The sequence below is a fragment of the Scyliorhinus canicula genome, chromosome 3 (genome assembly GCF_902713615.1).
Source record: "Scyliorhinus canicula chromosome 3, sScyCan1.1, whole genome shotgun sequence".
Classification (NCBI taxonomy): Eukaryota; Metazoa; Chordata; class Chondrichthyes; order Carcharhiniformes; family Scyliorhinidae; genus Scyliorhinus; species Scyliorhinus canicula.
Window position 1 is genome coordinate 272,080,733 of NC_052148.1, and position 144,179 is coordinate 272,224,911.

A 144,179-nucleotide genomic window follows, 5' to 3' on the forward strand; every position below is an offset into this window, starting at 1 on the left:
CTCCTCACTATCCCCTTCCACAACCCTGAGGTCCTTGGCGAATTGGCCAAGGGCTCTATAGCCAATATAAACAGTGGGGGAGATCCGACACTCCTGCCTTGTACCTGGGTGCAGTGCAAAAGTACCCCATGTTCATGCTATTCGTGTGAACACTCGCCATTGACTCTGTACAACAGCTGCACCCATACCACAAATCTCGGCCCAATTCTAAATCCAATACCTCCGCCAATAACCCCACTTTCCCTAATCAAATGCTTTCTGTATCGAGTGTCATCACCACCTCTGTTTCCTTTCCCCTTGCCGGAGCAGGATCATTCAGCAACCTCCTCACATTCGAGAGCTGCGTCTTCCCTTCACAAACCCCGTCTGATCCTCCCCAGTCACCTTCAGAAGACATCCCTCCAACCTTGACGCCAGAACCTTTGCCAATGTCTTGGCATCTACATTCAGTAGGGATATGGGCCTATATGACCCACACTCCACTGGATCCTTATCCTTTAGCAGCAGCAAAATCAAAGCCTGCCCCATCATCAGTGGCAAGGGACCCCCTGCCTATCACACCCTTGAACATTCCCATCATCAGAGGTGTCAACGTGTCCTTAAATCTATTATAGAATTCAACTGGGAACCCGTCAGCTCCTGCCGCTTTCCCTGTCTGCATCCTCCCATTTGCATCCTCCTTCACCTGCTGCCCTATCAACCCACCCAAGCCAGCTCTGTCCTATTCCCCCAACTGTGGGTACTCCAACCCATCCAGGAACTCCCATCTGCTCCTCCCCCCGTGGCTCCGACCTATATAACTCCTTATAAAACTCTCTGAATACTTTATTGATCTGCTCGGGGGCCGCCATCAACTTCCCCATCCTGTGATGTACCTGAACTATCTCCCTCGCCACCGCCTCCCTCTGGAACTGGCCGGCCAGCATACTTTTCCCCGTGTTCAAAGACCCCCCCCCCCCCCCCCCCCCATCCCAAGTGGTACCCCACTTTCCCTGCGGACAACTGGTCGAACCTCGCCTGCAATTCCTTCCTCCAAGACGACCGGATTACCTGCGGACCTCCCATCCACCTCCAGAATCTCCTCATCAATTTTTGGCATTTGTTCCTCTCCTCCTTGTCCACTTCTGCCTTGAAAGCGATCACCTCCCCCTCACTACTGCCTTCAGAGCCTCCCAAGCCTCCAACTGCGAAACCTCCCCCGTACAATTAAACCCCACATATTTCTTTTTAAAAAAAAAATATAAATTTAGTGTACCCAATTGTGTTTTTTCCAATTAAGGGCCAATTTAGCGCGGCCAATCCACCTAGCCTGCACATCTTTGGGTTGTGGGGGTGAAACCCACGGAGACATGGGGAGAACGTGCAAACTCCACACAGACAGTGACCCTGGGCTGGGATCGAACCCGGGTCCTCGGTGGCATGAGGCAGCAGTGCTAACCACTGCGCCACCGTGCCGCACAGCCCCACATATTTCTCAGTCACCTTCCCAATCTTATAAAACTCCGGTCCGCTGACAATCCTACGTTCATTCTGCACTCCAGCCTCTGGGCCACCCCTTTCCCTGAAACCAATGCAGAGCATGGTCCGAAAGCACTATTGCTAAATACTCCACCCCCCTAACCCCAGCCAATAGTGCCTTGCCCACCATGAAAAAGTCTATCCTCGGGTACACCTTATGTACCAGGGAGAAAAACAAATGGTTCCATTTCCTCGGGTGCTGGAACCTCCGCTGGTCCACTCCTCCCCTCCTCCCATGAGCCCAGCCCACCTCTTCAGCCCCCACTTTAAGCTCTTTAAATGTGTCAAAACCGTCGACCTCTTCAGCCAGCCCCCCTGAACCCCCTCACATTCCAGGTCACTATTCTGACGGGGGGCTCTCAGCCCCCCCCCCCCCCCCCCCCCCTTCATATCCACCATCATAGGCCCCAGGCCCTGCCTTTCAGGCTTGACCCATCCTTTTGTTACTGCCGCACTCTTTCTCGCCCCCCCCTCTTGAAAACCTCCACTATCGAATCCCTCCCCCGCCTTTCATACATCCCTGGTCCATTGAAACCTGTTCGGCCAGGTTCCAACGACCACACTCCCTGCCCCACCACACTCCCGTTCCCTTGCCAACCTTTGCTTGCTAGTGTAGAGGCCCCCATCCTCCCAATCCCCTCCCCCATGACCTAGTCCCTAGAAACAAAGACAAATTTAACAGCCAGTGCAAAAACTGCACCCCAAAAAACCACCAAAGCCCAAAGCCCAATATAATTGTAACCAACTGTAGGCCAGAACAAAGATAAACTACCCTCCCCTGTTCAACCAACCCAAAACCCCAGCTGTTCTCCTCTCTCCCCCCCCCCCCCCCCCCAAATAGAAAACAAAAAACTTGTTAGCACTGTTGCTTCACAGCTCCAGGGTCCCAGGTTCGATTCCCGGCTTGGGTTACTGTCTGTGTGGAGTCTGCACGTTCGCCCCGTGTCTGCGTGGGTTTCCTCCGGGTGGTCCGATTTCCACCCACAGTCCAAAGATGTGCAGGTTAGGTGAATTGGCCATGATAAATTGCCCTTGGGGTCCAAATTTCCCTTAGTGTTGGGTGGGGTTACTGGGATAGGGTGGAGGTGTGGGCTTGGGTAGGGTGCTCTTTCCAAGAGCCGGTGCAGACTCGATGGGCTGAATGGCCTCCTTCTGCACTGTAAATTCTATGTAATTCTATGTGAAAACTCTCCGGCTATCACCTCGGTCAGAGTTGCCACTGTGATGGGCGCGGCCCCACCCAGCGATGCAGCCTCCCCTCCGCCATCTTTCCTGCAGCCGGGCTGGCCCGTTCACTTGACGGCTAACTTTCGCTCGTATCCCAGCTTTCTTCTGGGTTTTAGGCATTCTCCCACCTTCCGATCCCAGCTTGTTCAAAAACTGTCCCTGGAACAGGGCATTAAACTTCAAAAACCAAAGCCTTGAGCAGGAACCACCCAGCATGTGACTCCCACCTACATGCCACCACCGCAAGTCGCTCTCTGGTATGAATGATCTTGATAGTTTTATTTACTCCAGTCATCCTGGACCTGTCAAATTATATTTACAGCATCTGCTATGATCCACATAAATGTCCTCCCATCACAGTATCAAAATATTCCATTCCTTTCTCCCTCATATGTTTATCCAGCTTCTCAAATGTATTTATGCTATTTACTCCAATAACTCCATGGGTAAACACGTTCCTCCTGAATTCCCTGTCGGATATTTTAGTGATTATCTTTCATATTCTTAGACAGTCACCCCGTCAGTTTTCTCTCCCAGAGAGAAGGGCCTCACCTTGTTCAGCTTTTCCTGATCGCCATAAACTCTCGATTCTGATCTCATCCTTGTTGCAACATCTCCAGCCTTCCTGATTTTAATCGAGAGTTTTGGAGACCAGAGCTGTGCAAGGTAAAAACTCACGGGACCGTGCAGACATTGAAAGTAATTTGCAAGTAAATGAAGTGCACTCCGCAAGTAGATGAACGCAATGGATCGGAACTGCTATGACCCACGAGAGTCTCGTATCCCATTCTCCGTCCTGGTTATCAGCTTTCCCCTCAACCACTCCCTGAGGCAGAGAGTTCTGTGTTCTTACCAACCTCTGGGTGAAGAATTTATCTTTCATGTTATCCTCAGGAGTTCTAAAAATTAAGATGGTAAGGAAACGCCTCCCATCTGTTGAGCTTGGTAGTGACTTTGTATCTTCCAGCTCGGGACTGGTTTAACACAGGGCTAAAGAAATGGCTTTGAAAGCAGACCAAGGCAGGCCAGCAGCACGGTTCAATTCCCGTACCAGCCTCCCCGAACAGGCGCCGGAATGTGGCAACTAGGGGCTTTTCGCAGTAACTTCATTTGAAGCCTACTCGTGACAATAAGCGATTTTCACTTCATTTCATCGACAATAGGGTGCATGCTCTAAAGAGCCCAGCTTTACATTTGTTTGAAAGCCTCTACTGTTTAATTTGTTCTCATGGTTTCCCTAACAAGGGTAACCTGTGATGAATGTTCTAGAAATTTCTCTTGTACGTATTTTGCCCCTCCACTGTCAACGGTATACTTAGAGCTTCTTTAAAAAGAATGGAAGCTTTTTAGTCACTGCCATATGTAGCCTTTTGAACTGGTGTGCACCTCATGGAATGTTGTACGAAGGGTGGCACTGCTTGCCCCCCTCCCCTCAAGATTGCCCACTTGACTTACAGCAGACTTGACAGAACCAAAAGAATTCAACCCTTCACTTTCGAGGCTCAGCTACATCTGGTTTGCATGTTTAAAACATTGTGCTGTAAGATAATCGGAAACACTATTTCACAACATTTCATAAATGGGCCAGTCAGAGGAGACGGTCTCCAAATACATTTGGTGAGTTCCAGTAACACTTCCTGCAGACTGTCGATAGCACAGGAATGATATACAGTAGTCCCCGTTTTAACGCGGGTGTTAGGGTCCATTGTGAGTCTACGGGGGGGGGGGGGGGGGGGGGGGGGGGAAAAGAGGTCAGACCCCCGTAGACTCACAATGGGAAGCGCATGCATAGATTTTTAAATAAATTTAAAACCCCCATCGTGGATCTAATTAAAACAAGCCACGTTATTGGGAGAAGCAGAGGGAAACCCACAGAAACTTACCAGGAACTCTGGTATTCTTAGATCCATTCCCTTATCAGAACTCTGATCGATGAGGCAAACGATCTGACTTGTAACAGATAATGGATAAATACTGTGCCGTTATGTTCCCACCCCAGGATGAAGGATTAAGAATTTATTAATTATTCGAACACCAAATGTTGCTCCTGCAGGCTTTTTCTGCCGGTCCGCGGGTCAGCCGGTTTCCAATCAGCCGGCAGTGTCAATTTCAGCGGCCGGCTCACTTTGATCCGGAGAGGGAAGCTGACAGTTGGGGTCCATAAGCCCCCCCGCCGTATATCGCGAACCGCGGTATTGCGGAGCGCGGTATAACGGGGGACTACTGTACTGGGTAGCGTGGCAGACTGTTCTTTGCTGGATAGGTGTTACATTGGAGTTCTGTTCCGGTGCCATCAGCCCATGCAAGCAAACCGCTTCCCAAACACTACTGACGGACATACCCAGGGCAGTTCCCACCACCACCTCCTTAGATTTAAAATCTGAGATCGATACATTTTTCTTAAGCAAAGGTATTGTTAGGCCACAGATCAGCCATGATTTCATGGAATGCTGGAGCAGGCATGATGGGCTGAATCAGGTTAGCACTATGGCTTCACAGCACCAGGGTCCCAGGTTCGATTCCCCGCTGGGTCACTGTCTGTTCGGAGTCTGCGTGTTCTCCCCCATGTCTGCGTGGGTTTGCTCCGGTTTCCTCCCACAGTCCAAAGATATGCAGGTTAGGTGGATTGGCCATGCTAAATTGCCCTTAGGTTAGATGGGGTTGCAGGGTTACGGGGATAGGGTGGAAGGTGGGGTAAGTAGGGTGCTCTTTCCAAGAGCTGGTGCAGACTCGATGGGCCGAATGGCCTTCTGCACGGTAAATTCTATGAAGTCTATGAATGGCCTTCTTCTGTTCCTATGGTAATTCAGAGTGTAACATATGCTAGCCATGAACGAAAAAGAAAAGGTGTCCCAGAGAAGCATTTGTATAATCTTGTCGATTTAAGGTTGGGGAAATATTAATGTGCACAATTAAACATTTATTCAAATACCATTGCAGACACAACCATGAAACATCAGGAAATCCAGTTGTTTCCAGACACTAAATGAACAAAGTTCGCTGGGGTCTCACATAGAACAATACTCCTGACCCCCGATACAGTTAAAGTGTCTTTGAGAGATGATAATGTAATGAAGGAGTTCAGCAAACAGTTTTAAAGAGTCGTGTACTACACTCTCATTCTCATTGTGGGATACAGTAGCTACTTCAAAACAATGAGTAGAAATCCAAATGCAACTGATTACTAAATCAAACACCGCCATCAAGCTCGTAATAAACAGGCTTGTGTACATTCAATTCGTAATGTGTGGACACCCTTGAAAACAGACATTAGCCACAAAAATACGTTGTACCTTGCGTTGTACATCTGTGGTAAACATGGTGTCAGTTAGATACAATCTTTGAAATGAGCTCAGCTATAAATCAGTGGTAAAAATCATGTGCAATGATCTGACTGAAAAACCTCCATCTTTCAGCCCATTATCATATTCACCAAAAACAATAGAAAACCCTGATCACAATGGCAAGAAAAATTAAGATTAAGCTTCATTTAAGATCAGGCGATCCAAGTTCTAAGCTCGGGGGCATGGATATACAAACAATCAATCTCCCTGATGTGCAAAATTATAAATTAGGATTGTAGAACGCTATTCAAAATCACTGTTGATCAAAGAGCCAAAGAGCAAGATTATCTATTGCATAACAACTCTTCAGAAGCACTATCCAGCCAAGAGGATGACCACAACCTGCTCAACACACCAGCCCCCTGGTGCAGAGAGGGAGGGGTAAGTGAGCAAAGTCGGAAGATCTCCAAGTAAGTCTTCCGGTCCTGAGCCAAGGGGAATTTCAGCAGGTTGGGCGTGGGCCACAGAGCGCTCGTTCTGGCTCTGCCTGCCTCCCTTCCGCACCCAAGATGGCCCCAGCAAGCGAGCATGAGCCCTCCTGTTTCTAGTGGGGGGGGGGCACCGTAACAGACAGAAGCTGTTTGATGGTCACCGGTGATAACTTGTAAGTTATTTATTTCCTTTAAAAAAAATTAATTGTTCCCTTTTTAAAGAGGGGGGGCATTTGTATTCAACAACACTGGTGAAACAATCCAGTGCCCCCCCCACCACCCTTCTCGTCCTTTAAATGAATAATGGACGGATTTCAGACGCTTTTTTTTTTGTTGCCAGCATTGCTATTTTTAGCAGATGATCACTGTTCTGCGTCTGCAGATTGGCTCACTAAAAGGAAGTTTACAAAAAGAGCAAGAACGAGTGTACAGTCACTCAGAACAGCGTCAAAAGATGTTCTTCTTGCTGGGGGGGGGGGGGATGGAAATGTGGAATGTTGTATTAGCATCACATGAAAAGACAAATCGACGGGTGCCCCTGGTTCGCCACGCACTCGATCCATGGTTCTGGGCTGCAGGCAGGTCGCGGTGCCTCAGGGCGGTGGTGTTGTTGAGTACTGCTGTAACAGCACCCTGTAACAAGGATTACACACACACACCGGCTGGATGGAGGAGGGCAACGGCAATTCATTCATGGCACACTGACTGCAGAAGATCGCTTGGCAATTGTGGCAGCGTTTCTGTAAGAAAATTGAAGCCATTGTTTAGACACGGAGAAAAAGATGCAGCGCAGGTCGACTAGCTGGTCTGGGATCAGGTGTCACCGGTTCTGAAGAAACGTTACACTCGGGCTCCACAGGGTAAACACTGACCTGACAGGGCTGTCATATTAAACGGTAACTAGTGAAGCTATTTCCACGGGTCAGATACTCAAACAACACAAACGTAGGTAACCACACAAAGAGAAAAGGGAGGTTAGAAAAACACGTGTACAGGGCATATGGGCGGTACGGTAGCATGGTCAAAAAAAAAAGCGCCAAGGTCCAGGGTTCAATTCCCCCTTGGGTCACTGTCTGTGCAGAGTCTGCATGTTCTCCCAGTGACTGCGTGGGTTTCCTCCGGTTTCCTCCCACAAGCCCCGAAAGACGTGCTTGTTAGGTGAATCGGACATTCTGAATTCTCCCTCTGTGTACCCGAACAGGTGCCGGAATGTGGTGACTAGGGGATTTTCACAGTAACTTCATTGCAGTGTTAATGTCAGCCTACTTGTGACACTAATAATAAAGACTAACTTGCAATTCACTGCAAATAAATTAGAAGCAATAGAATCTGTGAATTTTTTTTAAATAAAGGCAAGTGTGGCGAAAAGGGTATGGGGGAGCGAGCAGGGAGGTGGTAAAGCTAATTGGATCATGCAGGAAACCAGTGCACACTTGATGGGCCTGATCCTGATCTGCCAGTGTTTCCCCATCAACAAAAACCACTTGCTTTCTGTTGAAAACAGTAAATGTGAAATTCTCTCTGATCTGGACTTTGCTCTGGGTTTGTCACTCAAAGTGACATGTGAAATCCGAATCCCGTTTACATGCCTGATATGCTGGAATTTTGGACATCAGTCAGCTAACACATTACGCCAGAGTCTCCTCGGTCTTTTGTATCTGCTACCTGGATCCTAACTCGCATCCAGTCCCATTCAAGCCATCCCCGTGCTCACTGACCTACTCTGGCTTTTGGTTTGACAATGCCGTGAATCTTTCTCATCCTGGCTTTTAAATCTCACCATGGTATTACCAGCCCCCTCCCTATCTCTAACCTGCCCCACAACCCTCGGTATCTCTGCATTCTCCCTAATCCATCCCCATTTCCTTCGCTCCACCCTGGGGATCGTGCCACAGCCGCCTGATCTTAAGGTCTGGAATTCCTTCCCTAAACCTTTCTCCCTCTCTCCTCTAAGGTGCTCCTTGAAACCCACCTCTGTGATCAAGCTTTTAAGTCACCTGTGCTATTATCTCTCTTTGTGAGTGTCAGTTCAGTTTACTAGTGCTTCACAAGTTAAGGGGTGCTATATAAACGACTTGTCTGCCCACACAACCATCCCCGCCCACTGGTACAGACCCCTGCCACTGTGCTGGTTATGGGTGAGGGTGTCCAGTATGGAATCCGTTTCAGATACACCAGGAAACAAGGGGCGCGATCCACCCAAAAAATGAACAAGTGTCATTTTGGGCAGTGACGGCAGAGTGTTTGGCAGAGGAAGGAGCTGTGCTCCGAAAGCTAGTGATTCCAAGCAAACCTGTGGGACTTTAACCTGGTGTAAGACTTCTTACTGTGCATAATTGATGGTTGAAGCTTTCAAGCCTCACATACAAAGTATCCATGTGTGGGTTTGGCATTTACTGGCGCTCCTGGTTCTTCTGATTTATTTAAATTTGTTCTCATCACGTCAGCAGTGCTCAATGCCCCCACTTTATTCAACCTCGATGTTCAACCTGGATGTTCGATACTAACGACAAAGTTCCAGACGGGTCCATCATTAGAACTGCAAAGTGCAATTTCCCCACTTTGGTTCCTTGTACTAACAACATATTTTAGTGGTTTAAGATAATAAAACAGATGACAGAGCCACGCAAGGACTGATTAGGAGAGGTCACGATGGAGCAAGGAGCAATTTAAAGGACACAGCAGAGAGAGGCAGGGAGCTTCAGGGACTGAATCCCCGAGCTTGGAGCTAAAGCAGCTGAAGGCACGGGTGGAACGGTTAAAATCAAGAGATGCTCAAGAAAGCAGAATTGGAGGAGCAGAAATCTCGGGAGGCTTGTGGGACTAGAGCAGAGTCTAGAGATCGGGAGGGCTGTAGGAGGTGACAGAGATCGGGAGGGCTGTAGGAGGTGACAGAGATCGGGGGGGGGGGGCTGTAGGAGGTGATAGAGATCGGGGGGGCTGTAGGAGGTTAGAGAGATCGGGGGGGCTGTAGGAGGTTAGGGAGATCGTGAGGACTGTGGGAGGTTAGAGAGATCGGGAGGACTGTGGGAGGTTAGAGAGATCGGGGGGGCTGTAGGAGGTGAGAGAGATCGGGGGGGCTGTAGGAGGTTAGGGAGATCGTGAGGACTGTGGGAGGTTAGAGAGATCGGGAGGACTGTGGGAGGTTAGAGAGATCGGGGGGGCTGTAGGAGGTGAGAGAGATCGGCGGGGCTGTAGGAGGTTAGGGAGATCGGGAGGACTGTGGGAGGTTAGAGAGATCGGGAGGTCTGTAGGAGGTTAGTGAGATCGGAAGGACTGTGGGAGGTGACACAGATCGGGGGGGCTGTAGGAGGTTAGAGAGATCGGGGGGGGGGGGGGGGGCTATAGGAGGTTAGAGATCGGGAGGGATGTAGGAGGTTAGAGAGATCGGGGGGGGCTGTAGGAGGTTAGAGAGATCGGGAGGGATGTAGGAGGTTAGAGAGATCGGGGGGGATGTAGGAGGTTAGAGAGATCGGGGGGGGGGCTGTAGGAGGTTAGAGAGATCGGGAGGGATGTAGGAGGTTAGAGAGATCGGGGGGGGCTGTAGGAGTTTAGAGAGATCGGGGGGGCTGTAGGAGGTGACAGAGATCGGGAGGGCTGTAGGAGGTTAGAGAGATCGGGGGGGTGGGGGGGGGGGCTGTAGGAGGTTAGAGAGATCGGGAGGGATGTAGGAGGTTAGAGAGATCGGGAGGGATGTAGGAGGTTAGAGAGATCGGGAGGGATGTAGGAGGTTAGAGAGATCGGGGGGGGGGGATGTAGGAGGTTAGAGAGATCGGGGGGGGCTGTAGGAGGTTAGAGAGATCGGGAGGACTGTAGGAGGTGACAGAGATCGGGAGGGTGTAGGAGGTGACAGAGATCAGGGGACTGTAGGAGGTGACAGAGATAGGGAGGGTGTAGGCGGTGACAGAGATCGGGGGGCTGTAGGAGGTGACAGAGATCGGGGGGCTGTAGGAGGTTAGAGAGATCGGGGGGGCTGTAGGAGGTGACAGAGATCAGGGGACTTTTGGGGGTGACAGATTGGGGGGGGCTGTAGGAGGTGATAGATCGGGGGGACTGTAGGAGGTGACAGATCGGGGGGGGCTGTAGGAGGTGACAGATCGGGGGGGCTGTAGGAGGTGACAGATCGGGGGGGCTGTAGGTGACAGATCGGGGGGCTGTAGGTGACAGATCGGGGGGGCTGTAGGTGACAGAGATCGGGGGGGGGGCTGTAGGAGGTGACAAGAGATCAGGAGGGCTGTAGGAGGTTAGGGAGATCGGGGGGGCTGTAGGAGGTGACATAGATAGGGAGGGTGTAGGAGGTGACATAGATAGGGAGGGCTGTAGGAGGTGACAGAGATCAGGAGGCTAGGAGGTGACAGAGATAGGGAGGGTGTAGTAGGTGAAGAGAATGGGGGGGGGGGGGGGGGGGGGCTGTAGGAGGTTAGAATGATCAGGGGACCGTAGTAGGTGACAGGGATCGGGGGGGCTGTAGGAGGTGACAGAGGTCGGGAGGGTGTAGGAGGTGACAGAGATAGGGAGGGTGTAGGAGGTGACAGAGATAGGGAGGGTGTAGGAGGTGACAGAGATAGGGAGGGTGTAGGAGGTGACAGAGATCGGAGAGGGTGTAGGAGGTGACAGAGATAGGGAGGGTGTAGGAGGTGACAGAGATAGGGAGGGTGTAAGAGGTGACAGAGATCGGGGGGGGTGTAGGAGGTGACAGAGATAGGGAGGGTGTAAGAGGTGACAGAGATCGGGAGGGCTGTAGGAGGTTAGAGAGATCGGGAGGACTGTAGGAGGTGACAGAGATAGGGAGGGTGTAGGAGGTGACAGAGATCGGGGGGGCTGTAGGAGGTTAGAGAGATCGGGAGGACTGTAGGAGGTGACAGAGATAGGGAGGGTGTAGGAGGTGACAGAGATCGGGAGGGTGTAGGAGGTGACAGAGATCGGGAGGGTGTAGGAGGTGACAGAGATCGGGAGGACTGTAGGAGGTGACAGAGATCGGGGGGGGCTGTCGGAGATGACAGAGATAGGGAGGGTGTAAGAGGTGACAGAGATCGGGGGGGGGTGTAGGAGGTGACAGAGATAGGGAGGGTGTAAGAGGTGACAGAGATCGGGGGGGGTGTAGGAGGTGACAGAGATAGGGAGGGTGTAGGAGGTGACAGAGATAGGGAGGGCTGTAGGAGGTGACAGAGATCAGGGAAGGTGTAGGAGGTAACAGAGATTGGGGAGGGTGTAGGAGGTGACAGAGATAGGGAGGGTGTAGGAGGTGACAGAGATAGGAGGGTGTAAGAGGTGACAGAGATCGGGGGGGCTGTAGGAGGTGACAGAGATAGGGAGGGTGTAGGAGGTGACAGAGATAGGGAGGGTGTAGGAGGTGACAGAGATAGGGAGGGTGTAGGAGGTGACAGAGATCGGGGGGGGGGGCTGTAGGGGATGGAGGTGAATACAGAGATATGGACGGGTGTTGGAGTTGGAGGAAGTTAGGGATGGTTGTCGGGGCTCAAGGAAGTTACAGAGAATTTTGAAATCAAGGACGAGAATATTTAAATCGAGGTGTCACCAAATCAGGAGCCAATATAGGTTAGAGAGCACAGGGCCAAATGTAGGCAGCAGAGTCTAGGCACGGTGATGATTAATGTACCTTCAACCTGGTTACTGAGACTTCCTCTTCACAGAGTTTACAAATTACACTCTGCTGCCTTTCCAATGTTGACCTTTCCTGTGAGACACAATGTTGGGCAGTTACAAAACCAGCCTCTTTGAAAAGCTGCATAACTGTGAGGGTCTAAGATACAAAAATTATCACTAACCTTTTCTGCTTCTGTACTTGACCTGAAAATATAATAAAGAACAGGAATGAGTCCAGCTCCAGTTTGCACGCTCATCGGGCTGGGTATATCGTAAAGTTTACAATCCACAACTACAACAGCCCAATGACGAGTTGGAAGGGGCATGTCGACAGGTGGGCAGAAAGAGAGAGAGAGATGGGCAAGGGGGAGGGGTGGGCAGAGAGAGAAGATGTGGAGAAGGAGGGGCAGGGAATGAGAGGTGGATGGATGGGGCTGGAGAGCAGTGGAGACAGAGGAGAAAACAATTACATTTACTTCTGGGATCGGTGTTGTTTCCTTCAGCTGGGAGGGGTCAGTGTTAAGCGGGTGAGCTCCTCACTCCCGGTAAACATGGTCAAGGAACGTTTAATGCTGACACTGAGCACCAACAATAGGATTGGAAAATCCACCCACATCATTGCTGAGGCCACACCTGGAGCATTGTGTCCAGTTTTGGTCTCCTTATTTGAGGAAGGATGTGGTGACATTGGAGGCAGTTCAGAGGAAGTTCACCGGATTGATTCCGGGGATGAAAGGGTTGATGTACGAGGAGAGATTAAACAATTTGGGCTTATACTCGCTGGAGTTTACAAGGATGAGACGGGATCTGATCGAAGTCTATAAAATACTAAATGGGATTGATAAAGTAAACGTAGACCAAATGTTCCCCCTTGTGGGGCAACCTATTTAAAAAAAAAATATTTTTTTGTTCCAATTAGGGGGCAACTTTAGCGGGGGGGGGGGGGGGGGGGGGGGGATATGAGACCCACACAGACACGGGGAGAATGTGCAAACTCCACACAGACAGTGACCCCGGGGGGCTCGGATCGAACCTGGGTCCTCGGCGCCGTGAGGCAGCAGAGATAACCACTGTGCCACTATGCTGCCCTGTGGGGCAATCTAGAACAAAGGGGGTCACAGACATAAGTTGAGAGGTGGTATATTTAAAACTGAGACGAGGAGGAACTACCTCTCGCAGCGGGTGGTGAATTTGTGGAACACGCTGCCCCATAAGTGCAGTGGAATCGGAGTCATTCGATAGTTTCAGGAAGGAGATAGATAATATTTCTGATAAAAAACAACGGGTCAGAGGGATTTGGGGAACAGGTGGGGAGGTGGATTTAAGACCAGGAAGAGATCAGCCAGGATCTGATTGAATGGCGGAGCAGGCTCGAGGGGCTGAATTGCCAACCTCTGCTCCTAATTCCTATATTCAACCTCCCTCATCTTCAGCAGCATGAAAAAAAGACAGTTATCAGAACACTTTATGTAAAGCTAAAAACTACAAAAGAAGAAAATTCCTTTCTGTTTAGTTGTGGCCATCTGTTCACATCGCTGAGCATTGTCACTTTAATCTGATGGCCATTGTGTTCTGGTTGGAGTTACTGCGTCAGATACAGAAGGAGCTGCTCAGTGGGGGATTGACTTTTCATCTTTCATGTTGTTCCATAATTATTCCAGATTCTTCCAACAAATCAGCCATTTACATAAGCTGACAGTGTGCAACTATTTAAATCAACAAACCACGCTGTGGCATAAAATAAACCCTCAATACTTTCTAACCCCACAGACAGAGCATCAAATTACCTTCTTGGTTGGTGGGTTCCGTTTGAAGGTCTGTCCTCTCCTGCTTGCCGGAGTCTCAGGTTTTCTTCACGAAGCTGTTCCAGTTCCTGAAAAATTTCCAACCAACCACAAATAATTAGTACACGATAAACAGAACCAGCAGACTGGGGAATAGACAAAACCGTCAGCAAACGCAGCAAGGTCACAACAACATTAATACTCCAATGATGTTACCAATCGCAGCAGATGTGTAAGAGAGCAACTGTGGTGTGACTGCCCAGGGTACTGGCTTGTCCATTCATCTAGCTCGGCCAAGGCACAGAATAAGTTTTAAAGAGTTTTCTTGCACTTTCTGAACTCAGTAATGCTCTTCAGCAATAAACGATCACCAAATGAGAAATGGCAAATGGAGTTTATGCATTTCAATAGGTCTAACATAAGAGGGAAAATATACCATAAATGGCAAAACTCTTAGGAATATGGAAAGTCAGAGATCTGGGCGTGCAGGGCCACAGATCTTTGAAGGTGGCAACACAAGTGGACAAGGTAGTCAAGAAAGCGTACGGAATGCTTGGCTTCATTCGATCGAGTATAAAAACAGGCAAGTCAGGCTTCAGTTGTATAGAACCTTGGTAAGGCCGCACTTGGAATATTGCGCACAATTCTGGCCGCCACACTACCAGAAGGATGTGGAGGCTTTGCAGAGGGTGCAGAGGAGGTTTACCAGGATGCTGCCTGGTCTGGAGGGTGTTAGCTATGCGGAGAGGCTGAATAGACTCAGACAGTTTTCATTAGAATGACAGAGGTTGAGGGGTGACCTGATAGAGGTCTACTAGATTATGAGGGGCATGGATAGAGTGGATGGGCAGGCACTCTTTCCCAGGGTGGAGAGGTCAGTCACCAGGGGGCATAGGTTTAAGGTCGTGGGGCAAAGTTTAGAGATATGCGAGGGAGGTTTTATATACAGAGTGGAATGTGGTGCCAAGGGAGGTTGTGGAAGCAGATACATACAGCCCTAGGAAGATCTTTAAAAAAAAAATAATTTAGAGCACCCAATTATTTTTTTCCAATTAAGGGGCAATTTAGCATGGCCAGTCCACCTAGCCTGCACATCTTTGGGTTGTGGGGGCGAAACCCACGCAAACACGGGAAAAGTGTGCAAACTCCACATGGACAGTGACCCAGAGCCGGGATCGAACCTGGGACCTCGGCGCCGTGAGGCTGCAGGGCTAACCCACTGTGCCACGTGCTGCCCTGAGCATTAGGAAGTACTGATGATTTTGGCCACGGGTGGTATCATGACCGGTACAGGCTTGGGGGGCCGAAGGGCCTGTTCCTGTGCTGTATTGTTCTTTGCGACCATAGATGGCCTAGGCGTCATTTAAACAACACTCTTTGGAGTGGGGGAACACTCACTTGCCTGGGTGGGTGCACCTGCGACACTCCAGTAACGCAACACCATCCAGGAGAATGGTAGCTACTTGGGCCAACGGCCCTGGATTCAATATCCAAACCTTCCCAATACTGCCGCCTGGGTCAGTCCTGGAGCAGCTCATCCAATCCCAATCTCCACCATCAGGATGGTTAGGGATAGCTGAAATCCTGTAATATCACCAAAGTTACCACCTGTCCTCACGACTGCTGCAAGACCTTTTGTGTGGCCAATCAACACAAGCCATTCAACAATGGGGCTGGTTTAGCACAGGGCTAAATCGCTGGCTTTTAAAGCAGACCAAGGCAGGCCAGCAGCACGGTTCGATCCCTGCACCAGCCTCCCCGAACAGGCGCCGGAATGTGGCAACTAGGGGCTTTTCACAGTAACTTCATTTGAAGCCTACTTGTGACAACAAGCGATTTTCATTTTGTTCATTTCATTTTTCAAAAGGGTGAGTCAAGACAAAATTTGGTGTTCGGCCGCACAGGGGATGTTAGAATCAGTGGCTGAAAACTGATCAACAACCTGGGGTTTAAGGAAGATATTAAGATGGGGAGAGGTAGAGATGTTTAGGAGTGAATTCCGGAGGTTAGGGCCCAGACCGCCAATGGTGGAATTATTAAATCGGGAATGTGCACGAGGAGGGAACTGGAGAAGTGCAGAGATCTCGGATGGTTGAGGGGCTGGAGCCGGTTACTGAGTTAGGGACGAACAAGGCCAGGAAATCAAGACATTGCCGGATCAGGTGCCGGGACCAGGAGTAGGAGTAGATCAGCGAGCTCGGGGGTTGGGGGGGGGGGGGGGGGGGGCGGCGATGAGCAACTGATCCGGATTCAGACAGGAGGAGGCAGAGATTTGGATGAGCTCGGGGTTAGAGGGTGGAAGATGGGGAGGTCAGTCAGGAGAGTTCCCATTCATTCGCTGGTCAAAAATCCTGGAGTTCCTGATCCGAGGGGCACACTATATGGCAGCTTTTCGTGGAGAAGGCTCATTAGCACTCGGAATGGGCAATCGATGCTGGCCGTACCAGTGTCAAATATTCATTACCAGAAAACTTTCAAAGTTTAATTTGCCTCATCTATCAGGTCATTTACAATTCTGCACTGGGTCAGACCAACAGAATTAGTTTACACATAAGGGAAGGCATATAGCTAATTCACAACCTTAGTTGTATAGAACTTAGCTGTATAGAATGTTAGTTAGGCCACACGTGAAACATAGGGCGCGGTTGTCCGTATCCCGACGCCGATTTCATAATCACCGATCGGGCGGAGAATCCCTCTTTACGATGGAAGCGGGGGCGGCACCTTTTTTAAGCAGGTTGCGTAGGCTCCTCCCCCCCCACCCAAATGGCGTCATCGCAGCGTTGGGACGGCCTCAGGACGTCACCTGAAGGCCCTCCCCCGATGCTCCGCCCCCGATGGGCCGAGTTCCCAACCGCGCGGGGGGGGGGGGGGGGGGGGGGGGGGGGCGCGTATGGTTTCAGCGGCCGGGTGCCCAGCGTGGGAGCTGCGGACTGTGTCCAGCACCACAGCGGTCGGGGGTGGGGCCACGGACCCGGCAATTCTCCAGTTGTTTATTTTGTGCAGGCCGGGTGTTTTACGTGGCCGGCTGCTAGCCCTGCACCATCGCAGGATCAGTGCTGGGGCCTCGCCGATCTTTCCCACGTAGAACACCACGGAACTTCCGGACATAGCCAAAAATCAGAGAATCCAGCCCCATGGTGTTCAATTCTGGTCGCCACACTACCAGAAGGATGTGGAGGCTTTAGAGAGGGTGCAGAAGAGATTTACCAGGATGTTGCCTGGTATGGAGGGCATTAGCTATGAGGAGAGGTTGAATAAACTTGGTTTGTTCTCACTGGAACAACGGAGGTTGAGGGGCGACCTGATAGAGGTCTACAAAATTATGAGGGGCATAGACAGAGTGGATAGTCAGAGGCTTTTCCCCAGGGTAGAGGGGTCAATTACTAGGGGGCATTAGTTTAAGGTGCGAGGGGTAAGGTTTAGAGGAGATGTACGAGATAATTTTCTTTTGTTTACACAGAGGGTAGTGGGTGCCTGGAACTCGCTGCCGGAGGAGGTGGTGGAAGCAGGGACGATAGTGACGTTTAAGGGGCATCTTGACAAATACATGAATAGGATGGGAATAGAGGGATACGGACCCAGGAAGATTTTAGTTTAGACGGGCAGCATGGTCGGCACAGGCTTGGAGGGCCGAAGGGCCTGTTCCTGTGCTGTTCTTTGTTTAGGTGTTCAATTCTATCTATCAGGAAATACTGAACCAACTGGGGGTCTTTCTTCCAGAAATAACAACCTCCCGAGCCTCGGTCTACAGATTTACATCTATAGACAATACCCAATTTAGGGCAGCTGTCATTTCACGCTATGCTTAAATAGGTTATCAGTGATCACCACAGAGTCCAATGAATTTAAGGTTTGTTCCGTTTTTGTCAATATTTGAGCCCATTCAATGTCTTTGTTGATCATTTACCTTCTTCATATTGGCCATTTGTTGTTGATCAGCCTTCACTTGTCCCGAGCCGTTATTGCGATGAGGATCACTCTGCAAACTCAGTTTCTTCTCCTTTAAGCCCATTTCCAATTGGGAACTGGAGACAGAGGAATGTGATCAGAACGATGGAGAAACCACTTTGATTACAGGGCTCGTGACAATAAACTCGTGGGGTGATAAATGGGCAGGGAACATGGAGCCGTCTGCAAGGCAGAGCTCGAGAAACTCAAAAGCAACATGACTTCTACTTTGACGAGCGGTGGGCCAATTGGACAGGAAACCAATGGGGCTGATGGGATGTCAGCCTTCCTATCAAGAAGACTGGGATGTGAAAGTGAGGAAGGGACATTGTACTTTAGTCCGATCCTAGCTGGAGTAACTGTACCATTCCAGGCACCATACCTCAGGAAGGACACGATGGCCTGGTAGGAGGTGCAATGCAGATTCGCCATAAAGATATCAGGGGTAAAGATATCAGCAGTAAAAGGGTCAATCTCTGAAAATGGTTCGCACAATTATGCCTCATCATCCCTCAAGATTGGGAGGGGATCTAATCAATTTTTAAAATGGTTCAAAAAAACTGGACAGGTTGGATACAAAGATAAACTATTTCCTCTGGTGGGTGTGGTCCAGAATTAGAGGACTGGATCTTAAAAATAGAAGGAAGTTCTGATGAAAGGACATCAAACTGAAACGTTAACCCAGTTTCTCTCCCCACAGATGCTGTCAGGCCTGCTGAGTGCTTCCAATATTTTCGGCTTTTATCCCTTAAGATTAGAGCAAAGCCGTTTGTTCAGGGATGTCAGGAAGCACTTACCCACGGAAAGGGGAGCGGAAAGCCGGAATTCTCACTCTCCCCTCTCCCCACCCCACCCCAGTCAAGATACAGATCAGCCACGATCTAACTGAATGGTGAAACAGGCTTGAGGGGCTGAATGGCCCCCTTCTCTGTTCCCCACTTTGCGGGATTGACACTGGTGGGGAACCATGGAGGGGCTAGTGACAAGGACCCCCAGCAGTCGTATGAGCAGATAGGGTTTGGGAGAGGAAAAGACGGCAGACACGGTTCATGGTCCTAGGGAGTTAGTAGGTAGCTCAGAGTGAGAAAGGTCCATGTAGCACAATGGTTAGCACTACTGCTTCAGAGCTCCAGGGACCCAGGTACGATTCCCGGCTGGGTCACTGTCTGTGTGGAGTCTGCACGTCCTCCCCGTGTGTGCGCGGGTTTCCTCCGGGTGCTCCGGTTTCCTCCCACAGTCCAAAGATGTGCAGGTTAGGTGGATTGGCCATGATAAATTGCCCTTAAGTGTCCAAAAAGATTAGGTGGGCTTACTGGGATAGGGTGGGAGGCGTAAGCTTAAGTAGGGTGCTCTTTCCAAGGGCCGGTACAGTCTCGATGGGCAGAATGGCCTCCTTCTGCACTGTATGATCAATGATCTCCCCCACCGTGAGGCATCTCCTGTTCCTTGTCACACGCAAAAGAAATTATATTTCATAAATCACTTACCGTCTCCACCCACCGTTTACAGCATGGAAACGACGCAACATAAAAATTAATTTATTTTTTAAAAAGTACTGACACCTGAATGATTGCAACAGGTCGACCTTTTGATCGTAACCATGCTCTCACCTGCTTGGAGAGAGAGGCTCAAGCGCTGTCCAAAAACGTTCCCATCAACATGGAATTGGAGAGTTGAGTTTTTACACCCAGCCCCCATTGCTGTTCGTATCATAGTCTGGAATTGAAGATCAGGGCCAAAAGCTTTAAAGCTCCGTTCTTCAAAACCGACCTCGGTGGTAAAACACCGGGAATGGCTGGACAAGCAAAGAACAGCGGAACTGAGGGGTTCCGACTCTCAGGAAACTCTGACCAAACTGCCGATCCTTTCTCCGGGGGGCGGGGGGGGGGCGACCCAACAGAGGTCTTTACCCAGAGAGCGGCAAGAACCACCACAAACAGTAGTTGAGGTGAACAGTTAAGAGATACATCAATGGGAATCTGGATAGACATCAGGGAGAATGGGACAGGAGAACCCGCTGTCAGGTTGCAATATAACGGGACGCGGTTTATCGAGCCAAAGCCTCAATTTGCAAAATATTCTCTCCTGTCTTAAATTGGTTAAAAATAAATACCACCCCTATAATTAATTATCCGATTATTTAATAAAGCTATGCAATAATTAATTAACTATTAGCAAACAGTTGGACTGGGGATTGAATGCATTAAACCCAGATCCAGTTTTGTACATCCTTCCCACCACCCAAATTGTTGAACTCTGAATTTCTCCAGACATTATTATTGGGGTCTGCTTACCAACACCGTCTATTTTTGCCTCGCACTGGAGTGCTTGTCCACCACACTTATCAAATTAAGAGGGGGACTCAACCAAATGAAGAAATGCTGATTGAAACTGGCAGTCAACACCGAGTTTTATACAAATGGTCCATTCATCCCAAGTGTTCTGTGCTGGGGTATATATTCCCCCCCACCCTACTGCATCTCAACTCATTGACATAGAATCCCTACAGTGCAGAAAAGAGGCCATTTGGCCCATAAGAGTCTGCAGCAACTTTCAAGAGCACCCCTAGCCATGCTTACTCCCCCGACCTGTCACCGTAACACCACCTTATCTACACATCTTTGGATAGTTGAGGAGCAATTTATCAATTTAGGCCAAATCCACCTAATCTGCACATCTTCGGACTGTGGGAGGAAACCGGAGCACCCGGAAGAAACCTAAGCAGACACGGGGAGAAAGTGCAAACTCCATTCAGACAGTTGTTACCCAAGGCCGGAATTGAACCCAGGTCCCTGCCGCTGTGAGGCAGCAGTGCTAACTACCAGCGCCCTATCTTAGATAGGCCCGAAGTATCGTTGTGGTTTTCCCTCTCCTTCTACTTCACAGAGTAGTAAAGCACGAGGCCTTTCAGCCCATCAGGCCTGTGTCGGCTATTTCAAAGAGAAATCTAGTTAGTTAGTTATCAGAGTTATAAAAACATTCCAACAGTTTTATAATTTTAACAAAAATACAATTTCACAATTTCTTCCTTCCTCTATCTTGTTTCTTTCTTGCTGGGTATCTCTTTCCATTTCCCTCAACTTCTCTCGCTGCATCAGACATGAACTGTGTGTCTACCAACATCACTTAATGGCTGGAACTATGACATGGATCGATTTGCCTCAATCAGAGCCTGACTCACTTTATGATGGCTGCTGTATTCTGTAATGCCGACAAACCTCCAGTTTCAGAGAAATTTGGACTGTAACAGGTTTCTCATGCTCTCCCTTTGTCAGGTTTCCTCTTTCCAGGAATTATCAAAGTGCCACTGACACAGAGTCCCCAATCTCCACTAGATATATGAATGCACCTGTCCTTTTTGCAACTCTGATCACATTCTGCTCCTCACATCACCTCATGTGTTTTTTCACCATGATAAACTCTCTTACATTTCATGCCTGGTATATCATGACATCTTGCATTTTACTGAAGCCGGACATGGATAGCAAATAAATTAATTGAAAAGCAAGGGGAAAGAAAACCTCGTCTTAAGAGTGTGTTTAAAAACTAAACTTGTAAGGTGAGAAATCTGTTGTAGACTGTCGGTTTACACTGTAAGAGAACGAAAAGTTGTTTACACTGTAAGAGAACGAAAAGTTGTCCAGCTTGTGTCAAAGAGAGTTACTGGCTAGCCAATACCGCCTCACAATCTGTGCACTTTCTGTAGCACCGGGTCACTGTCCGTGTGGAGTTTGCACATTCTCCCCGTGTCTGCGTGGGTCTGTACTGGGTGGGTCCGTACTGGGTGATATGCTGATACCAGACTGTGTTTCGACTCCATTCTTACTCAGAAATATTTCAAATCTTTGCTGACCAAACTCTGCACTAATATCCCACACCAACACCTCTGGCAACCCATACATTGCAAACCAGCTTCTCAATCTCAATTTTGACACTACGGGCATAAACTCAACATTTATCCACTTGCTGTAACCACCCAGAAAAACAAGATACTCTTCCACGTCCAATAAATTGACATGCACTCATTCTCAATATTCTTTTTTTTAAATTTAGAGTACCCAATTATTTTTTCCAATTAAGGGGCAATTTAACGTGGCCAATCCACCTATACTACACATCTTGGGGTTGTGGGGGTGAAACCCACGCAGACACGGGGAGAATGTGCAAACTCCACACGGACAGTGACCCAGAGCCGGGATTCGAACCCAGGTCCTCAGCGCCGTAGGCAGCAATGCTAACCACTGTGCCACCGTGCTGCCCCATTCTCAGTATTCTTGAGTTTTCCCATGGAATGAAAGGAACCTTGATTCGATCATTTCTCATTGAGACACCACAGCTTTTCACCAACTCTTGAATATCGCTAACTGTCTTTGGATACCAAAAGTAACTCTTTGCTACTGCTTTCACAGATCGTCCCAGTGTGTTCTTGAAGAAGCTCCTTGATGAATCGGTCTCGAAACCTTGGCAGAATAATTACGCTTAAACCTCACATGAGACGGCTTTGATCTACACTTTGTCCATTTCTACGTGTTAAATACTCCTGCAATTTCTCATCCCCACATTCTTTAGGCTATGATTGTCCAGCCAATCATGATACAATGGAGTATGTTACTGAGCAGCGCAACTTTGCGAGTTTCTTCATTAATTTCTCTGGCAGACACTGGCATGTTGTGTGTGTGTGTGTGTGTATATATATGTTTGTGTGTGTGTGTGTGTGTGTGTGTGTGTGTGTACTAATTCATAGGTAACTTAGTGGCTAGAAATGAATAATCCTTCACAGGAATGATCTGCTAACTTATGATTTGGATATGGATGGACCATCACAATCCACATCCATCTTTTGAAGATTTGCCACCGCCCAATATGGTATTCCCTGGTTTGAATCAAATATGATCGCAAAGGCTTGATGGTCAGTTAACTAAATGAACATCTGGGCAGCACGGTGGTGCAGTGGTTGGCATTGCTGCCTCATGGCGCCGAGGATCCGGGTTCGAATCCCGGCCCTGGGTTACTGTCCGTGTGGAGTTTGCACATTCTACCCGTGTTTGCGTGGGTCTCACCCCCACAACCCAAAAGATTCCTAAATTGCCCCTTAATTGGGAAAATGTTAAAAAAACCTAAGTGAACATCCCACTGTACAAGTCTTTGTGGAACATCGTGACACCATGAATGATCATTAATACCTCTTTCTCAACTGGAGTAATTCACTCTGACTCACTTTGTACCCAAATACGTTGTGCACACGCAGCAATCTTTCAAACTGCTCAAACTTGCACAAAATCAGCTTTACGAGATCTAAAAATATGTCGCCGCGTTCTTCCATCCTCAAATTTCTCAAATGAATTGTAAAAAATCCTGGCTGCCACCTTCCTGTTGTGTACTGTACACCCGCCCACCAGCGGGGGCAGTATACCAAAATGCTCAGACCTTGCAATGTACAACAGAGGGGACCATTTAGAACTGAGATGGGGAGAACTGTCACTCTTAAGTGTTGTGAATCTTTGGAACTCTCTACCCCAGCGGGCTGTTAATGCTCAATCGTTGCGTACATCCAAGAGATTGAAAGGTTTTTGAGTACTGCGGCAATTAAGAAATATGGGGACGGCGCAGGAAGGTGGCATGGAGTTAGAAGATCAGCCATGAATGGTGGGGCCAAACTGGTCAACAGATGGCCCTTAATAATAACCGGAGCAAGCCAACGAGATTGTCCACGCACAAGGTCACCAATTTGCGCTGAACTATTCTCCCTGTTCGTTCCCCCTCCGCCCCATCGACAGTGCGGACAGGTGGTCACCTACCGTTGCTTGGTGAGCAGATCCACCTCACTCTGCAAGCTGAAAATCTTCTCGCCAAACTCCTGCTTGAAGAGATAGTTGGCTTCCTCGGCTGATTGGCAGCTGCTCTGCGTCTGTCGCAATCTGGGATTCGAGTCAGATGAGTTGGTGGTAAAACAAAAAAGCCACGGTGGAGATAGCGGGTCGAGGTGGAGGGGGGGGGGGGGTTGGGAAAAGATCAAGTTCAAACAAAACAAAAGAAAACTCAATGATGGTTAGAAACAACAAAAAAAATAAAAAAGTGGCAGTCTTGCAAAAGGAAAAGGGGATTCAGGCAAAGAGATGGTTTTCTTTCCAAGTATTTATTTTGATCTATTTTACTACACAGTTCACAATAATGATGGTTAAATAACAAAACAATTCTTTTTTTTTGACATTTCTTTACCCCCAGCAAAAACATATCTTTGCACCAGGATTAAGTCTGGCTCAACAGCCAACACATCGTTAACGCATTCAATCGAAATATTTTTAAATAAAAAATAATTTTGACAGCATAGTGCAAAAGCAGATATTGGTTGCACGATAAACTCTTGCATGATCTAATTAGTTGACAATTGGTCTGTCTCTGAAAGCCAACCGTTTAGTCCCAAATACTTCACAATTATTTCCACATATGCTACTTGGTTCTGAGTCCTCTAGTGGGCAGGTTAAAATCGGGTTACGTTTTGGCATCGGCCCGTCTGAAGTTCACGAGGTCACGTTGGCACACCCAGACACGTGTACTAGTTCGGCCGCAGTTCAGCCAAGGTCTCACTGAACTGTGGAACAGGTCCCGGGGGCTGAATGGCCCTACTTCTGTCCCTACTGAATTTCACACAGCTATTCCCCAACAACAGAATCTACCCAAAACGGGATTTGGGCAAATGGGGTTGTCCTGTTTTAAGTGCAGAGGGCACCAAACAAGGTTACAATCTCAAACAGCTTTCATTCGCAAACAAAGAAATCCTAATTTATTGCAGTGAAATCTTCTCAGCATCGTACAGTTGTGTATCACAAATCACTCTGCCTGAATTCTGTAATGGCAAACTGTTTAATGTGGGTGTCTCAAAGTATAAAACTCGCACAGCCATTCTCGGTGGAAGCATTTGTTTTACCAACACTTACAAAGTCAGGACTGGCTGTGAATTATCCCAGCATTAATCACATATAAGCTATTGTGTCCATTACCCCATCTCACCTGTCTTACAACATTCTCAAAACTCATTTCATTTAACTTGATCCCATATAGCCTCCGTCACCCTCACCTTATTTTTTTTAAAAATACATGCTTCTGAATTATCTGTGTTTTCGGGCGAATCCCTCATCCGGCAATCCCGCTATCAATCTACACTGTACCCGGAAACCATCACAGTTGACAATGCCGTTACCCTCGTCCTAGAAGTGCGCCTGCAATAGATTCAAACCCATGACCCCCACATCCACACACCCCAGTGAAAAGACTTGCCTGTTGCAAGTGCTTTCAATATGCGCAGGGTGTGCCAAAACATTTTCAAACATGCCCAATAGGTGACATTTGACAAAACGAGGAAGGCCAAAATCAGCTGGGTCAAGGGGCAAAACAGAGAGGGGGATTTGGGGGGTTGAAGTTCGGACTCTTGGTGGGTCTGTATCTCGGAAATCCAGACCACTCAAACCAAAACCACTGGTTGTTCCTGTGCTTTACTCACCAAACCCTCCCCAACAAAGGCTCACAAAAAAAAAAGGTTCATCACTGCACTCAAAGCTGTCCTGTTGCGGCTGGGATGTCTGCCAACACCCAGATCACACCCAACATGACGCCAAGCTTTCAGATGAAACTTTATCAAGGATAACGGTGAAAGGTGTGTGATAATAAGGCAAATCCACTGCACACGCTTCTTCTATATCTTGGTCATTCCTTTTAAGGAACGTATCAAATTGACCGCGGTCAACAACAATGGCGATAGTGGGCCCCCCCACCGATTCAAAAAAAATTAAACAAATTGACAACTACTTTGAAAAGGGAAGCTTTCTGTTGAAGGCGGAGAAGTATTCTCGAGGAAATCGTACCACTCACACACCAGTAAGGAAACCAGGCCATGTAAATGGTGGCAGAAAATAAAAAGGGCCACTTGTCAAACATGAATTATTCAAATACTATAATAATAAACTTCTTTGTGGCTGATTTTTAAACTGGAAAATTGCTTCACTGCAAACTGTAACCACAACTTTTTTGTTTTTTTTAAATAGATTTTCTGTCTCCTCCGTTGCCAGGTTAGTAGAAGGTCTTCTCCTTCGATGCCTAGTGTTTCTGCACCAACTTCCCAGCTGCAATGTTTAGATTCCTAGCTTGTTTCACCAAATCATTTTCACTTTTTGAGAGACATGGTCATCAGCAGGTAAAGATATTGCAAAAACCAGGAGGAGGAGGAGGGGGGGGGGGGGGAAGGGATGATGAAGAAAATAAAAAAAAATAAAAGAAGTTAAAGGAAACAGGAGAAAGAAAAGAAAACACAGTAAAAGAGCACTTTCATTAGCAAATTTGCAGGTTGAAATTCTTTTTCCATTGTACTTAAGCAGTCGTATTTTAAATCATCAATTCCTGCACGCTGGCAGTCCCAGCTACTCACAAATACAAGAGTATTTTGGACATTCAACCGGATCAAACTTTCCCCATTAGCTCCACATGTCCCTGCTGATATCCTCCCTGGGCAGCCCCCTCCCACAGGAAGCATAGAGATACAAAGCGTTGGTGATGGAAGGAACAGAGGACGGCACGAACAGCGAAGGGAAACTACTTTATATCCGTTACATTTGCATAGTTGAATATTCTTTGCCAATATTGCAACGCCCCCGTTCTCCACTATTACTGGACAGGATGGAGATGTGATGGGGAAATTATCCATTCACTGCTGACTGGGATTGGCTTTACGCACATTGTGTTACCATCCTCCACTGACTGCATTTTGCCGGAGAAGTCATTCTGCCGTTATCGGGAGTCGTTGCTGTATCTTTAGCCATGACTTTGGTTTGTTGTAGTTTAGACACTTTTCCAATAAACTCTGTACAGAGTGCCGTTTAAATAAGACTGTTTCCTCGGTGAATGGATTTTTCTGCAAAATAGACTGCGCTGCAATTCCCACCCTCGCCCTTACCCGTCTGCCAACTTACTGGCCAACAGGGTGGCATGGAAAGAAACGCTGTACAAAGAATGACCCTTCTGGATAAGAGGGTTGGAGTTTTATTTTACTGGCAGGGACAACAATTAAACACAACAGTAAATCCAGCCCATCAGCAAAGCTGGTGGGCAGGACCCCCGGTGCGCAGGACCCCCCCGTGCGCAGGACCCCCCCGCGCGCAGGACCCCCCCGCGCGCAGGACCCCCCCGCGCGCAGGACCCCCCCGCGCGCAGGACCCCCCCCGCGCGCAGGACCCCCCCGCGCGCAGGACCCCCCCGCGCGCAGGACCCCCCCGCGCGCAGGACCCCCCCGCGCGCAGGACCCCCCGTGCGCAGGGCCCCCCCGTGCGCAGGACCCCCCGTGCGCAGGACCCCCCCGTGCGCAGGACCCCCAGTGCGCAGGACCCCAGTGCGCAGGACCCCCAGTGCGCAGGATCCCCAGTGCGCAGGACCCCCAGTGCGCAGGACTCCCAGTGCGCAGGACTCGCAGTGCGCAGGACTCCCAGTGCGCAGGACTCCCAGTGCGCAGGACTCCCAGTGCGCAGGACTCCCAGTGCGCAGGACTCCCAGTGCGCAGGACTCCCAGTGCGCAGGACTCCCGGTGGTGGTGTTTGGATTAAATTCACTAGGACAGGCGTGTGTGCAGCCATGTCCATTAAGATTGAAGATGGAGGGAGGGCTAAAAAAATAAAACTCTCTCACTGTCTCCTTGAACAGGCAAAAACGTGGGGCCGCTATCTCAGAGAACTAACTCTGCCTGTCTCATAATCACCCTTCCATAACAAAACCATTTCATAACACACGCGCATTTGACTGATGGTCCTCTAGGTCTGCGTGACCAGAACGCGTTTACACTCCACCCAGGACGCATCAGTCTGCCATGATCAAATTACATTCTGGCACCAGTTTGGATTGGCGGACACAGCGTCCAGCTTTCAGGTTTGGCTTAGAGTCAGCAGAATGAAGTGAGCGTGCGGGACAGACAGAAAGGCTTACAGGGAGGTGAGGAGGGAGGGAAGTGAGGAGGGAGGGAAGTGAGGAGGGAGGGAAGTGAGGAGGGAGGGAAGTGAGGAGGGAGGGAAGTGAGGAGGGAGGGAAGTGAGGAGGGAGGGAAGTGAGGAGGGAGGGAAGTGAGGAGGGAGGGAAGTGAGGAGGGAGGGAAGTGAGGAGGGAGGGAAGTGAGGAGGGAGGGAAGTGAGCGTGTGGGACAGACAGACAAAGGTTCACAGGGAATTGAGGAGGGAGGGAATTGAGGAGGGAGGGAGGGAGAGAGTGACAGTAATCATATAGCTCTTCCAAAGAGTCTACGCAGTCACGAGGGGGATCAAACAACATCCTTGAGTGTTGTGAGATTCCATGTGAGCTACCAGTGATATTACAATCGAGAAATCTAGGCTGGAATCGGAAAATTGTCCATCTGCGATAGCATTTAAAAAAAGGGAAATACATTTGGACAAAGTAAGGTTGCTGAAGGAAAGACCATTTATTTTGCTTCCTTTTAATTACGTGACATTGAACTTTGTGACATCTTTCCTGGCCCACTGTCATATTTCAATTCATCAGTCGCCCATACCGAACCTCACTCCCTTATCATCCCAGACGCGTGGGGGGTACGCTGCTTACGTCATTCCCATACTGCCATAGGAAGATCCATGAACTGATTTATTGGATTACGGCAGAGCCGATAACATAGTGGTGTGCGGTCACAGAGAACGCGAGGGGGGGGTAAAGTGGGGTTTTGGAGAGTCAGCAAGGCACCCAGGGCGGGTCAGGTCCCTGTACATGCACAATGGAGGCATGGGCGGGGGGGGAATGATCAAATAAAACAAAGGAGGGGAAATGAATCTGTACCCCATCTCCACCTGGTGTGGTGATATCTTTCACTCTCTTCAATCGTGGCTGTCAAGGAAGTGGATGAGGCGGAGAGAGAAATAGAAGCGAGTACTAAAAACATTGGGTGCAGCACTCGGTGCACTGGTCTGTTTATTCACATTAACAGATGATTTGCAGCCCTGGTGATTATTCCACCTGGGATTATTTGAGCTCCTCGTGTTGAAGCCAGCATTCCCGAGTGGAAAATCACCCAACTCCTGTTTGGCACATCAAAAAGCTCACGTTTAGACGCAGGCGAGTTAATTGCAACGTGAAGACGTGCATTCAGAGCACCTGCTGCCCAAAGTATGGCTGGGAAACCACTTATTGAGCAACCTGCACATTGCGATCATTTACCTTTGCTCCAGTTGTTTAATGGTACAGTTCATCTGGTTTGCCTTCTCCTCCAAACGAGCAATAATTTCATTCTTCTGTCTAATCACATTATCGGAGCCCTGTGACATTTAAGAGAGATCCCAATTCGCAAAGAAGCACCAAGAAAGCACCACACACACATCACCCCCCCCCCCCACCCCACACGTCACCCCCACTCCCCCCACCCACATCACCCGCCGTCACCCCCACACAAAGCACCCCCCCACGTCACCCCCACACACATCACCCCCCCCCCACATCACCCCCCTCCCCCACGTCACCCCCCCACCCCCCACACACATCACCCCCCTCCCCCCACCCACATCACCCCCCTCCCCCCACCCACATCACCCCCCTCCCCCACGTCACCCCCACCCCCATCACCCCCCCACGTCACCCCCCTCCCCATCACCCCCCTCCACACACATCACCCCCCCCCACCCCATGTCACCCCCCACCCACATCACCCCCCTCCCCCACGTCACCCCCACCCCCCCACACACATCACCCCCCTCCCCCACCCACATCACCCCCCTCCCCCACGTCACCCCACCCCCCACACACATCACCCCCCCACGTCACCCCCACCCCCCACACACATCACCCCCCCCACGTCACCCCCACCCCCCACACACATCACCCCCCCCACGTCACCCCCACCCACATCACCCCCCCTCCCCGTCACCCCCACCCCCCACACACATCACCCCCTCCCCCCCACCCACATCACCCCCCTCCCCCACGTCACCCCCACCCACATCACCCCCCCTCCCCCACGTCACCCCCACCCCCCCACATCACCCCCCTCCCCCACGTCAGCCCCACCCCCCCACGTCACCCCCACCACGTCACCCCCACCCCCCACACACATCACCCCCCCCACGTCACCCCCCGTCACCCCCACACACAGCACCCCCCCCACCCCCACACATCAACCCCCTCCCCCACGTCACCCCCACCCCCATCATCCCCCCCACGTCACCCCCACTCCCCCACATCACCCCCACCCCCCACGTCACCCACCCCTCCACCACAATCAACATACCCTCTCCTCCCTCGCCCAGAGTCTGGTTAGCTGCAGTAAAATCGACAGTTGATTCAAAGTTCCTTTTTCTTAAAATCAATAAAGGTTGAAATACATATTCAAAAAGGGAGGTAGAGATTAAACATGGAACTATAGACCAGTGAGTCTAATGTAGAATCAGCCAAAGTCAGCATAGATTTACAACGTGAAATTATGCTTAACAAAACTACTGGAATTCTTTGAAGATGTAACTAACAGTTGATCAGGGAGAACCGGTGGATGTGGTTTATTTGGACTTCCAGAAGGCTTTCGACCAGGTCTCACATGGCAGATTATTATGTAAAGTTATAGCACATAGGATTGCGGGTAATGTCTTGGGATGGATAGAAAGCTAGGCAGTAAGGTGGCGTAGTGGTTAGCACTGCTGCCTACGGTGCTGAGGTCCCAGGTTCAATCCCGGCCCCGGGTCAGTGTGCGTGTGGAGTTTGCATATTCTCCCCGTGTCTGCGTGGGTTTCACCCCCACAACCCAAAGATGTGCAGGTTAGGTGAATTGGCCACGCTAAATTGCCCCTTAATTTGAAAAATTAATTGGGTACTTTAAATTTATTTTAAAAAGAGATGGGTAGAAAGCTGGTTAGCAGAGAAGAAGCAAGAGTTGGAATAAATGGGTCTTTTTCCGATTGGCAGACAGTGTCTAATGGGGTACCGCAGGGATCTGTGCTGGGATCCCAATTATATATTAATGATTTGGACGAAGGAACTAAATGTATTATCTCCAAATTGGCTGATGATACAAAGTTGGGTGGGAGGGTGAGCTGTGAGGAGGATGCAGAGATGCTTCAGCGGGATTTGGACAGGCTGAGGGAGTGGGCACACGCATGGCAGATGCAGCATAATGTGGATATACTGTGTCCTTCTGCATCAGTCGCTGAAAGTAAGCTTGCAGGTACAGCAGGCAGTAAAGAAGGCAAATGGTATGTTGGCCTTCATAGCGAGAGGATTTGAGTATAGGAATAGGGATGTTTTACTGCAATTGTATTGGGCATTGGTGAGGCCACTCCTGGAGTATTGTGGGCAGTTTGATGTCCTTATCTGAGGAAGGATATTCTTGCTATGGAGGGAGAGCAGCGAAGGTTTACCAGGCTGAATCCTGGGATGGCGGGATTGTAATATGAGGAGAGACTGAGTCGGTTAGGATTATATTCATTGGAGTTTAGAAGAGTGAGAGGGGATCTCATAGAAACCTATCAATTTCTAACAGGATTAGACAGGGTAGATTCAGAAAGAATGTTCCCGATGGTGGGGGAGTCCAGAACTAGGGGGTCATAGTTTGAGGATAAGGGGTAAACCTTTTAGGACTGAGGTGAGGAGAAATCTCTTCACCCAGAGAGCGGGGAATCTGTGGAATTCACTACCACAGAAAGTAGTTGAGGCCAAAACATTGTGTAATTTCAGGAAAGAATTAGATACAGCTCTTGGGCTAAAGGGATCAATGGATATTGGGGGTGCGGGGATCAGGATATTGAACTTGATGATCATCCATGATCATGATGAATGGCAGAGCAGGTTTGAAGGGCCAAATGGCCTCCTCCTGCTTCTATTTTCTATGTTCCTGGCCAGAACAGAAATGATTGGGAAATTCCCCCAGTCAATCACGCTGCTGTAAGAGATGGTGATTGATTTTACAACCGTATCTATGTAATGTAACTATGCTGTATGAATTGATGTTGGATGATTCGCTCCTTTTAAAAAAAACAGACTATAGGTTCCCACCAGTTGTAACAGCGATTTATATATAGTTCGTTTAATTTAGTGCATGGTTTTTGCTGCTGACAATGTCCATCTCTGCTCAGCCTGAAGCTTGATGCCGCGCCTCTGTCTCTTTCACAGAATCACGCACAGCAGAAGAGGCCCTTCGGCCGATCGAGGCTACACCAACACTTGAAAAACACCTGACCTGCCCACCTAATCCCATTTACCAACACTTGGCCCAGAGCTTTAAATGTTCTGACGTGCCAAATGCTGATCCAGGTACTTTTTAAAGGATGTGAGGCAACCCACCTCTACCACCCTCCCAGGCAGTGCGCTCCAGACCCTCACCACCCTCTGGGTAAAAACGATTTTTCTCTAATCCCCCCTAAACCTCCTGCCCCTCACCTTGAACCTGTGTCTACTTGTAACTGACCCTTCAACTAAGGGGAGCAGCTGCTCCCTATCCACCCTGTCCATGCCTCTCAATCCTGTCCACCTCGATCAGATCACCCCTCAGTCTTCTCTGCTCCAGCGAAAACAACCCAAGCCTATCCAACCTCTCTTCATAACTCAAATGTTCCATCCCAGGCAACATCCTGGTGAATCGCCTCTGCACCCCCTCCCGTGCAATCACATCCTTCCTATGATGTGGTGACCAGAACTGCACCCAGTACCCCAGTCTAGCCTCTGTTGAGCAAAAGCTCTCGTGGCCATAGTCTACAGAATTTACAGTAACAGAAAACGGTCTCTGGGTTAAGTCACTGGGAACAGTCCGCTTGTTAAGGTTGAAAGTGGAACGAGGGCGAATGAGGACAGTCACAAATAACCCGCGTTTAGTGCCGGCTCAAAAACATTAATGCCCATCTTTTTGCACCGAAAAATTTGGACCATTTGATTGAGACTTTCGAATTGAGTCTGTATGTGAAGGGTTTCTGATTTGTGGGTGAGAAATAGCAAAGATAATTGTTGTCCTCCCTCAGCACGCCTGCCTGTTGCAAGTCAGGTATCTGGGGTTTACACCTGTAGAGGTGACTACCCCGCAGGTCAACAGAAACTTTCAAAACAGACTGGTGGATTTTTAAAGGTTACAGAGTTGAGATTCAGATCAGCAGCGATTGAGCCGAAAGGACAGGATAGGGTCAAGGGGCTGAAGGGCCTCCTTTCGTGTCAGTTATTCCAATTTGGAACCTGGTGACCTGGCAAAGAGACGATTCTGACCTCTCCTCAATCAGACAGTCACTAGGTGGCCAATTCATGCATTGAGAATGCAGTGGCTGGTGAGAGATATCTGCAAGACAATTCAGACAAATGCGGCCCACTTAAGAACATAAGAACTAGGAGCAGGAGTCGGCCATCTGGCCCCTCGAGCCTGCTCCGCCATTCAATGAGATCATGGCTGATCTTTTGTGGACTCAGCTCCACTTTCCGGCCCGAACACCATAACCCTTAATCCCTTTATTCTTCAAAAAACTATCTATCTTTACCTTAAAAACATGTAATGAAGGAGCCTCAACTGCTTCACTGGGCAAGGAATTCCATAGATTCACAACCCTTTGGGTGAAGAAGTTCCTCCTAAACTCAGTCCTAAATCTACTTCCCCTTATTTTGAGGCTATGTCCCCTAGTTCTGCTTTCACCTGCCAGTGGAAACAACCTGCCCGCATCTATCCTATCTATTCCCCTCATAATTTTAAATGTTTCTATAAGATCCCCCCGCATCCTTCCAAATTCCAACGAGTACAGTCCCAGTCTACTCAACCTCTCCTCATAATCCAACCCCTTCAGCTCTGGGATTAACCTAGTGAATCTCCTCTGCACACCCTCCAGTGCCAGTACGTCCTTTCTCAAGTAAGGAGACCAAAACTGAACACAATACTCCAGGTGTGGCCTCACTAACACCTTATACAATTGCAACATAACCTCCCTAGTCTTAAACTCCATCCCTCTAGCAATGAAGGACAAAATTCCATTTGCCTTCTTAATCACCTGTTGCACCTGTAAACCAACCTTCTGTGACTCATGCACTAGCACACCCAAGTCTCTCTGCACAGCGGCATGCTTTAATATTTTATCGTTTAAATAATAATCCCGTTTGCTGTTATTCCTACCAAAATGGATAACCTCACATTTGTCAACATTGTATTCCATCTGCCAGACCCTAGCCCATTCACTTAACCTATCCAAATCCCTCTGCAGACTTCCAGTATCCTCTGCACTTTTCGCTTTAACACTCATCTCAGTGTCATCTGCAAACTTGGACACATTACCCTTGGTCCCCAACTCCAAATCATCTATGTAAATTGTGAACAATTGTGGGCCCAACACGGATCCCTGAGGGACACCACTAGCTACTGATTGCCAACCAGAGAAACACCCATTAACCCCCCACTCTTTGCTTTCTATTAATTAACCAATTCTCTATCCATCCACTACTTTACCCTTAATGCCATGCACTTCACTCGTTACTTTATGCGTCTAACAAATAAACTGGTTTCCTTTCATTCCACATTTACCTCGGACACAAGCCAAGTAATGTTTACCATCACCCCCCGCACTGGTTGACCTTTAGTGCCTCCCCATCCTGCCACTTATCAAATTATGAAATTATCATCCTGGATTTCAAACCCCTCCCTTCCTCTGCAATCTCCACCAACCCTCCCTTTCTCTGTACCTCCTCCAGCCCCAACAACACTCCCTATCTCTGTGCCTCCTCCAGCCCCTACAACCCTCCCTATCACTGTACCTCCTCCAGCCCCTACAACCCTCCCTATCTCTGTAACCTCCCCCAGCCCCTACACCCCTCCCTATCTCTGTAACCTCCTCCACCCCCTACAACCCTCCCTATCTCTGTAACCTCCTCCACCCCCTACAACCCTCCCTATCTCTGTAACCTCCCACAGCCCCTACACCCCTCCCTATCTCTGTAACCTCCTCCACCCCCTACAACCCTCCCTATCTCTGTAACCTCCTCCAGCCCCGACAATCCTCCCTATCTCTGTAACCTCCTCCAGCTCCTAAAACCCTCCCTATCTCTGTAATCTCCTCCAGCTCCTAAAACCCTCCCTATCTCTGTAATCTTCTCCAGCCCCAACACCCCTCCTTATCTCTGGAACCTCCTCCAATCCCTACAACCCTCCCTATCTCTGGAACCTCCTCCAGTCCCTACAACCCTCCCTATCTCTGTAATCTCCTCCAGTCCCCATAACCCTCCCTATCTCTGTAATCTCCTCCAGCCCCAACACCCCTCCTTATCTCTGTAATCTCCCCGGCCCGAGACCCCTCCCTATCTCTGTAACCTCCTCCAGCCCCTACAACCCTCCCTATCTCTGTACCCCCTCCAGCCCCTACAACCCTCCCTATCACTGTACCTCCTCCACCCCCTACAACCCTCCCTATCTCTGTAACCTCCTCCAGCCCCTACAATCCTCCCTATCTCTGTAACCTCCCCAGCCCAAGACCCCTCCCTATCTCTGTAACCTCCTCCAGCCCCTACAACCCTCCCTATCTCTGGAATCTGCTCGAGTCCCCATAACCCTCCCTATCTCTGTAATCTCCTCCAGCACCAACACCCCTCCTTATCTCTGTAACCTCCCCGGCCCGAGACCCCTCCCTATCTCTGTAACCTCCTCCAGCCCCTACACCCCTCCCTATCTCTGTAACCTCCTCCAGCCCCTACACGCCTGCCTTTCTCTGTACCTCCTCCAGCCCCTACAATCCTCCCTATCTCTGTACCTCCTGCAGCCCCTACAACCCTCCCTATCTCTGTAACCTCCTCCAGCCCCCACAACCCTCCCTATCTCTGGAACCTCCTCCAGCCCCTACAACCCTCCACATCTCTGTAACCTCCTCTAGCCCCTACACCCCTCCCTATCTCTGTAACCTCCTCCAGCCCCTACACCCCTCCCTATCTCTGTAACCTCCTGCAGCCCCTACAACCCTCCACATCTCTGTAACCTCCTCCAGCCCCTACACCTCTCCCTTTATCTGTAACCTCCCTCCAGCCCCTACAACCCTCCCTTTCTCTGTAACCTCCCCAGCCCGAGACCCCTCCCTATCTCTGTAACCTCCTCCAGTCCCTACACCCCTCCCTATCTCTGTAAATTCCTCCAGTCCCTACACCTCTACCTATCTCTGTAACCTCCTCCAGTCCCTACACCCCCTCCCTATCTCTGTAACCCCCTCCAGCCCCTACACCCACTCCCTATGCCTGTAACCTCCTCCAACCTCCTACACCCCTCCCTATGTCTGTAACCTCCTCCAGCCCCTACACCCCATCCCTATCTCTGTAACGTCCTCCAGCTCCTACACCCCTCCCTATCTCTGTAACCTCCTCCAGCCCCTACACCCCCTCCCTATCTCTGTAACCTCCTCCAGCCCCTACACCTCTCCCTTTATCTGTAACCTCCTCCAGCCCCTACACCCCCTCCCTATCTCTGTAACCTCCTCCAGCCCCTACACCCCTCCCTATCTCTGTAACCTCCTCCAGCCCCTACACCCCTTCCCTATCTCTGTAACCTCCTCCAGCCCCTACACCCCCTCCCTATCTCTGTAACCTCCCTCCAGCCCCTACAACCCCCTCCCTATCTCTGTAACCTCCTCCAGCCTCCTACACCCCTCCCTATGTCTGTAACCTCCCCCAGCCCCTACACCCCCTCCCTATCTCTGTAACCTCCTCCAGTCCCTACACCCCTCCCTATCTCTGTAACCTCCTCCAGCCCCTACAACCCTCCCTATCTCTGTAACCTCCTCCAGCCCCTACAACCCTCCCTATCTCTGTAACCTCCTCCAGCCCCTACACCTCTCCCTTTATCTGTAACCTCCTCCAGCCCCTACACCCCCTCCCTATCTCTGTAACCTCCTCCAGCCCCTACACCCCTCCCTATCTCTGTAACCTCCTCCAGCCCCTACACCCCTTCCCTATCTCTGTAACCTCCTCCAGCCCCTACACCCCCTCCCTATCTCTGTAACCTCCCTCCAGCCCCTACACCCCCTCCCTATCTCTGTAACCTCCTCCAGCCTCCTACACCCCTCCCTATGTCTGTAACCTCCCCCAGCCCCTACACCCCCTCCCTATCTCTGTAACCTCCTCCAGTCCCTACACCCCTCCCTATCTCTGTAACCTCCTCCAGCCCCTACAACCCTCCCTATCTCTGTAACCTCCTCCAGCCCCTACAACCCTCCCTATCTCTGTAACCTCCTCCAGCCCCTACACCCCCTCCCTATCTCTGTAACCTCCTCCAGCCCCTACACCCCTCCCTATCTCTGTAACCTCCTCCAGCCCCTACACCCCTCCCTATCTCTGTAACCTCCTCCAGCCCCTACACCCCTCCCTATCTCTGTAACCTCCTCCAGCCCCTACAGCCCTCCCTATCACTGTAACCTCCTCCAGCCCCTACACCCCCTCCCTATCTCTGTAACCTCCTCCAGCCCCCTACACCCCCTCCCTATCTCTGTAACCTCCTCCAGCCCCTACACCCCTCCCTATCTCTGTAACCTTCTCCAGCCCCTACACCCCTCCCTATCTCTGTAACCTCCTCCAGCCCCTACAGCCCTCCCTATCACTGTAACCTCCTCCAGCCCCTACACCCCCTCCCTATCTCTGTAACCTCCTCCAGCCCCCTACACCCCCTCCCTATCTCTGTAACCTCCTCCAGCCCCCTACACCCCCTCCCTATCTCTGTAACCTCCTCCAGCCTCTACACCCCTCCCTATCTCTGTAACCTTCTCCAGCCCCTACACCCCCTCCCTATCTCTGTAACCTCCTCCAGCCCCTACACCCCTCCCTGTCTCTGTAACCTTCTCCAGCCCCTACAACCCTCCCTATCACTGTAACCTCCTCCAGCCCCTACACCCCTCCCTATCGCTGTAACCTCCTCCAGCCCCTACACCCCTCCCAAGATCTCTGCGCTCCTGCAATTCTGGTCTCCTGCACATCCTAAATTTTAATGACTCCACTATTGGTGGTCGCTGCTTCAGTGACCGTGGCCCGAAGCTCAGGAATTCCCCCCCTGAAACCTCTCTGCCTCTCCTTTAAAACAACCCTTAACACCGACCTCTTGTGACCAAGCCACCAGCACCAATACCTCCTTTCAGCTTGCTGCTTGACAAGGAAGCAGCTGGGACGTTTGTCTGCATTGGGGACACGATAGAAATGGGAGTTGTTGCAATATTGTCTCCCCCTTTTCTTACCTGAACCTTTTGGGAGAGTTCGTGGTTGAGAGATTGGACATCATCCAGTTGCTGTCTAAATGTCACCAACACATCTTGCTTGTCACAAATATCTTTTTCCAGCATTTTCATGGCCAGTTCCATCTCCTGTTTCATCCCGATCTGAACCTCCAGCTCCTTTTCAACGTCCTAAAGCCACACACAGAACACACACAAAGCTCAAATACTTCCCCAAAGTGAATATTCCCCGATATGAATCCAATACTGGTTCTTTAGCAGCTGTTTGTTACACTGGCACAGCACAGGAGGAGGCGCTATAGGGATCATGAATCAGTGGAATCCGCTACCCCAGAGTGCGGGGGGAGGCCAGGATGAGATCAGCCATGATCGTATTGAAGGGTGGAGCGGGCTCGAGAGGCTACATTGCCGACTCCTGCTCCTGTTCTTATGTTCCAAGAACAAACTATTCTGCCTAATTCCACCTTCCAGCTCTGTAGCCCTGTAGGTAACAGCACCTCACGCACTAATCTGGTGTTTTTGATTGATAAGCTGATTCCTTGATTAATATGGGGATCGGGGTTATGGGGAGAAGGCAGGAGAATGGGGATGAGGAACATGTCAGCCATGATTGAATGGCGGAGCGGACCAGATGGGCCGAATGGACTAATTCTGCTCCTGTACCTTATGGTCTTATAGGCCATTTGGCCCATCATGTCTGTGCTAGCTCTTTGAAGGAGTTATCCAATTGGTCCCATCCTGTAACCAGCCCCCCCCCCCCCCCCCCCCCCCGGCAACTCTCTCTCCATAACCCTCCAAAATTCTGCCGTTTCAAGTATTTATCCCATTTCCTTGTTAAAGCTGTTACTGAATCTGCTTCCACCGCCCCTTCCAGGCAGCACCTTCCAATGTGACCCGCTTGGCGAGAAAAACAACTCTCATTTCCCCCTCCAGATCTTTTGCCAATTATTTGAAATCTCGTTTCCCAAGTGCCCGGCGATGGAAACCGCTCAATCAAATCTTTCCAAAGTCAAAGTGTTGCTGACATATTTCGCTAAAGACAAAGTCATTATGACCACTTGACCATTTCACAAAAATTACATTTTTTCCAATTACTCCAAGTGTTGTGAATCACAGACCATTTACAAAATTCTCTCCCCCTCCATCATTTGCAGTCAAATTTCTAACCCACAGAAAACAAATTACTAAATTATTTTGCACCCAAGATCCTGTAGCTACAACCCAAACAGATGCTTCCACCCCCCCTCCCCCCCCCAACCCCCCCCTCCCTCCACCCCCCAAACCCCCCCCCCCCCCCCAAAGAGTGTGACTATGGTTAAGAGTTACTCCAAATGCTTTTGTGACTCGGTGTAGTGGATCTAACTGGGCTGTTGAGGGGAAGCTCATTATCTTGTATACAAATAGCTGCTAAATTGTCCCTCCAAACTTCATCAATAGGAGACTACGGTGCAATAACACACAGTCACAACTAAATGCAAGGGTTTATGTTACTGGGCTCGTAGGAGTTCAAATCCCACACCGGCCAATTTCAGGACTGAAATTCACTTTTCAAAAAAAAAGAAGCTCAAAAGGTGATGACGAAGCTGTTGGATTTGTTGGTTAAAAGAAAACACCGATATCCCGAAGGAAAGCGGGTGTTTACCTGGTCTGGTGTCTATCAGATTCTAGTCTGCCCTTGGCATGGCCGCACAAACCACGCAATTTATGAAACGGATTCTCAGGGCAGTTGGAAATGAACAATATGTCAGTGCCCCCCCCCCCCCCCCCCCCGAAGGATTTCAATAAAAAATAACAACCTCACATAGGGTAAAGTGGAGTTTATGAAACCCCACTGACAAACCCATGCAAATTCAACGTAAGCACATGACAAAAAACAACTGTGACAACAGACCACATAACAAATAGGAGGGGCGGCCAGTCAGCACAGTGGTTAGCACTGCTGCCTCACAGTGCCAGGGACCCGGGTTCGATCCCGACCTTCGGTGCTGTTTGCATGTTCTCCCCGTGACTGCGTGGGTTTCCTCCAGGTTCCTGACCCAGTCCAAAGATTATGTACCCTCTGCTGTTGCGATGAGAAAGCTATTTTATCAGAAGGACGTGGAAGCTTTGGGAGAGAGCGCAAAGAAGGTTCACCAGGATGGTGTCTGGTCTCCAGGGTGTTGGCTATGAGGAGAGGTTGAATAAACTAGGATTGTTCTCACTGGAAAGACGGAGGCTGAGGGGAGACCTGATAGAGGCCTACAAAATTGTGAGAGGCATAGACAGGGTGGATAGTCAGAGGCTTTTCCCAAGGGTGGAAGTGTCAATTACACAGAGGCACAGGTTCAAGGTGAGAGGGGGAAAGTTTAAGGGAGATATGCGGGGTACATTTTTCACACAGAGAGTGGTGGGTGCCTGGAACGCGCTGCCAGAGGATGTGATGGCAACATTAGCAACATTTAAGAGGCATCTGGTTTGTAGATGAATAGGGAGGAAATAGAGGGATACGGACTGAGTAAGGGCAGAAAGTTTTCTTTCACTTAGAGCATCAGGCTCAGCACAGGCTTAGAGGGCCGAAGGGCCTGTTCCTGTATTTTTCTATGTTCTATGTGCGGGTTAGGTAGGGTTACAGGGGTAGGGCGGGGGAGTGAGCCGAGGTCGGGTGCTCTTTCAGAGGGTCGGTGCAGATTCGATGGGCCGAATGGCCTCCTTCTGCACTGTAGGGATTCTATGGACAAATCCTCCTACGCAGTAGGCCATTCAGTCCATCGAGTCTGCTCCACCAGTCAGTAAGATCATGGCTAATCTGGCCGTGGCCTGAACTCCACTTTCCTGTCTGCCTCCCAATAACCCTCCACTCCCTCGTTAATCACAAATCTCAGGCTTGAACCTTCAATGATCCAGCCTCCACTGCTCTCTGGAGGTGGGGGGAAGGAGGAAAAACTCCCAAACACTAACGACCCTCAAGCGAAAATCACCGCCTAATTTCTGCCTTATTTTCAACCTGGTGTCCCATTTCTAGATATTCTCACAAGAGGAACCATCCTCTCAGCATCTACCCCATCAAGCCGCCTTCGAATCGAATGTTTCAATAAAATAATCTCTCAAACTTCTGAACTCAAGACTTAATACTTTAACCGAAAAACATATCTTATTTACCACCGTACGCATCCCAGGTTAGGATTGGAGAGTACGGTGGACGCAGATTCAAACAAGGTATCCAGAAGAGAATTAGATAATTAAAAAAAAAAATTTAGAGTACCCAATTCATTTTTTTCCAATTAAGGGGCAATTTAGCGTGGCCAATCCACCTACTCTGCACATCTTTGGGTTGTGGGGGCGAAACCCACACAAACACGGGGAGAATGTGCACACTCCACACGGACAGTTACCCAGAGCCGGGATCGAACCTGGGACCGCAGCACCGTGAGGCAGCAGTGCGAGAATTAGATAATTACTTGAACAGCAAACAAATTGCATAGTTACAGGGAAGAGGCAGGGAAGTGGGACCAGCGGAGTCACTCTTGGAGGGTGTTGGCATGGAGTTTGCACTTTCTCCCCGTGTGTGCCTGGGTTTCCTCCGGGTGCTCCGGTTTCCTCCCACAGTCCAAAGACGTGCAGGTTGGGTGGATTGGCCAGGCTAAATTGCCCCTTAGTGCCCAAAAGGTTAGGTGAATGGCCTTCCCCTGTGCTATAACTGCGCTATGATCACTGAAAGGATGTTTTCCCTTGTGGAAGGCATTGGAACAACGGAACACAGATTAAAAATAAGGAGTCTCGCACGGAGGAGGAATCCTCTCTCTCACACAGAGGATCTGTGCAACGCCTTTCCCCAGAGAGCGGTGGAGCCTGCTGGGTCGTTGTGTACTTTGGGTCGAGAGAGGTAAATTCCTGCCCGACTAGGGACTCAAAAGGCTGAGGGGGATAAGCGGAACGTGGAGCAGAGGCCACAAGTCAGATCCGCCACCACCTTATCAGATGGCGGAGCAGGCTCGAGGGGCCGAATGGCCTAATCCAGCTCCGAAATCATACGTTTGTCTGATTCTGCGGCATTGCAGTGACCCACCAGCCTCAGCTGAGTCTCCTCCTTGAGTTGTTTCCTGGCCTCGCTGTGTACATCGTCCGTCCCCTGTCGGGATTGTCTGTGCGTCTGCCCCTCGGCATTCCCGTCCAGTTTTCCTCCCACCTGCAGAAAGCAAAGTTTTGTCACTGTGGCCAATCAGAAGCACCACATTCTATAATTACCGGCAGACACCAAAACGTCCATCGTCGGACACAGAGTCGGTCTGCTTTCAACATTAGTATTGAACGTTTTGCCAGGACCAGGATTCACACTGATCAACACATTAAAAAATAGATCAATTATAGGGCAACACGGCGGCGCAGTGGTTAGCTCTGCTGCCTCACGGCGCCGAGGTCCCAGGTTCGATCCCGGCTCTGGGTCACTGTCCGTGTGGAGTTTGCAAATTCTCCCCGTGTTTGTGTGGGTCTCACCCCCCACAACCCAAAGATGTGCAGGGTAGGTGGATTGGACACGCTAAATTGCCCCTTAATTGGAAACAATGAATTGGGTAACCTAAATTTATTTTAAAAAAAGATTACTTATGAACCCATCAGGAATAATGGTCTGGATCTTGCTGGGATGGAGAGTCCCAATGTGCACTCTAGTTAAGATTTTCTCCATGTTTACCGCCAATATGTTTTGCTCGATAGCTTGTTGGGTTTGGGAGAAGGGGGGGGGGGGGGGGGGGGGGGAAGGCCCGGGAAAAAATCTCTCTTTTCGAAATTGCAGCAAGTGGCTAGGATCCGGAACGCACGCCCGAGTGTGAGAAGGGAGCACAGATTCAATGGCTGTTTTCAAAAGGGTTTTAAATGCCGGGGCTGACTTAGCACAGTGGGCTAAACAGCTGGCTTGTAATGCAGAACCAGACCAGCAGCGCGGGTTCAATTCCCGTACCGGCCTTCCCTAACAGGCGCTGGAATGTGTCGACTGTAACCATTTGCTGATTCTATCGTTACAAACTCTGCCATCGCTGCATAGTTATCTCCAAAGGCAAAGCTCCCGGATGCCTAGGCCCTCAGCTCTGGAATACCCTCCCAGCATCCCAGCGGCCGGTTTAGCTCACTGGGCTAAATCACTGGCTTTGAAAGCAGACCTAGGCAGGCCAGCAGCACGGTTCAATTCCCGTACCAGCCTCCCTGGACAGGCGCCGGAATGTGGCGACTAGGGGCTTTTCACAGTAACTTCATTGAAGCCTACTCGTGACAATAAGCGATTTTCATTTCATCTTTCCACCTCTTGCTGCTCCTTAACGTCACTGTGTGTCAAATTCTGCCTGTTTCACATATCTGTGAAGTGTCTTATTGTAATAAGGATGTTATATAGATGCAAGTTGTTGTCGAAGTTAATTTTGTTTTTCTAAATGGAGGATCTTCTAAGTGGGACTTTGATTTTCAGACAAGACAGCGATTCCCTCCCATTATACCTACTTCCAACTTCTTCCGCGTGGAGTCAGAATAATACGCATTTTCCTGTTTTATTCGCTCGGTCTCCTCCTGTAAGGTGATGATCCTGTTGTTTGCTACTGCAAGCTGCAATCGAGAGTGAAGGAGAGAGAATAATCGATACTTCCATCTTCCATAAAAAGGGAAATATTGGCTGGAATTCTCCAGCCGTTGGGAATCTGTTCCCGCCAGCAGCGCACCCCAGTCTGTGGGTTTCCCAGTGACAAGCGGCGTGTGAGAGAATCCCACCGCCAGCAAACGGCCCGTCACCGCGAAACACGGGGCTGGGGGACTGGAGAATCCCGGCCGTCACCGTGAAACACGGGGCTGGGGGACTGGAGAATCCCGGCCGTCACCGTGAAACACGGGGCTGGGGGAACTGCAGAATCCCGCCCATTGTCACCGTGAAACACGGGGCTGGGGGACTGCAGAATCCCGCCCATTGTCACCGTGAAACACGGGGCTGGGGGACTGCAGAATCCCGCCCGTCACCGTGAAACACGGGGCTGGGGGAACTGCAGAATCCCGGCCGTCACCGTGAAACACGGGGCTGGGGGACTGGAGAATCCCACCCGTCACCGTGAAACACGGGGCTGGGGGACTGGAGAATCCCGGCCGTCACCGTGAAACACGGGGCTGGGGGACTGCAGAATCCCGCCCGTCACCGTGAAACACGGGGCTGGGGGACTGCAGAATCCCGCCCGTCACCGTGAAACACGGGGCTGGGGGACTGGAGAATCCCAGCCCATTGTCACCGTGAAACACGGGGCTGGGGGACTAGAGAATCCCGCCCATTCTCACCGTGAAACACGGGGCTGGGGGACTGCAGAATCCCGCCCATTGTCACCGTGAAACACGGGGCTGGGGGACTGCAGAATCCCGGCCGTCACTGTGAAACACGGGGCTGGGGGACTGCAGAATCCCGCCCATCACCGTGAAACACGGGGCTGGGGGACTAGAGAATCCCGCCCATTCTCACCGTGAAACACGGGGCTGGGGGACTGCAGAATCCCGCCCATTGTCGCAAACACAGGACAAAAAACTGCAACAGTCAAGTTCTCCCAACTGTTAACTCATTATCAAAAACCAAGTTGAAGCATTTCGACCCGAATATGCAGACTTCAGAACACAGACACTGGGTCCGTGTGTACTGGAGGGTGTGTGTGCAGGGAGTCAGAAACGCGTTACCCCCCCTCCACCTTCCAACTCTCCCCACCCCCCCTCCATCAGAAGGGAGGGTTGTTGTGGGGACCAGACAGCCCCAGGATAGGAGCCATGAGGAAAGTAAGGGGGAAGATCGTCAGCTGCTTCCCTTAGCAAGTGGCACTGGAATCTCGAGTGTGTGATACCCGAGTTGGGACCTTTCCAAGGGGCAGAACATAATGAGTGAACAAACCCACGTGGCCGGGACTGTTCCACTCATCAACCCAATCCAGCAGACACCCAGGGAGAAGATAGGAAATATATTCTCAAAGTTCCCGTCCTGGATCTCAAACCATTCTACGGATGTTCTCCTCCCCGCAACCTCCTCCAAACCTTCAATCCTCCGAGGTCTCTATCCTGCTCCAATTTTGGCCACTTGAGCATCGCTCCACCATTAGCAGCTGTGCCTTCAACTGAAAAAGGGCCTAAACTCTGAAATTCCTTCCTCAAACCTCTCACTCTCCCTGTTTCCTCCTCGAAGACATTCCTTAAAACCGACCCCCCCCCCCCACACCCCACCCTGACTAAAGTTTTGCCCTAATAATGCTCTCAGTGCTTCGGGATACTTCCCCACATCGAAGGCGCTACCCAAATACAAGTTGTTGTTGTTACGTGACTGGATATACACAACTCCCAAAGGACGGATACTGAATCCAAAGTTGGTCAAACTAGGGTTGGTTTGATCAGCAAGGGAGCTACGTCATTCTGGAATCACTAAACTGTCGAGTCTGCTCAATGGCACAAAATCCAAAACATGCAGGAGGCTGAACAAATCATTTTCACTTTATCCTGTCAATGAATCAATTAAATTACTTGTGAAAACATGACGGAAAATCGAGTAAAAATAATAAGTAACGTTTAACACTCGCTTCCAGAAGACAAGCGGTCGGAATGTCAAATGTTACAGTTTCTGCCCAAACTGAAGAATATATAAAATGAAACCACAGATCCGATCTCGTCCTGAAGTTCACCTTCAGATCCAAATCAATGGAACAACATCAACTGCAGTATCTGCTAATTCATTGATCAAAGCATTCAATCACCAACCGGAATTTCACAAATCCAGCTCCTCCGATAAAAATAAAGTCTCAAGGTCGTAAGAAGTAGGAGATGGTGACCATTCGGCCCTGCAAGCCCACTCTACGATTCGATGGGATGATCGTCGATCGTCTACTTCAACACCATTTTCCTGCACTGTCCCTCTATACCTTCAGCATGCAGAAATCTATCGATCTTCAACAGACACAAACGACTGAGCCTCCACAGTCCTCTGGGGTAGGGAATTACAACAATTCCCCACCCTCTGAAGGACGATATCCCTCCTCATCGCTGTCGCAATGGCCTACCCTTCCTTCGGAGTCTGGTCCCCTGGTTTTAGAACACTCTGACGCAGGCCGTCAGGTCTAGGGGATTTATCAACTTTCAGTCCCGTTAATTTCTCAAGTACATTTTTAAAAAGCACTAATATTAACATCTTGCCACTAGTCCCTTGATTCTCACGGCATTCCACTATTTCCACTAGTCCCTTGATTCTCACGGCATATTCCCGTACCAGCCTCCCCGAACAGGCGCCGGAATGTGGCGACTAGGGGCTTTTCACAGTAACTTCATTTGAAGCCTACTTGTGACAATAAGCGATTTTCATTCATTTTCATTTCATATTTAGTCGAGCTCGCTCTCAAATACCCAGTCTGCAAATCTTTGCGGGGCAGATCATAGGCTGACGAACAAGGCTGAGGGTTTCGCCAACTTTTCACTGACCTCTTCAGTAAGTTTAGTGTTTGATTTTTCCAGTGCATCCACTTTTGCTTGTAGATTATTCACAGTTGCACTGAAAGTTAAAAATATACAAAGTGAGCAAATGTTTTACAAATTAGAATTTACAGCACAGAAAGAGGCCATTCGGCCCATCTGCTATGTGCTGGTGTTTCTGCTCCATGTGAGCCTCCTCCCCACTCAGCATCTCCTTCTATTCCTTTCTCCCTCTTCTGTGTATCCTACCTCCCCTAAAATGTCTCTACACCATTCACCTCAACCACTTCCTGTGAGAGCAAGTCCCACATTCCCACCATTCTTTGGGTAAAGAAGCTTCTTCGGCATTCCCCATTGGATTTATTAGGGACTGTCTATGTGTGGTCTCTAGTTCTAGTATCTCCCGCCAAGTGGAAACATCTCCTCCACGTCTACACTTGCATCATTTTTAAGACCCCAATGAGATCACCCCCTCAGCCTATCCTCTTCTGGAGAGGAGCTGCCTGTCGTCTGTCCAGCCCTTTCCTGTTAGTTGGGATCTCTCGGTTCCATATCATCCTTGTAGATCATTTTTATTTTGGGCAGGCTCTATCAGTTTTCTAACATGGCAACCAGATTTCGTCCAGTTACAAGTAACAACTCTTGTGAATCACTTTGCGTGGCCTTTAGGCCAGGCGGAGTGTTGGGTGAGGGTCGGGCTGTTCAGCGAATGACAATTTCAGGAAGCTCAGGTCTTTACTCTGAAATAGAGCGAGTCTTGCACGTCAATAAGTAGCCCACTTCGTACCTTAGGTGTCGATTCAGTTCTTCCACATAGTTTTTTTGGTCCAGAATAGCGGTAATTTGCCCATCCCTAGGAAAAGGAGATAATTCCTGTTTTAAAATTGGTTGAGAAAGCAGCCGTTAAGCAAATATCAACGTACGTGTGACGAGAAAGCCGAGTAATTAATGTCATCACCGCCTCATTATTGCCGTTCCGTTAAAGCGCTCAGTGGCTCTCGCCTCGCAGTCCGACCGATGTGACTTTAAGTTGCTGTTTTACACAAAAAGACCACATCCAGGGGGCGCTCCAGTGCATCACTGAAGGAATACCGCATCGTCAGAGGCACAGTCTCTGAGATGAGACAATAAACCGAGGACTATTTGTCATCTGAGAAGGATGTAAAAATGCTAGTGGCACTATTTTGAAGAGCAGCAAAGAAAGTTATTCCCAGTGAACCTGCCCACTATGTATCTGTGAACACAGCCCAGTCCATCACGCAAAACCGCCTCCCATTCATTGACTCCATCGACACCTCACACTGCCTTGGGAAAGCGGGAAGCATAATCAAAGATCCCACCCACCCAACTTCCAACTTCTTCCATCGGGCAGGAGATACAAAAGTCTGAGAACACGCACTAACAGATTCAAAAATAGCTTCTTCCCCACTGTTACAAGACTCCTGAATGACCCTCTTATGGACTAAACTGACCTCTTCACACATCTTCTCTGCTGCGTAGCACTACACTAATGTTGGTGTCTATGTATTTACACTGTGTATATGTTTTCATGTATGGAATTTTTTTTTTTTTTTTTTAAATAAATTTAGAGTACCCAATTATTTTTTCCAATTAAGAGGCAATTTAGAGTGGCCAATTCACCTAGCCTGCACATCTTTGGGTTGTGGGGGCGAAACCCACGCAGACACGGGGAGAATGTGCAAACTCCACACGGACAGTGACCCAGGGCCGGGATTCGAACCCGGGTCCTCAGCGCCGTAGGCAGCAATGCTAACCACTGTGCCACCGTGCTGCCCTTTCATGTATGGAATGATCTGCCTGTACTGTATACAGAAACAATACCTTTCACTGTACCTTGGTACACGTGACAATAAATATAAATCCCTCAATCAACACCACCATAAACAGATTATCTGCATTGCCACATTCCTGTCTGTGGGAGCTTGCTGTGCTATACTACAAGGGTAACTGCTCTTCAAAAACTCCACTGGCTGTAAAGTGTCCCTGGACATTGCGAGGCTGTGATAGGCATGATCAGAAATGCAAGGCTCTCTTCTAACTTACAAGCTTCCAGGTTACTAAATGAATCTCTCAGTTCAAGAATTATTTTCACAGCTTATTTAGGAACCAATTTAAGCTTTTAGACATAAACGCTTGAATTTTCAAGATATTTGGTGAATATTTATTTATTCCACAGCAAGAAATACTATTTAAAAAAAGGTTTTCCAGTCATTATTCTGAAATGTTGCTGCGCATTTGTCCACAAGACAAGTCTACTGCTGTTCCAAACGTCATTCATTGGCCGTGAAAGTTCCAGGATTGTGAAATGTAGCCGGATTTTGTGACCAAGGACAGTCAGGATAAAGTCACAGAGGATCACTCACCCCTCAGTGCTTTTACTACTGTGGCCTCCATCCTTCAAATACAGAGAGAAATCGATCACACCGACCTGAGAGACAAGGAGCTCGCGTTAGGGTGGCATTGCATCGCTTCACAACACCGTACAAAATAAGACATGGGCTACGTGTGTCAAATGTAATTGGCAACAGCACGGCTTGGGAAGGTGATGGTGTCGCGGTAATGTCACTGAACCCCTGATCCAGAGGACAGGCTAATGCCCTGGGGACACGGGTTCAAATCCCGACACTAAAACAATTAATAGATGCTGGAATATTTTAGTCTCCGCAATGGTGACCATGAAACCACCATCAATTGTTGTAAAAACCCGTCTGGTTCACTAATAACCTTCAGGGAATCTGCCGCCCTTACCAGGCCTGCCCAACATGTGACTCCCGACCCACAGCAATGTGGCCGACGAGCAAGACACTCGGTTCAATTAAGGATGGGAAATAAATGATGGGATGGGACGAATGAAAAAACAAACTCCAACTTGGTAGCTGAAAGCATCATCAATAATTAAGGTGCAGGACTCTGGCAAACTCTTGCCAATTGTGAAAGGCTCTGACAGGGTAAATGTAGAGAAAATGTTTCCACTTGTGGGGATGATGTGGAGATGCCGGCGTTGGACTGGGGTGAGCACTGTAAGAAGTCTTACAACACCAGGTTAAAGGCCAATAGGTTTGTTTGAAATCTTATTATTTATTTGAAAGATTGTGATTTCAAATGAACCTGCTGGACTTTAACCTGGTGTTGAGAGACACCTTACTGTGTCTACTTGTTGGGGCGGGGGGGGGGGGGGGGGGGGTCTAAAACTAGGGGCCAGAAATAGAAAACAAGATTTAAAAAAAACCTAGAAACACTCAGCAGGTCAGGCAGCATCCGTGGAGAGAAACTCACCTGTGGAAGGAGCAGTGCTCCGAAAGCTAGTGTTTGAAACGAACATGTTGGACTTTAACCTGGTGTTGTAAGACTTCTTACTGTTGTCCTTTAGGGTACAGAGCTTCTTTAGTGTTGTTGAAGCCGCTCTCACCCAGGTAAGTGGAGAGTATTCCATTACACTCCTGACGCAAGACCACTACCATCTACAGGGACAAGAGCAGCAGATACCTGGAAACCTCACCACCTGGAGGTTCCCCTCCAAGTCATCTACCACCCAGACTTGGAAATATATTGCCGTTCCTTCACTATCGCTGGGAAAACATCCTGGAGCTAACAGCACTGTGGGTGTACCTACACCTCAGGGACTGCAGCAGTTCATGAAGGCAGCTCACCACCACCTTCTGAAGGGCAGTTAGGGATGCACAATAAATGCTGACTTAGCCAGCGATGCCCACATCCCATAACTGAATAGAAAAAGCCAAGGGTTATAAAAGATATATGTAGCCAAGGAGGGTGGAGGGAGTCAGGATACAAGTCAGTGATGATCTCACAGAATTGGCGGCTGGATGCTCTCCTGCTCCCAAAGACCTACCTGAGTATCCAGATCTTCACCCTTCATACAAAGATTGACGTCAATCACATTGAGCCCAACGAGGAGTCCAGCAATCACTGCTCCTTCCTCTTCCATCATCAAAGCGTTCGGCTCATAGAATTCGCTGATGAAGAAGAATAAAAGATCAGCACAAAAACATGAGAAATAAGCCCAGTCGGTCATTCGGCCCCTCGAGCCAGCAGAGATTCAATGGACTTCGACATCAACTCCACTTTCCCAGCCAATCCCAAGTCCCTAAATTCCCTTCATGTCCAATAATCTATTTAATTTCCATCTTTAATATATTCAATGACTGGAATCTTCTACCTCAGGGAGGAGGGGGTGGTGGGGGTGAGCTGTGAATTCGCAAAGATTCACAAACCGTCAAGTTTTTTGTTTTTCCAATTAAAGGGCAATTTAGCGTGGCCAATCCACCTACCCTGCACATCTTTTGGGTTGTGGGGGGTGAGACCCACGCAGACACGAGGAGAATGGGGACAGCACGGTGGTGCAGTGGTTAGCACTGCTGCCTCACGGCGCCGAGGTCCCAGGTTCGATTCCCGGCTCTGGGTCACTGTCCGTGTGGAGTTTGCACATTCGCCCCGTGTCTGCGTGGGTTTCACCCCCACAACCCAAAGATATGCAGGGTAGTTGGATTGGCCACACTAAATTGCCCCTTAATTGGTGAAAATGAATTGGGTACACTAAAATTTACTGGAAAAAAAAGGAGAATGTGCAAACCCCACATGGACACTGAACCCGGGTCCTCGGCACCGTGAGGCAGCAGTGCTAACCACTGTGCCACCATACCGTCCTTGGATTGAAATTTTCCGATTGGAATACAGGCCCCTTGACAATGCAGCAGAGGCAGCTTCACAACAGGAGGAGCAAGTTGTGAAACATGTGAGGCGGTTTATTCAGTTTCCCCGCAATAAAGCACAATGTTCTCCCCAAGCAGAACATCCATCAGGGAGATGGACGTTGCCACTAATGTTGTACCTGCTGCAATGGCAGCCTCTCACTCCTTACCAAAGGCGTTTCCATGGTGCCACACCTGCTGATGGCCCCTTAGCTCTGGCCACAACGCAAAGGAGATCACAACCCCACGGCTGTGCTGAAATCAAACGACCCGCCCTAATCGGACAGGGCCCCAGAGAGACCGTCTCCAGGAATATTGCACCCTACACCTCTGGGGGCATTGCCAGCTTCCTGACCCGGAACTGAGGCACAAGTTGGGACCTCTACCCAATCCAGCCTCTATTAAATCCCCAGCTTGCAGACAGCTGTGACTTAATGCAAAAGTGGCGGAGAGCGAGATACTGAAATTCTGAAACAATAACGAGGATTCACTTGCTCAATGTGCCTGGAATCATCTTAAGCCCCCTTAACACGAGCAAGAAATATATTAACACACTAACCTGAGAAGATCCTTCCGGTTAATCAAAGCTTTCATGTAATCCGACAGCTTTTTCTGCATCAGAGCCAGGCGTAGCCATGCCCTCCCTCTGCCGACCGGGGTCCTACAAACATTCAAAGACTGCTGTTACTATGTTTAAAGGTGCTACAGAAATGAAGATGGCAGCGTTCTGGTATTGCCACTGGACTAGTAACCAGAGGTCCAAGCTAATGCTCAGGGTTGAAACGGGTTCAAATCCCATCACGGCAGCTGGTGGAATTTCAATTCAATGAGTAAATCTGGAATCTAGTCTCAGTAACGGTCACCATGACAACCATCGTCGGTTGGTGCAAACACCCACCTGGTTCACTAATGTCCCTTTCGGGAAGGAAATCTGCCGTCCTTACCCCGTCTGGCCTACGTGTGACTCCAGTCCCACAGCAACGAGGGTCTTTCTTCACTGCCCTTGGAAATGGCCGAGCGAGACACTCAGTTCAAGGGCATTGAGGGAGGGCAATGAGGGAGGGCAATGAGGGAGGGCAATGAGGGAAGGCAATAAATGCTGGCCCAGCCAGCGATGCCCACCTCCCACAAAAGAATACATGTAGAACAATGCTGTAGGGGCAAATATATCAAGCAGCACGGTAGCATTGTGGATAGCACAATGGCTTCACAGCTCCAGGGTCCCAGGTTCGATTCCCGGCTTGGGTCACTGTCTGTGCGGAGTCTGCACGTCCTCCCCGTGTCTGCGTGGGTTTCCTCCGGGTGCTCCGGTTTCCTCCCACAGTCCAAAGATGTGCAGGTTAGGTGGATTGGCCATGATAAATTGCCCTTAGTGTCCAAAATTGCCCTGGGTTATGGGGATAGGGTGGAGGTGTTGACCTTGTGTAGGGTGCTCTTTCCGGGAGCCGGTGCAGACTCGATGGGCCGAATGGCCTCCTTCTGCACTGTAAATTCTATGTAAACTATGTAAAGTTCGACTGGGGCAATATCTTACTTTAAAAGGTCATAAGAAATAAGAGGAGGAGCCTGCCATTCAGCCCCTCTAGCCTGGTCCACCATTGAGTAAGATCATTGCTGATCTTCAACCTCATCTCCACTATGACAATGACAATATTGCTCAATTTCACGTCCAAATTTTCTTATTCTCAGACTGTGACCCGTGTTTCCCCAGCCAGGCGAAACAATTTCTCAGCATCTATCCCGCCATTTACATGTTTCAAACAGATCACCACATATTCTTCAAAACTCCAAAATACACTCACTTAAGACCCGGAAGGTCCTTGACACTGACGGTGATTTCCCCGGCTTCCGGACAGAGCTTCTCCACCAACTCCAACGCACCCCAGAATGACTTGTTCTGCCCGAGGAATGTTTTCTTAACTGTTTGAAATAGAACGAGAGACACTGGAGTAAACATTAGCACATTTTCAGAGTTCAGTGAAATGTAGCTGCACCAATGAGCCCCAAGTCAAAGAAAAAAGAGCGAGCCCTCAAAATATTCACCAAAACACAGAGTCAAGGGACCGGCCAGAGTGAGACAGAAAATTAGGCTGCAGGACAATCCAAGAGAATTGGCAAACCCAGGCATGGTTTCAACTTGCCTCGATCCAGGATTACTGCAGTGGGACATCAGGAGTATTCCCTTGGATTTGACAGCAACGGGCCACAACATCATCATCTGGCTCATTGTAACTCTGACAAGCCCTTCTCTGGACGCTCCTTAGTTATTGAACCCCAAGCACAGAGCCATGCAGCACAGGAGGAGGAAAATCAGGCCAGTGCGTTCATGCCAGCTCTGTGAAAGAGCTATCCAGTTAATCCCACTCCTCCTAATTTAACCCTGCAAGTATACGTACAATTCCCAGGGCAGCACGGTGGTCCAGCGGTTAGCGCTACTGCCTACGGTGCTGAGGACACAGGTTCGAATCCTGGCTCCGGGTGACTGTCTGTGTGGAGTTTGCACATTCTCCCCGTGAGTTTCACCCCCACAACCCAAAAGATGTGCAGGATAGTTGGATCGGCCATGCTCAATTGCCCGTTAATTGGGAAAAAAAAATAATTGGGTACTCTTAAGTTTATTTTTAAAAAGTATACATCCAATTCCCTTTTCAAGTTACAATTCAATCTGCTTCTATTGCCCTTCCAGTCAGCGCATTCCAGATCACAAACCTCTGCTTCTTTCACCAAATATCTTCAATCGGTATCCTCTCATCACTGACATCCTCCCAGGAGTAAGGGGTTTCTCTTCATTTATTCTATTTGAACAGCACTATTAAATCTCCCCCTAACCTTCGCTCCTCGATGGTCTGAATGGCCTCTTTCTCCACTGTAGGGATTCTATGGTTCTATAACATGTTTCTTTCTCATTTCAAACATTTTCTGTTTTTAGTTCCGATTTCTTTTCAATTTACGATTGTGGAGAGTGAATATTGAGGTTTAAGGATTCAGTTTCATTCATGAACGCAAGCCTGGCTTTTACTTTCATGATCGTATTAAGTTTGGTTCGGGTTTAATGTTTCAAAAAAAATTGAGGGCCAGGAAACTTAACAAACTAACCATCAAGAAAAGGGCTGATACTTAGATTTTAAACACTCGCACACTTCCAAATCCCTCCACAGCCTCGCGCCTCCCTTTTTTCAGAACCTTCTTCAGTCCTACGATGCTCTACGATCTCCGTGCAATTCTGGCCCTTTATACACCTCCAATTTTAATCGCTCTACCATTGGTGGCCCTGTCTTCAGTGGCCTGGGCCCTAAACTCGGGAATTCCCTCTCTAAACCTTGCCACCTCGCTCTCTCCTTCAGATACTCCTAAATAAAAAAGAAACAACCTCTTCAGCCTAAACATTTGGCCAAATATCTACTGACATGCCTCAGTGTCAGACAGTGTTTGATAATCCTCCTGTGAAGCACCTTGGGACATTTTACTACATTAAAGGTTGTTTTGTTGGGATGATAGGTGTAGCTTTAAACTTTGACTTCATTGATACAGGATTGGCTAACCAATAGAAGACAAGAGAGGCGGGATAAGAGACGCATTTTCAGGATGGGAACCTGTAACCGGTGGAGTGTCACGGGGATCGGTGCTGGGGCCACAATTATTTACAAATATACATTAATGACTCGGATGAGGAAAGTGAATGCGTTATTTGCCAAGTTTGTGGGTGACACAAAAATAGGAGGGAAGGCAAATGGTGAGGATGACACAGTGTCTACACAGGGGATATAGACAGGTTAGGTGAGTGGGCAATAACTTGGCAGATGGAATATAATTTAGGAAAATGTGAATTTATGCACTTTGGTAGGAAGAATAAAGGAGCTGAATATTATTTAAATGGAGAAAGGTTGCAGAAAGCTGCAGTTCAGAGTGGATTGAGGGTCCTCATGCATAAATCACAAAAAGCTAGCAGGCAGATTCAGCAGATACCCTTTGAGCTTGCTTCACCATTCAATACTATTGTGGCTGATCATCCAACTCTGTAACCTATCCCCCCCCCCCCCCCCCCCCCCCCACCCCCCCCCCAATTATATAGAATGAGTACTAAAAATGGAGTTTTGTTTCCTTTATCTAAGAGAAGGTATACTGACATTGGAGGCAGTCCAGAGAAGGTTCACGATGCTGGAAATGGAGGGATTTTCTTACCAGGAGAGGAAGAGTAGGTCGGTCCTGTACTTATTGGAGTTTAGCGGAATGGGGGGTGACCTCATCGAGGCATATCGGATTCTCAGGGGGCTCGACAGGGTCGATGCTGAGAGGCTGTTTCTCCTTGTGGGAGAGTCTAGGACCAGAGGGCGGAATCTCAGAGTGAGGGGGTCACCCATTTCAGACAGAGATGAGGAGGGAATTCATCCTTCAGTGGATAGTGAATCTGTGGAATTATTTACCGCAGAGAGCTGCAGAGGCCGGGTCGTTAAGTATGCTCAAGGTTAGGGGCAGCACGGTGGCGCAGTGGTTACCACTGATGCCTCACGGTGCCGAGGTCCCAGGTTCGATCCCGGCTCTGGGTCACTGTCCGTGCGGAGTTTGCACATTCTCCCCGTGTCTGCGTGAGTTTCGCCCCCACGACCCAAAGATGTGCAGGGTAGGTGGATTGGCCACGCTAAATTGGCCCTTAATTGGAAAAAGTGAATTGGGCACTCTAAATTTATAAAGAAAAAGAAAAAAAAAAGTATGTTCAAGGTTAAGATAGAAAGATTTTTAATCAGTGAGGGAATCGAGGGTTATGGGGATAAGGTGGGAAAGGCGAGTTGAGGATTATCATCAGATCAGTCAGGATCTCATTGAATGGCGGAACAGACTCGAGGGACAAATGGCCGACTTCTGTTCCGACATCTTATGGTCTCTGGGCAATAAGCCAACTACTGGCCATTTCCTCCACCACCAGGATTTTGCAGCAGTACAGGTTACAGCTTACCCTATAGGCATTAATTACATGACTAATAGAGGACTATAAAAAAGGTTTTTTCATTATTAAGCTATGTACTGCAGAATAATGTATACACTTCCTTGTGAAACAGACTCGTTTGGTGTCTCTCTCACCCAAAGATATTTTTTGTAAATGTTTCCAATAAAGGCATAATTTAGCGTGGCCAATCCACCTACCCCGCACATCACTGGGTTGTGGGGGTGAGACCCACGCAGACACGGGGAGAATGTTTGCACAGTGACTCGGGGGCCGGGATTGAACCCGGGTCCTCGGCGCCGTCAGGCAGCAGTGCTAACCACTGCGCCACACCCCAAGATAGGCTCACTCATTCCCCCCACCCCAATAATTTCCCTTCTCCCCCGATCCCCAATCTTTCATCCTCCATCCGCAGAAAAGGCCCAGAGAGGAGCATCCTGCAGGCCAATGGGGAAAGAAGGAAATGGATCTGGACGGTGAGGAAACAATTAAAAGAAAACACAACAAGAGATGAGCTGGAACGCGCTGCCTACGAGGAGGAAGCGGAGACGGAGACAGTCAATTATTTCAAAAGAAAACTGGGTAGGCACTTGAGGAAATAAACTTGCAGGTCTAAGGGGGTAAAGTGGCGGAATGGGACTGATCAGTCTGATCTAGGGGGAGCTGGCACAGACCTGGTGGGTTGAATGGCCTCTTTCTGTGCTCTAATGACTCTAAACAGCAATAATCTTCTCCCATGACACTGTCCTGCCATCAAACCATTTCTACATACCCTTCAAGGAGATCAATGAAGTATTTTATTTCAACATTTTAAGTTGAACCCTGCAAAACTACCCACCAGGACGTGGGAGATGTCAGCCTTGATGGAACTCACCTTTAAGGCCGTGCTTGAGGCAGTGTTCCATTACCACAAAGAACTGCTGGAGAGGCGCATAGTCAGAATCCAGCGATCTTCCCAGGTTTAGGGCTGACTCAATTAGACCCTTTATGCTAAGTTTTGCCATATTCATCAAGTTCAGTCGCTCTATCGCAATGGGATCCTTGGGGTCTGGAAAAGATAAACATGAATTAAATAATTACATCTTGAACACAAAGCAATACACACAGGTTCAATGGTTGGCACGGTGGTACAGTGGTGCACTGCTGCCTCACACAGCGTCAGGGACCCGGGTTCAATACCGGCCTTGTCGAGAATGCACCTTCTCCCAGTGTCTGCGTGGGTTTCCTCCGGACGCTCTGGTTTCCTCTCACAGTTCAAAGATGTGAACGTGAGGTGGACTGGCCATGATCAGTGCGCGGGGTTACGGGGAAAGGGCAGCGGAGTGGGGTCTAGGTGGGGTGCTCTTTTGGTGCAAACTCGATGGGCCGAATGGTCGCCTTCTGCCCTGTAGAGATTCTACACTCGGGATTCTATGGACAAGTGTTGAAAACAAATTCAGACAAACAAGATTCATTTGTGAAATATTAATTCAACACACTGGGGTTTGATGCCGAAGTCCAGGTGCTTATCCATTACATCGTACTCAGAGAGACAGGATATTGACAAATCTGGAAGTACCTGAGAATTGTGGAATAGTGAAGCAAAAGGAGGCCCATTGCTCGCTCCAGGAGCAATCCAGGTTAGTCCCACTCCATATTCCTGCATTCATTTTCGTTTTGGAAAATGTTTTTATTGCAGTTTCTCATTATGGACGCTGTACAATAGACACTGGTATGTGGATCGGGTACAATATGCTAAGAACTTTCCATTGGCATCAGCCCCCCCCCCCACCCCCCGCTCTATTGACCCATGGCTCCGCTCTCACAACCTTGGGCATTGCCTCAAAGGTGGTTATCCAGTACCTGCCAAGTCTGGGGCATGCCCAGAACATGTGGTTGGCCGAGCCTCCCTGGCACCATTCACATTTGCCCTGCCCTCCGCCTCTGGGAAGACCCTGCTCATTCGGGATCTTGTTAGGTGTGCTCTGTGCACCACTTTCAGCTGCAGGAGGCTGAGCCTTGTGCATATGGAGGTGGAGTTGGCCCTGTTCAGTGCTTCGCTCCAGAATCCCCACCCGATTTCCATCCCTACTGCATTCATTTTCTACTTCAAGTGTTTATCCAATTCCCTCTTGATAGTAACTATCAAATCTATCTCCTCTACCGGGCGGCACGGTGGCGCAGTGGTTAGCACTGCTGCCTCTTGGCACCGAGGACCCGGGTTCGGTCCTGGCCCGGGGTCACTATCCATGTGGAGTTTGCACATTCCCCCCGTGTCTGCGTGGGTTTCATCCCCACAACCCAAAGATGTGCAGGGTATGTGGATTGGCCATGCTAAATTGCCCCTTAATTGGAAAAAATTAATTGGGTACTCTAAATTATTATTTTTTTTAATCTATGTCCTCTACATTCTCAGGCCATGCTTTCCAAATCTTAAACACTTGTGCAAAAGGTTTTTCCTCTGGTTTCTGGAGGTTCTTTTGGCAATCATCTTGCATCTTGGCCTCTAGTTATTGACCCTTCAACTATCAGAAACAGAAAATACAGAGAAACTATCGTATTGTGTCTTTCATGATGTCATGACTTTCATGATTTTGAACAGTTCCATCAAGTCACCTCACTCTCTTCTCGAAGGAGAACAATCCCAACGTCACCATCCCACCACATGGCCGATGTTCCCCTTTTCTGGAACCATTCTTGTAGGTATTTTTGCACCCTCACTAAAATCTTCACAACCTTTCTGAAGCGTGGGACCCTGAAATTGACTCAATATTTCATCTAATGTTTTATGAAGGTTCACCATAACTTCTTGGCGTTTGCACCCCATGCCTGTAATACAAGGCCCAGGAACCGTCTCACATTTGGATCACGACACTGCTCATCCACGGCTAAGTTCCTACTAAAACTCTTCATTGGAATTGGGTTTGAGAGATGTTTGGAGCCAGTCACCGTAGTTACCAAAGTCCAGCAAAAACAAAAAGCAAAAACAGCTGGTATGGCAACTGCTCGGCCCAGGACCGCAAGGAACTTCAGAGAGTCGTGAATACCGCCCAGGTCATCACACGAACCTGCCTCCCATCCATTGATTCCATCTACACCTCCCGCTGCCTGGGGAAAGCGGGCAGCATAATCAAGGATCCCTCCCACCCGGCTTACTCACTCTTCCAACTTCTTCCATCGGGCAGGAGATACAGAAGTCTGAGAACACGCACGAACAGACTCAAAACAGCTTCTTCCCCACGGTCACCAGACTCCTAAATGACCCTCTTATGGACTGACCTCATTAACACTACACCCTGTAGGCTTCATCCAATGCCAATGCTTATGTAGTTACATTGTATATCTTGTGTTGCCCTATTATGTATTTTCATGTATTTTCTTGAATTCTGTTTAATTCCCTTTTCTTCCCATGTACTGAATGATCTGTTGAGCTGCTCGCAGAAAAATACTTTTCACTGTACCTCGGTACACGTGACAATAAACAAATCCAATCCAATCCAAATAGGCTTCAATTAGGATTAATTTGCCCTCAACAATCTTTCCACTTCACATGGAACAGAAGCAAAATTTATGGTGCTCGCTGACCTCCCCCGCTTCGCTCCTCCCCATCGCTTTAATCCCCTCCAGCTCCACAACCCTCTGCACTCATCCAATACAGGCCTCTTGCATGTTTCCAAATTCCATCATGCCACCATTGGCAGCCATGCCTTCAGCTGTCTGGGCTCCAAGCTCTGAAATTCCCTCCTTCAACATCTCTGCTCCTCTCTCCGCCTTGAATCCTCTCCAGAAAACCCAAGGTTTTGGTCACCTTACACCTCGAATGACTTACTGCCAAAGTTTGTCTGATGACGTGCTTGTGAAGCACCTTGGGCTGTTTCACCAACGTGAAGATGCTGTGCAAAATGCAAGTTGTTGTTGTTTCAGCTTAAAACATAAATGTCTCAAACGTGTTAATCCATGCTCAGAGCTACAGGTTTACCAGATGCAATTAACGTCACTAAAAACATTTACACCCTGTGGCAATCTCTCCCAGCTACAGTTTAATGTCCAACACTGTTTCACTCCCTTTAGTCCTGAAGGTTTAAATTGATTCGAAACGTTAACACTTGTTTTCTCTCCCTACAGTTGATGTCAGGCTTGCTGAGTTTTTCCAAAATTCTGGCCGTTTCAGATTCCAGCATCCGCAGTGTTTGGCGTGTTTCACGACAAAGATGACCTGGTCAATATCACATTGCTATTTCTGGCGGATTTGCCGGATGCAAATTTGCTGCCATGTTTCCGACTTTACAACAGTTGCTACATGTCAGCGTCAATAACTGAGAAGCATTTTGGGACATTCCCAGGCTGTGAGGCGCAAACTGGGCACTCAGCAACTGGAGCCCCGCGGCAACTGGAGCCCCGCGGCAACTGGGCCCCGCGGCGACTGGGGCCCCGCGGCGACTGGGGCCCCGCGGCGACTGGGGCCCCGCGGCAACTGGGGTCACGCGGCAACTGGGGCCCCCGGCAACTGGGGGCACTCGGCAACTGGGGGCACTCGGCGACTGGAGCCCCGCGGCGACTGGGGCCCCGCGGCGACTGGGGCCCCGCGGCAACTGGGGGCCCGCGGCGACTGGGCCCCGCGGCGACTGGGCCCCGCGGCGACTGGGGCCCCGCGGCAACTGGGGTCCCGCGGCAACTGGGGTCCCGCGGCAACTGGGGGCCCGCAGCAACTGGGGGCCCGCGGCAACTGGGGGCACTCGGCAACTGGGGCCCCGCGGCAACTGGAGCCCCGCGGCAACTGGAGCCCCGCGGCAACTGGAGCCCCGCGGCAACTGGAGCCCCGCGGCAACTGGAGCCCCGCGGCAACTGGGGCCCCGCGGCAACTGGAGCCCCGCGGCGACTGGGCCCCGCGGCGACTGGGGCCCCGCGGCGACTGGGGCCCCGCGGCGACTGGGGCCCCGCGGCGACTGGGTCACGCGGCAACTGGGGTCCCGCGGCAACTGGGGGCCCACGGCAACTGGGGTCCCGCGGCAACTGGGGTCCCGCGGCAACTGGGGTCCCGCGGCAACTGGGGTCCCGCGGCAACTGGGGGCCCACGGCAACTGGGGGCCCGCGGCAACTGGGGGCACTCGGCAACTGGGGGCACTCGGCAACTGGGGCCCCGCGGCAACTGGGGCCCCGCGGCAACTGGGGCCCCGCGGCAACTGGGTCACGTGGCAAGTGGGGCCCCGCGGCAACTGGGGCCCCACGGCAACTGGGGCCCCGCGGCGACCGAAGCACTCGGCAAATGGGGCCCCGCGGCAACTGGGTCCCCGTGGCAACTGGGGCCCCGCGGCAACTGGGGCCCCGCGGCAACTGGGTCACGTGGCAACTGGGGCCCCGCGGCAACTGGGTCACGTGGCAACTGGGGCCCCGCGGCGACCGAAGCACTCGGCAAATGGGGCCCCGCGGCAACCGGGTCACGTGGCAACTGGGGGCCCGCGGCGACTGAGGCCCCGCGGCAACTGGGGCCCCGCGGCGACTGGGGCCCCGCGGCGACTGGGGCCCCGCGGCGACTGGGGCCCCGCGGCGACCGGGTCACGCGGCAACCGGGGCCCCGCGGCGACCGGGGCCCCGCGGCGACTGGGGCCCCGCGGCGACTGGGGCCCCGCGGCGACTGAGGCCCCGCGGCGACTGGGGGCCCGCGGCGACTGGGGCCCCGCGGCAACCGGGGCCCCGCGGCAACCGGGGCCCCGCGGCAACCGGGGCCCCGCGGCAACCGGGGCCCCGCGGCAACCGGGGCCCCGCGGCAACCGGGGCCCCACGGCAACAGGGGCACTCGGCAACCGGGGCACTCGGCAACTGGGGCCCGCGGCAATTGAGGCACACGGCAACTGGGGCCCCACGGCAACTGGGGCACTCGGCAACTGGGGCCCCGTGGCAACTGGGCACGCGGCAACTGGGCACGCGGCAACTGGATTACAATGGTTCTGTAGATAGTGAAGTTGATCTTGGCCTCAAACCACATAGGATAGTCACTATCCCATTAGAAGACAGCTATTTTGCCAACTTAAACATTCACTCCCGGCCATCCCCCCCCCCCCCCCCCAAACATCAGCGCACCGTGCCAGCAGCGTGTACTATCTACAAGATGCAATGCCACAATTGGCCATGGCTCCTTTGCCAGCGCCTTCCAAACCTGCAACACCTACCCACCGACGACAAGGGCAGCAGACACGTGGCAGCAACATCACCTGGGAGATCCCCCTCCCACCCTGACTATAATCGGCCATTCCTTCAGAGTCTCTGGGTTAAGATCCTGGAACTCCCACCCTGACAGCCAGCACTCTGGATGTACCTAGGCCACATGTACTGCAGCGGCTCACAGCGGAAGCTCGCCACACCGTCACGAAGATTATTAGGGATGGACAACAACAAATGCTGCCCTCGCTAGCATCCAGAGAATTAATTACTTAACAATAATATAGATTTTGTAGATGTAGGTAATGTAGGGGCAGCACGGTACCACAGTGGTTAGCAATGTTGCTTCACAGCTCCAGGGACCCAGCTTCAATTCCCGGCTTGGGTCACTGTCTGTGCGGAGTCTGCACGTTCTCCTGGCCGGGATTCTCCGGTATCCGGCGGGGCGAGCCATACCAGCGCCGAGGAGTGGCGTGAACCACTCCGGCGTCAGGCCACCCGGAGGGCTAGTCCGGCGGCGGCGGGGTTGGCGCTGAAGGGCCTCCGCCGGCCGGCACGAGTTGGCACACGCGCGGGAGCGCCAGCATGTTCTGGTGCATGTGCAGAACCTCTGGCATGATCCCTGCACATGCGCAGCGGGGTTTCTTCTCCACGCCAGGCCGTGGCGGAGCTTTACAGCGGCTGCTGCGGATGGAAAGAGTGCCCCCACGGCACCGGCCCACCCCCAGATCGGTGGGCCCCGATCGCGGGCCAGACCACCATCCCCCCCCCCCCCCCCCCCCCCGAGGACTCCGCAGGCCGCCGATAGGGACCTGGTCTAATCCACACCGGCGGGACTGGCTGAAAACGGGCGGCCGCACGGCCCATCGCGGAGCGGAGAATCGCCGGGGGGGGGGGGGGGGGGGGGGGGGACCGCTGCCAACGGGCCCATATCAGCGCGGCACGATTCCCGCCCCCATCAAAAAACCAGCGCCAGTGAATTCGGCAGCCGGCACCAGGCGGGGGGGGGGGGTTCGGAGAATCCCACCCCCCGTGTCTGCGTGGGTTTCCTCCGGGCGCTCCGGTTTCCTCCCACAAGCCCCGAAAGACGTGCTTGTTCGGTGAATTGGACATTCTGAATTCTCCCTCAGTGTACCCGAACAGGCACCGGAATGTGGCGACTAGGGGATTTTCACAGTAACTTCATTGCAGTGTTAATGTAAGCCTGCTTGTGACAATAAAGATTATTATAAAAATTATTATAGATTTCCCAAAGTTCTGGGCTTCACATTTTAAACAGAGGTTTTACATTTTGTTCCAACAGAAGCTTTTTAAATTCCCTGTAAAACATACAGAGGTGAGCAAAATATACAAAAACTACCTTCCAATTAGTGAGACAGAGTTAGCACAGAACCACAAGAGTGCAGGGGGTGGCCATTCGGCCCATTGTGTCTATACTGGCTCTTGGAAAGAGCGATCTGATTAGTCGCTCCCTGTGCTCTTTCCCCACAGATCCTCAATTTTAATCTTCCCTCCAAGTCTTTCTCCAATTCCCTTTTCTGAAAGTTCCTCTGGAATCTGCTTCCACCGTCCTTTCAGGCAGCACCTTCCCAGTTCAAAACAACTCTCTGCATAAAAATAATTCTCCTCACTCCCCCCCCTCTGCTTCTGTTGCCAGTGACCTGGGGCTGGATTCTCCCTGCCGGCCGGATGCTCCGTTTTGCCGGCAGCCCCGGGGGGTTTCCCGACGGCGTGGGGCTGCCCCACAATGGGAAACCCCACTGACCGGCCGGTGTAACGGAGAATCCGGCTGGCGGGCTGAAATAGAAATGTGGTGCGGAGGACGGAGAATCCGACCCATGAAATCTGTGTCCCTTTGGTTATTGACCCTCCACTGACACTGGAATCAGTTTCTCCTTATTCACTCTATCAAAACCCTTCAGGGTCATAAACGCCTCTGTAAAACCTCCCGTTCACCTTCTCTGCTTTGAGGAAATCAAGCCCGCCTTCCCCAAATCTCTCCAGTTAACTGAATTCTCGTAAACCACCTTGACTCTCGGTCCAGAAGGATTCGGATTCCACAAATCCCGGGGAGGTCAACAAAGTGATTTCTGTAAACACTGTAGCCATCGAGCGATGTTTGTCAATTGAACGCTTCTACTTCTTTCCAGCCCTTCAGTAATAAAGCAGGACTGAGCAAACAGTCTCACCTTGCAGCAAAGTTTCAGGTGAAGTTGCGTTGGGAAGACGAGGGACAGAGAGGTGTTTATCTGAGGCTTCAGCTGACCAATGGGACCAGCTGCTCCGGCCAGGGTAGCCGAGATCACTTCTTTCCAATCGGTTGGTACAGTATTCGGGATGCACGTTGGATTCATTCGGTCACCCCCAACATTCCCATTACCAAGAGAACAAAGCCACGCCACGGAGCGGCAAATTCAGCAACCAGCTATTTGTTTCCCCTTTTGCCTTTTCTACCTTCCTCACTCTGGAAGGAATTGATTCCTACTGGACTCCAGGGACAGGAGCTAGCTGTTTGGTGAGTACCTGGTACATGGTTACGGTCTGTTCCTTAGGTTTAAAATAGTATACAAACTGGTGGTACAGCGAACAAAATATATATAAAAGCAACATAAATAAGTGAATAATAGAATGAATTAGAATGATGGCAGGACAGGTGATGTGTCAAGGTTGCAGCATGTGGGAGTTCATTAATCTCAGTGCCATCCAGGACAAACACGTCTGCAGTCAGAGTCCTCGGCTCGAGGACCTTCAGCCCAGCGTCAGGGAGCTGGAGGCTGAGCTGCCGACACTGAGACATCAGCGAGGCTGAGCTGCGGACACTGAGACACATCAGGGAGGCTGAGCTGCCGACACTGAGACACATCAGGGAGGCTGCGGACACTGAGACACATCAGGGAGGCTGCGGACACTGAGACACATCAGGGAGGCTGAGCTGCGGACACTGAGACACATCAGGGAGGCTGAGCTGCGGACACTGACATCAGGGAGGCTGAGCTGCGGACACTGACATCAGGGAGGCTGAGCTGCGGACACTGACATCAGGGAGGCTGAGCTGCGGACACTGACATCAGGGAGGCTGAGCTGTGGGCACTGAGACACATCAGGGAGGCTGAGCTGCGGACACTGAGACACATCAGGGAGGCTGAGCTGCGGACACTGAGACACATCAGGGAGGCTGAGCTGCGGACACTGAGACACATCAGGGAGGCTGCGGACACTGAGGCACATCAGGGAGGCTGAGCTGCGGACACTGAGACACATCAGGGAGGCTGCCGACACTGAGACACATCAGGGAGGCTGCGGACACTGAGACACATCAGGGAGGCTGAGCTGCCGACACTGAGACACATCAGGGAGGCTGAGCTGCGGACACTGACATCAGGGAGGCTGAGCTGCCGACACTGAGACACATCAGGGAGGCTGAGCTGCGGACACTGACATCAGGGAGGCTGAGCTGCCGACACTGAGACACATCAGGGAGGCTGCGGACACTGAGACACATCAGGGAGGCTGAGCTGCGGACACTGACATCAGGGAGGCTGAGCTGCCGACACTGACATCAGGGAGGCTGAGCTGCCGACACTGACATCAGGGAGGCTGCGGACACTGACATCAGGGAGGCTGCGGACACTGAGACACATCAGGGAGGCTGAGCTGCCGACACTGACATCAGGGAGGCTGAGCTGCGGACACTGAGACACATCAGGGAGGCTGCGGACACTGAGACACATCAGGGAGGCTGAGCTGCCGACACTGAGACACATCAGGGAGGCTGAGCTGCCGACACTGACATCAGGGAGGCTGAGCTGCGGACACTGACACACATCAGGGAGGCTGAGCTGCCGACACTGAGACACATCAGGGAGGCTGAGCTGCGGACACTGAGACACATCAGGGAGGCTGCGGACACTGAGACACATCAGGGAGGCTGCGGACACTGAGACACATCAGGGAGGCTGCGGACACTGAGACACATCAGGGAGGCTGCGGACACTGAGACACATCAGGGTGGCTGCGGACACTGCAACACATCAGGGAGGCTGAGCTGCGGACACTGAGACACATCAGGGAGGCTGCGGACACTGAGACACATCAGGGAGGCTGAGCTGCGGACACTGACACACATCAGGGAGGCTGAGCTGCCGACACTGAGACACATCAGGGAGGCTGAGCTGTGGGCACTGAGACACATCAGGGAGGCTGCGGACACTGAGACACATCAGGGAGGCTGAGCTGCCGACACTGACATCAGGGAGGCTGCGGACACTGAGGCACATCAGGGAGGGGGAAAGTTAGCCAGATGTTTTGTACCAGGAGGCAGTCAGGCCTCCTGGGATGGGGTCTTCTGAGGTGGAGCGTCAGGGACAGGAGGGTGCGACTGTGAATGAGGCAGGAATGGGGACCCAGAGGACAGGAGTGTCAGCCTCTGCAATTGTCCATGGATTTAATGCTCTCAGCTTGCCTGGATGAGAGGGGGGCTACAGGGTGAACGAGCTAGCTGACTGACCATGGCACCGTGGTACAGGAAGCCATCCAAGTGGGGGGTGGGGGGGGGGGGGGGGGCGCTTAGGAGTGCAGTGGTGATAGGGGGCAGTATAGTGAGGTGGATTGACATAGTTATCAGCAGGAAAAAGCCAGTGTTGCCAACCCAGTGCCAGGGTTCCGGACATGTGCTCCGGGCTTGATGGGAACTTGCAGTGCGAGGGGCAGGATCCCGTTGTCGTGGGTCCATGTAGGCACCAACGACACAGGCAGAGTCGGGAAAGAGCTTTTACATTTAGAGTTTGAGCTCGGCACTAAAGTGAAAAGCGGAACCTCCACAAGGTTACAATCGCTGGATTTTTACCGGAGTCACGTGCAAATTGGCGTAGGGTACATAAAATTAGTGAGATGAATACATGCCTCAGACTGGTGTGGGGAGGGGAGTGCTGGTTTGTGGGGCATGGTTATCAGTACTGGGGAAAATGGAGGCTGTACCACTGGGACACTCTACACCTGAACCAGACTGGGCCTTCCTGTTTGAAACATCTTTACATTATACACAGGAAAGTCATTGGAGTCGTTAAAGGAAAGGTCAAATTACTGGTTAGAAGAATAAGAGGCGACATGATTGAAACATACAAGATCCTGAGGGGTATTGACAGGGCGGATGTGGAGAGGATGTGTCCTCGTGTGGGACAATCTACAATTAGGAACCACCGTTTAAAAATAAAGGGTCATCCGTTTAAAACAGAGATGAGGAAAAAAGATTCTTCTTTGAATTGCTAGTCTTCAAAAGGCTGTGGAAGCGACGCATTTGAAAAAAAAATGAAGGCAGAAGTAGACAGATCTGTGGTAAGCAAAGGGGTGAAAGGTTGTCAGGGTTGGCAGGAACATGGAACTACAATCCGATGCGCCATGATCCTTTCGACTCTCAGGGCAGGCTGGGGAGGCTTGTGGCCTACTCCTCCGAATGAGCATGTCCGTGTGAACGATGGAAGAGGCCCGAGCAGATGAATGGCCTTCCTCTGTTCCCAGCAACGCAAACCGGCTCAGAACAACACTGGCGTTTTTGAAAACCCAATCAATTTTCTCATCTACCAATTGCTCAAGAACTGCAAATCCCATTTAAGCACGGCAGCACAAGTGGCGAGCACTGTGGCTTCACAGCTCCAGGGTCCCAGGTTCGATTCCCGGCTTGGGTCACTGTCTGTGCGGAGTCTGCACGTTCGCCCAGTGCCTGCGTGGGTTTCCTCCGGGTGCTCCGGTTTCCTCCCACAGTCCAAACACGTGTTGGTTGAGTGGATTGGCCCTTAGTTACGGGGATGGGGTGGAAGTGAGGGCTTAAGTGGGTCGGTGCAGACTCGATGGGCCGAATGACCTCCTTCTGCAATGTACGTTCTATGTTCTAAGAAGTTGCCACCAAGCCTCAAAAGCAGCAAACCTGTACACAATTCTCCCCACCTCAAGCCAGACAGCGCGAGGCTGCACTAAAAAAATATCAAGGCCAGCAACGTGCAACTAAACATTTTCGGACCGCTGACTGCAAAGACAAGCTCCAGGTATTTCTGGTTAAGGGTTTACCAATAGCTACAGCGGAGGAAGTATTAATATTTCCCAGGTCCACGGTCCTTCACTGTGACTCACATGCACAGTCACATTCTTCTCTCCATTTCTGTTGCCATAGAAACATCCAGCAGAGGAGGCCCATTGTGCTGGCTCTTCTGAAACAGTTATCCAGTTAGTCCCATTCCCCTTGCTCTTTGTCCATATCAGAAAGATTTTTCCCTGTCGAGTATTTACCCTATTGAATCAGTCTCCGCCAACCTTCCAGGCAGCTCATTTTGGATCACAAAAACTCACTGCGTAAGAAACGTTCCTCGTCTCGCCTCGCGCCCTTTTGCCAATCTTTGAACTCTGACCCAAATGACGGTGGAATTAAACAGTCCTTATTTAGGCAGTCACACCTCACCGACAATTTTAAATCTCATCTCCAAATAATGGGTTATAAATCCGCAGATTAATTGAATCATTTTTATACACCCAACTCTGTAGTTTTTCAATCCAAAGCTATTGAAATGAATAAAATGAAATGAAAATCGCTTATTGTCACCAGTAGGCTTCAAATGAAGTTACTGTGAAAAGCCCCTAGTCGCCACATTCCGGCGCCTGTTCGGGGAGGCTGGTGCGGGACTTGAACCGTGCTGCTGGCCTGCTGTCAAAGCCAGCGATTTAGCCCTGTGCTAAACAAGTCTGGTTCTCTGGTAAGTTGCAAGTCTGCTAACATCCAGTGTTTGTAAGGGGCTGGTTACCAGGATTCCTTTCAAAACTCTAATGAATAGTCATTTGGTAGTACAGAACTTCAGCATTGCTGAAAAAGTGACATGCTAACAAGGCTTTCAATCTAGCGCTCATCTCGTGCAGTACAAATTGTTGTTCCTTTTACTGTGGGTAATCCTGCTGCCTGTTCTGATGAGTGTAAGATGAAAAACTTTGACAGCAGGTCTCCTTTTTTCAGGAGTACTTACTAATTTATCAAAATGAACAGATTTGCAGCACCAACAACTTGCATTTATGTACCACCTTGTGAGGCTTTCTTGGTCTGAGCGCAACATCAAGAGGGTGGTGAATCTGTGGAACTCTTTGCCGCAGAAGGCTGGGGAGGCCAATTCACTGGGTGTCTTTAAGACAGAGATAGATAGGTTCTTGATTAATAAGGAGATCAGGGGTTATGGGGAGAAGGGAGGAGAATGGGGATGAGAAAATATCAGCCTTGATTGAGCAGACTCGATGGGCCGAGTGGCCTAATTCTGTTCCTATGTCTTATGGCCTAATCCACTTCTCGGTTCAGAAGAGATTGATCCAGACTGTCACCTTGACCTTCTATTCCGTTCTCCCTCTGTGTTTATCCAGCGTAAATGTAGCTTGGCTATTCACCTCAACCACTCCCGGTGATTGAGGCCTTGTGGCCCAGTGGGTAACGCCCCGGCTCTGAACCAGAAGCTCCAGGTTCCAGGCCCACCCCAGGACTTGACGGTCACAGAAGGTGCATTCGCAATTCGGCCAAACAGATGGGAGCGTCAACCGGGAAATCCTTCCAACCGCACCAATGGCCGGCGGTCAGAGCGGGAGACAGGCCTGGTCAGTCACCCTCGATGCGGAGTGGTGCTCCCAAGCCTCCTTCTGAGGTCCCAAGTTTCACATTCTTATCAACCCCTGGGTCAAACACGTTTGTCCCAAAGTTCTCCACAAAACCGGCCTTCTTTTGTCAAAGATGGATTTTAATTTTAGTTTGTTCTGTGCTACCTGTCGGCAGACATCAGCTGGTAACTTCTGCGGAGCGGCAGCCTGCGTGGATTGCCACTCCCTGGCAAACGTACCCTCGCTACACGGGGGAGGCGCCCACCTGGCCTGGCCTTCCTACCTTGGGCCGGGTGAGGAAGGGTTAGCGTCAGTGCAAAAGGAGCAGAGCGAAGTACACACCCCCTCCCCCGCCTTTTTACAGCACTCGCTGCCATAAAGCAGGTGAGTTTAATGGTCCCACTGAAAGGGACACGGTAAGTTTCTGAGGTACGTGAACGGGATGTGGGGGGTTTGGGGAGGGGTAGCGGGGAAATTCCGTGCAGTTGCCGGGGGGGGGGTTGATTTGTACTTTGCGGGCTCAGTCTGATTGTTTAAAATAGTACTTTTGAAGTTAGAAGTTGTTTTTCTCTCTAATTCTTTCCGAAGAACTAGTAGGGTAAGTAAAACTGGCAGAACCATCCGGAGTTAATGATTTAAGTCAGCTCAGAGCAAGTTAGCACTTCTGGATTAATTATTGGGTAAACCCTTCCATGGGGCCTTCCGAGAGGGATCCCCCAGCACATCATTGGCATACCACCCAAATCTGGGGAGCCAGGAAGGTTGTGGCCCATAATTGGTTTCAGTACAAGCTTTCCCATTAAATGCAAGACTAAGGGGAGGCACGGTGGCACAGTGGTTAGCACTGCCGCCTCACGGCGCCGAGGAACCGGGTTCGATATCGGCCCCGGGTCACTGTCCGTGTGGAGTTTGCACATTCTCCCCGTGTCTGCGTGGGTCTCACCCCCACAACCCAAAGATGTGCAGGGTAGGTGGATCGGCCACGCTAAATTGCCCCTTAACTGGGGAAAAAAATGAATTGGGTGCTTTAAATTTACGGGAAAAAAATTAAATGCAGGACGATTTCTCGAACTTTTAAGAGCCCAAGTAGTGTGCGACCAACAAGGCAACGGGACGTTAAGCACAACTGTTGGTAGTTTGTGCAACAGGTGATGGTCTATGTTTAGATGTGGTTGAATCTCCCTGGTTCCCCCCCTCAGAACTGTGCTATCTCAAACTAACCAAAAAAACTGTTAAATTTAAAAGTAGTGAAAACCAAAAGAAGAAGTGGAAAAAGGTTTAAAATCTGCCAAGTTTAAAATCAGCCAAGTGTAACACCACCAGCTGATTTCAATAAAAGTGGCTTCACATTTTAGATATGGAAACATATTTTTTACATAGTGAAATATGAAGTAGACACAAACCACACAGATCCTGCTGTTCGATTCGGATGCAAAGCAATTTCAACACCTGTAACGTCTACGCACTCAGAACAGATTCTGACACATCGCAGTCTGTGCAATGTCTTATCTCCGGAGCACAGTCCTGGTCTCCGTATTACTAAGAATGATATAGTAGCATTGGAGAAAATACAACAAGAGGTTTACATGGACGACAGCAAGGTGTATCTATCAGGAACGATTGGACAGGCTATGGTGCTGTACTTTAAAAAGACGATTGAGAGGTGACCTGATGGGGTAGACGCGAGATGGAGTAAACGTTGAGATGGTTTCAGTTGTGGAGGAGTGCTGGTGGTTAGCACTGTTGCTTCACAGCACTGTTGCTTCACAGAGCCAGGGTCCCAGGTTTGATTCCCGGCTTGGGTCACTGTCTGTGTAGAGTCTGTACGTTCATAGAATTTACGGTGCAGAAGGAGGCCATTCAGCCCACCCGAGTCTGCGCCGGTCCTCGGAAAGAGCACCCTACTTAAGGCCACGCCTCCACCCTGTCCCCGTACCCAGTAACCCCCACCTAACCTTTTTGGATACGAGGGGCAATTTATCACGGCCAATCCACCTAACAAGCACGTCTTTCAGGACTTGTGGGAGGAAACCGGAGCACCCGGAGGAAACCCACGCAGACACGGGGAGAACGTGCAGCCTCCGCACAGACAGTGACCCAAGCCGGGAATTGAACCTGGGAGGCTGGAGCTGTGAAGCAACTGTGCTAACCACTATGCTACCGTGCTGCCCAGTTCTCCCAGTGTCAGCGTGGGTTTCCTCCGGGTGCTCCGGTTTCCCCCCCACAAGTCCCGAAAGACGTGAGGTTAGGTGAATTGGACATTCTGAATTCTCCCTCTGTGTACCCAAACAGGCGCCAGAATGTGGCGACTCGGGGATTTTCACAGTAACTTCATTACAGTGTTAATGTAAGCCACTGGTGACAATAAAGATTATTTTTTTTAAATTAATGAAGTTGAAAGGGTAGATAGAGAGGAACTATGTCCTCTGGTTTGGGGGGGGGGGCTCGAGAACATGGTGGCAGAACCAAATTAGAGTAGTGCGACCTGGGTATAAATGGACAAAGTCATTGATGGTGGAAGGACACGGTGAGCGTGCGATTTCTCAAGCAGCCAGTATCCTTGGCAGCGGCAGAGTACAACAGCAAGGAGGTTAAATTGAATGTGTACAAGTCACTAGTGTGGCCTCAGCATTGTGTCGGGTTCTGGACACCTCAGTTTAGGAAGAATCAGACTGCTCGAGAGAGAGAGAGAGGGCGCAGAAAAGATTGACGAGAATAAACAGGAAGGATGCGTAGGTTTGCGGGGAGAAGGCGGGGGATTGGAACTAGGCGAGCTGCTCATTGGGAGCAGGAGCAGACACGATGGGCCGAGTGGTCACCTTGTGAGCGGTGAACAATTCTGTGATCTTGGAAGTGAGGTCAGGAAACCCTTCTTCACAGAAGTGAAAATCTGGAACGCCTCACCCCCCCGAAAATGGCATGGGTTTAACGCATTTCACGAGATGGATGGATTACTGTTGTGCAAGGGAACGAAGGGTTCTAGAACCAAGGCGGGTAAAACACAAATCAGTCATGATCTTTCAGAGAGGGCATTCCAGAGCTTGGGGCCAGGAATCCGAAGGTACGGATGCCAATGATGGAAATCAAGGGTGCTCAAGAGGCCAGAATTAGAGAGACACAACGATCTTGGGAGCAGGTTGTGGAGACAGGGTGGTGGGGTGTGGGGGTGTGCAGGATTACCCATCAACCATGTATTTGTGATCTCGGCAAATGGCTGTACGTCATCGATGTTAACACGGGGGTGGGAGAACGCGGCGGTGGTTCAAGCCCTAGCGTGCGATGTACGAGAGCCGATAAACAATCCTGTTACCCACCTTCAGCTTCCTCAAGCATCTGATCCACCCAAACTGTTAAATCCTCCCAAGAGTCTTTGCAAAGAGCAGCAAAAAGTAAAAAGAAAAAAAAGGACAGAATGTCATGCAAATAAAAGCACCACCGGAAAAAAAATCTACTGATTTTTTTAAAAATTTGGGGGGGGGGGGGGGGGGGGGGGGGGGGGGGGGGGAAGACGCAAACTGCAAAGATTACACAATGAGACTCGTAATGTTTCTGTCGAGATTGTTCATGTGGAGCGCACAGAGATCTGCTGGGCTAAGTAGCCCATTTGTGCGAGTCGCGCATCACATTTCAGCAGCGGAGAACTCGGAGGAAAGGGATGAAACTGTACGTACAGGAGATGGACGTGACTGTACATACACAGCTCCCCATCACATCCAAAAGTACATCAGGCAATGGTGGAATTGGAAAATATCATTCTCCAATGTTGGATTTGTTTGTGTGCGTCCTTGGAAACTCCCGCAAGGTAAAGTCACTCATTACCTGGTGTTGGCCTTTTTAAGCAGTTTATTCACCGATCCCTTGCACTCTTCACAGTTTCAATGTGGGATTCCTTCTGGATGTCAACTCTGGCTCCTTTGGGAAGGGGTGAAGGAATATCAACAGGTTGGCTGAACATGAACCTCCACCTCCCTCGCCCCCAACCCATCCAAATCTTAATCCAGGCTCACCAGAAGACATAGGAGCAGAATTAGGCCATTCTGTCCATCGAGTCTGCTCTGCCATTCAATCATGGCTGATATTTTTCTCATCTCCATTCTCCTGCCTTCTCCCCATAAACACTGATCCCCTTATTAATCAAGATCTCTGTCTTAAAGACACTCAGAGATTTGGCCTCCACAGCCTTCTGCGGCAAAGAGTTCCACAGATTCACCACCCTCTGGCTGAAGAAATTCCTCCTCATCTCTGTTTTAAAGGATCGTCCCTTCAGTCTGAGATGGTGTCCACTGGTTCTAGTTTTTCCTACAAGTGGAAGCATCCTCACCACGTCCACTCTATCCAGGCCTCACAGTATCCTATAAGCTTCAATAACATCCTTTTAAACTCCAACGAGTACAAACTCAGAGTCCTCAACCGTTCCTCATACGACAAGTTCTTCATTCCAGGGATCATTCTTGTGAACCTCCTCTGGACCCTTCCCAAGGCCCCAGCACATCCTTCCTTAGATATGGGGCCCAAAACTGCTCACAATACTCCAAATGGGGGTCTGACCAGAGCCTTATACAGCCTCAGATGTACATCCTCGGCTCTTGTATTCTAGCCCTCTCGACATGAATGCTAACATTGCATTTGCCTTCCTAACTGCTGACTGAACCTGCACGTTAACCTTAAGAGAATCGTCGGGCAGCACGGTGGCCTAGTGGTTAGCATAACCGCCTCACGGCGCTGAGGTCCCAGGTTCGATCCCGGCCCTGGGTCACTGTCCGTGTGGAGTTTGCACATTCTCCCCGTGTCTGCGTGGGTTTCGCCCCCACAACCCAAAAATGTGCAGAGTAGGTGGATTGGCCACGCTAAATTGCCCCTTAATTGGAAAAAATAATTGGGTAATCTAAATTTTAAAAAAGAAAAAAAAAACCTTAAGAGAATCGTGAACCATGAGGTGTTAAGGTGCACACAGTAGAGAAAAAATATCTAGGGCAGGAATTGAAACAAAAGAGGTGTGGAATTTTACACCTCCCCCAGAGGCGTTAAATCAGATGGTGGGGGCACCACATTGGTCACCTGCTGGAATTTTAACCAGTGGTAGGGTAGGTTTAGAAACTGATACGGGGAGTGAACCCTCGGGCCAATGGTAATCACCACCCCCAAAACGTTCCCCTGCTCCCCCAACCCCTGTGCCAGAGGCCATCAGAACCACCCATTTGTCTTGCAGTCCCAACTTCCTCCATGGCTGCTTCTTGTCAAGTACTGACTGCAGTCCCAGCAGTGGCCACCATCCACAGAGGCACTGCTGGTACTGGAGAGTTGTCAGAAAGCCATTCATTCTCCATCATGGGGAGGGGATGGGGGGGGGGGGGGAAAGAGAGGAGGAAGAGAACCAGAATCTCAGGGAGTCAACAGCCTAACGACTGGGAGCTTGCCTGCTATTTTTCAGCTGGTCTGCTCCGCTGCAAAAGACCCCAGCCCTCCACCAATCCCTCCACCTCCACCCTCCAAGATGCTGACTCTTCCACTAATTAGTAACTTTCTAAACGGTCACTCAGCACATCGGGATTCAGACAGAGAGCATCCACAGTCCAATTCATCTCGTGCACATCCCTAATTTCCTTGTTCCAGCCTCGGCAGCAGGGCCTCCAGCTGCCCGGGGTCTCGCTCTGGAATTCCTTCCCTAAATCTCTCCACATCTCTCCTCACTCAAGACATTCTCTACCTCTTCGACCGAGCTTTTGAGCACCTATCTTCGTAGCTCATGTGACTGTATCAAACTGCGTTGGTCAATGTTCCTGTCAAGAGCCCAGAGGTCATGTCTTAAGTTGCTATATAAATGCAAGTTCTTGTTGGAAAATCAGCGGATACAGATGAGAAGTAGGAATCCTAATTTGTATTCCCCCCCCCTCTCTTCACTGGGACTTTGAAGCTAACAATGTTGGCCTCATTTGTCAAGAAGCTTTTGAAAAACAGAATGTGAAAGTTCTATTCATTTCAAATGCAGATATTTATAATTGTGATAGCTAGGTGTAAACAGCTAGGTGTACAGGTCCACAGGTCACTGAAAGGGGCAACACAATTGGAGAAGGTAGTCAAAAAGGCATCCGGCACGCTTGCCTTCATTGGCCGGGGCACTGAGTATAAGAATTGGCAAGTCATGTTGCAGCTTTATAGAACCTTAGTTAGGCCACACTTGGAGTGTAGTGTTCAATTCTGGTCGCCACACTACCATAAGGATGTGGAGGCTTTAGAGAGGGTGCAGAAGAGATTTACCAGGACGTTGCCTGGTATGGAGGGCATTAGATAGGAGGAGAGGTTGAATAAACTTGGTTTGCTCTCACTGGAACGACGGAGGTGAGGGGCGACCTGGTAGAGGTCTACAAAATTATGAGGGGCATAGATAGAGTGGATAGTCAGAGACTTTTTTCCAGGGTAGAGGGGTCAATTGCTAGGGGGCATAGGTTTAAGGTGCGAGGGGCAAGGTTTAGAGGAGATGCACGAGGCAAGTTTTTTTTTTACACAGAGGGTGCCTGGAACTCGCTGCCGGAGGAGGTGGTGGAAGCAGGGACGATAGTGATGTTTAAGAGGCATCTTGACAAATACATGAATAGGATGGGAATAGAGGGATGCGGACCCAGGAAGTGTAGAAGATTTTAGTTTGGATGGGCAGCATGGTCGGCGCAGGCTTGGAGGGCCGAAGGGCCTGTTCCTGTGCTGTACTTTTCTTTGTTCTTCAAGCCACTAGTGCAGTGGTTATTTTCCAGCTAGCCCTTTGCCTGAGCTGAAACACTCTTTATTGTTTGTATTGATGCTGAAGAATTATTCTAATGGCTCTCAAGTGGCCCGTGAGATATTCGCTCCTGCGAATGAAAATCTAAAAACTGAAATTGACAGGTTTTTGTTGGGTATGGGCATGAAGAGAGAATCATAGAATCCCTAAAAGTGCAGAAGGAGGCCGTTCGACCCATCGAGTTTGCACTGACCCTCCGAAGGAGCACCCTATCTAGGCACATCTTTGGACTGTGGGAGGAAACCGGAGCACCCGGAGGAAACCCACGCAGGCACGGGGAGGGCGTGCAGACTCCGCACAGACAGTGACCCGAGGCCGGAATCGATCCCGGGCCCCTGGCGCTGCGGGGCAGCAGTGCTAACCACTGTGCCACTCCAGATGGTTAACTGGACGAAAGATAGAGATTAGCATTTTCTAAGTCATGGCGGAATGGCTTTTCCTGTTCCAATGACACAAAACAGAATGCCAAATGCGCTGAAGAATAATCTCGTTGTGCTGTGTGCCTGAATATAGATTAAGCAGTGTGCAGCGCAGGTCAAATATTGATGTGAAATCATCAACTGAATTAATTCAGTGTTAAATGATCATAAACCTCTCGGTGACAACATTATGGTGAGGCAGAGTTGAGGGTGGGGAAGGCTCCAACAGGGACACATACTTTCTTTTAGCCTTCCGGTTTGATTTTACATTAAGCGGGGAGCTAATGAAACACCTTCACATTGCGCACCTGAAAAAGGCACCGAATTGGTTAAAGGAATGATCGAGTTACCTTTTGAAAAACATTATCCCCAGAGACGCCTGGGCGGAGGGGGAATTGAAACACAAAAGGCCTGGCAGTAAAAAATGTGAAGCTAAAATCAAAGCTGTTACCTCCACCGAAGCCAATCGAAGCTATGGTGAAAGATAATCCAGGACGATCTGCTTGGCAGGCTGATTTCACAGGATCGCACAGCAAGGATAAGACCATTCAGCCCATCGAGCCTGTGCTAGACCGTTTGGAAGAGTCCCATTCTCCTTGCTCTACCCCCCCCCCCCCCCAACGCAGAGAGACCTATAAAATGTTCTTTTCGCAACTTCCATCAATCTGTGGCCTCGGATTACTGACTATTACCAGGGAAAACAGTTTCTCTTCGTCTACACTTGCGCAAACCATTGATGATTTTGAACTGTTATGTTGCCCCAAAACCTTCTCTACTCAGTAGGAGAGCAAATCCCAGTTTCTCCAGAACTGAAATCCCTCATCCCCGATATCATTCTACTAAAATCCCCACCACATCCTCTCCCAAGGCCTTGATATCCTTCCTGAGGTCTGGTGCCCAGAACAGACTCTGTACTCCTGAACCAGTGATTTATTGTTCCGTGCTTTTGCAATCTACGCCACTCTTTAAGTGAAGTCCAGAATCCCGTTTTCTGTATTTAATAAAAGTTAATTTACTAGCCGGTCACCTTTAAGGATTTATGTACATAAACCTCCAGGTTCTTAATTCCTGTCCCCTTTAAAACTGCTCCATTTACTTGATGTTGCATCTGCTCACAACTAGTCTGTTGCAAATCATCTTAACATAGAACATCGAACATACAGTGCAGAAGGAGGCCATTCGGCCCATTGAGTCTGCACCGACCCACCTAAGCCCTCACTTCCACCCGATCTCCATAGCCCAATAACCCCTCCTAACCTTTTGGCCACTAAGGGGCAATTTATCATGGCCAATCCACCTAAACCTGCACATCTTTGGACTGTGGGAGGAAACCGGAGCACCCGGAGGAAACCCACGCAGACACGGGGAGAACGTGCAGACTCCGCACAGACAGTGACCCAGCGGGGAATCGAACCTGGGACCCTGGCGCTGCGAAGCCACAGTGCTATCCACTTGTGCTATCGTGCTGCCCCCAAACCTTAAACATACTACTGCTGAAATGAGGCTTATTACAGAACCTTAATTAGCTTAACTGCTCACCCACCCACCCAGCTGTCTCTTCAAGATAGCAAGGCTTTCTCATTCGGACGCACATCTTTGTAAAAAAATAAATAAATTTCACCTCGAAAAAAATATTGAGTCAGTGTTTCTAAACCCAAAACCTCTCTCGTACAATACAGTCCATCCTAAATCTCACACCTTCAATCTGTGGAAACCCCGCGTCTCCGCCAGGGCACGGCAGTGAAAGAGTTAATGCTGGCGACGAGGAGCTATCCAGACTAAACAAGACGATCAAAAACCTATCTCAAGCCAAGAGCAAGCGCATCGTTCTGCCCTGGCCCTCTACAAATTCAGGCAGCAGCGAAAATATATGTCTGTCTTTGTACTGTCCGGTACGCCCAAGATGACCGATGCACAGTTCAAGGGTCAAGCATTGGGGGGGGGGTGGTTGGGTGGGGGTGGGAATGACGGGGGAAGGCAGCAACAGAGGGCAGTCATCGCACCATCGTCACCTTGCATCAGCACATTGTCTCCAAGATGGCCTTGCCCTGGTTTGCTTTGAATAGGAAGTTTGAGCGGCTGTGCACAAGCTTGACGTTCTTCTTAATATCAAACGGGCTTTGCGTGAAAATCACAACCCCCCCCCCCCCCCCACCAATCCTTTTTATAGGTTGGAAAGGAGAGTTGCATCAGCTCCCGGCATCTATATACCCAGGAAGACTAGCTGCGAAAGATCACGATGGCTTGCGGGGGGAAAGAGTATTCAGAAAAACTACGGCCAATTATTAAATTAAAAAACGATACTGGGCCCTGTCCAGCACATAAAACAATATTCAAACAGGCTTTCAATCTGGGCAACAAAAATAAGAAATGATTTTGATGTACAATTGACATTAATACAGTACGTAAGCAGTGTGACACAGCAGAAATTTGAAGGTTTTGTCTGTGCACTGTCAACATTTAAACGGTGAAAACAGTGAGCAGAACAGGGTTTTGTAATCAAAGAGATTTGCAATTATGGCAATATTCACTATTCAAAGCTGCTGCCATGGTTACTCAGCACTGGAGGTGGAGAGGGGTGGGTGGGGGAAGAGGAAAAATAGGGAAGAGAAGCGTGTGGCGTCTGCACATCACCATTACCTTCATGGGTGGGTTCGGGGTCAGGTGTGAGAGAGATGTCGTTCAGTTCCCGCAAACACAGCCATTCTCCATCAACGGAGACCCGAAAGTTGCACAGGTAGATGGTTTCCCTGGCTGCCTGGGTGATCTTGTCTGTGGTGGGGGTTGGAGCATCACTCTGGGGAGTCAGGTCAGACATGATGACTCAGCTGTTAACAAGAGAGAGAGAGAGAGAGAAAAATCCTGCAGCAGAGTGCTGGTGTTTTTAGGAGGGGAGAGAGAGAGAGAGAGGATGTCTTGTGCCTAGGCTGCAGTGGTCACTCAGCCAGCCTCAATAGCAAGGGTAGGTTGCAGTAATCCGACGAACCCTTCGACACTCTCTCGCCCTCCGGGACAGTAGCACAAGCCTAAATCAAACCCCGGTTTGCTCTGCAAAACCACAACGTCACCCAGCTCCAGATCTCCGCTGAAAAGGTGTCTCCCTCTCTCTCTGATGGCTGAAAGGCTCCAAACGAGGAGGAGATAGATGCTCAGCTGCTGTGCAAGCGGATTTCTCAGCCAACTCTGGATTCAGCCAGCACCATCCTCGATAATAAAAAAAATAAAGGGGGGATTGGTTCTCTGCGTAGTTCGAGTGTAGACCAAAATGGCTGGCTAAATGCAACCCTGTAGTGAAAATTCAGCATCACATGACGCTGATCCTGCATGCATAAACAATTCCTGACACAGCTCCGGGATGCTGCATCAGACAGTACAATTGGTGCACGCTGCCTCCTGGTACCATCCCCTCAGCTCAGCCCCAATTAACCCACACACACTCACTCATCCATTCCCAATCAGGCAAAACGCAACGCACACAGTCATCAGACAGCTCCAGTCGAACACAAACGCTCCCTGGCTGATGCAGTCCCCACAAAAAAAAAAATAACCATGCAATTGATAATTTACAACAAAAATTATACCACGCAAAAAAATTTCATGTTTAAAAAATAAATCAGGAACCTGGCCACAAAGGCGCGATTCTCCCAAAACGTTAATTTGTGGCGGGTTTTTCAGGGAGTTTCCCGCCGGCTCTGGCAGCGGGTTCCCCACCGCTATTCAAATTAAATGAAAATGAAAATCGCTTATTGTCACGAGTAGGCTTCAAGGAAGTTACTGTGAAAAGCCCCTAGTCGCCACATTCTGGCGCCTGTTCGGGAAGGCTGGTACGGGAATCGAACCGTGCTGCTGGCCTGCTTGGTCTGCTTTCAAAGCCAGCGATTTAGCTGAGTGAGCTAAACCAGCCCCTATGCTGGTTTCAAGTGTTCAATGACACTTTTTTGGGACCTGGGGAGTTTCTCACTGGTTTAAGCCACACTTAGAATTTTTTTCAGCACTGGGGAGCTGAACCCGAGAGATCGGGCCGCCAGTTTGACAGGGTGCCCCGATCTGGAAGTGAGCGTGTGGGTCACTCCATCCATGGGCAATGTCACCCCACAGCGATCAAGTAAGGGGACACCCCGCTATCAGATCACTGCCCCCCCCCCCCTCAGGCGCACCCCCAGCCCCCTAACGGCACCTCCTCCCTTCTCGGATCCCCACCCATCCAACCTCCCAGAGGCCCCTACTTACCTGCCCTGCATTCCCCCACCCCTCAAACCCCCCCCCCTCTCATGGACATGGCCCCCTCTCCCCCGGTAGTGCCACCCTGGCACCCTCTGGCATGGCACTGCCACCTGGGCACCTTGGCAATTAAACAATATAACGGCTGATCCAACTTCTGGAGGCTGACTATAGGTATGGGTGTGTCCAAGGCTGTTGGGCCAGGTGACATCTGTTTTGTTGGACTCCTACTCAAAATGAATTAGAATGGACTGAGTTCATCGGGGAGGGGTGCTTCGCTGCCAGAGATTCTACTCGAACGTTATATTGTTTAAGCCTTGCCACAACCGACGAGAATCTGTGTCATTAGTCTGTGACTCTATGACTCGAGCTGAGTCTGGTATTTGTCTCTTGGCGTCCCTGATGACTTTGCGGAGGACGTACCTGGATTTTCCGTATAGGTCGGGGTCGCTAGTCTTGAACACCTCAAACCGAACTTCAGTAGGGAGTGGATCTCCCGGTTAAACCATGGTTTCTGGTTAGGGAACGTACGTACTATCTTCTTTGGCTCGCAGCCACCGTCTGTGACTGCGGTGACAGACTCGTTTAGGTTGGCCGCTGAGTTCTTGAATACAGACAAGTCACAGACTCCAAGCAGTCAGGTAGGATCTCTTCCGTTGCTTCGGACCAGCCCTGCACGACCTTCTTAACCGGACCCTCCCGCTTAACTTTCTGCTTGTGTGCCGGGAGAAGGAGCACCGCTTTATGGTCCGATTTCCTGAAGTTCGGTCAGGGGATGGATTGGGAGGCCCCCCCTTGATGTTTTGTAGCAGTGGTCAAGGATATAAGGGAGATGCAAGGAGATGGGTTGGTGGAATTTGGCAGTACACCCGAGGTTGGCCTTGTTGAATTCCCCGGCCACGATGAACATGAACAAGGCCTCTGGGTATTCGGTTTTGCTGTTATTTATAGTGGCCTACAACTCATCAAGCGTCTTCTTCAAATCCGCCTGTGGTGGAATGTAGATTGCCATGACGATGGCAGAACTGAACTCCCGCGGAAGGTAGCATGGGCGGCACTTCACGGTCAGGTTTTCTAGGTCCGGGGAGCAATAGGTCGCCAGGGTCGCCACATCCAAGCACCAGGAGGAGTTGATGAGGAGGCAAACCCCTCCACCCTTCGCTTTCCCCGATGACACCGTGCGGTCCGCCTGGTGAATAGAGAAGCCTTCAGGTTGTATGGCACAGTCCGGTGAGGCGGGGATGAGCCATGTCTCTGTGAAACAGAGCACACAGCAGTTTCTTCCCTCCCTGAGGGGTAAGTAATAGTAACTTTATCAAAAGGAAATTAGATAAATATTTTTTAAAAAGGTGAAAACAAATTTGTAGGGCTATCAAAAAAGAGGGTGTGACTAATGGATTACTCTTTCAAAGAGCTAGTACAGGCACAATGGGTTTAATGGCCTCTTTCTCAGCTACAAGATTCTCCAACATAATTTATACACTTCAGCCGTGAGAAGAACGGGAGGCGATGATTCAGCCTTGACCCGTCATTCAACTGGATCATTGCTGGGCAGTATTTGAACTCCATAAACCCACCGTCATTCCGTAACCCTCAAAACCCTTCGCGAACAAAAATTTGGTAGCATCAACTGCTCCAGTCTCTCAAGAGCTACCAATCTGTCAAAAAAATGTCACATGCTGCAGTTAATTCTAAGATACTGATTTATCTGAGAGATTAAACATTATGTGCACAGTGGTTAGCACTGTTGCTTCGCAGCGCCAGGGTCCCAGATTTAATACCCGCTTGGGTCACTGTCTGTGCGGAGTCTGCACCTTCTCCCTGTGTCTGCGTGGGTTCCCTCCGGGTGCTCCGGTTTCCCCCCACAGGTCCCGAAAGACGTGCTGTTAGGTGAATTGGACATTCTGAATTCTCCCTCTGTACCCGAACAGGCGCCGGAGTGTGGCGACTAGGGGCTTTTCACAGTAACTTCATTCCAGTGTTGATGTAAGCCTACTTGTGACACTAATAAAGATCATATTGTAAAAATGTCTTGTGTGGGTCTGTTGTAACCTTCCTTTAAAAGGATGTCACACCCAATATTCCCTCCAAGTTGTGCGGCCTTGCTACAATTCACGCAAAATTATTCAAAAGGAGCTGTGCAATTTAAAAAAAAAAAGAAGAGGTTGTTCACATCCCAGTAGGGAAGTTTTTAAAATTCATTTGATGGGAAGTGGGTGTGCTGGCTAGTCCAGTATTTATTGTCCATTTCTAGTTTTTCAAAAAATCTTTATTACTGTCACAAGTAGGCTTACATTAACACTGGAATGAAGTTACTGTGAAAATTCCCTAGTCGCCACACTCCGGCACCTGTTCAGGTACACTGAGGGAGAATTCAGAATGTCCAATTCACCTAACAGCACGTCTTTCGGGACTTGTGGGAGGAAACCGGAGCACCCGGAGGAAACCCACGCAGACACGGTTAGAACGTGCAGACTCCACAGAGAGCCAAGTGTGTATCGAACCCCGGGACCCTGGTGCTGTGAAGCAACAGTGCTAACCACTGTGCTACCGTGCCGCCCCAAAAGACTGCGTAGCATTTCACAGAGCAGGGATGAGCCATCGGTTTCCCCGAGCCAATATTTATCCCTCAAATCATAACTGAAACAGATCAGGTGATTTTCTTATTGCAGATTGTGGGATCTTGCTGTGCACAAACTGGCTGCCGTGTTTCCTCCATTACCACAGTGACTACACTTCAAAACTAGCCAAAAAAATGTGCTCTGGGATTTCCTGTAGGTGTGAAAGAGGCTGTGAAAATGCAAATTGTTTCCTTCTTAAAGATTTCTCGAGGAGGTTAATGTCTCCAGATTTTCCTGTTTTTCAAGTCTCCTACATCCACGAATGGTGCCCTTGTTTAGTCATATATCTTTTGGCTGGAATGTTCATTTACAAAAAGAAGTGGACAAAGTTTGAAGTCATCCCTAAGATGGCCAACAGCGGCCATCCCTAATTGCCCTCGAGACGGTGGTGGTGAGCTGTCGTCTTCAACCGCTGCAGTCCATGTGGTGTAGGCACACCCATAGTGCTGTTAGGGAGGGAGTTCCAGGATTTCGACCCAGTGAAATGAAATGAAAATTGTTTCTGGTCACGAGTAGACTTCAATGAAGTTACTGTGAAAAGCCCCTAGTCGCCACATTCCAGCGCCTGTTCGGGGAGGCTGGTACGGGGATTGAACCTGCGCTGCTGGCCTTGGTCTGCTTCACAAGCCAGCTATTTAGCCCAGTGTAGTGACAGTGAAGGAATGGCATTATTATTATCATATGTCCAAGTCAGGGTGGTGAGTGACTTGGAGGGGAACCTCCAGGTGGTGGGGTTCCCAGGTGCCTGCTGCCCTTGTCCTTCGAGATGGCAGAGACTGCGGGTTTGGAAGATGCTGTCGAAGGAGCCTTGATGAGTTTCTGCACTGCATCTGATAGATGGTACACACGGCTGCCACTTTGTGTTAATGGGGAGGAGTGAATGTTTAAGGTAGTGATAGGGTGCCAATCAAATGGGCACATTTGTCCTGGATGACGTTCAATATTTAGTGCTGAAGCCACACTAAGAGTACTTGTGCTCCAGAACATGCCACACCCCTAGCCAAGCTGTTCCAGCAGGGCTACAATACTGGCATCTACCCAGCAATGTGGAAAATTGCCCAGGTGTGTCCTGTCCATGAAAAGCAGGACAAATCCAACCCAGCCAATTACTGCCCATCAGTTTACTTGGATCAGCAAAGTGATGGAAGGGGTCGTCGACAGTGCTATCAAGCACTATCACTACCTCGGTACACGTGACAATAAACAAATCCAATCCAAGTAGGCAGCGACAACCTGTTTGTTGATATTCAGTTTGCATTCCGCCAGGGTCACTCAGCTCCTGACCTCACATAAGCCTTGGTTCAGACATGGACAAAAGAGCCGATTGCCAGAGGCGAGGTGAGAGTGACGGCCTTTGACATCAAGGCAGCATTTGACCGAGTGTGGCATCAAGGAGCCCCAGCAAAATTGGAGACAATAGGAAGCGGGTTGAAGTCACACTTAGCACAAAGGAAGAGGATTGTGGGAGATTAATCATTTCAGTCCAGGACATCACTGCAGGAGTTCCTCAGGGTAGTGTGCTGGGCCCAACCATCTCCAGCTGCTTCATCGATAACCTTGCTTCCATTGTCAGGTCAGAAGTGGAGGTGTTCACAATGTTCAGCACCATTTGCAACTCCTCAGATACTGAAGCAGTCCATGTCCTTGCAGCAGTCCATGTTCAAATGCAACTAGAACTAGACAACATTAAAGCTTGGGCTGAAAAGTGGTAAGTAACATTCACGCCATAAAAGTGCCAAGCAATGGTCACAACAAGAGAGTATCTATTTCCCCATGACATTACCATTGCTGAATCCCCCACTATCAATATCCTGGGGTTTACCATTGACCAGAAACTGAACTGGACTAGCCATATAAATAGTGTGGCTACCAGAGAGGGTCAGAGGCTAGGAATCCTACAGCTCAGAACTCACTGACTCCCCAAAGGTTGTCCATCACATGCAAGGCACAAATCAAGAGTGTGATGGAATATTTTCCACTTGCCTGGAGGAGTGCGGTTCCAACAACATTCAAGAAGCTCAACACCATCCAGGACCACACCTATCAGCTTCAACATTCATTCCCTCCACCAACAATGCGGTTATGAAGACTCCTTCGTCATCACTTTCTGAATCCACTACATCTACTACGCAGAAGGTCAAGGACAGCAGTTACACGGGAACACCACCACCTGCAAGTTCCCCTCCAAACTGCACATGATCTGGAGTTGATATCGGCGACGTTTCTCCACTGTCACTGGGTCAAAATCTTGGAACTCCCCTCTAACAGCACTGTGGGTGTACCTACATCACATTGGACTGCAGCGGTTCAAGAAGGCAGCTGACCACCTTCTCGAGGGCAATTAAGGAAGGGCAATAAATGCTGAGCTCGAGCGATACCCACACCCTGTAAATGCCAAGTGGTTGGCGAGCAAACGGGTTGGTCAAGGTGCAGTCATGGAGAAAGCACCAGGGAACTACCTGCTCCCCAAGCTTTCGGCACACCTTTTTGAGCTAACAAAAGGGTGCATTCTCCATGGCTACACCTTGATCAGAGACGCCAATCAGCACCCCTTTCTCATGCAGTATAACTTGTCGCTCCCTTAGAAATTTGGTATTCTTGCACCTGTCCAGATGAGTGCAAGGTGAAAAACTTTGACAAACTGTATACTCCACTTAACTGCCTGTGAAATATCAAATATCTTTCAGTGATGGTCGCTGCTCCCATCCTTCTTTCTTATAGATCATCCCTTTTTCTCGCTTATCTTCTGCTCGCTTCACACTTGGATGTGCACCGCGTGCCTCTCTCCGCACCATGTACAACACATCGTGCTCAACCTTACATAAAGGATTTCTGTAATTATAAAATAGCATAACATCACACAAGCGTGTCCAGATAATATTCATCCCCCAATAAAAAGGTCGCCGGAACCCATTACCTTGTCATTGTCACACTGCTTGGGATCCTGCTGTGCCAAAAATGGCCACCATGTTTGCTACATTGCACGTGGAGGGTATTCCATCAGACTCCTGAATTGTACCGAGCAGATGGTGGACAGCCTTTGAGGAGTCAGGACGAGAGTTACCCGCCTCTGGAGTGCCAGCCTCTGACCCCCTCTTGTCGTCACAGTATTGAGATTTCTTGCCCAGTTCAGTATCTGGTCAATGGTGACCCCCTGTATTTTTTTTTTTAAATTCATCCTCGCTCCCCATTTCTCCCACGTTTGATCATGTATTTGTGAAGCCCCGTGTATTACAGCCATAAATTACACCAGCCCTCTCCATTCCCACTCGTCCCAAAGAACTGGAGGTTTAAATTTAATTCTTCCTTCCTGAATGGCCCATCGGGCGGCACAGTGGTTAGCACAGTTCTTTCACAACTCCAGGGTCCCAGGTTCGATTCCCGGCGTGGGTCACTGTCTGTGCGGAGTCCGCACGTTCGCCCCGTGACTGCGGGGGTTTCCTCCGGGTGCTCCGGTTTCCTCCCACAAGTCCCGAAAGACGTGCTGTTGGGTGAATTGGACATTCTGAATTCTCCCTCCATGTACCCAAACAGGCACCGGAATGTGGCGACTAGGGGAGTTTCACAGTGACTTCATTGCGGTGTTAATCTCAGCCTACTTGTGACAATAAAGATTATTATTATCACACATTCTTCAGTGATGGTCAATCCTCCTTTAAACTGTGCTCTCATCATAGAACATAGAACAGTACAGCACAGAACAGGCCCTTTGGCCCTCGATGTTGTGCCGAACAATGATCACCCCACTTAAACCCACGTAACCCGTATACCCGTAACCCAACAATCCCCCCATTAACCTTACACTACGGGCAATTTAGCATGGCCAATCCACCTAACCCGCACATCTTTGGACTGTGGGAGGAAACCGGAGCACCCGGAGGAAACCCACGCACACAGGGGGAGGACGTGCAGACTCCACACAGACAGTGACCCAGCCGGGAATCGAACCTGGGACCCTGGAGCTGTGAAGCATTGATGCTAACCACCATGCTACCGTGAGGCCCCTAGCATCATGAGATGCTACCACCTCTTTCCTAGCTGCACTGCTAGATACACAATCTCAAACAGCAATGGGCGATACTCCAGAGCGGTCCTGGAACTCTGTTACATTTCAGTCTCAGCTGTGAAACCCACAGCTGCAGGGTGATTGTGTGAGACATGCGAGAAACTGGATGTTACAGATTAACACACAGATTCATGTGGAGAGAGAGAGAAACAAGGAGACAGGGCAGAGCACCACAGTGCAAGGGAGAGACGTGGGTGCACGTGAAGAGAGTAGATAAAGTGAGAAAGATGCAGGAGCTACAGGGAACAAAAGGACAGAGAGACAATCACCGAAACGGATATTGGATATTTCGCAGGCAATTAAGTAGAATGCATTGCACGGTATTGCTGAAAAAAAAAGACATGTTGTCCAAGTTTTTCATCTTCAACTCATAAGCACAGATGCAGGAATACCAAATTTCAAAGGGAACAGCAATCCATCCAGCAGGATGCGGATTGGTTAGCAAGCCAAGATGCAGGATAATTTGTTGCTCCCTCTCAAATTTGGTATTGTTGCATCTTTACTGATGACTGCAACTTGAAAAGCTTCAACAGCAAGTCTCTCTTTTTACAAAAGTTCTGTACAACCCAGCGACTATTGGAATATATTGTGTATAACATTATATAACGATTCATGTAATTAGAAAATAGCAGAACATTGGATTCACAATATAAACATGAAAGCCATACATGTTGTTCAGATATTAATCCCTTAGCAAACAGATTACCGTGTCGTTACCACACTGCTTCTGAATGGGATCTTGCTCTGAACAGATTGGCTGTCACATTTCCTACATTATAGCAATAGCTATGCTCCAAATGTATTTCCTCGTTTACAAAGCTCTCAGGTTGTAAGAGATCACAAGTAAATGCACACTCAGTCTCCCATCTGCCAAACTTGACTCGGTCGCTGGAACATTTTACCTTCTTTTTAACAATAATCTTTTATTGTCACAGGTAGGCTTACATTAACACTGCAGTGTAGTTACTGTGAAAAGCCCCTAGTCACCACACTCTGGTGCCTGTTCGGGTACACAGAGGGAGAATTCAGAATGTCCAATTCACCGAACAGTACATCTTTCAGGACTTGTGGGAGGAAAGCGGAGCACCCGGAGGAAACCCACGCAGACACGGGGAGAACGTGCAGACTCCGCAGAGACAGTGACCCAAGCCGGGAATCGAACTCAGGACCCTGCTGCTGTGAAGCAGCAGTACTCTGACGAGGAAACTGCCACTCTTACATCCTGCCACCATCAGGCGCATGGGGAGGATTTGCAGATTGATAACCAACCTGCTTGTCCACATTCCGACCGTACCTTCCACAGCCAAGGGTCCTGAAGCTGGACTTGAACCCAGAGCTCCTGGGCCAGAGGTAGGGACAGTACCAACTGTAGCACAGGACCTCCTGCTCCCTTAACCAAACCGCCCCCCCCCCCCCCACCAAAAAACAAAACACAAGATCAACTGCTCATTTATTTCACCTCCTGTCCATGGGATCTTGCTGTGTTCAGATTGCATTTCTCACACAACAGCAATTACTCACAGGTCACACATTGGCTGTGACGTATTTACGGTATCTTGGTGTGTCCCAAGGGAGATAAAGACACTCGTGTGGTCTTTATTTAGGCAGAAAGTCCAGTTTTAAAACCTCCTTTCCAGAATTATAATTAATCAATAACTGTACATTATAAAATATTTCAACAGCATGGTCAATGTAAAAACAGGAGACAGGGACTTGGCAGATTTGCTTTGGGCAACACCAATCCTCATCATACCGTTGTATTTGCAGAACAAAACTCACAGAAACTACTGGGGTCACAGGACAAGGCTCTATTCTCTCAAAGCATCATCACAGGACCCCTGGCACTCACACCCATGCACAGCAAGAGGCCAATGTTCGTTAAACCCAATTCACACAATGGCTCCAAAATCACAGCCAGTCTCTCTCTCGCTCCTAATCCAGTGTCCAGATTCTAGCCGTCTCTCCTTGCTCGTGTCCAACCGTACCTCACTCATACTTAGATATTCCTCAGTGAAAATTTCAATTAAATAGCACTTCCCACTATTATCAGTCAGCGATAATCAGAAAAATGGTGCTAACCCGTTGCCATTGCTGAAGCTATCAATTACAAAAATTCCCCCTTATTGTGTATATTAAGCACAGTGACCGTGTCAGGAATGTGCTGGGGATGAGGGTGCAGGGGAGGAAGTGCCAAGGGATCGCCGCACTGCTGGGGGGGGGGGGGGGGGATTTGGGAGGGGCGGTGTCAAGGCAGCACCGCACTGCCTGGGGGGGGGGGGGGGGTAGTGCCAAGGGAGCACCGCACTGTCGAGGAGGGGGGGGGGGGGGCAGTGCCTAGGGAGCGCTGCACTGCCTGGAGGGGGGGGGGGGCAGTGCCAAGGGATCGCCGCACTGCTGGGGGGGGGGGGGGGGGGGAGAGTTGGGAGGGGCAGTGTCAAGGCAGCACCGCACTGCCTGGGGGGGGGGGGGGGGGGGTAGTGCCAAGGGAGCACCGCACTGCCCGGGGGAATTGTGGGGTGGGCAGTGCCGAGCGAGCACCGCACTGTCGAGGAGGGGGAGCAGTGCCAAGGGAGCGCCGCACTGCCAGAAGGGGCAGGAGGTCATTCTTTTCACAAGATCTGCCTGACCTAAATACACAGGGTGAATAGTCCACAACCAGAACCAATGTGTGCCGCACGGTAGCACAGTGATTAGCAATGTGGCTTCACAGCGCCAGGACCCCAGGTTCAATTCCCCACTGGGTCACTGGCTGTGTGGAGTCTGCACGTTCTCCCTGTGTCTGCGTGCGTTTCCTCCGGGTGCTCCGGATCCTCCCTAAAGAAATGCTGTTAGGTGAATTGGACATTCTGAATTCTCCGTCTGTGTACCCGAACAGGCGCCGGAATGTGGCAGCTAGGGGATTTTCACTGTAACGTCATTGCAGTGTTAATGTCAGCCTACTTGTGACACTAATAAAGATTATTAAAAAGGGCCTAAAATAGAAGATAGTCACGGATTAAGATGATAGGGAACTCAGGGGAAATATCTTTGCACAGAGTGGTGTGAATGTGTAACTCACCACCACAGGGTGTAGTTGGAAGCTGGATGAACATGTGAGGAAAGAAGGAATGGAAGGGCGAGATTAACAAGGACAGCAGACACATGGGAAGAGCACCACCAGCTGGAGGTTCCCCCTCCAAGTCTCCCACCATCCTGACTTGGAAATTCAACAAAAAATTCCAATTAATGGGCAATTTAGCGTGGCCAAACCACCTACCCTACACATCTTTGGGTTGTGGGGGTGAGACCCACACAGACACGGGGAGAATGTGCAAACTCCACACGGACAGTGACCCAGGGCCGGGATTGAACTCGGGTCCTCGGCACCGTGAGGCAGCAGTGCTAACCACTGCGCCACCCTGCCGCCCCCTGACTTGGAAATACATTGGCCGTTCCTTCACTGTCGCTGGGTCAAAATCCTTGAACTCCCTTTCTAACAGCACTGTAGGTGCACCTACACCACACGGACTGCAGCGGCTCACGAATGTCTGACCACCACCTTCTGCAGGGGCAACGAGGCACGGACAGTGAATGCTGGCCTCCAGAATTAAAAAGTTAGATTCTCCGGTCAAACTAACAGAGTATATCAGCTCGACCATTGCAACATTATTGAAATCCAAGCAGCTGTGTCCAAAGTTCAGGTTTCCTCAGAGATCATAAGGTTTTCTCTCGAATTTACTCTAACGGTTTATTGTGCTGTGTGGTGATGGAATGGGCAGATCCAGTGTTAGGATGCAGGAATAGCAATCGTCAGCCGAGACCCGCTGACAGCACTCTCTCCCTCCGCCGAGTCAGATCCTGCTTTCAATGTGCAACTGGAGCTCCAACTCCAGGTGGAGGACTCCAGGGCAGTACCAAGGGAGTGCTGCACTGTCGAAGGTGCCGTTCTTCCGGAGGAGACAATAAACCGGGGCAACATCTGCCCTCTGGGTGGATCGAGACGATCCCGTGGACCCACAACTTCAAACAAGAGTGGGCAGGGGGTGGGGGCGTTCTCCCTTGGTGTCCCGGCCAACGGTTACCCCCACAACCGACGTTGTGGCTGGCGGGATCTTGCTGTGTGCAAACCGGCCGCCTCGCTCCGTTACGACGGCGAGCGCACGTCCGCAAAGCTCGTCGCCGGCCGCGCACTGGACGGCCTACTTCTGCTCCTATGTCTTACGGTCTAAAGGCGCCTTGGGGGGCTGGTTTAGCTCACTGGGCTAACACGCTGGCTTTTAAAGCAGACCAAGCAGGCCAGCAGCACGGTTCGATGCCCGTACCAGCCTCCCCGAACAGGTGCCGGAATGTGACGACTAGGGGCTTTTCACAGTAACTTCATTTGAAGCCTAATGTTGGCAATAAGCGATTTTCATTTCATTTTCATGGCCAGGCCGTGACAGGTGCTATGCAAATGCAGTGAGCATGCAGTCAGTCAGTTCCATTTCAATCTCTTCACCCCCCAGTCCTGCTGGGGAGGAGGGGCACTTTCACAGAACCAGCTGGAAGCACCAAATCCAGCGACCCCTGCAGAAGCTCTCCTGTCAAGGGGGGGGGGATTTGAGGAGCAGGTTGCAAACATCACTAACTTGGGTGTTTATCCCTCCCCCACCCCCAGACAGACTTGGTTACATTGCAATCTCTACTCTCACTCTCTCCGCCAGACACTTGTAACCCTGCAGCAAAACCGGTGCAACTTTGCTGAAGTCCCTCTCTCTCCGGCTTCCCACTCAAATGCACATTGCACACTTACATCTCCGGGGCCTGTTGCTGTTGTTGCTGCTGCCGCCGCTGCCTGGGGAGGCCGGCGGGCACGGGCAACTCAGCTCCAGCTGTTCGGCCTCGCCACCGCCGCCTTTACTCCGGATGAAGTAGATGACCGGGTCTTGCTCGGAGGTGGGCACCGGGGAGGCGGCGACGCGGTGCGCTTCTCCGTTGATTGCACTGGGCTGCGGCTGCTGCACCGGGCCCGCAGGCGTCTGCGAAAGTTGCGGTAACCCCGCCACCGCTGCAAACTCCTCCGCCATGATCAGTGCAGCGGCGGCTGCGGGCCCTGGAGCGCCTGACAGTCCCGGGGATTTGGAACGTTGGCCCGGAGATTTGGAACGTTGGCCCGGGAATCCCGGGGATTTGGAACGTTGGCCCGGGGATTTGGAACGTTGGCCCGGGGATCCCGGGGATTTGGAACGTTGGCCTGGGAGCTGGAGCTCGCTCCCTGGCCCTGCACCGCTGCCGCTCCGGAATTGCACCCGGTCTTCCTCAACTCTTCACCAGTTTTGTCTTGAAAAGCGCCCTTCTCGTTTCTCTTGCACACTTGATTCCTCTTGTTGCACCCCGGTACGTTATCCAATGGCGTCAGTTGCATTAACATACCACCCACCTCCTTCCTCTTTTTTTAAAAATAAGAAAATCTTCTTTCCTGGCCTCTGTGTGTGTTGAGGGGGAGGGGGGATGTTTATATATAATATTTTTTGTAACTTGTCATTGGTGTTGGTCTGCAACCTGCAGGGTCGCGCTTTTAACCATCACTCTGCATTTCTCCCCGAAGCATCCTTGAGTTATTGCAATTGTACTCCTGCTGAATGCTACAGTTGAAAAATAATTCTCAACACCTCACCTATTTTCGTCTGTAAATAAAGCAAACGTGCCGGGGTGGGAGGCTGCAGTGCGAGAGGATTTGGGTTTGCAAAAACTTTAATCGCACCTTTTAAATGTTAACCTGTAACGTGAAGGTAAACACGGCTGCCTGTCTGTTTCAGCTGAATTGCAATCTGCAGATCCAGATTCTAGCACCCTTGCAGATATTCTGGACATGCTCCACTCTTGGCCGATCGTGAATTGTTCTGCTACCATTATCCCCAGTCCATCATTCTCTGCATCCTCCTGGGGAGGTGAGTATATATGATGGATGGGTTAATATGCTGCATTCAGCTCCCCTTAACCCTTGACATTGCACAGCAATTGGAAGCAGCGTTTCTGATTCACTGCTTTAACTGGATCATTGCACCAACCATGGGCCATAATATAAAATGCATTTTGCTGGTTAAAGGTTATCATAGAATTTACAGTGCAGAAGGAGGACATTCGGCCCATCGGGTCTGCACCAGCCCTCAGAAAGAGCACCCTACTCAAGCCCACACCTCCATCCCATCCCAGTAACCCCACCTAACCTTTTTGGACACGAAGGGCAATTTATCCTGGCCAATCCACCTAACCTGCACATCTTTGGACTGCGGGAGGAAACCGGAGCACCCGGAGGAAACACACGCAGGCACGGGGAGAACGTGCAGACTCCGCACAGGCAGTGACCCAGCGGGGAATCGAACCTGGGACCCTGGAGCTGTGAAGCAACAGTGCTAACCACTGTGCTACCGTGCCACCCCACAGGTTAAAATATAGGGCCAGGATATGAAATGGGCTAACATTTTATATTCTAAATGAGTAGAGCAGCAGGGTCACTTGAACTCGAGGCGTTAACTTTTGAGTTTATCCAGCATTTTCTGTCTTTATTTCAGATTTCCAACATCTGCGACATTTTGCTTTTAGACCATCAGACAGCAGAATTATCCATTCAGCCCATTGAATCTGCTCCACCATTCGATCATGGCTATATGCTTCTCATCCCCATCGGCTTGCCTTCTCCCCACGTATTATTTTACATTAATTAAACTTCACTCTGGGCTTTTGCCTGCCAAATAAGCTTCTGTTCGAGGGCTGCAGAAGTGGGACAGAGCAGGTTAACAGAAAGTGTTCAAAATCAGGAAGGGTTTGGATAGAATAAATATGGAGAAACTTTCCACTGGCAGTCGATGAGCAGTGGACGTAGGTTTAATATAATTGCCAACCACAAATGGGGGGGGGGGGGGGGGTAATGGGAAATGCACAGCCTGCAAGGAAGCCAATTCCATATGAGAATTAGATAAATACCTGAAAAGGAAGAAATTGCATGGGAGATCGGGGAAGAGCTGGTTGAGTGACGATTTGGATTGCTGATTCAAACAGCTAGCACGATGGGCCGAATGGCCTCCTGTGCTGAACGATTCTATCACAGTGCCAGCTTTGGTTCTAGTGGTGGAAAAGCAAGGATAATGGTGTATCTGTAATCACAATGTAGTTCCACCTTCCACACACAAACCCCCCAGAATATTACCTGCCACTGCCCTTCAGTGCCCCCCCCCTGCTCCCCCATTTCCTGTTATTGAGCCTGTTTAACCCACAAGGCAGCCAGTTTGATCTCCCTGTCTGCTCCCAATGCCGCTCTCTAACTTCATGCACCTGGTTTTGCATTATCGCTCCATGCTTTGAGGAAGCTATGGGTTAAAATTAAGGATCAAAGTCAGTGAACGTAAGTGCGAGACATGCCATCAGTAAATTGCACAATGACACCTTTGAGCAGCAAGGAGAGGGTTGTCACGGAGTGGCTCAACTCAATGTACGCATGGTTTGATATTACGGTGGCTTTGGGGATACTTATGGAGGTCTCACAGTTCCCTTTAAAGGTGGCATTTGAGGGGTGGCACAGTGGTTAGCACTGCTGCCTCACGGTGCGGAGGACATGGGTTCGATCCCGGCTCTTGGCCACTGTCCGTGTGGAGTTTGCACATTCTCCCCGTGTCTGCGTGGGTTTCACCCCCACAACCCAAAGATGTGCAGGGTAGGTGGATTGGCCACGCTAAATTGCCCCTTAAGTGGAAAAAAAAGAAAATTGGGTACTCTAAATTTATAAAAAATGTTTTAAAAACTAAAGGTGGGACTTCCGGTGACGGCGGGCGGGAGGCAGCCACACATTGGAGGGCTCCGGTTCGGGAACAGCATTTTCGGGATTTAACGCCCAGTCCCAGGGGCAACAGAGACGGCAAAAGCAGGCACAGTGAAGAAGGATGTCGAGAACAAGTAAAAAAACGGCCGTGAAAAAAGCGGCTGAAAGTCCGGCGGGGAGTGGAAAGGTCACCGTGGGGACGGCAAGGAAAGTGGAGGCTGGGGCACCAGGGGAGGCCGCATTGCCCACGGCTGGGGCACCAGGGGAGGTCGCATTGCCCACGGCTGAAGCACCAGAGGAGGCCACATTGCCCACGGCTGAAGCACCAGGGGAGGCCGCATTGCCCACGGCTGGGGCACCAGGGGAGGCCGCATTGCCCACGGCTGAAGCACCAGAGGAGGCCACATTGCCCACGGCTGAAGCACCAGGGGAGGCCGCATTGCCCACGGCTGAAGCACCAGGGGAGGCCGCATTGCCCACGGCTGGGGCACCAGGGGAGGCCGCATTGCCCACGGCTGGGGCACCAGGGGAGGCCGCATTGCCCACGGCTGGGGCACCAGGGGAGGCCGCATTGCCCACGGCTGGGGCACCAGGGGAGGCCGCATTGCCCACGGCTGAAGCACCAGGGGAGGCCGCATTGCCCACGGCTGAAGCACCAGGGGAGGCCGCATTGCCCACGGCTGGAGCACCAGGGGAGGCCGCATTGCCCACGGCTGAAAATATGACTAAGGTGATAGCCGCGGAACTCGAAAGGCAGTTCACAAAACACATGGAGGCGATGAGGAAGGAGATGGGAGCGGTATTGAAAGCGCTGGTGGAGGAGGCGATTGCCCCGGTGAGGGTGGCGGTATTGAGCGCAGTGGCGGAGGTGCGGGAGCAAGGGGAGGGGCTGAAGGAAGTGGAAGAGACATTATTGCAGCATGGCGATCAACTTACGTCAATGGAGAAGGAGATGCGGAAGGTGATGGAGATTAACAAGGGTCTGCGAGCCAAATTGGACGACTTGCCTGGTAACGGCGCCGTGGCCGTTCCCTCCTACGAGGTATACCACGAGTCCGGTGGTGGCGGCTACCCTCAAGATTTGGGGGCAGTGGAGGCGACATAGGGGAGAAGTGGGGGGCTCGATGGAGGCTCCGTTAAGGGGGAACCATAGGTTCGTCCCGGGGAACATTGATGGGGGATTTCAGGGTTGGCACAGAGCGGGCATCAGACAGCTGAGGGACCTGTTTATTGATGGGAGGTTTGCGAGCCTGGGGGAGTTGGAGGAGAAATTTGGGCTCCCCCCGGGGAACATGTTCAGGTATCTGCAGGTAAAGGCATTTGCTAGGCGGCAGGTGGAGGGATTCCCTTCGCTTCCCGCGAGGGGGGTGAGCGACAGGGTGCTTTCGGGGGTCTGGGTCGGAGAGGGGAAGATATCTGATATCTACAAGGTTATGCAGGAGGCGGAGGAGGCGTCAGTAGAGGAGCTGAAAACGAAGTGGGAAGGGGAACTGGGGGAACAGATCGAAGACGGGACATGGGCTGATGCCCTGGAGAGGGTTAATTCTTCCTCCTCGTGTGCGCGGCTTAGCCTCATCCAATTCAAGGTGCTGCACCGGGCCCACATGACTGGGACGAGGATGAGTAGGTTCTTTGGGGGTGAGGACAGGTGTGTCAGGTGCTCGGGGAGTCCAGTGAACCATGCCCATATGTTCTGGGCATGCCCGGCACTGGAGGAGTTCTGGAAGTGGGTGGCGAGGACGGTGTCGAGGGTGGTGGGATCCAGGGTCAAGCCAGGATGGGGACTCGCGATTTTTGGGGTTGGGGTGGAGCCGGGAGTGCAGGAGGCGAAAGAGGCCGGTGTGCTGGCCTTTGCGTCCCTAGTAGCCCGGCGAAGGATCTTGCTACAATGGAAGGATGCGAGGCCCCCAAGCGTGGAGACCTGGATCAATGACATGGCGGGTTTCATTAAGCTAGAGAAGGTCAAATTCGCCCTGAGAGGGTCGGTACAAGGGTTCTTTAGGCGGTGGCAGCCTTTTCTCGACTTTCTGGCTCAACGATAGGGTACGGGGACAGCAGCAGCAGCAACCCGGGGAGGGAAAAGGGGGGGGGCCGACAATGACTATGTTTGTTTATTTATTTTTAATATTTTTAAAGTTCTTTTGTTGTTCATTAGGGTTGGGGGGGGGTGGGGGGATGTGATACATGCGCCGATACGGTCTGGGGGTGTCACAGTTATTATGGGTTATTTTGTTGCATTTCATTGTTTGTCGTTATGTTTTATATTTTCTGTAAAAAATTCCAATAAAAATTATATAAAAAAAAAAATTGGACGACTTGGAGATGAGAACCAGGCGACAGAATCTGAGGATTGTGGGTCTGCCCGAAGGGGTGGAGGGCCCAAGGTCGACTGAATATTTTCCCACCATGTTGGGGGAGGGGGAGGATCCCTCCCGATATGAACTGGATCGGGCTCATCGGTCATGGAGGCCTGTACCAAAGGCGAGTGAGCCGCCAAGAGTAGTGACTCTGTGCTTCCGTAGGTACAGTGTGAAGGAGAAGGTCCTGTGCTGGGCCAAGCAGAAGCGGGAGGTGCAGTGGGCTGGAGCTGGTATACGCATATAGCAGGACTTTACGGTGGAGCTGGCGAGGAGGCGGGCTGCCTTCAGCTGGGTGAAGAGGGCTCTGTACATCAGTACGGTGCAGTGCGGTATAGTATATCCAGCTAATTGACGGTGACCTACAAATCCAAGGACTTTTATATCAGGACGGCGGAAGCAGCAGAGGAGTTTGCGAAGGCAGAAGGACTGTGTCTGAATTGAGAAGTGGTCATGTACCGATGTAGCCTCAACTAACTGTATTTTTTCACTGCGTGCTGGTGTATGTGCTAAATGAGCTAATGTTGTATATACTTGGACAAGGGAAGAGAGGGGATTTTCACTTGCAATGCTGGTTCTTTGGGGCTTGGGTGTGTATGTGGGGTTTGAGCGCTAAAGGGGATTTCTTGGTTTTCCTGGGACCGGGCAAGGGGGTAGGAGACCCGGGCGGGGGCCTCCACGCTGGCCGGTTTAAGCCAGCCAGTGAACGGGAGTGAGGTGGGGGCAGGAGCTGCGGCAGAATAGGTTCTGATGAGTCTAGCCGGGGTGGAAAGTTGGGGGGAAGGAACAGAGGTTGGGGGGAGGAGTTTTGTAAGAGGAGGGGGGGGGGCTTGCAATGCGTGGGTGTCATTTACGGTACTCTGTCGGGGATTGGATGGCATTGAATGTTAGAGGGGAGGGATGGGCTCTATAGGTCAATGGTAACCATAGGCGATTCCTGATTCCTTCTTTTTTTTCCTTTGTTTTTCCCACCGTGGGAGGGTTTGTTGTATTTGATGCTTATATAGTCAGGTGGGTCATTGTTTGGGGTGATGGGAGGATGGCATCGTTGTTGTTGATAAGAGGATTGACTTTGTATTTTTTACCGTTTACTGTTTGTTGGTGGGGTGTAAATTTAGAAGAAAATGGAGAATAAAAATATTTTAGAGAAAAAAATAAAGGTGGCATTTGATGTGTTATGCACGATCAATAATTCTCGAAGCGAGATTGGAGTACAATTGAAGGCTTTATTGGACTCAATGTTTCCCCCAGCAGCGCAGGTACAGAATGCAGCAGCTAGGGAGACACAGACTCTTATACTCCGCCTTACTGGGCGGGACCAGCAGGCAGGCTTCACCAATGATCTTACAGTATCAGGTACCTCCCACACCAATGATCTTACAGCATCAACCTAGGTACCGTAATACCTCTAATACCGACTACCACATTGTGCACAAAGACCTTCGGGCCAAAGCAAACTGCATAGTCAACACATCGCTAATTTAATCCTGTAATAAAAACACAAGCCCTATACTTCCACTGATTCCACACATTGGAAAGCACTCATTTCAGGCCCATACTCCAATCCACTTTCGATGGATGTTTCAACAATCCAGGCGCTTGTCACACAGTGAGCCAAATAGTCTCACTGAAACTCTGTCTTTCTCGTGAGGGTATCCAATTTGAAGGTCTTTCCATAGAATTTTGTTCAAACATCACTCAACTCGAATGTCTTCATCCAGGATTCAACTCCAGGGTTTCAATATCAACTTCTGCGCCTGCCTTGCTCCAGATCTCCGAGTGCGGCCGAGCTTCACTTTCCTGGCACACTTCCCGATCTTAGGTTGCCCAAGCAGGACACCACTGCTGCCAAGGGCTTCCTTTGCCCTTGTGGCCCGCAGCAGGGAGTCACTTACCTTCGACTGCCTCCTTCAGGCCTCTCCCGAGCTTCATGTCTGCTCCCCACAGCCTATCTCCTTTATTCGGAGCCTATTGCTCTGCTACCTTTTCTCAATGTTACTTAACAGTACAGTATATGTTTCTGATGTCTATCTTTGTCCCTCACCTGAGACCTGTTTCTGCCCCATTCCCTGGTTTGGGATTTTTACCTTTGTTTGCGACCCCCCCCCCCCCCCCCCCCCCCCCACTTCCTGTGTCCCTCCCACTGGGCACCTTCTCTTGATTGGCGCTCCAATTCGGGTCACCTGACTTGCGGTTTTACTTTTCTTCCTTTCTCTTGTCCACAGAGCCGATACCCGGCCTGAGACAGGAGAAGCCACCAGCTGCACATGCGCAGCCACCTCCTGGCTCCCGTGCTCCCACTGCCAATTTGACAGTAAGAAGTCTGACAACACCAGGTTAAAGTCCAACAGGCTTGTTTCAAATCACTAGCTTTCGGAGCGCTGCTCCTTCCTCGGGTGAATTCGAGACAAACCTGTTGGACTTTAACCTGGTGTTGTAAGACTTCTTACTGTGCTCACCCCAGTCCAACGCCGGCATCTCCACATCATGACTTGAGAGTAAATATTGTATTTTGTCACAATAGCACCTTCTAACAATGTAAAATCTCCAAGGTCGTTCCACGGGGGCGATTATCAAACAAATTTGACACCGAGTCCCGTGAGGGGATGACATGACCAAAAGCTTAGTCAATGAGGAATCGAAAGAAGGAAACAATTTGCATTTCTAGAGCGCCTTTCTCAACCCTGAGAACCCCCAAGGTGCTTGATAGCCAATGAGGTGCTTTTTGAAGTGTAACCCCCTTTTGCAATGCAGGAAACACGGCCGATAATTGGCGCACAGCAAGCCTCCACAAACAGCAGATGTCAGAATGCAGATTATTTGACTTTATTATAGAGAAATACAGCACAGAACAGGCCCTTCGGCCCACGATGTTGTGCCGAACATTTGTCCTAGGTTAATCATAGAATTTTGGACACTAAGGGCAATTTATCAAGGCCAATCCACCCAACCGGCACATCGTTGGACTTATTGATGTTGATTGAAGGATAAATTGGCCAGGACTCCTGGGATAATGATCTTTCTTTGCACAGCGGCCATGGGACCTCTTATATTCACTGCAGGAGGCAGATGGGGCCAGAGATTAGGACATTGATCAGCTGAAAACATGGCCCCCAATGGTGGAGTTATAAAAATGGGGGATGGCCAAGGGGCCAGAGTAGTGCATAGAACATAGAACATAGAAAAATACAGCACAGAACAGGCCCTTCTGCCCACAATGTTGTGCCGAACTTTTGTCCTCGATTAAGAACAAATTAATCTACACCCATCATTCCACCGTAATCCATGTACCTATCCAATAGCCGCTTGAAGGTCCCTAATGTTTCCGACTCAACTACTTCCACAGGCAGTGCATTCCATGCCCCCACTACTCTCTGGGTAAAGAACCTACCTCTGACATCCCCTCTATATCTTCCACCATTCACCTTAAATTTATGTCCCCTTGTAATGATTTGTAGCCAGTGATGTTGGAGGATTGTGAGGCTGGAGGAAGTAAGGGAGGGAGCAATGGACAATGTTTGAGAACAAGGATGCGAATCTCAGGGCAGCACGGTAGCATTGTGGGGCAGCACGGTAGCATTGTGGATAGCACAATTGCTTCACAGCTCCAGGGTCCCAGGTTCGATTCCGGCTTGGGTCACTGTCTGTGTGGAGTCTGCACATCCTCCCCGTGTGTGCGTGGGTTTCCTCCGGGTGCTCCGGTTTCCTCCCACAGTCCAAAGATGTGCAGGTTAGGTGGATTGGCCATGATAAATTGCCCTTAGTGTCCAAAACTTCCCTTAGTGTTGGGTGGGGTTACTGGGTTATGGGGAGAGGGTGGAGGTGTTGACCTTGGGTAGGGTGCTCTTTCCAGGAGCCGGTGCAGACTCGATGGGCCGAATGGCCTCCTTCTGCATTGTAAATTCTATGATAAACTAATGATGCACAGAAAGAATCGAAGAGGGGAGAGAGAACGAGACGATTGGAAAAGGGGGCGAGATGGGCCTGAAAGGAGGCAAGAGCGGGAAAGAAATATGTGAAATAGAACGGTCAGGCTAGGGAGCATGAGAATGCATGACGGAAATTAGAATTCCTTAAACAGCACAGTGGGTGTACCTACACCTCAGGGACTGCAGCGGTTCAAGAAGGCAACACCCCATCACCTTCTGAAGGGCAACTAGGGCTGGGCAATAAATGCCGGCCTAATCAGTGATGCCCAGATCCTGTAAATTAATTTTTTTTTAAATGACTGAAATTAGTTGGGACATAGTCTTCCCATACCGACTGAGATTATTCATGAAGGCCCCTGTTGTGTTCTGTTGTCTTGCTGTTGTAATGATGCTTCCAGAACAGCTGATGACTTAACTAGAATGATGATTTATTGATGAACACGTGGAAGGATAACACACAGAATCTATACAGAATAGGTTGCTCTGGATCTACCCGATGTGCGACTGTCCTTGTGTACCCCTTGCTGCCAACTCATCATTCTGCCACGTCACATGACCAAGGTCTGACGCCACCAGCTGGTTGGAGGTTGCATTGCTAACTGCATACATAGATACAAAGAAGATAGGAGCAGGAGGAGGCCTCTTGGCCCTTTGAGCCTGCTCCGCCATTCATCACGATCATGGCTGATCATCCAACTCAATAGCCTAATCCTGCTTTCTCCCCATAGCCTTTGACCCCATTCTCCCTCAAGTGCTATATCCAACCATCTCTTGAATATATTCAAAGTTTTAGCATCAATTACTTCCTGTGGTAATGAATTCCACAGGCTCACCACTCTTTGTGTGAAGAAATGTCTCCTTATCTCTGTCCGAAATGGTTTACCCTGAATCCTCAGATTGTGACCCCTGGTTCTGGACACACCCATCATTGGTAACATCTTCCCTGCATCTACCCTGTCTAGTCCTGTTAGAATTTTATACGTCTCTATGAGATTCCCCCCTCATTCTTCTGAACTCCAGTGAGAACAATCCCAACCGAGTCAATCTCTCCTCATATGACAGTCCCGCCATCCCTGGAATCAGTTTGGTAAACCTTCACTGCACTACCCTCGAGAGCAAGAACATCCTTCCTCAGAGAAGGAGACCAAAAGTGCACACAATACTCCAAGTGTGGCCTCATCGAGGCCCTGTACAATTGCAGCCACACATCCCTTCTTCTATACTCAACCTTTCGAAACGAAGGCCAATATACCATTCGCCTTCTTTACCGCCTGCTGCACCTGCATGCTCAGCTTCAGCGACTGGTGTACAAGGACACCCAGGTCCCGCTGCACACTCCCCTCTCCCAATTTATAACCATTCAGGTGGTAATCTGCCTTCCTGTTTTTGCTTCCAAAGTGAATAACCTCACACTTATCCAAATGATACTGCATCTGCCATTGATTTGCCCGCTTGCCCAACCTGTCCAGATCATGCTGGAGGATCCCTGCATCCTGGCCACAGTTCACCCTCCCACCCAACTTGGTATCATCTGCAAACTTTGAGATGTTACATTTTGTTCACAGACAAATCACCACAGCCCCGTCTTCTGAACCTCGCCCCTCGCCTGAGGTGTGGCGACCCTCAGGTTAAATCACCTCCAGTCAGCTCTCCCCCCTCAAAGGGGAAACAGCCTATGGTCACCTGGGACTGTGGTGACTTTACCTTTACTCGCCTTCTCACGGGGAATTAGGGATGGATGGGTAATAAATGCTGGCCTTGCCAGTGAAGCCTGCAATCCTGAATGAATTAAAAAATTGTATTTAATGAGTCAGAAAAGGTAAGACTGACTGCACCGTGTACTGTATACGTTAGTGTGGTGGCGAGCCCCTTTAAAAAGGTGAGAATCGGGGAGGGTCATGTTACCTATGGGGGCGCAGTGTGGGTTCCCAGGTTTGGGGCCTTGGAACATGGTAGCTTTTATCTCACTCTCTGCATATAGTTTGTACATTAATAAATCGTTCATTCGTTAATCCATCTGATGGTCGCCCATCTGTCAGGAACCCATCTCCCCCGAGGAAATGAGAGGACATGGTGGAACAACAAACTGCGTTACTCCTGCACATCTCCAGCAGCTACAGAGTGACGTAAATACATGTCAGTAACCAGGTTATACATCCACCCTTTCAGCTTGGGATCAGGAAAGAATTGCAACAACAGCCTGCATCAGTTTAGCACCTTTAACATAGCGAAATGTCGCATGGAGGCTTACAGGTGCCAAATATCAAAAAATGTTTGACAACAAGCCCGCATGAGGAGATATCGGACCGGGGGCTAAAAGCTTTGACGAAGAAATAGGCTTTAAGGAGAATCTTAAAAGGAGGGAAGGGAACGATTTAAGGAGTGAATTCCAGAGTTTAAGACCAATGATGGAGTGATTAAAATCGGGACAGTTCAACAGGCCGGACTGAGAGGGTTGCAGATATCTGTGAGGGCAGTGGGATGGGAGGAGGTTACAGAGCGAGAGAAAACTCAACATCTTCGATTGGAGATTTGCTCATCATACAGCATCCACACGGCCTGTCCAGTTAAATCTCGATTGCGCTGAATCTATCCCAATGCCACAATTTCCAACATAACTGGGAGGTATTGGAATATTCAAATGCACCACCCCTGTCTCAAATTGATGGGCGTGAATTTATGGCCACGCTGTGGCAGAAAAGCAGCTCGCCACAGCGCAGCGTGGAGACCCCGCTCGCGAGACGTAATGATGTAAATCCCGTCCATTGTGGGCGGGGTCACTTTTAGGCAAATCTGCATATTAAAGCGAGACAGCAAGTCTTACTTTAATGTGCAGGTTCCCGAGTTACCAAGGCGTGGGATCAATCTCCTTCACCTTGGAGATCTCGGTTGAGTGCCGTTCAGTACTGGTCTCTGCAAGTGGGGATCAAATGGAATGGCACCCGTGGGGGTCTCCCAGGGGATTGGACGCCCCCAGCTGCATCCCTATGGGCAGGGTGGTGCCCTGGCACTGCTGGTGCCACCTGGGTACCCTGGCAGGGGTGCCACCTGGGTGCCAGGTTGTCATTGCCAAACTGACATTTTCTGCACGGTGTCCTGTGTGAGTGTTGTGTTTGGGGGCGGCTCTCCCATAGTGTCTTGGGGCATGGGGTGGGGTCTGGGGTCGCTTCAGAGGCTCCAGAGATTGGGGCATCCGGATCTCTCGCGACACTAAGGAATTCTGACCAGCGGCGTTCCTCAGTGCTGTGTGTGACCTTGGCCACGCATTCTCCGCTGAGGTTCACTATCTAACGCGAGTGCTGTTTCATAGCGTTGTGTTTCTCGGAGCTGTGAACGCCCGGAACCACGCGGCTAAACACACTCGCTATGGGACTTTGTTCCCGTTTAGTTAAATCCCACCCGATATGGATAACAATTTTTACTGAATTTATTTTCTGTTACAATTCCTTGGATTAACACCATTGATGGGCGCCAGTTTCTCCAATTGTAATTTCTACACCACATGTGGATGTTTGGTAAAGACTACATCAGTCAATTTGCTCTATTTTAGATGCCAACTTCCCTTTATTTTGAGATTGGGCAGGGGAGGGAGTAGGGACAGAGGGTATTGCCACTGGGTTAGCAATCCAGAGGTCCAGGTTAATGCTCTGGGGCCATGGGTTCAAATCCCACCACAATGGTGGAATTTAAATTCGATTAATAAATGTGGAATATAAAGCTAGTGTCAGTAATAGTTACCATGACAACTATCATCGATTGTTGCAAAAACCCATCTGGTTCACTGATGTCCTTTCGGGAAGGAAATCTGCCGCCCATACCCGGTCTGGCCGACACTTGACTCCAGACCCACAGCAACGTCATTGACTCTGAAATGGCCGAGAGAGAGACACTCAGTTCCAGGGAAATTAGGGAAGAGCAACTAATGGCTGGCTCAGCCAGCAACACCCACATTCCAGGAAAGAATAAAGAAAACTAAAGTCTCCACATTGACAGTTTCTGTTTGTTTGTAATAGAAACTGTGATGACACATTCGGGTTTTGTAATGTGTTCTTATCCAGGTGAAAGTCATTGTCAGGGAGTTTCCCTTTTCCCAAGGTACTAACCCACAAAGAGGCTTGGTGCCTTTGTCTTTTTATTTATTCATTCTCTGCATGTGGGTGTTCTTGGCAAAGCTGGTATGTATTGCCCAATGCTGACAAGGCAGTCTGATGGATCTTTTGTCTTTTATGGGGTATGTAATAACCCTGTGGCTTGCCCGGCCATTTCAGACGGGTGGTTACGGAGCAGCCCCCTTGGCTTGGGAAGCTGCCACGTCAATAGGAGCAGCAGCTTTCGTATCCGAGGGAACTTCACCTTTTATGGTTTGTGCCACCCTGTTGGCAGCACTCTCACCAATCGGTTAGAAAGACGGCTGTGGGCCCCAGTCCTGCTCCGCAGATTTCAGCACAAAGATCCGGGCTGATGCTCCAGTGCAACGCCGAGGGAGTGCGACACTGGTGGAGGTGAAATGTGAAACTGAGGACCCTGAGGACACGGCTCCTTCCTCAGGTGAAGGAGCTGCGCTCCGAAAGCTAGTGTTTGAAACAAACCTGTTGGACTTTAACCTGGTGGTGTAAGACTTCTTACTGAGCTCACCCCAGTCCAACGCCGGCATCTCCACATCAAGACTGAGATAGACAGATTTTTAATCAGTGAGGGAATCGAGGGTTTTGGGGATGAGGCGGGAAAGTGGAGTTGAGAATGATCACATCAGATCAGTCAAGATCTCATTGAATGGCGGAGCAGATTCGATGGGCCGAATGGCCTACTTCTGCTCCTACATCTTATGGGTTTGAATGAGAGAGGAGGCTTGGCCAGCTGAATGGCCTACACCAGTTCCTATATTGCTAACTGTTGGCAAAACATCATAACAGCTGAATGTTAGTCAATTGTATCTAGCAGCTCGATCTTTTCATATCAATGCAGGCAGAGAGGACAATATAACTTTGTAGGTGGGAGTAAGGCAGGTGTCTTAGAGTTTCAGCAGTAGTAAATCTACAGTTCATTGGGAGTTTCTGTGTGCACCTTGATCTAAGGCCAGTACAATGCAGCCGATTTTAAGTGGTATCAGAATAGAGCAACCAGACCTCATTGATCCTAGAGTATGGATGGTAGCAGTTTCGCGGTAAGAGTTATTCACTTCAGTCAATGTAACTATGGGAACCTGCCCCTTTAAGAGGGAGAGTCACCGGAGGGTCATTTGACCGATAGGTCAGAAGCGCACAAATCCTGGGGCTGAACATTGGGTTCCCAGACAGTTTGGAGTCTTGGAACATGGTAGCTTTTATCTCACTGTCTGTATATACTTTCTTACTTTAATAAATTTCATTTGTTAATCCATCTGGCGGTCATCCACCTGCCAGGATATTACATTGGCGACGAGGATGAAATGGTTGCCTTCCTGCTGTTATGAAAATCAGGAGAGCAGGCCTCACGTGCAAACATCTCCATCAAAGCAAACTCGTTTCACAATCCGTGAGTGACATTGCCCATTTTTGGCAAAAAGAACCATTCAACCCCCAAATGGAGCAATAGGCACTATCTGTCGAATGCCTCCATTACTATTTCAAGGCCAACAAAATGAGAGGGGAGAAAAAGTAGTGGGTAATCCTGCTAACAGCCTGTGGGGCTTCCACTTATAATAATAATAATCTTTATTAGTGTCACGAGTAGGCTGATATTAACACTGCAATTAAGTTACTGTGAAAATCCCCTAGTCGCCTTATTCCGGCACCTGTTTGGGTACACAGAGGGAGAATTCAGAATGTCCAATTCACCTAACAGCACGTCTATCGGGACTTGTGGGAGGAAACCGGAGCACCCGGAGGAAAACCACGCGGACATGGGGAGAAGGTGCAGACTCCACACAGACAGTGACCTGGGTTCCTAGCACTGTGAAGGCACAGTGCTAACCATTGTGCTACCGTTCTGCAACTGAATTAGGAACCTGAGTTCTCCAGATTCCCCTGACTCCAAAACATTCGCTAAGTTGGACCATTTCCACTCTAAGCCCTTGATACTAATGGTGTGTTACAAATTCAATTTGATGACAAGGGCTTCAGGGGAGATGATCACGCCATTTGTGGCTTGCTTAAAAGGAACAGATGAACAATGTGAGTGTGGGTCTGCACTCAACGACATGTTGAGAGATAGGCTGGCCTATGGTATTAACAACGCAGCCTTACAAAACAAAATTGCTATCAGACGCAGAGATTACTTTAAAAAAGGCTTTTGGAGAGTGCTGAAAGAGGGGGCAATGGAGTTTCAGAGCAAGCAAGCAGAATACTGAGAGGCCTAGATAGAGTGGATGTGGAGAGGATGGTTCCACTAGTAGGAGAAACTAGAATCAGAGGACACAATCTCAGACTAAAGGGACGATCTTTTAAAAAAGATGAGGAGGAATTTCTTCAGCCAGAGGGTGGTGAATCTGTGGAACTCTTTGCCGCAGAAGGCTGTGGAGGCCAATTCACTGAGTGTCTTTAAGACAGAGATGGATAGGTTCTTGATTAATAAGGGGATCAGGGGTTATGGAGAGAAGGCAGGAGAATGGGGATGAGAAAAATATCAGCCATGATTGAATGGCGGAGCAGACTCGATGGGTCGAGTAGCCTAATTCTGCTCCTATGTCTTATGGTCTTATGGTTGGAGGCCAAAGACAGAAAGGTCAGAGTGGGAGTGGGTGGAGAATTCAAATGTCAAAACCCGGCTGTAATCGGAGGTCACAGATTTAAAATAATTGGCAAAAGAACAATAGAGAGCAAATAAGGAGCGACATCTTCAAACAGACGGTTGTTGTGAAATGGAACACATTCAATCCATTGTATCAGTTCTGTACCTTTGAAAGAGCTCTCTGATTAATCTCTCTTGCCCCATCGTCTGCAGATCTCTCCTTTTCAAGAATTTATTCAATTCCCTTTTGAAAGTTCCTACTGAAACCTGCTCCCAACGCCCTTTCAGGCAACGCCTTCCCGATCACAATCACCCTGTGTGGATTTTGTTTTTGCCACAGTTGAGCTTTTTAAAAACTTTTGATTAACCTTTTATATAATCAACCTGATTCCCTCGATCACAACATCATCCCAGCTCTGATAAAATTATCATTCTTCCATGATACCAAGTCAAGGAGAACACAAAAGTGTTTGTGACACCTACTGTGAACAAATCAAATGAACGAAGGTGCTCTGTTTGATCATGGGGTAACTTTACAGAATTTACAGTGCAGAAGGAGGCCATTCGGCCCTCGAGTCTCCACCGGCCCTTGGAAAGAGCCCCCTACTTAAGCCCACACCTCTACCCTATCCCCGTAACCTAGTAACCCCACCTAACGTTTTTGGACACTAAAGGGAAATTTAGCATGGCCAATCCACCTAACCTGCACATCTTTGGACAGTGGGAGGAAACCGGAGCACCCGGAGGAAACCCACGCAGACATGGGGGGAATGTGCAGGCTCCGCACAGACAGTAACTCAAGCCAGAATCAAACCTGGAACTGTGAAGCAACTGTGCTAACCACTATGCTAACATGCTGCCCTGGACACCAGACTTTGTCAGACACTATCGTTACATCAGGTCACAAGTGTTTTGCATGAATCGCTGAACATTAATTTTTTAAAAAAATATTTTTTATTCTCCTCTTTCACATTTTCTCCCAAATTTACACCCAACAATAATCAGTAACAGATATGTCAATCCCCATATCAATAACAACGATCCCATCCTCCCACCAAACCCCAAACATTAGCCAGCATGTTAACATAAACAAATGACAAAAAGGAATCAGGAATCACCCATAGTCACCATTAACACATGCAGTCCCCCCGCCCCCCAACCCTCCCAACCCCCAACCCCCCTAATGTTCGATGTGATCCAGTTCTCAAAAGTCCATAATGAATAATGCCCATGAATTGTAGAACCCCTCCATCCTTCCCCTCAGTTCAAATTTGACCTTTTCAAGCATTAAGAATTCCAGCAGGTCCCCCCGCCCCACGCCAGGGCACAGGGTGGAGAGGTTGATCTCCACCCTAACAGGATCCGCCTTCGGGCGATCAACTAGGCGAAGGCTACAACATCTGCCTCCGCGCCCGTTTCCAACTCCGGCTGGTCCAACACCCCAAATATGGCCTCCCGAGGGCCCGGGTCCAGTTTCACGTGCACCACTTTAGCGATTACCCTAAACACCTCCTTCCAGTAATTCTCCAGCTTTGGACAGGACCAAAACATACGAACGTGATTAGCGCCCTCCCCCCCCCCCACCCCCCCCTCCCCCCCACAATGTTCACACACATCATCTACCCCCTCAAAGAATCGGCTCATCCTCACCCTCGTGAGGTGTGCTCTGTACACCACCTTCAGCTGTATCAGCCCCAACCTCGCACACGAGGTGGAGGCAGTCACTCTCCGGAGCACCTCACACCAGAACCCCTCCTCCATACCCTCTCCCAACTCTTCCTCCCACTTTGCTTTGATCCCTTCCAGTGGTGCCTTCTCCTCCTCCAAAATAGCCCCGTAAACCGCCGACACTACCCCCCTTCTCCAGTCCCCCTGTCGTCAGCACCTCCTCCAGCAATGTGGAAGCCGGCTCTACCGGGAAGCTCTGCATATCCTTCCTGGCAAAGTCTCGAACCTGCATGTATCTAAACATTTCCCCCTGCTCCAGCCCATACTTCGCTCCCAGCTCCTTCAATCCCGCAAAACGACCCCCAAGAAACAAATCTTTTAGTGTCCGAATTCCTTTCTCCTCCCGTCTCCGAAAATTTCTATCCCACTTTCCTGGTTCAAATCTGTGGTTCCTCTGAATCGGCATTAACATAAAATATTTCTATAGCACCTTTCACAACCTCAAGATCTCCTATAGAACTTTGCAGGTAATCAAAGGTGTTCTGAAGTATTGGCAATGTGGGAAACACAGCTACCAATTTGCATACTGCAAACATTCCCAAGCAGCAATAGGATAATGACTAGATCACTTGTTTTTTCTACTTTTGGTCCAGGATAAACATTTTCCAGGATTCCCGGGATAGTCCCCCTCATCCTCTTCAAATTAGTGCCATTGGACTTTTTACTGGCACCTTGACAGAGCTGACAAGGCTTTGGTTTATCGTTCCTTTTGGTAAAACAGCGTCTCCGACAGTGTAGCACTCCGCAAGCACTGCTCTCAGAGTGTAAATATTACAGTAATATCTGCTTCAGGCATGAACATCGTTAACAGGTGTCTTCTTTAACCTCGTCCCTTATCGCTGTCAAAGGGCTGGGTCTCAATTTACCTTCTAAACTGTTGGTTAACAATTCTGTGTTCTTGCTTTCGTTGTTAAAACCTATAACCAATTTCTGCCATTTGAGTAATTCAGATGTTGAAAAGTCCCTAATCTGATCGAAAATAAAACAGGTTTGTCGGCCAGTTTAGCAACATCTGCAGTTCTAAAATTTCCATCCTCAATTTTAATCCCTCCCCTCCTAATCTCTGTAACCTCCCTTAGCTCCACAACCCTCTGAGATCTCTGCGCTCCTCCAATTCTGGCCTCTTGAATATCCACATTTTAATCACTTCATCACTGCCGGCCATCAGCACACAATTGCCTTTACACTAAGCCAGTGTTTTTCAAACTTTTTTTCCGGGGACCCATTTTTACCAACCGGCCGACCTTCGGGACCCAACCCGGCCGACCTTCGCGGCCCAGGCCGGCTGACCTTTGTGACCCACGCTGGCCGACCTTCGCGGCCCAGGCTGGCTGACCTTTGTGACCCACGCTGGCCGACCTTCGTGGCCCACACCGGCCGACCTGAGCAACCCACCATTTTCTCTCACCTTGTTTGCTGCTGACAAAAATGGAGGAAATGGTTTTGGGTCCCTTTGGCCCTCGTACACGCTCCTCCAATGGAACCTGTTGGATGAAGGTGAAGCCTTCCGGTATGGAGTCTCCATCTGTCCAAAGTTAAGCTCCACAGCACAATTGTGGCACAGAACATGCGGAAATAAGGCTCTGTCAGCGAGACTGTCTTTCCCAATCTTAAATGTGACACCCAGACCCTGACCATTTTTGGAGTCAGAGATTACCACTTCAACAGCATCAAAGTTCGGAAACCAACCAATCGCATCATTCTCCCCGAACTTTTTGCAGCGGCTTTTAACAATGCCGGCTGCGAGCGGCCTTCAAAAAGGCTGCCAGCATATAAATAAAATGCGGCCGCACTGCGCAAACGTGCCTGCTCATCGGTGCGTATGAGCTCGCAGCCCCTTTGAGGGCCGCAGCATTGTTAAAAGCCGGCTGCTGCGATTGCTGCCCGCGAATTTGCGCAATCGGGAGCGTCGCGACGCACAGCTCCGCGACCCTCCTGACACCCGCCCGCGACCCACCCACAGGTCGCGCCCCCGACTTTGAAAATGCCTGCGCTAAGCTCTGGAGTTGCCTCCCCAAATCTCTTTGCCTTTCTACCTCTCCCTCGTTGTTTAAGTAGTTCATAAAACCCATCTCTTTGACCCAGCGTTTGCCCAACTGCCCTAGTATCATCTAATTTGTCTTGGTGTCAAATTTAATTTGATAATGACTCCCATGAAGTACCCTGTCGTAGTCAATATTTTCCCCGCTGTTGAAATCCTCCTCCTCTTCCGTATCGCCTGATTAGGGGAACATCGGCATGCCAGAGCAACTGGGAGGATCCTCCTTTCCTATAATCTGATTGGCCAGTCCTACTTTTCTGCTAACAGGAGGTTTGTTATTGCCAGATTGCTTTTTTAGTGTTTTGACTGTTTTCTATCCCAAAGCTCACATTACAATTTTAAAGTCTCCCAATCTTTCGCTTTACCGTTCACACACTCATTAATCCCGTTTTTGCGGGTGTTATCTCTCAAACTCATTAATAATGATTGTTCATTGCGTTAAGTGGACTGTTTTTTTCCACTGTAAAATTAAACATTCAATTTAAAGCTGGCATTTTTTTTTTCCAGATTGCTTTTTATTCTGCATCAAAGCTATTGTCAAAGTTCCAAGATCCCTGTGTAACCTAGTGGCCAGATATTGTTACCTAATTTATTGTTTAAAGCAGCGCTGCAGACAGTCTTCGAATATTACGTTCTTGAGAAGGGGTTTCTAAACATATGAAAAATTGAAGGGGAATTGCCGCTAGTTTTATCTAAAGTTTGTCCCATAATGTCAGTAAAATGTGCCCCAGGCAAAAAAATGCACTCAAACAAAATTTCTGGTACCAAATCAAATTGGAGGGTCCTTGACCCCAAAAAATTACTGACAGGGTCCCTGACCCCAAAAAATTACTGACAGGGTCCCTGACCCCAAAAAATTACTGACAGGGTCCCTGACCCAAATTTATTGACAGCCTGTATAAATCTGATCCGGATGGAAAACAAGATCAAAAAGTTCCCTGACCTGCGGCTAATCACAATCGGGTCCCTGACCCCAAAACACTTTACTCACAGTCAAACTTAGATTCGAGAACCATCACCTGTTTAGTTACTTCCGACAGGGATGAGGGGTCGCAGCACAGATCCGAGAGAGAGAGACCAAGATGAATCATACCTTGTGCCGGCGTCTGTCTCTGTACTCCGGTCGTGGCCTTGATCACTTTTTCTCAGTCCCTCATGGAAGATCACTTCAGGATATTGGATTTTTTTCTCACAGCGCCAAGTGTCGTAGTCAATATTTTCCCCGCTTCCGGACTGTGATAGAAAGATGCAAACATGATTCATTAGGTAAGCAAAACTAAGCTTTATTTACGAATTAGAACTGACTGCTAGCAGTAATGGCTGAGACTTGAAGTCGGAAGGCAGTCAAGTACAAACTGCTTGGTCCGTCCCAAGTCTGCGATATTACAGAAGAATAAGGCGATTTTTATACATTATAGGCTCAAGATAACATGAATACAGCTTGGTCAGGAATTTGATCGAAAGTAAAACATAAGTAATAATCGTTACAATGGCGTCACCTTGCTGACCTTTAGGGGAATGGAGTCTCATATCATTATCTTGTCTTTGTTTTAAGAAATGGACAAATTTGTTTAAGTACAGGAAGAGAGTTTTTCAGCTTGGTATGTATTGAGACTGCTTCTAGTCTCATGACGAACACGCCTTATCCTAGAATTTCAGAGTCACCCAGTTCTCAGGTCAAGTTGACCTCGGCTGTTTGTATCTGTGTATTTGTATCTGTGCCTTAGGTTATGTGAAATCAGTTTAAATTCAATTGTACCAAGAAGACTTGACTAGTTTTCCCATCATGCCATTATTTGCTTCACACAATACCACAACACTGGGACCATTTACTGCCTTAAAGATGCTATATAAATACAAGCGGCTTTTCAAGAGCAAAGAAATAATTCCGTTTTACAACCACAACAGGAAGTTCCTGGGAGTGAACATCCTTCAATTATCATGTCTCCTGGGTAATTTATGGTCAAAGTGGAACGGGATCTTTGTGAAAAACAGGAATTATTACTGGCATTCATGAACGAGGAAATGAAAGTGTTTGCCTAAAGCAGTTAAGAAGTTGTTGATTCAAAGCACTTAATGTGTTGATCTGAGGTAATGACATCTAAGGTGGAAATTATTCTAATCAGAAATAGTGGAAGTGGTATCAAAGGACCCAGCTGTGCGAATCAGGAAGATGCTGTTTTCACTCAAATAGAAGAAGGCAAAGGTCAAGAGGAAAGAGTCAGCAAGCAGAAGGAAGATGGTGAAGAGGTTACAGAATGACAAATGATTTTACAGACCCTCGTTGCCAGGGACAGGATGAGGAAGGAAGAATTTCATAGAATCCCAAAGTGCAGAGGGAGGGCATTCGGCCCATCGAGTTCACACTGACCCCCTGAAAGAACATTTTACCAAGGTCCAAACTTCCACCCTATCCCCGTAACCCCACCTAACCTACGCATCTTTGGGCACTAAGGGGCAATTTAACATGGACAATCCATCTAACCTACTTACCTTTGGACTATGGGAGGAACCTGGCGCACCTGGAGGAAACCCACGCGGACACGGGTTGATTTGTGGACTCCGCAGAGAAGCTATTTAGAGGAAGCTGCTTAATGTAAGAGATTTAAGCTGGCTGTGGATCTGTCACATCTATTGAGCTTGCTACACGAGAAGCTTCACGGATAGGGGCTGGATCGAAGATCCACAGAATACTACAAGGAACAAGACTGTAAAGATGCAACCATGTCACCGTTGTACACAGGTTGGACACTTAGCAGGTGTTATAACCCCCCACGAGGACTGAGGGGAAACCATTATTGATCTCCCCATAGGAGACGTGGAGTATGAGCTTCCCAGATAGGGGGCGGAGGACACCCGATTGGGGCTCAATACAGGTGGACATAAAAGCCGGCCCGAAGCAGGGCCCGGTGTGGTTAGCTCTCCCAGCAAGGACTGTATTAGGAGCCAGTTATTGCCTTGAGCAGAATATTGTACACAGTTAAATAAACCTCTGTTCTCTTAACTCTGGCTTCCTCAAGTTACTAAAGCAATAGGCCACACGGTGGTGCAGTGAGTAGCACGACTGCCTCACGGCGCCGAGGTCCCAGGTTCGATCCCAACCCTGGGTCACTGTCCGTGTGGAGTTTGCACATTCTCTCCGTCTTTGCGTGGGTCTCACTCCCACAACCCAAAGATGTGCAGGGTAGGTGGATTGGGCACGCTAAATTGGCCCTTAATTGGAAAAAGTGAATTGGGTACTCTAAATTTTTTTTTTAAAGTTACGGAAGCAGAGGAATGCTGGAGGAAATGGAATACATGCAAGAACTGTGGTAGAACAAAGAACAAAGAAAATTACAGCACAGGAACAGGCCGTTCGGCCCTCCCAGCCTGCGCCGATCCAGATCCTTTATCTCAACCTGTTGCCTATTTTCCAAGGTCTACTTCTCTCTGTTCCCCACCCATTCATATATCTGTCCAGATGCATCTTAAATGATGCTCTTGTACCCGCCTCTACCACCTCCGCTGGCAAAGCATTCCAGGCACCCACCACCCTCTGCGTAAAAAACTTTCCACGCACATCTCCCTTAAACTTTCCCCCTCTCACCTTGAAATCGTGACCCCTTGTAACTGACACCCCCACTCTTGGGAAAAGCTTGTTGCTATCCACCCTGCCCATACATCTCATAATTTGGTAGACCTCAATCAGGTCCCCACCTCAACCTCCGTCTTTCCAATAAAAACAAACCTAATCTACTCAACCTTTTTTCATAGCTAGCACCCTCCATACCAGGCAACATCCTGGTGAACCTCCTCTGCACCCTTTCTAAAGTATCCACATCCTTCTGGTAATGTGGCGACCAGAACTGCACACAGTATTCCAAATGTGGCCTAACCAAAGTCCGATACAACTGTAACATGACCTGCCAACTCTTGCATTCAATACCCCGTCCGATGAAGGCAAGCATGCTGTATGCCTTCTTGACCACTCTATCGACCTGCACAGCCACCTTCAGGGTACAATGGACCTGAACTCCTAGATCTCTCTGTACATCAATTTTCCCCAGGACTCTTCCATTGACCATATAGTTTGCTCTTGAGTTAGATCTTCCAAAATGCACCACCTCGCATTTGCCTGGATTGAACTCCATCTGCCATTTCTCTGCCCAACTCTCCAATCTATCTATATTTTGCTGTATTCCCTGACAGTCCACCTCGCTATCTGCAACTCCACCAATCTTAGTATCATCTGCAAATTTGCTCATCAGACCACTTATACCTTCGTCCAGATCATTTATGTATATCACAAACAACAGTGGTCCGAGCACGGATCCCTGTGGAACACCACTAGTCACCTTTCTCCATTTTGAGACACTCCCTTCCACCACTACTCTCTGTCTCCTGTTGCCCAGCCAGTTCTTTATCCATCTAGCTAGTACACCCTGAACCCCATACGACTTCACTTTTTCCATCAACCTGCCATGGGAATCTTTATCAAATGCTTTACTGAAGTCCATGAATATGACATCTACAGCCCTTCCCTCATCAATTAACTTTGTCACTTCCTCAAAGAATTCTATTAGGTTTGTAAGACATGACTTTCCCTGCACAAAACCATGCTGCCTATCACTGATAAGTCTATTTTCTTCCAAATGTGAATAGATCCTATCCCTCAGTATCTTCTCGAACAGTTTGCCTACCACTGACGTCAAGCTCACAGGTCTCTAATTCCCTGGATTATCCCTGCTACCCTTCTTAAACAAAGGGACAACATTAGCAATTTTCCAGTCCTCCAGGACCTCACCCGTGCTCAAGGATGCTGCAAAGATATCTGTTAAGGCCCCAGCTATTTCATCCCTCGCTTCCCTCAGAAACCTGGGATAGATCCCATCCGGTCCGGGGACTTGTCCACCTTAATGTCTTTTAGAATACCCAAAACCTCCCCCTTCCTTATGCCGACATGACCTAGAGTATTTAAACTTCCTAGCCTCAACATCCATCATGTCCCTCTCCTTGGTGAATACCGATGCAAAGTACTCATTAAGAAGCTCACTCATTTCCTCTGACTCCACGCATAAATTCCCTCTTTTGTCTTTGAGTGGGCCAATCCTTTCTCTAGTTAACCTCTTGCTCCTTATATACGAATAAAAGGCTTTGGGATTTTCCTTAACCCTGTTAGCCAAAGATATTTCATGACCCCTTTTAGCCCTCTTTATTGCGCGTCTGAGATTTGTCCTACTTTCCTGATATTCCTCCAAAGGTTCATCAGTTTTGAGTGGCCTCGATCTTACGTATGCTTCCTTTTTCATCTTAGCTAGTCTCACAATTCCACCCGTCATCCATGGTTCCCTAATCTTGCCATTTCTATCTCTCATTTTCACAGGAACATGTCTGTCCTGCACACTAATCAACCTTTCCTTAAAAGACTCCCACATTTCAAATGTGGATTTACCCTTAAACAGCTGCTCCCAATCCACATTCCCGAGCTCCTGCCGAATTTTGTTATAGTTGGCCTTTCCCCAATTTAGCACTCTTCCTTTAGGACCACTCTCGTCTTTGTCCATGAGTATTCTAAAACTTATGGAATTGTGATCGCTATTCCCAAAGTAATCGCCGACTGAAACGTCAACCACCTGGCCGGGATCATTCCCCAATACCAGGTCCAGTATGGCCCCTTCCCGAGTTGGACTATTTACATACTGCTCTAAAAAACTCTCCTGGATGCTCCTTACAAATTCTGCTCCATCTACGCCTCCAACACTACATGAGTCCCATTCAATATTGGGGAAGTTAAAATCTCCCATCACAACCACCCTATTGCTCCTACATTGTTCTATAATCTGTCTACATATTTGTACCTCTACTTCATGCTCGCTTTTGGGAGGCCTATAGTAAAGTCCCAACAATGTTACTGCACCCTTCCTATTTCTTAGCTCTATCTATATTGCCTCAGTGCTCGAATCCTCCATCGTGCCCTCCTTAATCACAGCTGTGATATCATCTCTGACCAGTAATGCAACTCCTCCACCCCTTCTACCTCCCTCTCTATCCCTCCTGAAGCATCTATACCCTGGGATATTTAGTTGCCAGTCTTGCCCTTCCCTCAACCAAGTCTCAGTAATACCAATAACATCATATTCCCAGGTACTGATCCAAGCCCTAAGTTCATCTGCCTTACCTGCTACACTTCTCACATTAAAACAAATGCACCTCAGACCACCTGTCCCTTTTCACAGGTGACAGGTTCCATATTGCCAAAGCATGTTGGTCTCAGAAAACATCTCCTGCACCAAGAAAGTGCAAGAAGAACAATACAGTCAAACAATCTGGTCGTGTCTACAAATTAGTGGATGTAGCTCATGGTCACTCACAAGACAGTGAAACAGAGCAACTGCAAGAGCTAAAGCTTGGTGTTCTGTCAACGCAGGATGGTCAACATCATTTTTGGGCTATCCAAAAATTGAAGGTGATCAAATTAAAAGTAGTCTGTTTAATTTCCAACCTGGCTGGAGGGGCTCATCTACCTGTGGTCAGAAAATCAAAGTTAAACTGAATTTCGGAAGTTGGAATGTACGAACCCTCATGGATAATGAGCAAAACAATCAACGGAACGGAGAACTGTCCTTATTGCCGTGAACTCAGGCACTTCAACATTGACTCTGCTGCCCTGCAGGAGACCCGAAGGACAGCTGAGGGAAGATGCCGATGGTTACACCTTCTTCTGGAGAGGAAAAGCCGAGGATCAGCCCTGAACACACGGAATTGGTTTCGACATCAGGAACAAAGTCATCAACCGACTCTCTGAGCTCCCTGCCGGCATCACCGAGCGCCTCATGACCCTCTGTCCACAACTTGCCAAGAGCCAAGGAAGATGAAGAAACAGCTCAGAAAAAAGATCAACGTTGAGCGGTTTCAAGAGCAAAGCATTCTGGTGAACTTCCAACAATGTCTTCGGCAAAACCTCCAAAGTGTCCAATCTAATGGAGTGGAGTAACACTGGAATGAGCTGAAGATAGTCATCATCTCGAGCTGTGAAGAAACCATCAGCTACAAGACCAGGAAACACCAAGTCTGATTCGACGAGAATGACCATATCACCCAAGACCTCATCAACAAGAAAAGGAAAGCTCTCCGCACCTGGCAAGATGACTTAACAAGAAAGGCAAAGAGGTGAGCTCATCATTAGCCAAGACCGAGGTACAAAGAAGAACTCGGGAAATGAAGAACCAATGGTGGACTGTGAAAGCTGAGGAGCTGCAACTCCTCCCTGACCAACACGATGCCCAGGGCTTCTTCAGTGCCACAAAGGTAATAATTGGACCCAATACTCTAGGCCTCAAACTGGTGTGGAGAAACTCTCCTGAGCAACAGAGAAAACACCAGCCTTTGATGGAGAGAACACTTCAAAGGACTCCTAAACCGATGATAGAACCATCCATGAGGACGTACAAAGAACAAAGAACTAAGAAAAGTACAGCACAGGAACAGGCCCTTCCGGTGTCGGAAAGTATGGAGTCCCCATCTGTCCAAAGTTAAGCTCCATAGCCAAGCCTGCGCCGACCATGCTGCCCGTCTAAACTAACATCTTCTACACTTCCTGGGTCCGTATCCCTCTATTCCCATCCTATTCATGTATTTGTCAAGATGCCCCTTAAATGTCACTATCGTCCCTGATTCCACCACCTCCTCCGGCAGCGAGTTCCAGGCACCCACTACCCTCTGTGTAAAAAAACTTGCCTCGTACATCTCCTCTAAGCCTTGTCCCTCGCACCTTAAACCTATGCCTCCTAGTAATTGACCCCTCTAACCTGGGAAAAAGCCTCTGACTATCCACTCTGTCTATGCCCCTCATAATTTTGTAACCTCTATCAGGTCGCCCCTCAACCTCCGTCGTTCCAGTGAGAACAAACTGAGTTTATTCAACCCCTCCTCATAGCTAATGCCCTCCATACCAGGCAACATCCTGGTAAATCTCTTTTGCACCTTCTCTAAAGCCTCCACATCCTTCTGGTAGTGTGGTGACCAGAATTGAACACTATACTCCAAGTATGGCCTAACTAAGGTTCTATACAGCTGCAACATGACTTGCCAATTTTTATACTCAATGTCCCGGCCAATGAAGGCAAGCATGCCGTATGCCTTCTTGACTACCTTCTCCACCTGTGTTGCCCCTTTCAGTGACCTGTGGACCTGTACACCTAGATCTCTCTGACTTTCAATACTCTTGAGGGTTCTACCATTCACTGTATATTCCCTACCTGCATTAGACCTTCCAAAATGCATTACCTCACATTTGTCCGGATTAAACTCCATCTGCCATCTCTCTGTCCAAGTCTCCAAATGATCTAAATCCTGCTGTATCCTCTGACAGTCCTCATCACTATCCGCAATTCCACCAACCTTTGTGCCGTCTGCAAATTTACTAATCAGACCAGTTTCATTTTCCTCCAAATCATTTATATATACTACGAACAGCAAAGGTCCCAGCACTGAACCCTGCGGAACACCACTAGTCACAGCCCTCCAATTAGAAAAGCACCCTTCCATTGCTACTCTCTGCCTTCTATGACCTAGCCAGTTCTGTATCCATCTTGCCAGCTCACCCCTGATCCCTTGTGACTTCACCTTTTGTACCAGTCTACCATGAGGGACCTTGTCAAAGGCCTTATTGAAGTCCATATAGACAACATCCACTGCCCTACCTGCATCAATCATCTTTGTCACCTCTTCGAAAAACTCTATCAAGTTGCTGAGACACGACCACCCCTTCACAGAACCGTGCTGCCTCTTGCTAATACGTCCATTTGCTTCCAAATGGGAGTAGATCCTGTCTCGAAGAATTCTCTCCAGTAATTTCCCGACCACTGACGTAAGGCTCACCGGCCTGTAGTTCCCTGGATTATCCTTGCTACCCTTCTTAAACAAAGGAACAATATTGGCTATTCTCCAGTCCTCCGGGACATCACCTGAAGACAGTGAGGATCCAAAGATTTCTGTCAAGGCCTCAGCAATTTCCTCTCTAGCCTCCGTCAGTATTCTGGGGTAGATCCCATCAGGCCCTGGGGACATATCTACCTTAATATTTTTCAAAACGCCCAACACCTCGTCTTTTTGGATCTCAATTTGACCCAGGCTATCTACCCACGCTTCTCCAGACTCAACATCCCCAATTCCTTCTCTTTGGTGAATACTGATGCATTTGAGGAAATCCTCCAACTCCCCATCAATGATGATCAGGAGTGGACGGGATTCCTGCGGAGATTTTCAAACTTGGAGGAGAAGCCATCACCCGTCCTCTCCATCAGCTGTTGCTGAAAATCTGGGACAGAGATGAAATTCCTGCTGACATCGGGGAGGCCGTCATTGTCACCATCATCAAGAAAGGAGACAAAATGGACTGTGAGAACTACCGAGGAACCCCCCCACTCTCCATTACCGGGAGTATCATTGCCTGAAACTTCACTAACTGTCTTCTCCCAGTCTCTGAAGAAATCTGTCCGGAAAGCCAGTATGGGTTCTGACCAAATTATCGAACAACGGGCATGATTTTCACTGCTCAGCAACTTCAAGAGAAATGCCAGGATCAACATCAAACACTCTACATGGCCTTCATCGATCTGACCAAGGTGTGTGACTCAGTCAGTGGGGAAGTGCTGTGGAAGACCCTGTCAAAGGCCGGCTGTCCAGGGAAATTCATCAACATCCTCCGACTCCTCCACGACAAGATGTTGCTGACAGTCCTCACCGACGGAAATGAGACAGAAACCTTTGAGGTCAAGACTGGAGTCAAGCAGAGCTGTGTCATCACCACCACCCTTTTCTCCACCTTCATCGCCACCATGCTTCACCTGGTCAGGAGCAAGTTTCCTAGTGGAGTGGACATCATCTACAGGATAGACAGAAAACCTTTCAACCTCAACCAGCTGAAATCCAAGAGAAAATAAGACTGGCATCACTCATGGAGCTTTCAGTATGAGGATGACATCGTCATCTCCACTCTCCCAGAAGACAATCTCCAAGCTATTCTTTTTTTTAATAAATTTGGATTACCCAATTATTTTTTCTATTAAGGGGCAATTTAGCGTGGCCAATCCACCTACTCTGCACATTTTTGGGTTGTGGGGGCGAGACCCACGCAGACACGGGGAGAATGTGCAAACTCCACACGGACAGTGACCCAGAGCCGGGATCGAACCTGGGACCTCAGCGCCGTGAGGCGGTTGTGCTAACCACTAGGCCACCGTGCTGCCCTTCCAAGCTATTCTTGACACCTTCGCCGAAGCACATCAAACAATTGGTCTCAGCCTCAACCTCAAGAAGTCTCAAGTCCTTCACCAACCCGCCCCTTGGCAAGATCCGGGTCTCTCCCTCCATCAAGATCAATGTGGAAACCCTTCCAAATGTGGAGCCACTTCTCCTCTAAGGCAGACATCGGTGCGGAGATCCAACATTGTATTTAATCCGTGAGTGCCTGCTTTGGACACCTAAGGGCGAGATGACAGCAACATCCACGCTGACACCAAGATCCTCGTGTACAAGGCGGTCATCTTCCCAACATTTATATACGGCTCAGCAACTTGGACGATGGACAGACATCGCCTCAAAGCCCTGGGGAAGCAACCAACACAGGATTCTCTGCATCAGCTGGGAAGACAGGCACACTAACATCAATGTCCTTGAAGGAGCCTAAAGCACCGACAAAGAGGCCATGATCATCCGAAACCAACTCCACTTGGCCAGCCATGTGCTTAGGATGTCAGAGCTCCGACTTCTGGTGGCGGCCATGGAGTGAGCGGTCACACACAGGGCAGCTCCGGCTCGACGCCGTTGACTTGGGCTCTGTTTGTCCGAAAGCGGGGAACTCTTCACAGGAAAATGCAGCTGAAGGTGTGGGGGAGAAGCTCCCCCGGGAGGGGCTTGTCTGCTGGTCTTCAGACCCGGCAGAAGAAGGTTAAAGACCTGGCCAAGGAACTGGAGGAGACCTGTGGTGCAGCAACAATTGGGAAGATGGCGGAGGGCTGGAAACTCCCAGATGGACAAGCTCTTCCCCAGGTGGAGCAGCTGATGGCGTTAATCAGAGAGGAGTTCCGCCAGCAACGGAATGAAACGGAGAAAGGAATACCAGCGATCCAGGTTCCAAGGGCTGATGCCAACTCCCGGAAACACCTGCCAAGTGTGCAGTCGAAGATGCGGCTGTGGGATCAGGCTTACCAGCCAGAAGGCACAGAACCCGTGACCAGTGATACGGAGTCTCTTCGCTGGACAATCACACTCGTTAGCGAGTGATCGCCGAATCTGATAAATATGTGCCGGAAATAGCAAGCTCATTTGTTTTATGTGAAATGGAAGAAAGAAACATGTGTCAACATCAAGTTCCTCCTGGTGGCGCTGTTGAGCTTTGAAGAATCACAAAATAATTTCATTGAAAGCTTCGCAAAAACAACAGGGTTGAGGCCACAACGAGATCACCCAATGACAGAATGACTGCAGCTCCTAGGCACACAGGGCCGAATGGCCAACTGCTGCTGCTGTGTTCCCTCCTATGGTTGCAGCCACACTGACCATGAACAAACCTGGCTTTGGGTCACGCCCAGGAAAAAATGGTCCATAGATGGAGTGGTCGGTGTTGGTGAAGAGAGGAGAGATGTTGAGAGAAAGAAAGTTAGAAGTGAATTAATAAAGAAAGAGAGCTTTGCGATGACCAGTAGGTACCCCTCAGCCACCAGGATTTTCAGCTCTGAATGTGGGACATGCTTTCGAAAAAATATCTCGCACCTTTGCAGGGTATATAATGGCCCCAGATTGTCTCCACCTGCTCTACTTCAATGAAGTACCTTTTTCCAGGCGCAGTCACTGTTGTAATGTGGCAGCCAATTTGTGCACAGCAAGATCCCACAAACAGCAATGAGACAAGGACCAGCTGATCTCATTTTTTAATAAGTTGTTTGAGGGATGAATGTTGGCCAGGACACACGGAAATCTCACCTGCTCTTCTTTGAAACGGTGCATAGGACCCACCTGAGAGGGGAGTTGGGGACTCGGTTTTTAATGTCTCATTTACAAAACAGAACCTCTGACTCTCCCTCAGTACTGCACTGGAGTGCCAGCTTAGGTTTTAAGACCATAAGACCATAAGACATGGGAGCAGAATTAGGCCTCTCGGCCCATCAAGTCTGCTCTGCCATTCAATCATGGCTGATATTTTCTCATCCCATTCTCCTGCCTTCTCCCCATAAACCCCGATCCCCTTATTAATCAAGAACCTATCTATCTCTGTCTTAAAGACACTCAGTGATTTGGCCTCCACATCCTTCTGCGGCAAAGAGTTCCACAGATTCACCACCCTCTGGCTAAAGAAATTCCTCCTCATCTCTGTTTTAAAGGATCGTCCCTTTAGTCTGAGTTTATGCCATTTTCTAATGTGGGTGTGGTAGTCGGTATTAGGGGTATAACGGCACCTAGTTTGGCGGTATCTGATGCTGTAAGACCATTGGTGTGGGAGGTACCTGAGACAGCAATATCATTGGTGAAGCCTGCCTGCTGGTTCCACCCAGTAAGGTGGAGTATAAGAGTCTGTGTCTCCCTAGCTGCTGCATTCTGTACCTGCGCTGCTGGGGGAAACATCGAGTCCAATAAAGCCTTCAATTGTCCTACAATCTCACTTCGAGAGTTATTGATCGTGCATCAATTTATTGGATTAGATTTTGAAGAATGGAGCTCCGCATCAAGCCGGAGTGTCTGCAACTTAGCCCCCACGCGGCAAACGCAGCAATGACCTTCAAACACTGGCTGGCGTGCTTCAACGGGTACCTCAGGACGGCCACGACTACACCCACAGAGGACCAGAAACTTCAAGTTCTCCACTTGCGGGTGAGCCCGGAGATCTACACCCTCATCGAGGATGCGGACGGTTTCGAGGCCCGATGGCCCTGTTGAAAGGACACTACATCCGGCCAGTAAACCAGGTCTACGCCCGACATCTGCTAGCGACAAGGCGACAAATCCCCGGGGGAATCGTTAGACGAATTCTCCCACGCACTTCTGGTACGAGGTAGGCACTGTGACTGTCCGCAAGTTTCAGCCAGCGACCACACATAACTTTTAATCCGGGACGCATTCGTTGCAGGTATGCTGTCCTCCCAAATCCGCCAGCGGCTGCTGGAGAAAGAGACACTCGGCCTCAAGGAGGCATGGGCCCTCGCAAGCTCCCTAGATGTGGCCTCCCGGAACGCCTGAGCATACGTCCCTGACCGCGCGGCAGCCCCTTGGGCAGCGTGGAACCCACCCGCGGCCGACCCCAATGCATCCCCCATCCCCCCATAAGGGCAAGCTTGTTTGTGGGCAAGCCAAGCACCCCCGGCATCGCTGCCCGGCCCGCTCCGCTATTTGCAAAGGCTGTGGCAAAAAGGGGCATTTTGTGGCGGTATGCCAGGCCCGGGCGGTCGCCGCTGTCTCTGGGGACGAACCGGGGCCGCCGCCACAACTCTCTCCGCAGACCACGTGCGGCCCGTGGGCGCCGCCATCTTCGATCCCGAGTCAGCAGATTTGCACAACAGTCTTTTAACGATGTGGACCCCTTTTCAGCCTTCCCCTTTGACTGGGAGTAGTGGGGACTTGAAATGACCTGCATAAAATTATACAGCCGGGCAAAATCCATCCACTCCTGGCTGAAGAAGCAAGGGCCATTGTCAGTCATAACTGTGAGTGGAATGCCATGCCGGGCAAAAGTCTCCTTGCATTCCCTGATTACTGTTGCTGATGTGAGGTCAGTCAGTCTGACCATCACGGGGTAGTTGGAAAGTAGCCTACGAAGAGGACATAGTCTTGGCCATTTTCATGAAAGAGGTCAACACCAACTTTGGACCATGGGGAGGACACCGGTTCATGCGGTTGCAGAGTCTCTTTAGGCTGATCCAGCTGGAACCTTTGACACGTTGGGCAATTGAGGACCATGTTGGCGATATCCTGGCTGATGCCTGGTCAATATACTGCCTCTCGGGCTCGACGGCGACACTTTCCGACCCCCAGGTGACCCTCGTGGATTTGGCCGAGAACCAGCTCTCACATGCTCTGTGGGATTACTACCCTGTCCAGCTTCATTAGTATGCCATCCACTACCGCTAGATCGTCCTTTACATTATAAAACTGGGGGCACTGCCCCTTTTGCCAACCATCCGTGAGATGCCGCATGACCCGCTGGAGTAAAGGATTCCTGGCCGTCTCCTGACGAATTTGCACGACCCTTTCATCAGTGGCCGGAAGGTTGGATGCACAAAACTTCACCTGAGCGTCTATCTGACAGACAAAGACCGACTGCTCATACGGCGTAGTGATAGATCTAGAGAGTGCGTCGGCCACAATGAGCTCTTTGCCCGGGGTGTAGACCAGGTCGAAATCGTAGCGGCGGAGTTTGAGGAGGATGCGTTGTAACCGTGGCATCATATCATTGAGGTCTTTCTGGATGATGTGAACCAATGGCCTGTGGTCCGTCTCGACCGTGAATTTGGGGAGGCCATACACATAATCATGGAACTTGCCAATCCCTGTGAGGAGGCCCAGGCATTCTTTCTCAATCTGAGCATATCGTTGCTCAGTGGGTGTCATGGCTCTAGAGGCATATGCAACTGGGGCCCAGGAGGAGAAGTCATCCCGCTGGAGGAGCATTGCCCCAATGCCAGCCTGGCTCGCATCAGTGAGATCTTCGTCTCCTTGGCAGGGTCGAAAAATGCCAGTACCGGGGCCTTGGTGAGTTTCACCCTGAGCTCACGCCACTCTCGGTGTGATGCAAGGTTGGGGATAAACTTCCCAAGGAAGTTGACCATCCCGAGGAAGCGGAGGAACGCCTTCTTGTCCTCCGGGGTCTTCATGGCGTTGATCGCCGACACCTTGTCTGCATCTGGCTGCACACAGAACTGCGAAATATTGTCGCCAAGGAACTTGATTTCTGATTGACGGAATGAGCATTTGGCGCCATTGAGTTGGAGGCCGTGCTTGTGGATCCGGTGGAACACTCGCTTGAGGCGATCAATGTGCTCCTGAGGAGTTGTGGACCAGATAATGATATCGTCGACGTACACTTGCACCCCCTCGATACCTCCAACATTTGTTCCATTATGAGGTGGAACACCTCTGAGGCGGAGATGATGACAAAGGGCGTTCGGTTGTAACAGTAGCGACCGAACGGGGTATTGAATGTGTACAGCTTTCCACTGGACAAGTCCAGCTGTATTTGCCAAAACCCCTTGGAGGCATCCAGCTTCGTGAAAAACTTGGCGTGAGCCATCTCGCTGGTTAGCTCTTCTCGTTTAGGTATAGGTTAGTGTTCCCTCATGATGTTACGGTTCAAATCTTTGGGGTCGATACAAATGCGAAGTTCCCCTGAGGGTTTTTTGACACAAACCATGGAGCTAACCCAGTCCGTGGGTTCCGTGACCTTAGAAATGACGCCCTGGTCCTGGAGGTCTTGCAGCTGCTTCTTGAGGCGGCCTGAGGGGAGCCGGCACCCGGCGAGGTGCGTGAACCACAGGGGTGGCATTTGGCTTCAACAGTATCTTGTATCGGTATGGGAGCGTGCCCATACGCTCGAAGACGCTGTGGTATTGCGCTATGGTGTCATCTAATTGGGCTTGGAAGTTTACATCTGGCGAGGCCGTTGCCTGTGCGGATGACATGGTGGGAACCCGCTGCACCAGGTTCAGGAGTTTGCAGGCCCGAGCACTGAGCAGGGAAGCTCTGTCAGGCCCGAGCACCGAGCAGTGAAGCTCTGTCAGGCCCGAGCACCGAGCAGTGAAGCTCTGTCAGGCCCGAGCACCGAGCAGGGAAGCTCTGTCAGGCCCGATCACCGAGCAGTGAAGCTCTGTCAGGCCCGAGCACCGAGCAGGGAAGCTCTGTCAGGCCCGAGCAGGGAAGCTCTGTCAGGCCCGAGCACCGAGCAGTGAAGCTCTGTCAGGCCCGAGCACCGAGCAGGGAAGCTCTGTCAGGCCCGAGCACCGAGCAGGGAACCTCTGTCAGGCCCGAGCAGGGAAGCTCTGTCAGGCCCGAGCACTGAGCAGGGAAGCTCTGTCAGGCCCGAGCACCGAGCAGGGAACCTCTGTCAGGCCCGAGCACCGAGCAGGGAAGCTCTGTCAGGCCCGAGCACCGAGCAGGGAAGCTCTGTCAGGCCCGAGCACCGAGCAGGGAACCTCTGTCAGGCCCGAGCAGGGAAGCTCTGTCAGGCCCGAGCACTGAGCAGGGAAGCTCTGTCAGGCCCGAGCACCGAGCAGGGAACCTCTGTCAGGCCCGAGCACCGAGCAGGGAAGCTCTGTCAGGCCTGAGCACCGAGCAGGGAAGCTCTGTCAGGCCCGAGCACTGAGCAGGGAAGCTCTGTCAGGCCCGAGCACCGAGCAGGGAAGCTCTGTCAGGCCCGAGCAGGGAAGCTCTGTCAGGCCCGAGCACCGAGCAGGGAAGCTCTGTCAGGCCCGAGCACCGAGCAGGGAAGCTCTGTCAGGCCCGAGCAGGGAAGCTCTGTCAGGCCTGAGCACCGAGCAGGGAAGCTCTGTCAGGCCCGAGCAGGGAAGCTCTGTCAGGCCCGAGCACCGAGCAGGGAAGCTCTGTCAGGCCCGAGCACCGAGCAGGGAAGCTCTGTCAGGCCCGGGCACCGAGCAGGGAAGCTCTGTCAGGCCCGAGCAGGGAAGCTCTGTCAGGCCCGAGCAGGGAAGCTCTGTCAGGCCCGAGCAGGGAAGCTCTGTCAGGCCTGAGCACCGAGCAGGGAAGCTCTGTCAGGCCCGAGCAGGGAAGCTCTGTCAGGCCCGAGCACCGAGCAGGGAAGCTCTGTCAGGCCCGAGCACCGAGCAGGGAAGCTCTGTCAGGCCCGAGCACTGAGCAGGGAAGCTCTGTCAGGCCCGAGCAGGGAAGCTCTGTCAGGCCCGAGCAGGGAAGCTCTGTCAGGCCCGAGCAGGGAAGCTCTGTCAGGCCCGAGCAGGGAAGCTCTGTCAGGCCCGGGCACCGAGCAGGGAAGCTCTGTCAGGCCCGAGCAGGGAAGCTCTGTCAGGCCCGAGCACCGAGCAGGGAAGCTCTGTTGGTTCCTATGATTTCAAAACGCAGGGTTGCTTTTGAAGAACGATGGGACACTGCAAGCTGGCATGAGCCACTGGCAGCAATGGCATTGCCATTGTAGTCGAGGAGCTGGCAGGCCGGTGGAAGAATGTTTGGCTTGACGCTGATGGTGTCGAGGTCAGACTTTGAAATGAGGTTTGCTGATGCGCCGATGTCCACCCTGAAGCCTATACGAGCCTGGTTAACCGGTGAGGGTGGCACACCACTCATCGTCCAGATCAATGCTCATCACTGGGAGTTGTTTCACCTTCTTTGCTGAAGGCAGCGTACGGTGGGTGATGATGCCCACCCGGGATGGGGATGTGAGGCCCTCGGTGTCGGGATCTGTTAGACTGTCGGGGTCGGAGTCTGTGACGGGCAGCTGTACTGACCGGCGTTCCTGCGCTGTGGCTGGGATCGCTGTGTGTTGGGCAGTTGAGCAGATCTGCACAGGGCTGTGTGGTGGCCAAGTTTGCCACACTGGAGACAGCATCGAGATGTTGCGGGACATTGCTGCTTTAAATGGGCGGAGCCACAGTTGTTGCACATCATGGCGTCGACGTCAGGACGCTCCGTGCACCACCGCGCATGTGCGGTGCGGTTGAACGATGTGAGCAGCTGCACAGTTCGGTCTTCGGCCTCACCGTCCGCTTGGTCGTGGCGTGCATGCGCAGGGACCTGGGAAAAGCGCATGAAATGGCCGCACTCATCCAGACTCAGATCCTGGAGCTGTTTTGCGGCCGGCACCCGCTCCGCATCGTAGGGGCCTTGCCGCGCCGTCTCTGCCGCCTTGATATGGGAGTACCGGTTATTAGCGTGCTCATGTAGGCCGCAGGTCTCCATGGTGATGGTAAGGGTGAGCTGCTTCACTTTAAGGAGCTGCTGGCGAAGGGGATCGGAGTGGACCCCGAAAACTATCTGGTCGCGGATCATGGAGTCGGAAGTGGAGCCGTAGTTAGAGGACTGCACGAGGATACGGAGATGGGTAAAAGGACTGAAAAGGTTCATCCTTACCCTGAAGCCTCTGCTGGAACACAGAGCGTTCAAAGCTCTCATTGACTTCGATGTCACAGTGGCTGTCGAACTTCAGCAGGACTGTTTTGAACTTTGACTTGTCCTCACCTTCAGCAAAGGTGAGGGAGTTAAAGATGTGGATAGCGTGGTCCCCGGCTGTAGAGAGGAAGAGAGCGATCTTTCTGGAATCTGATACGGCTTCGAGGTCGGTGGCTTCAAGATACAGCTGGAACTTCTGCTTAAAAACCTTCCAGTTTGCACCGAGGTTTCCTGGCGATGTGGAGCTGCGGAGGAGGGCGGACGCTGTCCATGTTACCGGATGGCTGATCGCTGGTCAAAGGCAGACTATCTCAAGGTAGGTCCGTCAAACTCGAGCATGACTCACTGGTACCATGATGTGTTGGGTACGCTGGGTCTACGAGGACTGTGTTTACTGCAGCAGTGAGAGAGACAGGCTTCCAACTCTCGAAGAAATACATCTCGATTTTATTGAACTCTTAAGTATCATACATACTTTAACTGTGGGTTGACACTATGCTGACTTGACCGGAGACCTGAGACCTGAGGCTAACCTGACCAGACTAACTGACTACCACATGGTGTTTGTTCTAGTTGTTGCTCACGGGCTCCGACTGTCTCAGAGGCTGGATCCCGAGAGAGCGGGAAAACTGGTGCCCTCTGGCTTTATAGTGGCCGTGTCCTGTCTGGTGATTGGCTTCTGTGTTCTGTGTGTTCACTTGTCATCCTGTGTGTCAATCACTGCCTGTCTGCACTCCATCATATACCTGTGTGTATATCATGACAGACATCCTGAGAGGGCAGACAGGACCTCAGTTCAACATCTCATCTGAATGCGAGCAGCCCTGGGAGTGCAGCACTCCTTCAGCGCTTCACCGCGAGGGTCTGTGAGGATATGGGGTGGGATTCTCTGATCCTGAGGCTAAGTGTTGACGCCGTCGTAAACGCCGTCGCGTTTAACGAAGGCGTCAACAGGGCCCCCGGAGCAGCGATTCCGAGCCCCTCAGTAGGCCAGCACGCCGCTCCAGCTGCCGATACCGGCCTCGAATGGGTGCCGCGGGTCTGCGCATGCGCAGTGTGACCGGTGCGACTGCGCTCATGCGCGGTGCCTCCCGTCTCCGCGCCAGCCCCAACACAACATGGCGCAGGGCTACAGGGGCCGGCACGGAGCAAAGGAGGCCCCCAGCCGGAGAGGCCGGCCCGCTGATCGGTAGGCCCAGGCCAGGCCACAGCGGAGGGCCCCCCCTGGGGTCAGACTCCACCCCCACCCGGCCGGCCCTGGAAGGATGCACATCGAGGTCCCGCCGGGTGAGACCATACGTGGATGGCGGCGGCGGGACTCAAATTGTTTTTTGCTGCCACTCGGCCCATCCCGGGTGAAAGATCGCCGGGGGGCCGGGGGGGGGGGGGGGGGGGGTGGGGGTGCGCAGAGCAGCCCCGACAGTCTCCACGCCGACCGCGTTGGCGCCGATTCTCCGCTCTCCGGAGAATCAGCAGACCGGCATCGGGGCAACGTCGCGCGATTCGTGCCCGCCGATTCTCCAGCCCGGATTGGGCGGAGAGAATCCCGTCCCGGGTCTCCGGATTCAGATTTAAACCCCTGGCCTCCTGACTCCGAGGGGCAAGAGTGTGCTGCAGGCTGGGTCACAACGTACAATGTGACAATGGCTACCTGATTGCAATAAACTGACACAAGTCGGGGGTAAATTCACAGACACATGTTGGGTAATCTGGGAAATGCAGCCGTTACAACGTCTTTCCACTCTCCTACCCATGGAGCCCCAAGGGTCATTTATAGATTATCCTCACACATGCATGTGCCAACCAGCTGCACAGCTGACCTTACCAGTGTAACTGGGATTTGTGTCAGTGTGGATGGTGAATATTTAGCAGCTCTTCCATCCCGGCAGCCCTCAGAGATCGCTGTGCTCCGGCACAGCCTCCCAAGTTTCCCTGATTTTAACCGTTCCACCATTAACGGCACCGTTGCCTGCGCCTTACCTCTGGAATCCCCTCCCTACATCTCTCAGTCTCTCTCCTCTTTCGACTCGCGTTGAAACCTACCTGTTAGCCAAGCTTTACAGCACCTGTCATAAAATCTCCTCACGTGTCTCATTTTGTAAATAACGGTCCTGTGAGGCACCTTGGGATGTTCAACTGTGTTAACTGCACTATACAAATGCAGATTGCTGATATGAAGGTGTTCATCACCGTGCTAGAGATAGAAGATTGAGGAATTTGAACTCAGTGATTGCTTGGGGTGTATCTTGGTGGAGGTGACACAACTGGGGTGGAATTAATTATTGACGTAAGTTTGATATGGCAATTACTGGACAAGATGTGCACATCTAATGCCAAAGTTGATGAAGAAATTGAACATTGCACCCACGTTCCTCTCTGTCTCAAAACTCAGGAATGTGATGGAAAGTTATTTGCATGTATTGACAAGGGGAAGGTAGAAAGCTGTTGGGTTTAAGCGTTGCGTGTGTGATTGCTCTCCCCCTGAGGGATCAGGCAATGTCCTGTGAAGCTAGCCCGGGCCAGGAGACACCCACGGGCATCTCGTGCTGCTGCACAAGTGGAGTCCTGTCTCAGTTCGACTTGCTTCAGCGACATGTGTGCGTGCAGGTGTTATTGCAAGATGTTTGCTTTTTTCAACATTTCTAATTAAAATCTTGAAGGGTGTGGAGCAAACACTAAAATCACAAGCAGGAGTAGGCCACTCGCCCCCATTCTCCACCATTCGCTATGATCATTGCGGATGTTCCATCGCTATGCTATACTCCTGCACTCTCCCCATACTCCCTCACACCTTTAGTGTCCGGAAATCAGTTTTCTTCTTTATTTTCAAATACATTTAGAGTACTGTAGTAATCCACGGGAGGCAGGAGTTCCGTTACCGCACCAATATTTATTTACAATAACGATATTACAGGAGCAGCTACAAACAGTGCTGCTAGCAGTCCAGTCAACTTAAGACTGGCTCACAAAGCCTACACAGGTGATTATATGGGCCCCTCAATGAGCTATCACTGAGGGAGCTCATACTCCAATTGGCCAACCAATAAAGCCAATTGGAGTTCATTACAAGTACCCAATTATTTCTTTCCAATTAAGCGTGGCCAATCCACCTACCCTGCACATCTTTTGACTGTGGTGGTGAAACCCACGCAGACAAAGGCAGAATGGGCAATGTTTCCTTCTTTAATATATTTAATGACTTGACCTCCACAGTTTTCTATGGTAGAGAATTCCACAGGTTGACCACCCTCTGGGTGGAGAGTTTCTCCTCATCTCAGTTCTAAATGTCCGACCCTGTATCCTGACACTGTGACCCCTTGTTCTCGATCACCTCCCTGCCTCCCCCCCCACTCCCCCAACCAGAGGAAACACGTCCCCTGCATCCAGTCTGTCCGAATGTTATACACTTCAATTAGACCCCCTCTCATTCTTCTAAATTCCAGTGAATACAGAGCCCGCCCAATCTCTCCTCGTACGACAAGGAGAGGTCTGAGGTTTGTTATGATCCTGGACCAGACTCCCAAATGTTTGGTGCGATCCAGTTTGGATCCAGTAACGTTGTGTTGAAAGTTGACAACGTTCGCCAGTACTGCCAGCTCCTTGCGAAGACGATGTAGCCTGGTCCAGACTCTCAGTGTCTGACTGGGACACAGCTGGGGGAGATTATTCACAAGGTTGGGTTGGAGAAGGTGGTGGGGGTAGGGGGGGGGGGGGGGTGGTGTTGTTCTCCTTAGAGCAATGGAAATTTAGGGGAGATTTGACGGAGGTGGACAAGATTATGAAGGGCGGAAATAACGTAAGCAAAAGGAAGCTGCTCCCATTGGCCGTCGGTACAAAGTTGAGGGTAGTGGGGCGGGGGGGTCAGAGATTTGAGATTTTGGGGACGTGAGAGGGTTGTGGTAGTATGACTAGGGGTATTACGGTACCTGGGAGTGTGAGCTGCCATTGGTGCAGAGGACTCGCTGCCCATTGGCCCAGGTATCGTGTGCCTCTCAGCCGATTGGCTGAGAGGAAGGTAGCTCCGCCTACGAGGCGGGGTATAAGAACCCGTGTTCCCCGGCAGCCAGCCTTTCTTCTGTACATCTGCTACCGGGTCCACTTCTTGCGACTCAAATCTCTCCATGTCCTCCCCCCCCCCGCACCCCCCGAGCTAACTCCGTAGCCTCCTCCAACCCAACAACCCATTCGTGATCCCAGCTCTCCTCCGGGTTTGATATCTCGAGCATGGCTTAAACCTTTCCGCCTCTCCTTCCTTCTTTAAGATGGCCATTCAAAACCCACCTCTTTGGCCAAGCTTTCGATCACCTGCCCTAATATCGCCTGACGCAGCTTGGGTGTCAAATTGTATTTGATAACGCTCTGGTGAAGCACCTTGCCGTGCTTAACTTTTCAAGCTGCCATGTAAGTGTAAATTGTTGTTGCTGATCTATTTGTGGCGTGTTAGAACAGTGTGCCTGTGACCTAGTTAGTGTAGTGGCGAACCGCAGCTCAACCTACCCTTGCCAATATCTTGTCATCACATGACTGCACTCTCGGGCAAAGTAAGGGGAGGAACGTGATCCGTTTACCCATCACCGACAGCAAAGTGTTGATGTGTTGCTCTGTGGTACGGATTTTATTTCAGGATGGGGCACAATAGAGAGATGACCTCACGTAATAAAGGACTTTGGTCCTTCTCCAATCAGATTCTAACCCTATGACCGTCCCCACTCCCCCCCACCCCGCCCCACAACCCCCCCCCCCCCCCCCCCCCCCCCCCCCCCCCTTACAACTCCTCCTTTTCCTCCTCCACCAATAAAACGTCACAAAACACTTCAGGAGTGTTATCGGAGATAATTTGACACTGAGATCGGTCACTGAGATCGGTGTTCAGGAGCATCTTAAATGATGAGCGAGAGGTAGAGAGGTTTAGGGAGGGAATCCCAGAGTTTGGGGCAGCTGATATTCTGGTGGCCAATGGCGGAGTGATTAAAATCAGGATGTTCAAGAGGCCAGAATGAGTGTAGAGATCTCAGACAGTGGGAAGGCTGGACAAAGTTATTACTTTATTACTGACCAGCAATTTTCTTCAAAACTGAGCCGCAATTTTCTTCAGAACCTCAAGAAAAAGGCTGAGCTTGACGTTGTAGATCCACCATGAAGAATGAGAAGGGTGGGAGAGAGGTGGGAACCTGCATTAACTGTGATTGAGGTGATCAGTGCCGAGGCTTTGATAGCCTGTGGATTCTCGGAGTATTGTTAGTCTGGGAGTAAGAAGCTCCATGAAAGAATGAGCTGGATTGAGTGGAGCCAGTGTGCCCTGATTCCAAATGAGGATCCTGGGAGGAGTCGGCGAAACTGGGTATTCAAGGAAATTTAACGCTGCGCTAACCACGGCACAATAGATAAGGACCAAAAGCACTGTGGGATAGAGGGAGAGCTCGGAAGCTAAGGCTGGGTAAATGTCGCTCATCCGACAATGTCCTTTATTGCATCTTCTGAAAGAATTGACAATGGGCTCGATTCGACTCCCAACACCCACACAGGACACCCCCAGCCCGATCAAATGTGCACAAAACATGTCAGCTTGGCAGAGCCAACCTGACACCCTGGCAGTGCCCATGTCAGCTGGCAGTGCTAGGCTGGCACCTAGGTGGCACTACCAGGGTGCCCAGGTGGCACTGCCAGGTGGCATGGGCACCACCCTGCCCAAAGGGCATGCAGCTGGGGGTCTCTGATTCCCCTTGGAGACCCCCACAAGTGCCGTTCGGTTTGGTCCCTGTTTGTGGAGATCAGTGCTGAATGGCGCTTGCCCGAGAGCAGGGTCTCCCGGCTTTTATCAGCCATGCTGCGCCGCGGCGAGCTGCCTTTCAGGCACAGCGTGGCCTTTGGATTGCGCCCAATGTGTTGGAATGCACCTTGGGTCAGGTGGCAGCGTTGAAATTTATAATAGGTCGTGCCATTCCAGAGGGCGCGATTTTACAGCAGCATCACACCTGAGTGAGAACGCAGCGTGGCCGTTAGATCACAGGAGGGGCCAAAATCGGGAATCGCACCGAGCGCCTCTCGGTTTGCGATCTCACCGGCCCGCTCCCGTTGGCGAAATCAGGATCCCACCCTGGCGGAGCGAGATACTAATAATCGCCACTTACGGCCAATCTCCATACAGTTAGGGAGAACAATCTCCTATCTAATGGCCTCCCGTGATCTAACCCCCTCCCCAGCAACTGGTCACGTGGGCGCCAATTAGCCCTCTTTACAAATGTGAAGGTGGCTGATTGGCTGCTGCGGGGAGCCGGGGAGACCAGTAACCACCTTCACTCCCAGGCAATGTGCCCGGGGGCAATGGGGTTGCTGTCCTGGTGCTTGGGGGTTTGGGGTAAGGAGCCTTGGTCGAGGTGGGCTGCCATCAGTGGGAGGGGGAGTTGCCCCAGGGCTGCGGGGGGGGGGGGGGGGGGGGGTCTGGGTGTCTCAGTGCCTGCAGCTTTGCTGTGCTGTCCCCTAGATCATGCCTACCCATTACAGGGGCAATCCCAGCCCCTGCCTGTCTGTCCCACCGACCACCCATAACTCCTCGATGACTCAGGGTTAATCCAGACCTCAAGCAGGGACTTGCGGCATCTCACAAGCTGCGGCCCACAAGGGCTGCCGTGCGGTCGCAGATGCCCTGTTTGATCGGGCAGCAAACTATATAAACTTTGACATGGACGAAGCCCGGGCAGCAGGATTCTCTGCCATCGTCGGGGTGCCCCAGGTCCAGGGCCTGATAGACTGCAGGCATGTGGCCTTGCTCTCACTGGGCCATCTGGGAGTGCCCTACATCAACAGGAAGGAGTTCCACTCCCTGAACATCCAGCTCGTGTGCGACCACCACAAGAAGATCATGCACGTGTGTGCACACTTTCCAGGGGACAGCTACATCTTGGGGCAGTCGGACATCCCCAGCCGCTTCGAGGACCACCCCAGGTTGGCCGATTGGGTCCTGGGGGATAAGGGGGTACCCGCCGAGGACCTGGCCAATGATGCCAATATGGAGGCCGGTGACCCTTGCGGAGACCCGATACAACGAGGCCCATGCGGCCACCCGATTTGATTGAGCGGTGCATCTGACTGCTCAAAATGCCTCGACTGCTCTGGTGGTGCACTGCTGTACACCCCCCCCATTGGGACACGCGCTGTGGGGTAGCCTGCTGTGCCCTCCATAACCTGGCACGGCAACGGGGCGACGTGTTGCAGGTGGAAGAGGAGGAACAGGTGGTCTCCAGGGCCCGTCCCTTGTAGGGGGTGAAGATAGATGTCCGGCACCCCAACAGGGACCTCCCCCGTCTGCTGGGGCTACTTCAGCGTGCGTTGCAAGCTTTGTTCACCGTGGAGGGAAGGGGTAGCTGCGGGGCAGGGTGGGGGGGGGGGGGGAAGATAGGGAGTATGGGGGGATGGGGAGTTAGTGGGGGGGCGGGGGCGGGTGCCAGCATGCTGGACATGGGTAGGCCGGGGTACCATACAGTGCTGGGTGGGAGGTTGCCAGGCGGGTGCTTGGGGGTGGGGGAGGGGATGGCGGGGGTGGCATGCATTGGCATCGGCAGTACCAGGGGCGGCTGCCAGCCCACCCGTGCGGCCCAGTGGGGGTCGTTGATCTTCTTACGACGCTCAGTGACGCTCCTCCTGGTGACGCTCTCCGAGCTGATGGCCGCTGCCACTTCCTCCCGGGCGACACTGGCTGCCCTCTGACTGACCCTCCGAGACCCTCGGGGTGGGGGGGGGGGGGGTAAAAGAGCATCTGGTCTCGACGGCGTCCAACAATCTGGCCAGGTCGGACCCCCGAATCGTGGGGCTGGTTTGCTTGGTGATATGGTTCTGTGCTGTGTGGGGTTTGCTCAGGGCATCGGTTTCTGTGCCGCTCCCCCTCGCTGGCGGGGACCATGGGGGCGTGGCCCCAGCAAATCAGCCGGCGCGACCATCATTTGCAGCGTGAACTCCGTGTGGACTCGTGAAGTGGAGCAATTAACGTTTAATGCCAGGCTGAGCATCCGGAAGCTCAAGGCAGTGCCTGCTCGCTGCCACGCTTCGAAACCTTTCCATTAAATCAGTTTCTACTATTTGGCTCTCTGAATCGCACAACCTGTGTCCCTCATTCTCCTCATTCGCTCTCTATCTCTCCGATCTTTATTAGTCACAAATTGAAGCATTCTAACTGAGAGTAAAATATTATTAGGATACAATCTTCAGTGCTCTCTGATTTTGCTGTTTGCATTGGATAATGTTATTCCAAACTGAACCTCGGGATATTGGCCGGGATTCACCGACCCCGGGTCGGAGAATCCCCGGGGAGTCACCCGGACCCGGCTTCCCGATTCTCCCCTTCTCCCCCGCCGATTCTCGGGCGCCCGCGGGATTTCCGCCGCGCTGGTCGGGGGCCATTGAAAGCGCCCCCCCCCCCCGGCGATTCTCCGAGCCCCGATGGGCCGAGTGGCCGCTGGGTTTGGCCGAGTCCCGCCGGTCTAGGTTACTCAGGTCCCACACGGCGGGACCTGGAAGGTGAGTGTGCGGGGGCTGTCCTTGGAGGGGGGGAGCTGGGAGATCCGACCCCCCCGGGGGGGGGAGCACCCCAATGGTGGCCTGGCCCGCGATCGGGGCCTACCGATCGGTGGGCGGGCTGGTTCCGTAGGGGCCTATGTGCCTCCACGCCGGGTCCCTGTAGGGCTCCGCCGTATTGCCCGGGGGCCGGCGCGGAGAAGGGAACCTCCACACGTGCGCTGAATCATGCCAGCCATTCCACGCATGCACAAACTTGCGCCGGCCAGTCCACGCCGGCTGGAGCTGCGGGGATCACTCCGGCGCCGACCTAGCCCCCTCGGAAGGGGAACATTCCCCATTATCGGGGACCGTTGGCGCCGGAGTGGTTGGTGCCGCTTTTCACGCTGGCTTGGGGACACCGCCCCATTATTGGAGAATCCCGCCCATTACCTGTACAACATCAAGAAATTGATGCATTCATTCCACCTAACACTGGGATTTAGGAAAGGCTGTTTTAATAGCCGGGAGAAATTCCTTCTCATTGAAGCAACGTCTTGCAGCATCCGTTGAACATTGTCACAGCATGTGGGGAATTCAGGAGGACGCTAGCTTTGGTTATTCTGTCACATTCCAGGAAGGGGATGGAGTCTCTCCTTGATCTTGTCAGGACTGGTGCAGCGGAATTCTCTAGAATCCTGCTTCCTCCAGAGGCAAGTGAAGTGAAATCTATTTTGCCCACATTTCAGAGTATAACGTCCTTATAACACCAGCATTGTATTTAAAGAAAGAAATACAAGGCTACGGACCAAGTGTTGGAAAATGAGATGAGAATAGATAGGCGCTTGATGGCTAGCACACACACAATGGGCCGAAGGGCCCTGTCTTTGTTGTGAAACACTGTGATCATTCTAGATTGACGCTGAGAAAAAGTTTCCCCTGGGCAGGGAATCTAGAACACGGGGTCACAGCCTCAGAATAAAGGCTCAACCAATTAGATCGAAGGGTTCTAAAAGAGATGTCTGAGGAGATTGTGGGGGCATTGGTGATGATCTTTCAGGAATCACTGGAGGCAGGAAGGGTCCCAGAGGACTGGAAAGTGGCTAATGTAACAGCTCTGTTTAAGAAGGGAGGGAGGCAGAAGATGGGAAATTATAGGGCGGTTAGCCTGACTTCGGTCATTGGTAAGACTTTAGAGTCTAATTAAAGATGAGATCGCAGAATACTTGGAAGTGCATGGTAAACTAGGACTGAGTCAGCACGGCTTTGTCAAAGGGAGGTTGTGTCTGACAAGTCTGTTCTTTGAGGAGGTAACAAGAAAGTTACACAAAGGAGAACCAGTGGACGTGATTTATTTAGATTTCCAGGAGGCCTTTGACAAGGTGCCGCACAGGAGACTGTTAAATAAGTCTTAAATAAGACTGTTAAGGGTAAGATCCTGGCATGGATAGAGGATTGGCTGACTGGCAGAAGGCAGAGAGTGGGGATAAAGGGGTCTTTTTCAGGATGGCAGCCGGTGACTAGTGGTGTGCCTCAGGGGTCTGTGCTGGGACCACAACTTTTCACAATATACATTAATGATCTGGAAGAAGGAACTGAAGGCACTGTTGCTAAGTTTGCAGATGATACAAAAATCTGTAGAGGGACAGATAGTATTGAGGAAGCAAGGGGGCTGCAGAAGGACTTGGACAGGCTGGGAGAGTGTGCAATGAAGTGGCAAATGAAATACAATGTGGAAAAGTGTGAGGTTATGCATTTTGGAAGGAGGAATAGAGGCATAGTCTATTTTCTAAATGGAGAAATGCTTAAGAAATCAGAAGCACAAAGGGACTTGGGAGTCATTGTTCACGATTCTCTTAAGGTTAACGTGCAGGTTCAGTCGGCGGTTAGGAAGGCAAATGCAATGTTAGCATTCATGTCAAGAGGGCTAGAATACAAGACCAGGGATGTACTTCTGAGGCTGCATAAGGCTCTGGTCAGACCCCATTTGGAGCATTGTGAGCAGTTTTGGACCCCGTATCTAAGGAAGGATGTGTTGGCCTTGGGAAGGGTCCAGAGGAGGTTCACCAGAATGATCCCTGGAATGAAGAACTTGTCCTATGGGGAACGGTTGAAGATTCTGAGTCTGTACTCGTTGGAGTTTTGATGCACTATCAACTACGCAAAGATCAGAGCAGGATGTAATCCAGGTTTTATTACACTGAGATGTGTGGCCTCCTACAACAGCTGACAAAATGGCTGCTGTACGGGGAGCACATATATTTATACTCCGCCTACTGGGCGGAACCAGCAGGCAGGGATCTACCTCCGTACCTGTAGTACAGGGGCCTTACCGTAAAGCACCTATAACAACATCCTCTATATACAATATCTATATCAGTGGTGACCACCACATTCACCCCCTGTTATATACAGGAAATTGTATTTTAAAAATACAGTTAAAATAATAACTTCAGGCAGTCCGGTGCCTTAATCTGTCGTAGAGAGCGCCGTAGTGCTGGTGGCGACTCCGGCGGCGGCTTGGTCTTCGGAGACTCCGGGAGCGTGTCGAAATCCTTTTCATCCCCGGGTGTGGGCAAGGGGAGGACGGGGTGTCCCGGAGAGGGGGCTGCGGTGGGGTGTGCCAGGGGAAGGGAGGGTGGGGCTGGGTTGGAGCAGGGGGTGTGTATGTGGAACCAGCTGGTGCCAGGTCCCTGAGGGAGACTGTGTCTTGGCGGCCGTCGGGGTGCGCTACGTAGGCGTACTGTGGGTTGGCGTGAAGTAGCTGTACCCTCTCAACCAACGTGTCCGCCTTGTGGAGTCGAACGTGTCTACGGAGGAGAACGGGTCCTGGTGCTGCCAGCCACGTTGGGAGCGATACACCGGAGGTGGACTTCCTGGGGAAGGCAAGGAGACGTTCATGGGGGATTTCATTCGTCGCGGTGCACAGGAGCGACCGAATGGAGTGGAGTGCATCGGGGAGGACCTCCTGCCAGCGGGAGGCCGGGAGATTTCTGGACCGTAGGGCCTGTTGGACGGCCCTCCAGACCGTCCCGTTATCCCTCTCTACCTGCCTGTTTCCCCTGGGTTGTAGCTGGTTGCCCTGCTCGAGGCGATGCCCCTGTTGAGCACGTACTGGCACAGCTCATCACTCATGAATGAGGATCCCCGGTCGCTGTGGATGTAGGCGGAGAAACCGAACAGAGCGAAGATGGTGTTGAGGGCTTTGATGACGGTGGCAGATGTCATGTCGGGGCATGGGACAGCAAAGGGGAATCGGGAGTATTCGTCAACCGCAAATACGTGTTCCGGTCGGTGGAGGGGAGGGGCCCTTTGAAGTCCACGCTGAGGTGTTCAAAGGGGCGGGAGGCCTTCACCAGGCGCACACGGTCTGGCTGGTAGAAGTGCGGCTTACACTCCGCGCAGACCTGGCAGTCTCTGGTGATCACCCTGACTTCCTCGATGGAGTAGGGCAGATTGCGGGCCTTTATAAAATGGTAAAAACGGGTGACTCCTGGGTGACAAAGGTTGTCGTGCAGAGTCCGGAGTCGGTCCACTTGTGCACTGGCACATGTACCTCGGGAGAGGGCGTCTGGGGGCTCGTTGAGCTTACCGGGGCGATACAAAATCTCGTAGTTGTAGGTGGAGAGCTCGATCCTCCACCTCAAGATTTTATCATTTTTGATCTTGCCCCGCTGCGTGTTGTTGAACATGAAGGCAACCGAGCGTTGGTCAGTGAGGAGAATGAATCTCCTGCCGGCCAGGTAATGCCTCCAATGCCACACGGCTTCTACGATGGCTTGGGCCTCCTTTTCGACGGAGGAGTGCCGAATTTCGGAGGCATGGAGGGTGCGTGAAAAGAATGCCACGGGCCTGCCTGCCTGGTTGAGGGTGGCGGCTAGAGCGATGCCTGATGCATCGCTCTCAACTTGGAAGGGGAGCGTCTCGTCAACCGCGTGCATCGCGGCCTTGGCGATGTCGGCCTTGATACGGTCGGAGGCCTGGTGAGCCTCGGCCGTCAGGGGGAAAACGGGGGATTGAATGAGTGGGCGGGTCTTGTCCGCATAGTTTGGGACCCACTGGGTGTAATACGAAAAGAACCCCAGGCAGCGTTTGAGGGCCTTGGGGCAGTGGGGGAGGGGGAGTACCATGAGGGGGCGCATGCGATTGGGGTCGGGCCCCAGAACTCTGTTCTGGACCACATGGCCGAGGATGGCTAATTGGTTCGTGCTGAACACACACTTCTCCTTGTTATAGGTGAGGTTGAGGAGAGTGGCGGTGTGGAGAAATTTGGCAAGGTTGGCGTCATGGTCCTGCTGATCGTGGCCGCAGATGGTGACATTGTCTAGGTACGGGAAGGTGGCCTGCAGTCCGTACCGGTCAACCATTCGGTCCATCTCCCTTTGGAAGACCGTTGGTGACGCCGAAGGGGACTCTAAGAAAGTGGCAAAGGTGGCCGTCTGCTTCAAACGCAGTGTATGGGCGGTCCGCCTTATGGATGGGGAGCTGGTGGTAGGCAGATTTCAGGTCCACTGTCGAGAAGACCCGGTACTGCGCAATATGATTGACCATATCAGATATGCGTGGGAGGGGGTACGCATCGAGCTGCGTGTACCGGTTGATGGTCTGGCTGTCGTCAACGACCATTCTGTGTTTCTCCCCAGTTTTGACCACGATGGGGCGGACGCCTGCGGAGTCCACGATGCACAGGGGGGGTGGGCAACACGGTCGGGGGCATAGGCCTGAATGTTGCGTGATGCGATGGTAAGTGAGAGCGCTAGCTTTTTGATCACCGCGAGGTCGAGCGTGGCCCCTTCTAGGAGGCGCTGGCGGATGTAGTCAGACCCTATGCTCGTAACAAATGCATCTCTCATTAGCAAATCCGAGTGTTCCGTGGCCGAAACGGCCTCACAGTCACAGTCTCTAACTAGGCCGAGCAGGGCATGCCAGAAATCTTCCACTGACTCACCGGGAAGCCGGCACGGGTGGAGAGGAGGTGCCTGGCGTATATTTTGTTAGTCCGCTGAGCGTAGTTTTCCTTCAGTAGCGCCA

The 144,179-nt window shown here is 50.5% G+C and overlaps 1 protein-coding gene across 9 annotated transcripts; it reads right to left on the reverse strand.

Moving 5' to 3' along the window:
- Positions 1-5,644: 5,644 nt before the first annotated feature.
- rufy3 (RUN and FYVE domain containing 3) lies at positions 5,645-93,457 on the reverse strand. Of its 9 annotated transcripts, none has more exons than XM_038792833.1 (19): positions 92,785-93,457; positions 73,226-73,279; positions 57,028-57,201; positions 53,014-53,131; positions 51,771-51,872; positions 50,353-50,476; positions 48,866-48,930; positions 47,269-47,334; positions 46,491-46,560; positions 43,512-43,613; positions 42,088-42,207; positions 38,046-38,213; positions 29,062-29,159; positions 23,661-23,780; positions 17,822-17,939; positions 13,915-14,000; positions 12,310-12,331; positions 12,141-12,218; positions 5,645-7,260 (listed from the first exon to the last, which is right to left on the reverse strand). In XM_038792833.1, exons 1-19 carry the CDS (start codon positions 93,056-93,058, stop codon positions 7,114-7,116), a joined length of 2,106 nt encoding a protein of 701 aa, XP_038648761.1. In that variant the 5' UTR covers positions 93,059-93,457; the 3' UTR covers positions 5,645-7,113. The 9 variants fall into 9 exon arrangements, with proteins under 9 accessions (XP_038648761.1, XP_038648764.1, XP_038648766.1 ...); XM_038792836.1 differs by lacking the exon at positions 92,785-93,457 and adding an exon at positions 79,746-80,492; XM_038792838.1 differs by lacking the exon at positions 92,785-93,457 and adding an exon at positions 77,557-77,687.
- Positions 93,458-144,179: the final 50,722 nt, after the last annotated feature.

Bases quoted from the DNA above. Each gene is read 5' to 3' on its own strand.
- rufy3 (XM_038792833.1), bottom strand. From the start codon at position 93,058: ATGGCGGAGGAGTTTGCAGCGGTGGCGGGGTTACCGCAACTTTCGCAG. The intron at 51,873-53,013 runs GTGAGTGTATTT...GAATGTTTGTAG, and splicing joins AAGGACCTTCCGGGTCTTAA to GACCCCGGTCGGCAGAGGGA. The intron at 46,561-47,268 runs GTACGAAGTGGG...TTTAACTTTCAG, and splicing joins GAACTGAATCGACACCTAAG to TGCAACTGTGAATAATCTAC.